The sequence below is a fragment of the Elaeis guineensis genome, chromosome 5 (genome assembly GCF_000442705.2).
Source record: "Elaeis guineensis isolate ETL-2024a chromosome 5, EG11, whole genome shotgun sequence".
Taxonomy (NCBI): domain Eukaryota; kingdom Viridiplantae; phylum Streptophyta; class Magnoliopsida; order Arecales; family Arecaceae; genus Elaeis; species Elaeis guineensis.
In genome coordinates this window covers 24,190,808-24,334,986 of record NC_025997.2, presented here as the reverse complement: position 1 = coordinate 24,334,986, position 144,179 = coordinate 24,190,808, and the positions used below count along the sequence as shown (strand labels likewise).

The following is a 144,179-nucleotide window of genomic DNA, read 5'->3' as shown; positions in this document are numbered from 1 at the left end:
ATGCTTCCAGCCCATTTAAATGGCCCATTAATTTGATCTAACCCATTAAATGTTAAACGGATTAAACAGGTTGGACAGGTTGAGAAATTGAAATCCAAACCCGACCTGTTTAATAAATGGGTTAAACAGGTCAACCCGTTTACGACCTGAATCCGTTTAAGCCAAACCCAAACCTGTTTAAGGCAGGTCGAACGCGGTCAGGTTGGCGGGTCAGGTCATATTTTGTCACCTCTACTTGAAAAGCACCCTGAGCCGCAAGCCCTAACCTTTGTCAACTTCCTACTTTCTCACCACTATTAAATCTTAATCCTAAACCATCAAAAACTTTATGCCCTTGTGTTCATAATCCAAAACCTTGTGAGCTAGTCCATATTTCACCTTCTCCTTCTTCTTATATAACCCCAATAGCAGATGGTGATGACATGGGTGTTTCTTTTTCTTGATAAAGGTTTATCAATAAAAATGGCATGGGACCAAGGTCAACAGTGAGCCAAGCTTACCAACCCATCCCAAATTGAAATGAGATTGAGCCCCCATAACATTTTGACCTCAGCTTGAGCTTGGGCCAGTTCACTCATGTTTGGCTAGTTTACACCCCTGGTGATCACCATAATGTACCATGAACAACAAGATTTCTTTATCATGCAATTTTGTGAAGGACTAGATTCTTTAAAAGGAACCTATTCAAACTAAGCAGGAAAGAATACTGGTCCATGTGCCACTACATGGCCACTGATTTTGGTGCTCGACTAGCGAGCCCTCTTTTGTTAATTACCTAAGCTATGAACAACAAGCTCTTACCATTGTTATCATAAAGAGCCACATCTTCCTTTTCTTCCTTTGGGTAAGTTGCCCTCCTTCTTTAACACTGGAACCATTGATGGAAGAATATTGTTTTCATGCTCCACTTACTATATTCAGAAAATTTTCAAGCTGTAAGGAATAATTAAAAGAAGATATTATCTTGGCATGAACTTGGATAAGGTGGTTGTCGCCCAAACCAATCCTTCCTTAATTCAAATTCAAACACTTCAAATTCGAATCTGAATTCAAATCTAAATTTGAATTCAGATGGAACATCCTTCTTCTTATCCTTATCAGCAAGAGGATGGGGTTTATCCCCCCCCCTCTCTCCCTTACTTATCTCCAAGTGGGCGACACACACATGGATCTCATCCATGTGGGCGTGCACCCTCTCATCATGGCGAAGAAACCATGTGGGCGTGCGCCCCTTCAACCTAATCTGATTAGATAGTTAATAATGCTTGGGTGCACCAACTCTTGGTGCCCAATTAGAGCTTGCTTCGATTTGGTTGAGCCCTATCCAATAGGGGACCCAAAACAAGTAAGAAAAAATGGGTTTAACCATGTACTAGCATGATTTTCTTAAATCCAAAGCTAGGACTTTAATTAATCCTAATCCAATCAAACTACACTTAGCCCAATTGTATAATCCTATACCAAAATCCTTGTTTATGTGACCTCATAGGTCTAATTTTGTCTGATAGTGAGAAATATTGTGATCTCCATCATCAATATCATTGAAACTCTTTTCAATAGATTGGAACCTTTCCAATTTAGCCAATTAAGAATGATTGATCATCAAAATAATTTTTAATTAATCTCACGATCTACCAATGACACCTAACAGTATATGATGGCAATCCAGCAGAACTGAATGATGAACCTCTAGATGCAGTTATCGTATGATTTGGTTCTTCTATCATGAGTTTTGATAAGATATAGGTCAAGGATAACTCGTCAAACCTGATTCTTGTCATATGCTAGAATCAATTGACTCGAATCCGATATGAAGCCTAATAGAAATATCTTTCTATCTTTTATACTGCCATAGCCATGGGCTTTAGGACTCAGTCTCATGATCTATATAGGAGTACTCCTCATCTACCGAGGTCGATAGATCCCATCTTGATGCATACCCTATTTCTACGATGAGTCCATCGCAGCCAACATACACCTCAAGCCTCTATATAACAAGAAGATTGAGTTATGGTATAGTCAAACTACAGCAACCTCACTGTGAATAATCGAGGCACTAAAGGTCAAAGAACTAGTCACATTACCGTAGCATTGAGTTTGTCATTGACGAGAAGGTAGACATCCTAGTGACTACTTGTGATTGGTCATGCTCAGTATCTTTGTTCCTAACAAGTACTTGTACTCTTGTTTCAATGTCTCTATACCATAGATTCAAGACTCATCTACCCTAAGGAAGCGATTGTGCACCGATCTCTCCATATCAAACACCATCTCCGAGATGATCTTACGATCGAAAGTAATTCATGAATTAATTATAATGACACATATCTCAAATTCTCAACTCTTGAGAATATGTGTCATTACACCTATTAACTTAATGGACGATTCAGAGACATTTAATAACACAGATCTGAATGAAAATAAACTCAACTTTATTAATTTATAAGTCAATATTACAAAATATGTTCTAAAAAAGTTTTACAAGTATCGGCTAATTTGACTTCTAGGACATACATCTAACAAACTCTCACTTGATCTAAAGCCAATTGGCTATAAATCTAAGTCCTATCTTCTCAAAGTGGGCTTCAGTCTTTTACTGGCTCAATTACTTCGTCAGTGGATCATCTATGTTATCCCCAGTGTCGATTTTCTTCACTTTGACATATTTCTTCTCAAGGTAATCATGGATGAGGTGAAATCGTTGCTCGATGTGCTTGAATTTCTGATAAGATCTCAGTTTCTTAGCAAAGGATATGGCACCATTGTTATTGCAGTAGAGTCGAATGACATTTGATGGTATCAGACACAGTTTAGCAACAAACTTTTTGAACCAGAATACTTCCTTTGTAGCTTCTGATGTGGCGGTGTACTCTACTTCCATGATGGAATCTGCTATGACAGTCTGTTTAAAATTTTTCAACTCATAGCACCACCATTGCATAAGAAAATACTGCCTGATGTCGACTTTCGATCATCAGTATCAGACATAAAATCTGAATCAGTATACCCCCGCACTTTAAGATCTCCATTGCCAAAGATCAAAAGCATATCTTTAGTTCTTCTCAAGTACTTAAGGATATATTTCAAAAAAATCTAGTGTTCTTTCCTGAATTTGACTGATATCTGCTCATGACACTCATGGTATAGACAATATCAGGTCGTGTACAAAGCATGACGTACATGAGGCTCCCTATAGCCAAAGCATAAGGGATTTTGCTCATGCGCTCTATCTCTTCCGATGTATTGGGGCATATTTTTTTGGAGAGATAGATATCATGTCTGAAGAGTACAAGTCTCCTTTTGGAGTTCTCTATGCAGTACCTCTTTAGCACCTCCTTAATGTACATCTTCTGTGACAATCCTAGCATCCTTTTAGATCTATCTCTATAGACCTTAATCTCCAAAATAAAGAATGCCTATCCTAGGTCTTTCATGAAAAATTTTTTGGACAACCAAATTTTGATCGAGATTAACATGAAAATGTCATTCCCAATTAGGAGGATGTCATCCACGTACAATACGAGAAAAGTGATAGCGCTCCCACTGACCTTTTTAAATACATACGATTTCTCATCGTTCTTAATGAAACCAAACAATTTGATTATATCATTGAAACGTACATTCTAACTCCGAGATGCTTGCTTGAGTTCATAAATGGATATTTGCAGTTTGCAAACTTTGTAATCACTATCACTGAAAGTGAACCCAAGTGACTATTCCATATAGATATCTTTCTAAAGATATCCATTTAGGAATGCCATTTTTACATCCATTTGCCATATTTCATGGTCAAAATATACTACAATGGTAAGCAATGTATGGATGGACTTAAGCATGGCCACGACGAGAAGGTATCTTGATAGTCAATGCCTTCATGCTGACTATAATCTTTCATTACGAGCCTAGTTTTAAAGGTCTCTACCTTTCCATCTGCACCAATCTTTCTCTTATAGATTCATTTACATTCAATAGGTATAATATCTTCAGATAGATCCATTAAGGTTCAGACTTGGTTTGAGTGTATCGAGTCAATTTCTGACTTTATTGCCTTTAACAACTTTTTGGAGTTGATATCTGATATCGCCTCGCTATAAATTTTGGGGTCATCTCCATGTACCCCATTTCTTGTGAGAAATATTTCTTCTACATCCTCTGAGATAATACCTAAGTACCTCTTAGGAGGATGGAAAACTCTACTAGACTTACGAGGTGGAGGAGGAGGAGGTGCGTGGATTGGCTCTAATTGAATTAGTTCCACAGGTTCCAAGACTCATTGCTCTTCAGAAACTTTCTCCTCGAGCCCAACCTGTCTTCCCATATTTGTATAAACTATTTTTCAAGAAAGACTGCATGTCGACTCACAATCACATTCTGATCTTCCGGAAGATAGAAATAATATCCTAAAAACTCTTTAGGATATCCAATAAAACAAGCCTTAAGGGACGTTGTATCTAACTTGTCCGTCTATTGTCTTTTGACATGGGCCAGACAACCTCAAATCTTAAAGTGAATTAGACTTGATTTTTTATCATATCATATCTCATACGGTGTGGTAGGAACGATTTTAGAAGGAACTCTATTCAGTACATAAATAGCAGCGAGCAGACTATGTCCCCAAAGAAAAATAGAATGGTCGGTGAAGCTCATCATGGATTGAACCGTATCTAATAAGGTCCGATTTCTCCATTCTGAAACTTCGTTGAGTTGAGACATTTCAGGCAGAGTCTATTGTAAGACTATGCCATGCTCTTTGAGATAATCTAAAATTTTTTACTAAGGTATTCACCTCCTCAATCTAATCGAAGAACCTTAAGAGACTTTTTAGTTTGCTTCTCCACTTCATTTCTGAATTTTTTGAACTTTTCAAAGGCCTTAGACTTGTGTTGCATAAGGTATATATACCCATACTGTGAAAAATCATCGATAAAGATTATGAAATAGAGATAACCTCCTCTGGCCGGCACATCGAATGGACCACACACATCAGAATGCACCAGAGCAAGTATCTCTGTAGTCCTTTCTCCATGTCCTACAAAAGACAGCTTGATTATTTTTTTTTTTGAAGGCATGATTTACAGATCGGATATGACTCAAAAGTCAACAGACCCAATAGTCTGAATTTTTTCAATCTGTTAATCCTGTCTTCTCTAATATGATCTAGCCTTAAGTGCCATAAGTACTTTTGGTTAACATTATCTCTATATCATTTGGATCCTACAGCATTCATATTTTGCTCGATACAATTCACAAAAACATCAACATATAACTGAAAGAGACCATTAATAAGAAAACTACTTTCAATTTTATTATTTCCAAGAAAACCATTGTAGTGGTCCTTATAAAAACTTATTACATAATCATCTTACGTTAAGCAAGAGATAAATAACAGCCTCTCAAGATCAAAATAATCCCTGATAGTAGTCGAAGAGGGTATGTCCCCACGACCACAGTAGCAACCTTTGCTTCATTTCCAATGCATATTGTCATTTCTCCTTCCCTTAGTCTCCTGCTATCCTCAAGATCCTGCAAAGAAGTGCATAGGTGAGCACTAGATCCAGAGTTGATCACCCAACTGGATGCAGAAAAAATCATTAGGTTAGTTTCTATAACAAGCATACCTTCAGAAGGTCCACCTCTCTTATTCTTCAGACTTGCCAAGTAAGCTGGGCAGTTTCTTTTTCAGTGACCGTCAATGTTACAATGAAAACATTTTTTTTCTCTGTGGCTTTCTTCTTCGGAACCACCTTCTTCTTCTTCTTACTCTCTACCTTTTGCTTCTTCACAGACTTTTTCTTCTTCCCAATAGACTTTCTTTTGGAAGAAGTCGGCTACATAGCAAGTAAAGAGCCCTTTAAATTTTTCAAAATTTCTTCAATCGTAACCAACATATTCATCAACTCAGTAATGATGCATTGGATCTTATTCATATAGAAGTTTATTATAAACTATCCATACGAATTCATAAGAGATTGCAGAATTAGATCAATCTGTAACTCCTTGTCCATTGATATTTCGAGCTTCTCAAGCTCTTCGAGGTCATTGATCATTATCAAATAGTGATCATGGACCGACTACCCATCATGCATTTTTACTTTGAAGAGTCACTTGGATATTTTATAGTGGGCTGCGCGACTCTGCTTACCATATAACTCTTGTAGGTGAGCCAGAATTTCTCTGATAGTTTTTATGTTGGCGTTGCAATTCATTAGATATTGATCGTTGTCGTAGGTAGTCAAGAATAAAAATCAACTCAAACTATATAGCTAGAGTGAGTTGGATTCATTCCACAAAGATTTAGGATAATTATTTTTTTTTAAAGAAGAAATAAAAGAGAATTATTATGGAAGAATTTAAAAGAAATAAAATAGAAAGAATTAAATTATAAATATAAATTAATTTATAAATGAAAATAAGTCAGAGAGATAACCCAGAAGTTTTGAATCGACCATACAAATTAGATTTATTTTTTTCTTTTTTTATATCGTAATATTAATTCTTGTGATGAGGGTATTAGTATAGCTTATCTCTAAGGGATACCGACTGTATCAGTAGATCACGGCTCGTCCTATTAGAATATAAATTATCTAAATTCAAATAGAAGAGATAAGATTTAATCTAACATATCACGATCTATCTCTCCTGAGCATGTACCATATCCAGGGATCACGGCACATCTGTAGAGGGTATAAGCCATATAGGCTAGATTAATACTTCAAAAAAATAAAAAGATAAGAAATAAAAGTATAATTTTATTACATAAAAATTAAAAATAAAAATAAAAATAAAAATTCATTTATAGGCTCCATCGTCTTTTCAGATTGAAGGGATTTAGCCGCGCATCAAGATCTGCAATGCTTCCTCCATATTTTTCCTAAATAAGAGCTAAGAAAATAAAACAAAATAAAATTTGTTGCTGTCGCTGCTGCTCTATTTCCATTTGCTCACTGCTTCTGCCTTCTCTCCCTATTATTTTCTACAGTCACCCTTTTATAGAGCCAAAAATAGGGTTGAAATCGAGTTAAAATCGACTTAAACTGGGCTTTGTATCGTGTTCAAACTCTTCTACCCATGCCCACCGTCCGATCAACATCCAACGGTTCAAAAACCTACTCAAAACAGCCTAGATCAAGTCGGCTTCATTTCTAACTGTCAGATCCTTTCCTAGATCGAATCCCGTCCATTGATCAGTGCACAAAATCAGCCCAGAATCTTTCTTTCAATCAGGAACCACTGTAGCTGTCCGATCTTTCCCTTGGTTGAAGCACAGCCGTCGGATCGTGCTAATATTGTAGGCCACCACTGCTAGATATAGGAGAGCAGAACCATGGCCATCTGATTCATGTAAAGATCACTGGTAGCCATCCGATCGCGCATAGAAGCCTGCCTCGCCCATGCACCACGATAAAGACCGACAAAAATTTTCATGGACTGTGACATCGCTCCTGTGGACCGGTCGATCGGTCTATGGTGCACCGAGTGGTTAATTGGGTTTGGGTTTGAACCAATTTGATTTGATTTTGAGTCTAATTTGAGCCCGTTTTGACTTGAATTGGGCCTGCATTTGGCTCTTAATTCAGGATCCATTTTAAGTCCGATTTATTCCACATTTGAGTCTTTCTAACCCTCGAATCGAGCTCTTTTCATTAACGATCATATTTTCTGTAAAATATAAATAAAAGTATTAATTCTTAAGAAATAAATATAAATTAATTTATAAATTAATACTTTTATTGATATATTTTATATACTTATTATACCTTCTAACTTGAATTTTGCTCGTCCTTGAGTAAAGAAAGATTTAGTACTAAGTACCATTTAGCTTCGAGTTTCAAGTTTTACCAAGTAATTTAAAAAAAAAACTATTGATATTCAGTAGAGCGTGAGTGAGCTATGTCATTGGAGTATTAGTACTAATCAATATAGAAGTTAAGTCAAGAACACTAAATTTTTTCTAATTTTTTTCTAAATTACCCCTATCTTTATCTCTAAATCATCTACTTTCGTATGAGCAAGTGTAGTTTTACTTCCGTCTTTCATTTATTGATTTTTTTATTACTTTAACATTATACTATTATTGAGTGTCTTAATCTCTTAAGCTTTCTGTCTGATTTATGTAGTGAGTTTTCAGTCAATGACTTACAAATCAATTGGCTTTAGGACACTAGGTATAAAATATCCTTCGAGCTTACTTATTCAAATCAAACAGGCTACGAGTTAAGACTAGCTTTACAACAAAACTTTTTTGTCTTTCACACCTTTGACGTGAAATTCAATGCTTGCTTAGGCGAAGAAACCCGATTACTCAATATAAAATCTTTGAAATTTTTTTATATTTATTATTATTATTATTTTATGAAGAAATGTATAGTTATCCTACATAAGTTCGTAGGAAGTAAATTCTTCTTTGACGTTGGTAGGAGAAAATTAGAAATGCTCAAAAAAAAATTTATTTCTTTTCTAAACTTAACTTATCATTGAATTTTTTGAATACTTGATCCCTCGGTATCTCACAAACTCTCTAATTTATGCATTAATTTTTTTCAAAAAATACTTGATTTTGCTTAAATTTGTAATCTAATCAGGTACCTAAATACTAAATACTAACTTATTCAAATATTTTAATTTTTTTTTATAATTACGCTTACCCTCCAACTTAATTTTTATTGTTCTCAATGGAGTAAGAAAAAATAAAATAGAGACAGATAAATAAAATAAAGAAAGATACCATCTGGACTAAATATACTCGTTCATTGACAAGTGCTTTCACATAGAGTGATCCATTATTTTTAAAAAAATAAAAATCACTAAAACAGAAGATTAGAGAAAATAAAAAGTTTGGATTGCCTCTCAAAAAGTACTAAGTTTCAAGTCTTTAGTCGGCCTAAATCCGTAATACAGAATCAGTCAGTATAAATAGGCTCATAGAGAACCATGGTCTCTTTCTCAACTTCAGTAGGCAACTTCAAGAATGGTTTCAATCATTATCCATTTACTTTAAAAGTAACATCATTGCTTGGGTTCTTGATCTCTACAGTCCCATAAGAGAAAATTTTTTTTACTATATAGGGCCCTGTCTATCTAGACCTAAGTTTTTCAGGAAACAAATATAGCTTAAAGTTATACAAAATAACTTTTTGATCAGGTGAAAATGATTTTCTAAGGATTGCTCGATCATGAAATACTTTAGTTCGTTCTTTGTATATCTTAGTATTTCATATATCTCATTTTTTATTTTTTCAAGTTCATGAATTTATAGTTTCCTATGTTGTCCAGCCTCGTCTACATCCATGTTTAACTTTTTGAGAGCCCACACAGCCTTATGTTTAAGCTCTATAGGCAAGTGATATGTTTTACTAAATACAAACCTATAAGGAGACATTCCTAAGTTGGTTTTGAAGGCAGTGTGATATGCTCAAAGAGCATCCATTAGCTTTAATGACTATTCTTTTCTATTGGTGCTCACAGTTTTCTCTAGAATTTATTTGCTTTGATGATTTGAAACTTTTACTTGCCCACTAATCTGAGGGTGATAGGGTGTGGTCAATTTATAAGTGATGTTGTATTTCTTCATCAGGGATGCAAAGGATCGATTGCAAAAATATATTCTCTGATCACTTATAATGGCTTTAGAGATTTCAAAATGAGAAAGGATGTTTTCTTTTAAAAATTTTATAACAATTTTGCTATCATTCGATCTACATGGTATAGCCTCTATCCATTTGGATACGTAATCGACAGTCACTAAGATATATTCATTTTCAAAAGAGTTTAGAAGTAGTCCCATGAAATCGATACCCCACACATCAAAAATCTCAACGACTAGGATCAGATTTAATGGCATCATATTTTTTTTTGTGATCCGTCCTACTTATTGACACCTAGTGCAACTTTTACAGTACTCATGTGCATCCTTAAACAGATTGAGACAATAAAATCTATATTGAAGAACTTTTGCGGTAGTTTTCGTGGATCTAAAGTAGTCACCACAGGCTTGGTCATGACAAAAGGACATGATACCTTTGATCTCATGGTCCGGGACACATCTTCTAATAATTTGGTCAGGATATTATTTAAACAGATATGGATCATCCCAAATAAAATACTTTATTTGAGCAAAGAATTTATATTTGTCCTAAGTGATTTAGTGAGAGAGAATTCTACCAATAGCTAAGTAATTGACAATATCAGCGTACCATAGTTCTTTGGTCATGGACCGAGTTGTTTGTCAGAAAAAGACTCTTCTATTGATGGTTCATTAGAGGATGCATCAATCAATCGGGATAGGTAAATATGATCTTCTTTCGGTCCTCTTGTGCTATAAGAATCTGGTTGTAGCTAGAATATCCATCAAGAAAATAATAGAACTTATGTCTGGCTAATCTTTCTACCATCTAGTCAATGAATGGTAGGAAAAAATGATCCTCTCTTATGGCCGCATTCAATTTTCTGTAATTAATACAGACTCTCCATCCAGTTGGAACTTTAGCCGGTATTAACTCATTTGCTTCATTTTGGATCACTGTTACCCCTGACTTTTTAGACACTACTTGAATTGGGCTAATCCATAAACTATCTGAAATGGGATAGATAATTTTATTGTCTAGTAACTTAAGAATCTTTTTCTTTACTACCTCCTTCATAGTTGGGCTAAGCTTCCTTTGGAGGTCTCTAATTGGTTTGGCTTTCTCTCCTAAATAAATTCGATGTTGGATAATTGAAGGGCTGATCTCTTTGATGTCAGTTATGGTCCAGCCTATGGCTTCCTTATTCTATCTAAAGATAGCTAAAAGTTTCTCCTCTTGGGTTTGATCTAAATTTGATGCGATGATTACGGGTAGGATTTCTGATGGACCTGGATACGCATATTTGAGATGCTTAGTGAGTGTTTTGAGTTTTAGTTTCGGTGCTTCCTTAATCGATGGTTTGTGTATTGATTCATCCATCCTTACAAGTAGCTCAACAAGTGGTTGTCATTGTGGATGAACTCTCTAATCACTAGATGAAAAAATTTTATAAGCTATTTCAGATTCTAACCAGAGACTACAATCAAAATCTTCTTCCCCCAGGTCAATGGGCTCGTAGATCTTATTTTGGATTAGGTTTACATTAATAAATTGGTCCCTTTTGTTTTCAAGTTTGAAAATATTAAGATCAATGGACAAGTTTCCAAATGAGAGCTTCATGAGTCCATTGCGGCAATTGATTAGGGCGTTAATGGTTACTAAGAATGGTTTTTTTAAGATGACTAGAATGTGACCTTTTAGGTTAGATACTGGTTCGGTCTCGAGGATCATAAAATCCACAGTATAAATGAAATTACTGATTTTGATTAGCACATCCTCCACAACTCTCTTAGGTATCCTCATTAATCGATCTGCCAATTGTAATGTGATTTTTGTAGGTTTTAATTCTTCTACCTCTAATTTTTCATAGATCGAATAAGGTAAGATGTTCATATTGGGAAATATGTCCCAAAAGTCAATCGTCAACCTGTTGACGGTTGAACAACTTTGTATTGTAATTGATTTGTTAATAAATAAAATATATTTTTGGTATTTTCATCATAAGTTTTCATCTTCTAATGAACTCCGTTGTTGTGATGAAGTCCTTAGGACTATTTAGGTTCGATAAAGAGAGGATTTATCGATTAGTCCTTAAAATTGTTTATGACTAAATGATAGGCTGTTAATAAGGATGACAACTTCTATCGAGCATAAGTTGTTGTAGGCCATATGGATTGGTTGTCCTCTTAACCAAGGAGTGTGGAGACACTGGTATGGCATACAGGTGAGATATAAGGGTACATCGTCATTGAACGTGACCAACTCCAGAGCATTCTACTGTCGAGAATGTCTCTGATGGGATATAGATATAAGTGTCCCTTAGACCTGAGATCACCTCAGTGACTTGCAAGCAACTCGCTGTGTTTTGGTACTGGACTAACTGAATTTCTAATTTAGTGACGGAAGGCTTCTGGACACAGTCAAGTACTTGCGAAGTCAGAGTGTGATCAAGATGGGATTGACCACTCCAAGAGTTGGAGAAGAATGAGTCGCTGTATTTCAATTTAGCAAAATCTTGATCAGAATAATCCATCAGATGGATTTGATATTTTAAAATATAATGTGGACAACCTGATCAGAGTTGATAGTTGAACTTTGAGGTGTCCTATGATCATTTGGTCAAGGGGATGAATTATATGAAAACTATATCTGCATGGGTTCTAAGGATGTTGTTCTACACATTCGATCTATCTTGCCGTCAGATACCATTGCTAGATAGTCACTTCGATTGGTACAAAAATTTATTCCTATGCTACGAGCTTAGGTTCAGACCTATGAGATCACACACATTAGAGTTCATGATCCGATCGGATGGTTGATCAATGATTAAGAATCGTTCTAGGATTAAATGATCAATACAATTGATATTTAACCTAGTGCAAGAGTTGCAGGAGAATCGATTAGCAATTTGATTGCTAATTGGCTTAATTTGATTAAGCCAAAGGGTTGAGATTAAGTCTAATTAAATATGATTTAATTAGATTTAGTTTAGACTTGATTGGATCAAGTCTAATTAATTTATTGGATAAGCCAAGTGGAAGAAAAAATTAGTCCTAGTCCAAATAGGACTTGGGTCAACCTAATTTTTAATTTGATTAAAAAATTAAATCAGATTTAAATCTAATTTAATCTAATTAAATTAAGCTCTTAATTAAGTTAAAATCTATTTTAATTACGTTGATTTAGTTTTGATTTGATTTGGTTTGAGAAACCAAATTTGAACAAGTCATAGATTGAATCCTAGTAAGACTAGGATTCCACCTTGCGCCACCTTAGCCCCCCATGCCCACTCTCTCTTATCCCACGCCCACTCTCTCTTATTTTGTACGATAAAACCCTCTCTCCCAGGTCTTTACGCATGTCCAAAACTTTTCTCTCTTTCTCTCTTACATGGAATGTGGTTGTGGACCAAGTCAAAGTAAGAATTAGTTTGGATTTCAAATTCTATGAGATAGAGTTTTAGGAAACTAAAACTCTTTCCTTATGGCACTGATTTTATCCAAATTTTTTTTTAGATTTTTATGGCTTTTATGGCACATAATATGTGCCTTTTGCTGGTGGTCCATGGTAGAAAAAGAAGGAGGGGATGCCCAAGAGTTGGGCGCCCTTTGTCTTGCCTTGTTTGGATAATCCTTGACTAGGTATTTGACCTAGACAAGGACTCCTCATATCTCTCTATTTAAAATAAATTTCTTCATAAAATTTTTGTGGAACACAAAGCATTGAGAGACCTTTGGGGCATCCAAAAATCAAGGAGAAAGAGTCTTGGGGCATGGAGATCTAATAGACACAAAACTAGGTGTCTGGGTTAAAGCAAAGAGAAGAAGAAGAGGGTCTTCTTCTAGAGTTGCTGGGTTCATCTCTTCCCTTCTTCCATCTGTAAGTTTTCTAAGAGTGTCTCATCTAAAACTCCTTCTCCTATTTCTCATCTTTGGAAGAGTCTAAATCAAGAAGAAGGAGGCATCTGATCGACCATCGAAGAAGGATCAGCGCAGTACTAGCATACTGTACTGATTTTCTAGATCAGGACTTCTGATCGTGATTCGTGAGCTCGTGTGGATGACTCCTAGAGGTCGGACATATGTGTGGCTCGAAACATCATCCTCAAGCTCGGATCAGCAAAGTTAAAACATCTAACTTGCAAGGTAATAGATCTGATCTATTATATTTTATATAAATTAGATGTAGTATAGAAATATGTTGATATGATCAACATGTAGTTCTTGCTCTTTATATTTTAATTTTTGATTTAATACCATGTAATAATCATGTAATAAAATCTTAGATCTAGAGATTCTCTAATTTTATAAGATAAATTTTGATTTATTTTAGTCTTCCGTTGCCTGATCTTGAAAAAGTTTCAAGATCTAACCCTGAAGCCTTAGATTTGATTCCATCAATTGGTATCAGAGCCTAGATTATTTATTACATGATTATTTGTACATGCTTAGATTATTTCTTAAATTAGATCTAATTTATAATTTAATTTTTAAATCTAAAATTAAAATTTTTAGATCAATCACGAACTGTAGGTTGTCCTGCTGTAAGGTTTACCACTTACAGTGCAAAAATTATCCTAGTTCGTGTAGATCTATCTTTAATCATAAATTTGTTAGATGTGATCTAAATTAAATTTATGATTTATTAGATTTAAAAGATATTTAAATCTAAAATAAAATCTCTTTGTTAATAATTTTCGTGCAAAGAACCATCATATATTTGTCTGAAAAATTTGCACAGTTTAAAGTTGAAATTGTTTTAATTGCATGAACCTGTTTAGATTAGATCTAAAGTAGTTTCATACTTATTTCACTTGCATTTTGACTATGAATCAAACATGCAACTTGGTTGGTAGAACCATATTGTAAAAATATTTTATAAATATAAAAATTATTTTTGAAAAGCCGAACACCAACCCTCAGCCCAAAATTTAATTGAGAATTAAGAAGTTGTTTGATTAGGTTCTAGAATTGTGAATTGAAGAACCTAAGAAGCAAACCATAACACATTGGGTTAATGGGTTAGTGGGAATTAGGTCCATTAATTAGGTTAGACCTAAGGTTAGATTAAAGATGGACTTAGTTAGAGAATTGACTAAATCTAATCAATTGTTGTCTTAGATTAGGTCAAGGATTCTCTAGATCAATTACAATAGTTGTAGTTGGTCAAGTCCATATCTTTAACGAGAACCAAATGGACTTGATTCTTGACTAAGCGGTCTAGCATGAACTGTTAGGTTGATCTAATCGAAACTAATTAAACCAGTTGGTGTTTAAGGTAAACCAGACTGGTAGTTTTTAATTGGCAGCCCGCCTACCTGGCCATTTCTGATGGTGTCTAAGGCAAGCTTTGGCAGATCCTCCCAACGATCGAACTTACCTGACCTCTTGATGAAATTATATTTTGATCGGATCACTTGACTATTCGAGCTGACCCAAGTTAGCTAGGTAAATCAGTGTGACTAATTTAGGTGCTCCAAGACCAGCCCTTTTAATGGTCTCCCTTAAGCTGACTTGGTGAAGCCAGTGGGAGGATCATGATAAGCTGGTTCATCTGACCTCCTCTTCTAAATCAATTAAATCTTCTAAAATTATTAGGTTCTTAAAATGAAATAGTTATAGTGATAACTAGATCATAGCCTCCCATTAAGTGGATGATAATGAGTCCATCAGTTGGATAATCATTGGAGGCCCAAAGGCCTGGTGCTTATCGGCTGATGGAATTATCATTCATAATATGATTTCTTGACTGTATTTTTCTAAATGGTGGTTAGGTTAGCCAACCAAAGTTGAGCCTAATCATTCATTGGCTAGATGGGCCAAATATGGTCATGTTAATGGTTGGACCTAACCAGACCATTTTAGTGAAGGCCAAAGCCTACTGATTAGGGACTGAGGCAAAAATAAAATTACTAAAAATTATTTAAAGAAATAATTGGTTATGAACCTATCCTTAGATGTACATGGGTTGGCCAATCAAAATTGGGCTTGTGTGCAGTCTAAGTGGATTCTAGTACCCACTAAGGAATTAGGGTAATTCCTCAAATTGAAGATAGAGGCTATCAATTCGAATAAAATAGTGAGAGAAACTTTTTGATTAAAGTCCAATTCTTTAGGTTTAATGAATCAATTACTAATTAGGTTATGATTTTTCTTTATGCATATATGGCCACTTTTCTATCGCTCTGATCATTGTTGGACAATGATAAGTTGGTGGGATCCAACTTCAGTAGCTGGTACCGAAAGTTGAAGATAGTCCTGGAGCATGAATGGATCCTATATGTGATAACGGATCCTGCACCTGAGGAGCCAGCTACCAATGCACGTGGAACAGTCAGAGAAACTTACCAGAAGTGGCTCAGTGATCAGACCACGGTGCGCTGCATCATGCTGGCTACCATGAGCGACAAGTTCAGTCGCAGATTTGAGACGACTCAACCAAAGGACATGCTTCAAGTGTTGGAGGATGCCTTTGGCACATCCGATGACGTGGAGAGGCACAAGACTAGTTGTGCTATCTTCAACGCCAAAATACGGGATGATGCCTCTGTCACTGATCATGTATTGTATATGATCGAGCTGATGGAGCATTTGAGCAAGCTCGACTTTTTCTTGCATGAGCAGCTTAGGAAAGATGCAATACTGAACTCGCTGCCCAAGTTTTATCTCCCATTCCTCACTCATTATAGAATGACAAAGCCTGAAGTAAGCTATCACGGGTTACTGGGGTTGCTTCAGAACTTTGAGAAGGATCACCAACTCCACAAGGAGTCGGTAAACTTAGTGGGAGGTTCGTCTTCTGGTTCTCGACCCTTTGAGAAAGGAAAGAAGAACAAGAAGAAGAAAGTGAAGAAGATGCAAGTACAGGCTGGGACATCAGTGCAGGGCCAGACCAGAAAGATCAAGCTCGATAAGAGTCAAGCTGAATACTTCTTTTGCAAGAAGCGGGGGCACTGGAAGAGAAACTGTCCTCAATACATTGCCTCTCTAGATCCGAACAGGCAAAGAAAGAGGCAAGCTGTTGCTGGGCAAGGTATTTATACGATAACTCCTTGCAATTTTTTTATTTGTGATATAACTGACTGGGTATTAGATACCGATAGCTCTTACCATATTTGCAATTCATTGCAGGGGTTGCAGGTCAGTAGGAGATTCGAGCAAGGCGAGAGGTTCCTGAACGTTGGAGATGGAAGACCAGTTCCAGTTCTAGCATTAGGAATCTTGAAACTTGTATTTGAGTCCCATACCGTTGTTCTTAATGATTGTCATTTCTGTCCCAATTTCTTTTTAAATATCATTTCTATAGGCCTTCTAGCCAAAAATGATTATGAAATTTCAATAAAGAAACAAGTTTGTAATACCATTATGAATGGTGTTACTATTTTTTGTGGATATTTGAACAATGGTGTGTATATATATCACAACCTATTAACGTAGTCTATTCCACCGGCAAGCATCCTAGATTAGATAGTGTATCAGATATCTACTTATGGCACTGTAGACTAGCTCATATAAACAAGAACAGGATAAACAGATTGACTCAAGAGAGAATCCTCGAAGTCAGTGATTGTGAATCACTTTCAATCTGTGAATCATGTCTTCTCGGTAAAATGATCAAGTCGCCTTTAACTGAAAAAGATGAGAGAGCTACTGAGCTCTTGGATCTATTACATACTGATGTATGCGGACCCATGAGCACAAGTGCTAGAAGTGGATATTTCTACTTCATCACTTTCATGGATGATCTATCCAGATATGGATATGTCTATCTGATGAAACATAAGTCAGATTCATTTGAAATATTCAAACGATTCTGAAATGAAGTAGAAAAATAAACTAAAAAGAGTATTAAAACTCTTCGATCTGATCGAGGAGGAGAATACCTTTCTGGTGAGTTTCTCACATATCTAGGAGAGAATGAGATTCTCTCCCAATGGACTCCTCTAGGAACACCACAGCATAATAGTGTGTTTGAAAGGAGAAATCGGACTCTGTTAGACATTGTCCGATCTATGATGGATTTTGCCAATTTGTCGATATCCTTCTGGGGATATGCACTCGAATCGACCTATTATCTGTTAAATAGGGTTTCAAGTAAGTCTGTAATTAAGACTCCATATGAGATATGGATATGGCGTAAGCCAGCACTTTCACACCTTAGGGTCTGGGGGTGTCCGACCTATGTCAAACGGTTAGTTATAGATAAACTTGGACCTAGGTCTGACAAATGCACATTCATAGGGTATCCCAAAGAGACCAAAGGATATTTTTTCTACTATGCTGATGAACAAAAGGTGTTCGTCAGCCTTAAGGCAACCTTTTTAGGAAAAGAGTTCCTTGGTGAAGGAACCGTTGCCTCTAAAGTTGAACTTGATGAAGTTCAACAGATAGAAGGATCGACACCAATAGCTGAACCTGAGTCGAATTTGATTAGATCAGATCCGAAGTCCAATATACCTGCACCATTAAGGTGATCCAGTAGAGTACCACGTCAGCCGGACAGATACTATGGTTTCTTGATCCGGGACGGTGATCCCATTGAACTCGATGAGAATAATGAGGATCCGATCACCTATATGGATGCAATGCAGAGACCTGATTCTGAGAAATGGCTTGAAGCTATGCAATCCGAAATGGAGTCCATGAAGGTCAACGATGTATGGACATTGGTTGACCCACCTGAAGGGGTTAAACCCATTGGGTGTAAATGGGTCTTCAAAAAGAAGAGGGGCGCAGACGGAAAGGTGGAGACCTATAAAGCCCGTCTGGTTGCCAAAGGGTATCGTCAACGTTATGGTATTGACTATGACGAGATATTCTCTCCCGTGGCAATGCTCAAATCCATTTGAATAATGCTTGCAATAGCTGCCCATTTGGATTATGAGATCTGGCAGATGGATGTAAAGACAGCTTTCCTGAATGGAGAGCTGACCGAAGAGGTGTATATGATACAACCTGAGAGATTTACATCCACAGATGAGTTCAAGGTGTGCAAGCTTCAGAGATCCATTTATGGATTAAAGCAAGCTTCTCGGAGTTGGAACATACGTTTGATAAGGTGATCAAAACGTATGGCTTCATTAAGAACGGAGAAGAGCCCTGCATCTATAAATGGGCAAATGGTCCAGTTGTGATATTCCTTATCTTATACGTGGATAACATTCTCTTAATCGGGAATGACATCCCCGCACTACAGGGAATAAAAGTTTGATTGTCATCGCAGTTCTCCATGAAAGACTTGGGTGAAGCATCCTACATCTTAGAGATGAAGATTTATAGGGATAGATCTAAAAGGATGCTTGGATTATCTCAGTCTACATACATAGATATTGTGCTGAAGAGGTTCAGCATGAAGAATTCCAAGAAGGACTATCTACCGATAGGCCATGAAATTTTTCTCTCTAAGAAGGATTATCCGACAACTCCTGAAGAGAGAGAGCGTATGAGTAGAGTCCCATATGCTTCGACTGTGGGATCTATCATGTACGCCATGACATGTATAAGGCCAGATGTGGCATACTCACTAGGAGTAGTGAGTAGATACCAATCTGATCCTGGAGAAAATCACTGAAAAGTGGTTAAAGCCATCCTTAAGTATTTGAGAAATACTAAGGACCAATGGTTGGTTTATGGCGAGTCAGATCTGAAACTTGTGGGGTTCACAGACTCCAGCTTTCAATCTGACCATGATGATAGCAGAAGCGTGTCGGGTTATATCTTTACTCTGAATGATGGAGCCATTTGCTGGAAGAGTTTCAAACAACATACTGTGGCAGACTCTGTTTGTGAGGCGAAGTACATCGCAGCATCGGATGTCATGACACCCTCCCTCGATGGTCCGATCCTGCTCTACTGCGACAGCACTAGTGCCATTGCTCAGGCGAATGAACCTAAAGCACACCAACGGACGAAGAATATTTTGCACCGCTTCCACCTGGTCCGAAAGATCATGGATCGAGATAACGTCGACCTTCAGAAGATCGACGGAAAGGAGAACCTGACCGACCCCTTCACTAAAGCTCTGATGATAAAGGAGTTCGACAACCACAAGTCGAAGATGAGTATTAGATACTGTGTCGAGTGGCTTTAGGACAAGTGGGAGTTGTTGAAAAATATGTCCCAAAAGCTAATCGTCAACCTATTGACGGTTGAGCAACCTTGTATTATAATTGATTTGTTAATAAATAAAATATATTTTTGATATTTTTATCATAAGTTTTCATCTTTTAATGAACCCCGTTATTGTGATGAAGTTCTTAGAACTATTTAGGTTCGATAAAGAGAGAATTTATCGATTAGTCCTTAAAACTATTCACGACCAAATGATAGGCTGTTAACAAGGATGACAGCTTCTATCAAGTATAGATCGCTGTAGGCCATATGGGTTAGTTGTCCTCTTAATCAAGGAGTGTGGAGACACTGGTATGGCATACAGGTGAGATGTAAAGGTACATCATCATTGAACGTGACCAACTCCAGAGCATTCTGCTGTCGAGAATGTCTCTGATGGGATAGAGGTATAAGTATCCCTTAGACCTGAGATTGCCTCAGTGACTTGCAAGCAACTCACTGTACTTTGGTACTGGACTAACTAAATTTTTATTCAGTGACGGAAGGTTTCTGGGCACAGTCAAGTACTTGCAAAGTCGGAGTGTGATCAAGATGGGATTGACCACTCCAAGAGTTGGAGAAGAATGAGTCGCTGTATTTCAATTTAGCAAAATCTTGGCCAGGATAATCCATCAAATGGATTTGATATTTTGAAATATAATGTAGACAACCTGATCAGAGTTGACAGTAGAACTCTAAGGTGTCCTATGATCATTTTGATCAAGGGGATAAATTATATGGAAACTATATCCACATGGATTCTAAGGATGTTGTTCTACACATTCGATCTATCCGACCGTCGGGTACCATTGCTAGATGGTCACTTTGATTGGTACAGAAATTTATTTCTATGCTTTCGACTTAGGTTCGGACCTATAAGGTCATACACATTAGAGTTTACGATCCGATCGAATGGTTGATCAATGATTAAAAATTATTCTAGGATTAAAAGATCAATACGATTGACATTTAACCTAGTGCAAGTGTTGCAAAAGGATCGATTAGCAATTCGATTGCTAATTGACTTAATTTGATTTAGCTAAAGAGCTGAGATTAAATCTAATTAAATATGATTTAATTAGATTTGGTTTAGACTTGATTGGATCAAGTTCAATTGGTTTATTGGATAAACCAAGTGAAAGAAAAAACTAGTCCTAGTCCAAATAAGACTTGGGTCAATCTAATTTTTAATTTGAATAAAAAATTAAATTATATTTAAATCTAATTTAATTTGATTAAATTAGGCTCTTAATTGGGTTAAGATCTATTTTAATTGGATTGATTTGGTTTTGGTTTGATTTAGTTTGAGAAATCAAATTTGAACAAGTCATAGATTGAATCCTAGTAAGACTAGCATTCCACCTTGCGCCACCTTAGCCCCCCACGTCCACTCTCTCTTATCCCACGCCTACTCTCTCTTATTTTGTGCGATAAAATTCTCTCTCCCAAGTCTTCACGCACGTCCAAAAATTTTCTCTCTTTCTCTCTTACATGGAATGTAGTTGTGGACCAAGTCAAAGTAGAAATTAGTTTGGATTTCAAATTCTATGAGATAAAATTTTAGGAAATCAAAACTCTTTCCTTATGGCACTGATTTTATCTAGATTTTTTTTTTAAATTTTTGTGGCTTTTATGGCACATAATATGCGCCCATTGCTAGTGGTCCACGATAGAAAAAGGAGGGGATGCCCAAGAGTTGGGCGCCCCTTGTCTTGCCTTGTTTGGATAATCCTTGACTAGGTATTTGACCTAGACAAGGACTCTTCATATCTCTCTATTTAAAATAAATTTCTTCAAGAAATTTTCGTGGAACATAGAGCATTGAGAGACCTTTGGGGCGTCCAAAAATTAAGGAGAAAGAGTCTTGGTGCGTGGAGATCTAATAGACACAAAACTAAGTGTCTGGGTTAGAGCAAAGAGAAGAAGAAGAGGGTCTTCTTCTAGAGTTGCTGGGTTCATCTCTTCCCTTCCTCCATCTGTAAGTTTTCTGAGAGTGTCTCATCTAAAACTCCTTCTACTTCTCATCTTTGGAAGAGTCCAAAATAAGAAGAAAGAGGCATCTGATCGACCATCGAAGAAGGATCAGCGCAGTACTAGCATACTGTGCTGATTTTCTAGATCAGGACTTCTGATCGTGATTCGTGAGCTCGTGTGGATGACTTCTAGAGGTCGGATGCACGTGCGATTTGAAACATCATCCTCAAATCCGGATCAGCAAAGTTAGAACATCTAACTTGCAAGGTAATAGATCTGATCTATTATATTTTACATACATTAGATGTAGTATAGAAACATGTTGATATGATCAACATGTAGTTATTCTTGCTCTTTATATTTTAATTTCTGATTTAATGCTATGTAATAATCATATAATAGGATCTTAGATCTAGGGATTCTCTGATTTTATAAGATAAATTTTGATTTATTTTAGTCTTCCGCTGCCTGATCTTGAAAAAATTTCAAGTTCTAACCCTAAAATCCTAGATCTGGTTCCATTAGTTCACACTAGCCCCTAAGTCTAACAAGATCCTAACGATGATGGTTTTTCCAATGACACAAGAGATTGTAGGAGATCTTGGATTTTTGTACTTAATAGGCATGTGGCTCGAAAGGTATGAGCTCACACTGGCCGCCAAGAAGGCTTTCTTGAGAACATTGGTAGTCTTCTTCTTTGTGCATAGATCTTTGAAGAACTTGACGTACGTGAAAACTTATTGGATCATATTTAGTAGAGAAATATTTACTTTCACTTATTTAAATATCTCTAAGATTTGATCCATATGGGCTGAGTGTCTGTTGGACCTAAGTCTATTTGGAAAAAGAGCTATAGGATTAGTGGGTGATATCTCGACTCGCTTAAACTCTGAGGTGGGTTCTACAAGTAGCTTGGATGGTTCGTTAATCTCTGTTGATTCAAGCTCCTTAAACTCGATTTGATCAGTCAATTACTCATAAGGTGGTTCAGACAGTGGTTCATGAGATGCCCCTACATGGTTATCTATTTGTATCCCAGACCTTAAGGCTTAAGGTGTGAATTGTATTTAATTGGTTGATCTGGGCTTCTTGTTGCAATCTTTAATTATTTTGGGTCCTAGGATTAGCCTTGGACTGACTCGATAGTTTATTTTTTTTTCTTTCACTCACAGCTGTGGCTAATTGACCTAACTACATTTCTAAACGGGCAATAGCCTAGGTGTTGAAAGTTAAAAGCTGGCCCGTGGTCTGCACGAAGTTGTTTAGTGTAGTGTTGGTGTTAGCAGTTGACTTCACCAAGACTTCTAGACTCTTTTCTCATGAGTTAAGCCTTTGATCATTACCAAAATCTGATGGGTTATTTGATAATTGAGTGGGTCTGGGGTTGGGCTGAGTGAAGGCAGGTCTATTTGAGTTTGACATTTATGACCCAGAAAAATTGGGGTGGTTCCTCCATCCTGAGTTGTAGGTTGGTGCATAGAGGCATTAATAGGTCTTTGATAAGCTGCATTCACCTGTGCTACTTCATTCTTGATTGGGCCCATCAAGAAAGGACATCCTTCTATTGTATGGTCTGTGGCATTACATTCGTTGCAAGTAGATGTTGAAACTTGGTTTACTTGGGTGTGTTCCTTAAGTTCTAGGGTCTCTATCCTACGGATCAAAGATATAAATTTAGCCTCTTCAACTAGAGAAGATTGAATTTGATATACACCCCCTTTTGAAGGTGTGAGTCTATCGGGTTCCCTAGTAATCTCCCATTGTAGGTTCTTTTCTGCTAGGTCCTCTAGAAATTGTCAGGCTTCTGTAGGCTCTTTGTTCATGAATTGATCATGACACATTGATTCTAACATGGTTCTAGAGTTTGGATCTAGTTTTTCATAAATGATTTGGCACAGCCTCCAAGTTTCTATTTCATTGCGTGGGCATTGACTCAAAAAGTTCTTAAAACGATCAAAGCACTTCTAAAAAGACTTATCAGGTAATTGATAAAATTAATTAATTTCATTTCCAAATTTGACAGTCTTATGATGTGGAAAAATTTTTTTTAGAAACACTTTAATAAAACTCTCTCATGATGCGATGGATTGGTTAGAAAGACTGTATAACCATTTTTTGACACTATCTTTGAGGATAAAATTGATCAGTTTAAGTTTAGCAGCATCCTCAGTGAGCTGTTGGAGATGCATCATAGCACATACTTCCTTAAATTCTCTTATAAAGATATATGCATTCTCAATTTCGATGAATGTGGGAAGCATGTTTATGATCTGGAGTTTAATTTCAAAATTGATATCAATTTGTAGCAGTCGGATATATAAGGGTTGGGCTGACCCAACTAGGTAGCAAAGATCTTTCAGAACTTGAGATTTATGTTCAGATTCACCCATGGTGGGCTTAAGGTCTACTGGACTAGATGTAGGGTTTGGATCTATTCTCACTAATCGACTAGATATCCTTATCCAAGAAAAAAGTTGAAAATTTTTAGTTATTTTTATAATTTTTTTTTGAAGAAAAGAGAAGAGCAAGGAGAGATAGATGAGAAGAAAATTCTAAAGATGAGTTATAAGGAGCCCTAAACCTAGAGACGATAAAGAAGAGTGTTTTAATTAGGATTAATATTTGTGGGTTAGCAATCAAGTTATGCAGTCAATCCTAGCTAAGGGTTACTCTAGATCTAGACAGCTCCTAACTATTCCAAGATCGCCTTCGAGCACTCTAAGTAAAAGACTAGCTATTCAACTGGCCAAGTAAGTATAAGCTTGGTGGGGGTCCCTCCGTTGCTTTTCTTAGACACCAACTGAGTTGGCTAGATAAGTGAATGGAACCAATTATATAACTATCTTCTTTTGGGATGTAGTCTCTGAACCACTTGTCTAGACACCAGTCAAACTGACTAATCCTAATCCAGTCCAACTCCTAGGATCTCTTGTCCTATTGAGCTCGAGAGTCCTTAGGGACCAACATCTAATTGATTATTATGTTATAGTTTAGGTCAATGCAATATGAAGAGTGATGGTTTGTGGACCAAGGAAGGGTGATGAAATCTTCATCTTATCTTATTTAAGATTTATGTCTTTAAAATATTTTATGAAATTATGCAATGTAAGAAAAAAAGGTGGCCAAATTTGATGATTAGTCAAGAGTAAATTGATTTGTTTCATTTTTTATATTTTATGATTAAGTATTTAATTTTCTAAGTAGATTATGAGGTATTAATGTAGAAATTTTTTTAAAAAAATTTTGCAAGAAAGTAAGGTTGACTAAGTAACTAAGCAAGTTAGAAAGTAAATAAAAAAGAATTAAGAATAAGACTAAAATTTTTTTTTTTTAATAAATAAAAAAAATAATCATGCCTAGATTCTCAACAATGGTGCCAAAATTTGATTACTGTCATAGGTGGTCAAGAATAAAAATCAACTCAAACTATATAGATAGGGTGAGTTGGGTTCATTTTCATGGAGATTTAAGGCAATTGTTTTTCTTTTTGAAGAAGAAATCAAAGAAAATTGATTATTGAAGAATTTAAAAGAAATAAAATAAAAAAAATTAAATTATAAGTGTAAATTAATTTGTGAATGAAAATAAGTTAGAGAAATAATCTTAAAATTTCGAATCCACCATGCAAATTAGATTTATTTTCTTTTTTTTTATATTGTAATATTAATTCTTGTGATTAGGGTATTAGTATAGCTTAGCTCTAAGAGATACGAACTGTATCAGTAGATCACGGCTCATCCTATTAGAGTATAAACTATCTAAATCTAATTTCAAGAGGTAGAGTTTAATCTAATATATCACGATCTATCTCTCCTGAGCACGTAACCATATCCAGAAATCATGGCACGTCTGTAGAGGGTATAAACTGTATAGGCTAGATCAATATCTCAAAAAAATAAAAAGATATAAAATAAAAGTATAATTTTATTGCATGAAAATTAAATACAAAAAAAATAAAAATCCATTTACAAGCTTCATCGTCTTTTCGGGTTGAAAGGATTTAGCCACGCATCAAGATCTGCAATACTTCCTCCATATTTTTTCCTAAACAAGAGCAAAAAAAATAAAATAAAATAAAATTTGTTGCTGTCGTTGCTCTATTTCCCTTCGCTCACTGCTTGTGCCTACTCCCTCTGTTGTTTCCCACAGTCACCCTTTTATAGAGCTGAAAACAAGATTGAAAGCGAGTTGAAATCGACTTAAACTGGGCTCTGTGTCATGTTCAAACTCTTCTACCCATGCCCACCATTCAATCAGCATCCAACAGTTCAAAAACCCACTCAAAACAGCCCAGATCAAGTCAACTTCTTTTCTGACCATCAGATCCTTTCCCAAATCAAATCCTATCCATTGATCAGCATACAAAATCAGCCTAGAATCTTTCTTTCAGTCGGGAACCACTGCAGCCATCGGATCACACTCATGTTGTGGGCCACCATCGTTAGATATGGGAGAGTAGAACCATAACCGTTTGATTTCGTGTAAAGATTGCTGGTAGCTGTTCGATCGTGCACAAAAGCCTGTCTCGCCCATGCACCGCGATAAAGATCGATGAAACTTTTTGTGGACCGCGACATCACTCATGTGGACCGACTAGTCGGTCCACGATGCACTAGACGGTTAATTGGATTTGGGTTTGAATTGATTTGATCTGATTTTGAGCCCAATTTGAGCCCATTTTGACTTGAATTGGGCCTACCTTTGGCTCTTAATTCAGGATCCATTTTAAGCCTGATTTATTCTAAATTTGAGTCCTAACCCTCGAGTCAAGCTCTTTTCATTGGCGATCATATTTTTTACAAAAGATAAATAAAAATATCAATTCTTAAATAATAAATATAAATTAATTTATAAATTAATACTTTTATTGATATATTTTATATACTTATCAAACATTGAGGCCAACATATAGCACCTGACTTTGTTGTCATCGTCCAACCATTTCTCATGAGACACTCTCTGATCAGCAGTCGAATAGGCTAGAAGAGGGAGAAAGTCCTGATCAAGTACATAGGCAATTTTTTCAGAACTCAAAATAATCTTTAAGTTTGGAGCCAATCCTTAAAATTAGGTCTGGACAACCTAATTGTCTCTAGAATTCAGGCAAGGGGATTGGAAGCAGACATTACCTATAAAGAGTCAGAGTTTCTAATTAGATTTTATAATTGACTTAATCAATTTATTTTAAAAAAGTTATTTTAAAAATAAATTTGGACTTTCACTATTTTCTCGGATCTCATACACATCCTTGGTAGAGAAACAAAAATCTTCATAATTAAAGATTTTTATTGGGTGCTGTGGTCTAACTGATTGACTCACCACCTCACCTAATAGTTATTGATGATGGGTCAGCCGATGAGTGGACAACTCTTGTCCAATATTTTTTCAAACATGTTGTAGACTACTTCGGTCTCTAATTCATGAAGCCTTACTGTGCTCGAAATATTGGCCCACCTTTAGTTAAGTCAGACCCATCGTTTATGCGAAATAGAGTCGTCCCTCACTATATCCAAAATATTAAGCATAACCCCATCTCCACTTCGCGGTATCTCATGCCTATAGCGTGGTTGCATCTTTTCGGTACAACTGAGCCACTGTGACTAGTCGAGAATAGTCAACCTCAGGAAGGGCCCGCACAACTACAACGATGAAAGATCGCTAGATTTAATATTTTAGAAGAAGATTTAGATTTAGGTCTTATCCTTAATTAGTCATAACTGTTATAACTAACCTAGTGATATGGGCTAGCTCGAATCATTAAGCAACCTAATTCAAAACTTAATCGACTAAGTTGGCCAGATAAGTGTGATTATTGGGAGGGTTGCAGATGCTTGCCTTAGACACCATTTGTTCATGGTCAAGTAAGCATGATCCCAATTAAAAATCATGATCGAGACTTATCTTAGACACCAATTAATCAATTAGAATTAAATAGATCAGTCTAGACTCAGGCTCGAACCACTGAGCTAAATTAAATCTTTGAATTGATCGACAACATGTGGCTGTTGATAGATCTGATCAATCTACAACTATTGGGTTGGTTATAAACATACTTGATCTAATCTTAATCAACTTTTGATTCAAATTGATCAACCGCTCAAACTAGACCTAATTGAGCTACCCATATCCAAAATCCTATGTCTTATGCAATGAAATTGGATCTTAAATTCTCAATTTTAGATATCTTAATTTTATATCTTAATTCTTAATTAAGTGCATTATGAATATGAGTTTAGTTTAGATATCAAAATAATTTCAGATTTGAACAATTTAAATTTGCATCATGTATAAAAGATCCTAAGATTTTTGGATATAGAGTTTAATAGAAAATTAAGTTCTTTTTTTCATTTCGTAATTTTTCTTCTCAATTCATGTAGGTACCCCTTCCACCATAGTCCTCTATGGCAGGACGATCTTTACCATGGACATTGAGGAGTACTAGGCTACTCAAAAAATAAACTAAATGTACATATCACATATGCATACATGTATCTCATATATTGAAACAATGATTTAGATCTATACATCTCATGCAACATAATAATTATGTTAAGTTTTATACACTTAATTAGGTTATTGATTTTTTAATTTTCTAATCTTAAGTTTCAAATCTAATCTTTATTTTCAGATTAAACATAAAATCAGTCCTAATAAGAACATAAAATTCAAATCTAATTCTAGGTATGCTGATCATATCGAAAAGCTGAAATCTAGATCTAATCTAATTTCAGGTTCATGAACTAAATTAGATCTAATCAATTTTAATTCAGATCTAAACACAACTCCAATCTAATCTGATTTAGATCCAATCTTAATCTTAAATGCATGATCTCCGAAATCTGGCTCTGATACCAACTGAAGGAATGATCGCACGCCCAATCGATCAGATCAGGGTGCAGCGAAATTCAAAAACTTTTCAATTTGACGTGCGATTTGATCAAGATCTGATTTCGATCATAGTCAAATCGATCATGCATCTAGATTAAGAAAAAAATAGAAATTTAAACAATTTAAATTAGATTATAAGATAATCACATCACCTTGCGTCGATAAATGAACTCCGTAGCCCGATGATCGTGGAGTTGTGAGGTTTGCTGTTGAGCTACGTACGTGTCTAGTATCTATAGATATCCACTCAGGCTCAGACTAGGATACCTTTTTCATCTTCAATCCACCTACTCCTAGATGGATTTGCAAACTCTTGGATCAGGCTTGGAACTAATCTCCGACAGGGTTCCGATTAATGCTTCATCACAGTCTTCTTGTTCCTTCACGTAAATCGAATGGAACTCGATGCCTCGAGACCACCAGATGGGCCGTCCAACACCTTTGGACATGGGAGAGAAGGAGAGATCAGAGAGAAGAGGGAAAGGAGGCATGGATATGAGAGGAGGGATCTAAGATTTTTCTTCTGATCATTCATCTCGTCAAACTGTTTGACAATAGCCCTTTTATAGACATTTGATCGGATCAAATGCCTTAAAGTAGAAAGACTCTACTAAGGCACCGCCCCATCTAATTTCTCCTTCATTTTGTCGTACAAAAGTGAAAGAAAAATCAGATTGGCGTGAACTTGGATAAGGTGGTTGTTGCCTAAACCAATCCTCCCTCGATTCGAATTTAAACACTTCAAATTTGAATCTGAATTTAAATCTAAATTTGAATTTAGATATAACATTCTCCTTCTGATCCTTATCAGCAAGAGGATGGGGTTTATCCCCTTCCCTCTCCCTTGCTTATCTCCAAGTGGGTGACATACACATGGATCTTATCCATATGGGCGTGCGCCCTCTCATCATGGCGAAGAAACCATGCGGGGCACCAAATGCTTCAACCTAATCTGATTAGGTGGTTAATAACGCCTGGGTGCACCAAATCTTGGTGCCCAATTAGAACTTACTTCGATTTGGTTGAGCCCTATCTAATAGGAGACCCAAAATAAGTAAAAGAAAATAGATTTAATCATGTGCTAGCATGATTTTCTTAAATCCAAAGCTAGGATTTTAATTAATCCTAAGTCAATCAGACTACATTAGCCCAATTGTGCAATCTTAGATCAAAATCTTTATTTGTGTGACTCTATAGGTCCAATTCTGTCTGGTAGTGAGAAATATTGTGATCTCCATCATCAATATCATTGAAACTCTTTTCAATGGATTGAAACCTTTCCAATTCAGCCAATTAAGAATCATTGATTATCAAAATAATTCTTAATTAGTCTCACGATCCACTAGTGATACTTAGCAGTATGTGGTGGCAATCCAGTAGAACTGAACGATGAACCTTTAGGTGTAGTTATCGTATGATTCAATTTTTCTATCATGAGTTCTAACAAGACATAGGTTAAGAATAATTCATCAAATTTGATTCATGTCATATGTTAGAATCAATTGGCTTGAGTTCGATGTGAAACCCAATAAAAATATCTTTCTATCTTTCATACTACCATGGCCATAGACTTTAGGACTTAATCTCATGATCTACATAGGACTACTCATATGCTGAGATCGATAGATCTTATCTTGGTACGCACCCTATTCTTACAGTGAGTTTACTATAGCCAACATACACCTCAAGACTCCGTATAGCAAGAAGACCGAGTTATGATGTAGTCAAATTACAGTAACCTCACTGTGAACAGCCGAGGTACCGTAAGTCAAAGAACTAATCATACTACCGCGGCATCGAGTTAGTCACTAATGAGAAGGTACATATCCTAGTGTTTACTCGTGATTGGTCACGTTCAGTATCCTTATTCCTAACAAATATTTGTACTCTCGCTCTGGTATCTCTACATCGTAAATTCAAGACTCATCTATCCTAAGAAAGTGATAGTGCACCAATCTCTCTATATCAAACACCGTCTTCATGATGATTCTATGATCGGAAGTAATTTATGAATTAATTATAATGACATATATCTCAAATTCTTAATTTTTGAGAATATGTGTCATTATATCCATTAACTCAATGGACGATTCAAAGATACTTAATAACACAGATCTGAATGGAAATAAATATGATTTTTTTAATTTATAAATTAATATTATAAAATATGTCTTAAGAGAGTTTTACAAGTATCGATCAATTTGACTTCTAAGACATACATTTAATAGCCACCTTGACCCATACATGAATGTACAATGTTGCTCAACTATCAACTTGATCTTGTTTTGGTTACACAAAAATGTGAACTTTACCCCTTCCTCTTTCCTCTTTATATACTATCTAATTTTCTTAGTGGGAACAACCTTTTCTTTTCCCCGCTGTACTTTCCTTTAGCCCCGGATCCATAACTCAAGAACATTTTTAGTAATAAAACCGAAGCCATCACATCTATCCATCCCTAATCCCTCCAACCCCATCAAACCATTTCGATCCAAGGAACAAGCAATTGAAATTTAAACATAAAAAAAGGTGAAGAAGATTCTCCCAAATCGAAAAGAATAGCATAATAACCATATCAAATCACAGAGAATTTATTTACATCACAAAAAAAAATATCTCAAAACTGTGAGAACTGATCCAAATCATGCATGGATACCAATTTTCTTAAAACACCAAACAAAATGATGAGAAGGAGAGCTTACAGCGTCGATCGGCAGATCAGACAAGTGAGGTACAGAGCCATTCCGAGATCCGAGCGCAGGCTGGAAAGAAGAAAGCTTAATAAAATTTTGAGAGAGGGACCTCCAAATTATAGCCGTGGCCATTTCCAGTTTTACTTTTGACCCGACCGGCCGACTTGACCGGTCGAGTCCTCGATCTCCAAGGTCTGAGTCCAAAGTTCGGGAGAAAACCATTGCATTCCGTCGAAACCGGTCGAATCGATCATGGAACCGGACCCGAGGAGCAGTCCAACCGGTTTAGGAAAACCGGCCGGTTTTCTGTGTAATATAAAATAAAAATCCTACACTCTTCTTAGTGTCCGCGATTCGCATCGACCGCTAGGGTTCTCAAGGGACGTGGAGGAGACGCCGCGAGGGGCCGGTCTTAACCCAGGTATGTCTCTTTCTCTCTCCCGGATTGTTATAAGAAAAAAAAAAAAAAAAGATGACATTACGATGATTAGGTTCCGCATGGTATCATCCCTGCTATGAGATTTTTTTTGACGGAGTTGGTGGTGGGATCAGTGGGGAATAAAGATTGGATCTAAGCAAGAGAATCGTCTCCAAATTTTTTTTTTAAAAATGTAAAATTTTGAATTTTGACTGATATGGGGATGGATTGATTTGCTAGGATAAGCCAATCGCCTTATGGGTGGCTTAAAAGAAGAGAGTGTGGAAGTTCTTGTGATTTGGTCATTAAGTGTTATAAGTTGATTCCGGTTGGATTTCTGAGAGCGGTGCAAAGTTAGTGTTTTTCCTCTGTTTAGATCTTCTGCTAAAGGAATTGGGCTTAAACTTTAATAGCCTGTATTTAGATTTCGAGTTCTGAAACTAGGGCTTGCAGTGTTTCCTTTGTTCCTGTCCTTTTTGGATCTGGTTGTTGCTTGCTGGCTGTTGCTGTCCTTTATCAACACATGATGGTAATGTGCCGTGCTTTTATTCATGAAAATCATGATTATATTTCTATTTTAGTAAGAAATTGACTTCATGAAAACTTTAAATGAAAACTTGAACGATATATGATCATGCATGATGTAATGCATTGTAGTGATGTTATTGCAATTCTGACCAATATCAGTATAGCTTCTTACATTGTAGGGTGTAAAGAGGTTGCCGTTGTATGTATGTTATGTCCAATGAACATTAATTTATGCTTACCAAAAAAAAATTTGTGTGAGTGCTGCTGTATTTCAGCTTTTATTTTTCTTTAATAATGGATAATAATGGCTGTTACTGGGAATTTGCATAAAACAAGCCTGGCCTAAGAATATTCTAAGATTTTTGATTTGTCGGGTTGCGGTTAACCTTAAGCCAGACCCAATGCAACCAACCTGTAGCTCTCATCTATGTTTGGAAGCAAATTAGACTTTGACAAGTTTCTTTCCAAGTTTGGGTTAGGCGGATAACTGAAGGCCAGTTTGCACTGTTTCCATGGAGACAGTTGGTCCCACTATCTTTCGATATAGCAACATGTCTAATACTCAGGTTCCGGGAATCCAAGTCCTCAACGTCCGATCTCACATGATTTCCGTGTGACCAGCACTTGTCATTATTTTTAGCTATCCTAGGAAATTTTGTCGTCGAACCATTGAGATGTTTTGGACCCTAGCTGGTTCCTTAGAACCCTTTGAATCCTTCAAGGCATCTTTTTGAGGTATGCTATCTCTCCGAAAAAAACCCTAATTTCCTGTTTCTGATTGGAGATTCTCTATTTGTTTCCTTATTTTTCTTCAATTTTTGATGTGGACCTATTCAGATATCATCTGAATCCTCCTAGTCCTCAACTACTGCAGTCCTTCATAATCAAAGTTTCTTTTCTTTTTCCTTTTTTTTTTTTTTTTTTTTTTTTTAGATTTGAAGGAAATCAAACTGTTTGAGATTTATTAATGCATTGAAGCAAAGAGAGTTGCTTCCTGAGAGGGACTGTAAGTATGAGGCTGAGATATAGAATAGCCACATGTGATTAAGATTAGGTATTTTGCTTGATTACTGGTTCTGAGAAGTGCTTATAGTGGCCTTCTAGTTTTTGGGAATCATCAGTATATTATAGCATAGAGAATTGGTGTGGAAGAAGCATAAGCAATAGGTTTAAATATTGCATATTTTTTGTTTGATTGAAATTAGCTCTCATTCTCAACTTAGGGATTTAAAGGAGTGCATTTTATCTCCTCTGATGGTCTTTGTGATGAGGATATTCTTCAAAGAAGTTGACCAACTTTCTTCAATTGTTTGTTATGGTTATTTTGGATAGAAATTTAGGGACAATATGGTTATTGATGGGAATATTTATATTGTACCTGTAGCATTCTTACCTTCAGAGTAGAGCTTCGCTGTCAAAGAAGAAACCTTTGTATGAATTGTAATTCAGGAAAGGTTCCATATGAATTTTGTTCAAAGAGTGTCAAAAAATGAAATAACTCAAATAAGTGTAACATCTGGTTAGAGGAACACTGGGATTTAGTTTACTTAACCCTAATTTATACTTTGGCTTGGTTGGCATGCTGCTAAATTTTGTGGTTGTTCAATGTCTCGTCTCAATTGGTTGATCTAGACTCTTCGGTTTCAGATTGAAATTATCCGATGTCTTATAACAATTCTAGAAGAAATTTGAGAATTCTTCCACATGGTTGGCTCTGAAGTTTGGGATGATAGAAGAAATTTTTATAAAACATTAGTTTTTGAGGCTGAATTTATGGGTAAACATTGGTCTTCATATTCATTTTTATTTGAAAGGGTTGCTATCTGCTAGAAGAGTTCTATTGTTTGTGATCCTCTTTTATGTGTGTTAAATTTCCATTTTCGTTTTGTGGTCCTTTGGTGGTTTACTTTCCAATTTAATATGGGATGGGGTCATGGCATATTGTCTAACCTTTGTTTCCCTTGTTGGTTTGAAATTGTTATTACTGCTTGCTGACAATTTTTATTAATGTTCCAAAGTTGTTAAACAATGTAAAATTGAGAACATAAGAGATCTAATGGGATGGTAGAGTTAGTGAGAGAAGCCTCTTCTTAGCTATCAGTATTTTCTCCCAGAAATATCTTTCTTGAGATCCCTTTATGACTCTTCCTAGGATTAGATAGATCCTGATGCAAAGTAAAACAGTTGAGTCTTAGGTTTAAATTAATAGTATAGTAATACTCTAAATACAGTTACAACAATAGCCATTTGGGTCCATAAATAGGGATTTAAATTTCTGTTACATGGTTGCTTTTAGGCTCGCTTAGATGGATGTGCTAGAACCTATAAATAACTTGTTTGGACCAACTTATCGCAACTTGAATGTGCTATGGTTGGATTTCGGGGCATAAATATCTTCATTGTTTTGTCTGGTCATTTGGTTCAAGAATAAGAATCATTATAATTTAATAAGTGATATAGGCTAAATCTAGGTTTTTAGGGTTTAAGTTATTGTGCTACCCTTTTTTTGGTAAATTTGTACAACCCTTTTAAATTAGAGAAAATTGACAGCATTTCAACATATATTTTCCTGGTTTTCTCACTCTTTATTCTCCTGCTTGGTGTGTTTCTTTGTCAGATTGGGCTCCATTTTCATGGGGCTTGATCAAACTTGTTTTCTTTTTCTTGCTCAAAATCTGATAGGAAATTAGATCTAGAACCTTTTGAAATTTGGTCACCGAAATTCCTTCTTACTATCTCCTGAAATCCCTAATTTTCTGTCTTCTTTCATAAAGTTTAATTTCTCTCTCTTTCCCACCATTATTGGTGATTTGAACTTTGCAAAGTTTGTTGAGTCCCTTGATTTGAGTCTTGTATATCTAAGCGTGGGATTTGATTGACATGATGATGTTGTTATGGAGTTTTGGATATTTTCTGCTTTGTGATGAAATGAGATCTGAAAAGAAATCAGGTGTTTGGTATGCATACATGATTGTTTTTTTCTGTAAATATAGATCCTTTGTGGGTTCATGGGAACTTTCTTAGTCCTCTGTGATGGGGAGATCATAGCGGTTCACCACCTTTTTCAGTTGCTTTCCATGATTGTTCCAAACAGAAATATAGTGGTGGATGATCAATGGAACATTTTATGTTAAATCTTTTTATGTATTCTTCTTCATGGAATATATAGAGTTCTTCTTCTTGAGAGAATTATCTCATATTGGAAGAAAGAAACTGTTGGTTGTCGCTCAAGATCTGATTCAGCCACCTGCTAAATATTTGCATGAGAATTTTTAGGGGGTCCCTTTTGAAGGTTCCCTGTTCACAGAGTTACCAGGATTGTTTATCCATTTGGCTATTGGAAGTTGAGACGTCTCTTTATGTAAAATTCCAATAACATGCTCTGAATTGCTATTCTAGTGGTGCATTTCATTTTGTTTTTTTTTGGAAGTACTATTGGGTGTGAGCTTGGAATTCTTTGATATTGTTGTAGGACGATAAAAAAACTGGGAGTGTGCTTCCAGTTGTAGTGGAGTGCGAAGTTTTGGTATTGAGGAGACTAGCTCCTGAAAGTTGAGACGATGATTCCATTTAGTGTGATTTCATGTTTTTTAGTTTTCTATTATGTTTTGCAAGATTCTTTACTTTGGGTCCTAGAATATGTTGTTAGAATGTTTTTTTTTTAAGTGTGATGTCATTTTTTTTGATTTGCCAATACATTTTTGTGGCATTCTCTACTTTACATTTTAGAGTATGTGAGAGGTTGAGTCTCTTTGCGCTTTCTTATTTTGATTGATTATTTACTAGCTCTTGGACAATATTTTATTAACACTAGGAAAAAAAGATATTTAGATTAGGGAATCAAGAACATGAGAGATCTTGTGGATGGAATAGTTAAAAATCTGCATTCATGCAGAAACATCTATTAGTTGGTTGGTATATCAGGGAATAGAAATGGACTTGTCTCTTTTGTTCATCTCTTCACCCATAGTGAGGACTTCGTAGTTTTTACTTAGCTTGTGTATGATCAATGTCTGAAATCATTCTCCCCCGGTATCAAGTGTGCTTTATGTATTGTGTGTTTTAAAATGCTATATGCATGTATTTTATATTACACATAAAAAAATATAATAGGTGATACACACCATATACAGGGGCAGGTGAATAACAAAGCTTGTTCAAACTTAGTGACCATTATTTTGATTTTTGTGGAAAACTAACATATATCTGAAAGTTTTTTTCAATATTGTAGCTGCTTGTGTTTAGAAATTAATAATGCTTGGTGGTATCTGATAATTAGTGCATATTTATCTGTGCTTTATTGCTTGTGTAGTAGACAGGGCCATAAGCATGTTCCAGTGAGATAAGTGCTGGGAACCTACAAGCTGCCACTTTTGTTTGTTTTGGAAATAAAATGTTTCTGCAGATTTTTTTAATGGGGATTCATCGTATTTGTGGTGTATGAATGCTTATGAGATAACTATCTTATTTTCTGCAGGTGCACCTTGTTGGTACCCATATGATTTAGCACCAGTTCTTTGTGCGCAAGGTTCCTTCATTATGTGAATTTGAAATCCAGGAACTAATTAATAGAGAAATGACAGATTCGGTAGTATCAAGTTTTTGGGGCCCAGTAACATCCACTGTTGAGTTGTGTGAGGAGAACTATGCCCATTCATCATATATTGCAGAATTTTACAACACTATATCCAATGTGCCTTGCATACTTTTGGCACTCATTGGACTTATAAATGCCTTGCGACAGCGCTTTGAGAAAAGATTTAGCGTTCTTCATATATCCAATATGATACTTGCGATTGGGAGCATGATATTTCATGGCACATTACAGCATGTGTAAGTTTCTTAACCCTGTAGTTCGGTATTTTGCAATATTCTTTTGTTATTGCTGTAGATCGTTGTGTTCATTTTTGCAGTTTTCTTCATTATGTCTATGTCCTCCAATTTTACCAGCATCCTCTCAAATTCTGAACAATAAGGGGGAAAAGTTGGATGTTTCTACACATAAATTTTCTGATGTATCTAACAGGAAAGCCAAAATTATATGTAGATCTCTCTGCTTTTTGGCTGACATAAAAGTAGAAAATTATATCTAGCCTGCTATACATCAACCTCCACAAATTATTTCCATTATTTATGAATTTTAGTCTTTCCAAAGTGCTGTCCCAGTCCTAACGAAGTCATTATAGCTAATGCCATTTGTGCTTATTGTCATAGATATCTGTTTCTAGTCTAAGTCATAGTATCTGATTTGTTGCTTGCTCTCTTCATGTGTTATGAATCTGATATATCTGCTGAAGTTGAAGATTGTTATAATCTTAAGGATCCAATCTTGTAGGATGGATGCGTTTACTTAAACCACTATGATAAAGTATGAAATTAGCTAAATTGTGATGTATGCTTACACCTGCCAGCTTTTTGTGTGCTAGATAGATAACTGTTGTACTTCTTACGTAAAAATAGATCTAATTGAAGCATCAATGTCAGCTCTAATAGCATTTTATTTGCATCTCTTTGAACTTTTTCTTTTTTTTTTTCTTAAGTTAAAATATAGGTGACAAGAACAAGCACTTTCTGATTTTGATTGGTAGATATAGATATGGCTGCGAAAAGTAGGGCTAGAGACTATCACGAATTTTATAATTTAAAAGTTGTTGAAGTTGGGAATGAATGTTCCATCAATGACCATCCCTCTCTCCCTCTCTTCCTCCCTCGTCTCTCTCTCGCTAATATATTCAGCACTAATTTGCCTTATTCATTGTTTCTTTTACCTTTGTTGTTGCGTTGCACATTATTCTATCTGTGCACTTTTTGGTTTTGAGTTTTCCTTTGTGACTGCATGAGTCAGAATGCATGTTTAAGTTTTATAAATGCTCAGGACTTAAAAAATTCACCATTTGGAAATTCATTATTTAGAAAGTATAGATGTCACACGGCAGCTTTTCTGGATTGTCCATATAAAGCATACATTGGTAAATGTAGTGTCAGTTTCTTTTTTCTTCAAAGTTGATTGTGGATATCCTAAAATTCAGGTCAGCAATTTGGGGGGAATTAGGAACATTATATACTGGTCATGCAGAATGATGTTTAAAGGATTCCTAGTGTCAGCCACCCAAAAAAAATTGGATGGCTTGAGGAAGGGTGATTTTGCTGTTTGGCTAGCAGTCATAGTGGTATCGAACATTTTTGTCAATTGGACAGGGAGTAGCTGCTGATCTTGGTTGCAGATTTTAAATTTCCATTTCATGGAGTATGATTTGGCCTCAATTATTTAGGGGCATGTTTCCAGTAATAGATATTTGCTTACTTAGATAATACTTTTCTCTGGATGCTTTGAATTTTCATATTAAAAATAGTATAATTTGATGATTCATTTTTTGACTTTTAAAATGTGAATTATTTTGATGCAATCAAAACGGGCATGCAAATGTGTTAGTTGGAGTTCACAATCATCATGGCTCGTACCACTTGAACATGAGCGGCATAGTTATTATGTCTAGGTCAGGTTAACTTAGGTTCACTTTGCCCAGGTTTAATTTCATGATGTTATCATGACACTGAGTATGCTGGTTTGATTTCATTGTCTTGGATACTACTTGGTCTGAACATGAACTTATTAAGAAGCAGGGCTTGATTGGTGGCATATCTTAGTTTTGAAGTAGAAGTGCTCCTTAAATTCATAAATTGAGTTGAACTAGCTTTATGTTACTTTGATTTGGCTGGTGATTTTCAGGTTTGGGACTCGACTGAGCTGAACGAGTTAGGTTTGTCCTAGGCCTCTGATAAAGTTGGCACTGTAGGTGTTTCTTATGCTCAGGAATGGTTTCACTGGTTTCTCTTCAATTAAAAGCATGTTAATCCTAGGTGTTGTTACAAAGTAATTTGGTTGTTGACATATACTTTTTTAATAATAGTATATCTGTACCACTTTGTTTGTTTTCGAATCAGATATGTGAATCAAAGTAATCCAAAATCAAGGTGAGACAACATAGCTTATCATAGGCAGATTTGCTAGTCAGATGTGATATAAGGTATTGTTAAATCTGCAGTCTAAAGTTTCAATCCATTCTTAAATTGTGATGAATAGCTGATACCAGGGCTCGTACTAGCTGGTGATTGGTTGGGTACGGTATAGGTCCCTTCCCTACTGTACTATTCTGGAGCATACTGAAACAGGGAGGAGGTGGGGGGTGGGGTGGGGGAGAGAGAGAGAGGGGGAGGGAGGAGGAGGAGAGGAAGATTAGTGGGAGAGAGAGGGATTGGTTGCAAGAGGGCTTGTACCAGCCTTGGACAATGCTTGACAGCCGAGATTGTGGCCTAGGAAGTGTGGATCTTGGCAGGGGATGAGGCCGTGGACGATGGAGAACTTGTCGAAGGAGGAGAGTGCGATGGCGATGGTCATTTACTATGGGACAGTTGAGCTTAACTAGTAATTGGTCATGCATCAAGTAGATATAGGTCAATTGGAACCAGAGATTGTTGAATGAGTCAAATATTTGACGGCAAGACTTTGAATGCAATAGCAATATGGAAGATGACATGTTTGAGCCTTCTGTTTTCATTTCTGATACCATTCATGCATGGGGTGACAGTTGTTGCATGTGTTGTTTGTTGCTGGCCAGAAAGAGTAAAGTCAGACTTTCATAAAAATGGGAGGTGTTGATGCCAAGAATGAGGCTTCCTATTGGGCTATTTAGAAGAGTGCCTCAAATAAAAGAGGATAAGTTGTGATTCATGAAAGATAATGAATAGTGCAATTTCAACAATTAAAGTTCTTTTACTGGCCTAATTGTGGAATCGTATTAATTGAAGTTCTTCTGCAGGTACTAAGACCTTAGCTTCTGAACTTAAGGTAATATTTCCTTAATAGACTGAGAATCTTGCTTTACCATTCAGGTGATTTAGGTTGTTGATCACCATAAACTTTTAATCACTATTTGAGCATTGATATTCTAGTCAGAGCTCAGGAAGACATGCAATCAAATATTATTAGCCCCTATGTGGTTGAGTTATATTTTTTTTTACGATAGACTCGGTTCTTAAAGTCTTACAATTTAGTTATATGCTCCGCAGTTTTTTTCATGCTAGCTATCGAAAACATTTTTGATAAATATTTTCAGTAATGCTGTTATGAGTGATAAATAAATGGCATTGTAAAGAACTGATATATATTAGCTCGTGTTTGCCCAAACAGTTTCAGTTTATTTAATGAGATGAACATGCTATTAAGTCAATGAAGTTTTTGGGGAGTTAGATATTATTTCCTGTCAATACTCAGATAGACTAGGGCCTCGTTTGACATTGCTTTTAGGGGGACCAAAAAGTGCTTCTTGGAGGGCCAGAAGCTCTTTTGGATGATTTTGAGGTATTTGCTAAAAATTTGAAACAGCTTTCTAACTTCTCCAAAGGCTGAATAAAATCTAGTAGGGAAAAAGCTGTAATTTAGAGCTTTTGAGCAAAAGCTCTACATGAGATGGGTCGAGAAATTGTTTTATTTTTTTGGCTTACCTGATAAGCTTAGGTTTGAGTATCAGCAACAGAATTATTTAAAAGATTAATTTAATATACTCTTTATTTCCATATTCATTTAAGTTGTCATTTTATTGTCATGATCATGCAATTAAGGATTTTGAGTTTCAACATTGTGAGGAGGAGGATCTAGTTCCTCCTATTTGTTTAGAGATTAATAGGAATACAGAACAAAGTCAAGCATTTATATTGCTATTGGAATCAAGAACTATCCAATTTACTATTTTGATATCCTTCATTACTTAGTAATCACTCAAAAAATGTTTTATTATTTATTATATGATTTAGATTAAAATAAAAACTAACTTGTAAGTTAACGGTATTTTATATTAGCAATTTTTGATAGTACAACAACAACAACAACAATAATAATAATAATAATAATAATAATAATAATAATAATAACAATAATATATCATATTATTATCAATATTGTTAACAGCTACATTATAGTAAGATAATATTATGATACTATAATAAGATTACTCTTTAAAAATTATTATAATTTTAAATAAACATCAAATATTATTGCTTATTATATTAAGTATAAAAAAATTTTAAATTAAAAATAATTTATAATAACAGTTTTTGAAAGTGTAAACAATTAGATAATTGGAGGCACTATATAATATCCTTTATTAACATTTTATGATGCTAAAAGAACTTTCTCAATTTGGTTAGCAAATAGATGTTAAAGTTCCGCAGTACTTCAGAAATGTAGTCCAAATAGCAAACAAATTTTTATTTAAAGCTTTACTAGCGAAAGCTCTACTACCTACAACAATGCTAAACAGTGCAGCAAATTAGTATTTGAAGAATTATATTGTTAGGGGTTTTAGAAAGTAGTGATGGCCAAGGGTTAAGTAATCAATGACTTCTATAATATTTGCAAGGCCTGACACACCTTTTCCTGGTGATAGTATTCATTTTAATAGGTGTGCTGTCTTTATCGAATTCGGTTTCCTTAAAACTATTAAAACTTAGTTTTTTCTATGCACTGCAATTTTAGTACTTTTTAAGTGGTTAATTATGTCTTTAGACTCTCTGCTATTAAGTTGGATGGGTTACCTCTGAAGGGCTGCATATTGGTAGTTTCTTGATGTACATGCGTATGTGTATAGATATACACATAGATACACATGCATGCATATACATACATACATCGTACATATACACGTGTATTTATGTGTGTATATACTCACACACGGATGTAAATAAATAAATAAATAAAGGTGTATGTATTATGTAAATGTATTTGTGTGTGTGTGTGTGTATATCCATTTTGAATATTGTTCTACTAGAAGAGGAGAGGATGAAATTGTGGGAATGGGGGAGTATAGGACTCGATCAAGAGGGAGAATATGGTGACTGGATTTGAATGTTGGAATCTTATTTGTGTCAAACAAATGGGGCATGCATTATTCCAGTTTTGCCCATGAAAACAATCTGTAGTGACATATTAACTAAATTATATGGCAATCAAATGTCAGGCCTAAAGACCTAGTGCTTATTGGTTTGTATTTGAAATAGTAGATGTTATGTGACAGTGTAAAATGCTAGACATGTATAATCCAATATCTTAGAGGTGTTGGAAATGAACTGTACCCTGCAGTGTAGCAACAGTCTCACTAAGAATATGCATCCTCTCCACGCTAGGGACACCTGGCCTTCCGCATATATATTTGTTTGTGGGCCTTGAATACCACTGGTGTTCTTTCTACTGCCACTTTAAAACTTAAGTTTTGATTAAATTAGTAATTTACTAATGTTTCTAAATTCCCCTTCATTAACAACTTTTTGTTATATATGAAGACCTGCTAAACATTGAATCTAAAACTAATCATTATATGGAGAATTAAGTATATTTCCCTATGCAAATGGACTTCCTGCCTCTCAAGGACCCCATACCCATGTTTCTGGTGAAACATGGTTGCAAACACTCGTTTTTATTGAAAACAGGTATTAGCTTATTTCCTTTCCTCTCCATGTTACTCTCTGTTGCCCTCTACTTTACTGTATGGTCCTCAATCGTAAGAGTTATGACCTCCAATTTCCTTATCCAGGCACCTTTGTTGTAAATTTACTACCTGGCATGGTGCTTAAGTTTTTACTTAATGTACATTTTTCACTCCCACAGATTTTATATCATGGCAAGTCCTTGAGTTGGCCATTATTTCGTGTTTTTGCAGTCATTTATGTTTATTTATGCCTTGCTGTGGGATAATTTATTGGATTTCTTGGTAGTGGGTCCTCCATCTTTTCATTTACATGATCACCTTTTACTCCACTTTCAGACTACAACAGAGTGATGAGACACCAATGGTATGGGAAATGCTGCTTTACATTTATGTCCTTTACTCACCAGATTGGCACTATAGGAGTACCATGCCTACTTTCTTGTTTCTCTATGGTGCTGCCTTTGCCGTAGTCCATTCATTGGTGCGTTTTCGAATAGGATTCAAGGTGCACTACATTATACTGTGTCTTCTCTGTATTCCTCGGATGTACAAGTACTACATTCAAACTAAAGAGAGGGCAGCTAAGCGGCTCGCCAAACTCTATGTAGCAACAATACTTTTGGGAACTCTATGCTGGTTGTTTGACCGCATCTTCTGTAAGAAACTCTCTCATTGGTACATAAACCCGCAGGGTCATGCCTGGTGGCATGTGCTTATGGGATTCAACTCATATTTTGCAAACACATTTCTCATGTTTTGCCGTGCTCAGCAACTGGGATGGCAACCCCAGGTCGTCCACCTATTTGGTTTCTTTCCTTATGTGAAGATTCAAAAACCAAAGAAACAGGAGTGACAGCAGGAAGAACAATTTTCTGGACTGTTTGATGCTGGTTTCTTTTTTGACTCTGAAAACAAATGTTTAATTTTAGCGTGCGGGCAAGCAAAGTCATTTTGTATATGGACATCAATGATACAGACTAATGTTTTGACTGATTTTGTTAGTTTTCAACATTAACTAGCACTTGCTATGTATCATACTTAATTCTTCAATTTGCGGAGATGGGTTGGAATTGTGTTCTTTTATTTTCTTTTCTTTTTTTTTAATGCAAAATATGTAGTCTTCTGATTGTAGATTTAAAATTGAATTCATTTTTTTTTTTTCAATCTGCTGAATATTATGGATCAAAATTTCCTGCTACCTCAGTTGTACCAAGAATTTCTTGATGGTACCTTTTTATGGTTTGTTTTCCTGTTAAAATAGCATCCATTTAGTGCCTCTGATGCACACACAATCTGGAGTGCTCCAATGCTCATGCACTTGTTTTGGCAGCTAGATCTTCTGACGTCCATATTTGATGTCTGATGGATTCTGAACTCTGGTGTAATGGATGGTCCACTAAAACTAAAGTGGTTGAGAAGTATTGAAGTAAACATTCAGTCTCGTGTTTGTATTTGGGGTTTTGGCTTGATGGCTCTCAATGTTGTGATTGCTCTGTTCTCCTTTTCTTCCACCTACATAACGGGCAAAGTAATGAATCAAATGGTTCTACATAGCTGGTTGTCCGCATAACTGTGTAATGATGTCTCTTTTATCTTGTAGGAGTTCATAGCATAATACGCAACAAATACAACAGTTGTCGAAGTTTTACATTTGGGATGGCCTATATACAAGAACAAGTTCGCACATGTTGGATGCCTTGATTACATGGTACTTAAGCTAATATAAATGGACACGGCAAGAAAGAATAAATGTGACTGGGAACTGTGACACCCTAGATAGTCCTTATTAGCCATTATTTCATGATTAACCATTTCAGATGCTGACAAAAGTTAAAGATGAGAAAGTCTGGCTGTTATATTGTGGATTGTCTATTGTTTTAGTTTGCCTTCATTTTCTGACATTTTTAAATGCACCATTTTATTGTCAGCTTGGATAAGATATGCAACTAAGGTTGATACCTATTCACAAGATTGCGGCTTGCTGATAGGGCGGGCAGGTTACGCGAAGTCTTATCGTGGGATTTCAATCTTTTGCTTTCTATGGGTCTTCGATCTACATGCATACTCTATGAGTGCACATTTTCTAAGATCATAATTCATAAAACTACAATAAAGAACAGGGTTCATATGTGTTGCAGGCCTGCTATATCTTGTGAGTCCAAGATTTTGATCTTAACCCAAGCATAGTTATGAAATCAATGAATCGATTCCAGTCAAATACTGAACTTGCTTATGGAACCGTCCTCGTATGCAGGTCTGACAACCAACTGAAAATATCCATTTCAATCCTGCTTCAACACACCGAACGAACATGCGAATAAACTTGTAACTAGCCCCGTGATTCCAAAGAAAGACATGGTTGCGATCTAAAACGGCACATAAGGCATAATTTTTCCACACGGGGAGCTAACATATATATATAGCATCTGGCCCTGGAATATCTTCTTACCTTGAATCTGACAACAGTCGAACCACGGGAGGTGATAAGCACGGTCTAAAATTGAAAACATTGACAGAAGAAAAACAGGAGTTCAAAGAGTCCAAATAGGGTGAATTGACAGGAATAAGAGACAGGATTCACTAAGACGTGTATACCTGCCCCTAGAATATCTTGATATCTTCAGATCTAGAATATGATAGACACATCAAACATGATCCGAATAACCGTGTAGCCTAAAGTAGAAAACATTAGAGGAAGAAAAACAGGTATTCAAAGAGTCCAAACATGATGACTGGACTGTAAGGAAAAAATAAACTCGGTTAAGATGCATACCTTGAGCAGTATTGCATGTAATATCAGCCCCTGGAAGCAGAGAAAACTTTAGGTTCCATGTAGTATCATTGACATGATTTCGACCCCATCCACTTCTAGTATACATGCATTTGTAGAATATTTATAATAATGCAGCTCAAATTAACGTATTTCTTTTCCTCAGATCACTTGTACAGATTCAAGCATAGGGTAGTCTATTAAACCAGTAAGCACATTCTTCTTCAAATTGTTTATCCATCAACTACAGTTCGATAAATCGAACAAGTAGGGTATGGTGTTGTTTGCCATAAGTATTTCATATACTTTTCTCTTAACCCTGTTATCCTCAGAGAGTTCTCTTCTTTCTTGGGCATGCAGAATATTTAAACAAGCCCAATGTTCACAAGTACCTCGGAACAGGTTGATGAACAAATTTTCAACAATGTCACCAGCTCACCATCCTTTTCTGTCGGCAAACTCCTCCCAGATCAACACATGATGCTTTCCTCCAGTGGCCCCTCTCATTTGTAACATGGGTTGTCCACAAAAAAATATGTTGTTCAAAGAAAAACATGGGTTGTGTAGATAGATGCTTGCTAGTTCTCATGATAAAAACTGATGCATTTGCAGAACCCAAGGCAGCAGACATTTCTCATTTAGTATGATACATCATCCCTACCAAGTTAAATGTATCTTGTTGATATAGTTGATTTTGTCAAACCTAGATGCAACAAAGGTAACATAGAGATAACAAATTGCTGCCTAACAGCTCTACCGTCCAAAGAAGTGCTTGGTGATCATCTTGTTACTTCATTTGCAATAATTGATGAAACAAACATTATACATATTCTCTAAAATGTTACATGAAATTTAAGGAACAAGCTAATACATCTTTCCCAAGGCATACGATCAAGATTCAAGCTAATGCAACATCAAAGGAAATGCCCAATGAATAAGGCAGTTAAGGGACACACATACAGGATTCACACTCTGAACTCTACAAGCTCTATAATATGCAATCCACATGCTTCCTTGTACAAGGAAAGAAGAATGCATGCCACTGACATAACTAAACATCCACATGCTTGGACATATGAAGGCATGTGCAGCAAATAGCTACATGAATGTATGGGTATTAGGTAGCCAATGTACAAGAAAAAGAAAAATCAAGGAAATGCTCAAGGATCTCTCATGAAGAGAGATCACAACCTGCGAGTACCAAGTAGCTGGAGAGTAGGAGTCAAAACAGTGTGATGTTGTTGATAGGATAGCTCTGCAGATAAGCTAACAAAGTACTAAAAAGAGCAAAAGTATCATGCTTATACAAGCAAAGATGCAAAGATAGCGATGAAAGAAAATTAGAAATTATTGCGTCAAAAAGAACAAAAATGTTTTGGATGACAAGAATAATTAAAGTTGGTAAGGGAGATAGAATTTTATTTTGGCACAATAGCTGGATTGACAATCAGTCCCAGAAGACTTTTTTAAGTGCAACAAGAAAGAAGAACCTGTTTTGACCGATTCAGGTCATAGGGAAGAAAATGGTTTATATAATACCTACATATACCCAAAGCGCTTTAGACAAGAAGAAGATGGATGAATAAGTTCAATGATCTAACTGTGTAAGGGAGGATTTACATAAATTTAGCGTGACAGATGCAATATAGGATTTACAGCTAAAAGCCTTATAAGAATCGACCATCTTTCTAATATTGGGAATCAATGTACCATGGAATCTGTCTTCTTTCAGGATTCTAGAGAAAATGTAGAGTGTTATCTTTGGTAAACTGTAGGATTTAAGTAGAATGTGTCACTGACCATTTTACAATGTTAAATGGTCTCAAGGAGTGAAATGATTGCTTGGATCACCAGATCTCCTGGAATAAAATAGCCAAAATGTTTAAAAGATTATAACTCATCGGATCGAGCAGGAAATCTGCCTGCAAACCTACCAACTTACAGACTTGGAAATCTTGTATCTCATGCACGCACAGAGAGAGAGAGAGCTTTTGAGGCATGTCTGAAATTAACAGAATCTTTGATTTGATCTGATTGAATACATCCTCTGACAACTTGTATGCTAAGAAAATTGTTTCCTCTTGATTATTGTGGTCAGATGAAAATACCTTCCTTAGAGCGTTGTTAATTACAAAAGCAAGATACCCAATAAACTTGATAGAGTGAAATGGTCCAAGAGACAATAAAAATATGGTTAAACTTCAAGTTTAGGTTCTATAGAAGGCATTTCATATACAAAAAGGAAGGTGAAAATTCTTATGATGCGTCAGTTGATGATTTAGGGTAAGATTTCTCGCACACATTATGAGCTATTGGAGCCAAGACTGAGCACTTTCAAAGATAGCAAAATTTCCCAAATTTTCACCTCAAAAATTTCAATAATCCTAGTAAACTTTAGCATTTCCTAATAAGTTTAATTTTTTGACATATCATCAAATATAAGTAATCAAGCCATCCATGAATCAACCTATCAACTATATCTTTAGTTTCTTTACAATAAATCAGATGTCAACAACCCATCTTAAACTGTGAAAAAATTAAGAAAGCTAAATTATATATCTTTTCCATCAACTTCAACAATTCTTGAAAAAGGAATAAATTTATGAAACCCCATTAAACCACCGGGTGAACCAAGAATGAGGCAAGAGGTGGCAATTTTTCAATCCCACTGGTAATAGACATCACAAGCATTGTTGAAACTATCCTCTTAAACAACATTTCCATCTGCAAGAACATGGCCAAAATTTTGACACCCTGACACAAGAAGAAGCTTATTTCAAATGTACCACCACTTGTACTACAAGAACTTAACTGAAAAAGGCCGTTTCACATCCCAATCTTGACTGCCAAACGCCCTTTTCTTCCCTAGCCTCTCTTACTCTCCACCCATCCATGACATGGATTTCTTGATTCGCTCCTCCTCAAGGCTCTTATAATACATATGATCATGCATACTCCTGCTCTTCCACTATGTCTATCACTCAACAGTCCTGTATGCCAACAACAAGACCAAGAGGAATCAATAAAAAATGGACATATGCACAGCCTCACTTCTCTTCCCGACAAATACTTGCTCGAAATCTGACATCAAGACAACCCATCCTCTTCCTCTGTTTGTGGGACCTCAATAAACAGAAAGTTAATCAGGTGCATACAAACCGCAATACATCCATCTAGTAAACAATGCTAACTACTAAACGATATACTAAGCACCAAAACAACACACAAGATTACAAAACATAAAAGAACAACCATTCCACATTTCACCCCAAAACAAACAGAAGACATGTTAGCAACACGGTTCAAGAACCACCAAACTGCCGACAATCAAAGATAACATCACACAAGAACTTTCCCATTGGACTCCAAAGTCCAAAGAGTATCACACTGACAACAGAGAACTACATAATTTAAATATTTAACTATATCATATTAGATCGCTTTACTAACTATGACAACCATATAGCTCAATGATCGAACTAAAAGAGAGAAATATTAAAAGGGCCATTTCGAAACCCTAACAAATCCATATCCATATAGTGAAAACATAAGAGAAATTATAGAACTTTCTCTCTGCTATTTCGAGAAATCCTAAAAAGTCCGATTAAACAGTAACAAGAGTAACGAGTTTTACCAACATTAATTAACTATGCGATGGGATCAAAAGGCCCATGCACCCCTCAATCTGATTCGAGAAGGAGAGGAAGAAGCGGAATCTCCGTCGTCAGCGGTGACGCAATCGAGGCCGCAGCCGCACTGGGGGCACTCGTAGAAGTTGTCGATGGGGAAGTCGGCGGAGGCGATGCCGACGGAGAACTCGAGATCGTCACCGTCGCGGGATACCTCGATGATGTTGATCCAGAAGAGGAAGATCTTGACGGTGACGCCACGGAGGTCGGAGAGGCGGCCGGAGGAGATGCGGCCGGAGATGGTGGACTGGTAGCGGAGCTGGTAGGAGCCCTCCAGGGAGAAGCTGCAGCTGTTGTTGAAGTAGGCGGAGAACTCGCCGGTATCCGGGTCGAGGTCGTAGCCGGAGCAGCCCTGGGGGAGGAGCCCGATGGGAAAGTTATAAGACTCCAGCACCTCGTAGGCGCTCGGTTTCGTATCATCGGAGGAGGAGGAGGTCACCGCGGAGGACGAGGAGGCGAGGGAGAGGAAGAGGAGGAGGATGGAGAGGCGGAGGAGCGAGCCCCTGGTTTCTTGCCCGTTGCCGTGGGACACCGTGGTTCCCTTCATCTTTCTTCTCTAGTTTGGTTTCTTTTCTTCCGTGGTTTTTTTCACGGTTCCTTTGCTTTTATCCACGAATTAGGTCGTCTCCTGTTTGGATTTGGTAGGAGCGGGGACTAAAAGGGCGTGGCGCCGTGGAAAGCGAGAGAGTCGCCAGATAACGTGTTATGAAATCGTTTCCTGTTTGGATTTAGTAGGTAGGGGAAAGTTTGAAGGTTTGTAGGTGTATTTTTAGCTTAGGTTACCCATGTTCTCTTACCAAAACGTGGACTGATGGCACGGCATGTGGTATAAAGTGATTGATAGTTTTGGAGAAAGAGATTATTGATTAGAATGATACCATCACATGGATTTTGGTCCTTCCAATTAAAAATTGTTATATCATTTGATAATATAATATTTTAAAACTTTCTGTTTAATTAAAAAGTATGAATAAAAATAAAATATACTTAACTATAATTAACCATTTCCAATCCAATTATTACTGAATTTTTTTAAAATTTTATTAAATGATATGACGATGTTTTATTAGATGGTCCGAGTCCAGGTGATGGGATCATTCTAATCAATAATTTCTCGTTCTAACAGGGATTAGGGCAAATCAGGAATTGGGTTTGATCTTTGGTATGCAAATGCCTAATCATGACAATCACATTTAATTAATATGTGATCATACAAGATCATACTCTCAATCGGTAAATTGAAGGAAAATAATAGAATGTCAAGGAAAAGCTTTTTTTATTTCTTTTGTTGAAAAGGAAAAACTTGTTGGACTAATTGTTTTCGCTTGGAAAAGAAGCTAGATATCATCCATTGCGACACTCTTTAATTTAACCATCCAGTATAAATATTGGTGATTGAGCGGGGGGGCTCAATTGACACCAATCTGCCACGTACCGTGCCAAATTCAGGTTACCATCCATCACAGCACTCCTTAATTTAACCATTCAATACAAATCTTGGTGATTCGGTAGAGGGTTCAATTGACACCAATCTGCCACGTACCGTACCAATTTTAGGCTAGCAGGGTTCTAGCTGGCGATCGCTACCAGCATTTCGGCCTTTTAAGTCTTAAGTTGCGCACGTACCGTGGACCACAAACTGTCCCATTTTTTCTTTTATGTTCGTCAGTTCCGATCACATGTTTGTCCGTGCGGAGGACAGAGAGGGTCCCTGCAAGCATCTCTAGGCATCTATTAGCGCTACAGTTCTTGTCTACACACTGGCAAATAATATTTTCTGGATGGTTTCTTACGTGCGATAGATAAGTCCAAAAGCTAGATTATGTTACGTCCACTGCTATTTGTTTGCTGTATCCTTTCCTGAAAGCAGCATAAAATCAAGTAAATTTAGATTGAAATAGTTGAATCAAATACTTGTCATCCAATTCGAATTTTATCTGAGTTCTTCGTAGATTAAACTAGCCTTGTTACGCTCTTTACAGCCCAAATTTGGGGTTGGAACGAAATAAAGCAGGGGAAAGAAGAACTTGTTTTTTTTTTTTGGTAAAGACAAAACAACTAGTTGATTAGGTGTCAATGCACTGTGTTTCAACGTATGGCTATGTTGATATAAAATAGGGATAGAAGTGTTAGTGGTACGTAGGGCGTAACACTGTCTCATGATAGAACTGGTGCTTTTTACTACGTAGTTTCACTTTGTATTGTACTGAACTCATGACTCACATACACATATATTATATATATAAACCATGCACCGACACTGATGAAAGAGGGAACATGTGGCTCCTAAATTCAAAAGGCAGCATATAACATCTTTCCTAAATTATAGAGAACATATATGTGTTCACAATTGGGATTGACATAGAAACAACTAACTATACCCATCGTTGAGGAATAATGGTTTCATATTGGATAGGTTAAGAATTTTATGATGCTTATATGCTCTTAAACTTATCCATTTAAATGGCTAAATTTTTAGCGGGGATTTTAATATGGCATTAGAAGCCACTAACAGACTCTGACTTAAGCATTAAACTTCTGACAGTGTTGATAGTGTTTTAGTTGGTGACACGTGCAAGGTAGATTGGTAGTTGTTGTGTCAGTGTGTCAAGAATCGTCGGAGGCATCGTCTCGAACCCCACGAAGTATTGTCCACTTTGAAATGGCGTGTGCCCGCTATAGGGAACCACATGCGTCGTCCCTCACGATTTTGTCTTTCGATCGAAAGACAAAAAGCACCTTGTGAGAGAATGCGTGCTTGTATCCCACTTAAGCACATAACACTACACAGTTTGTCCGATGTGGGACTATTAAGGGGGGTCCCCCCATGGTCTGCCCACAATATAGCCCCCCACTCTGGAGGGGCATGTGCTGCGGTACAGGAGGTGGGTGCCCCTACCTGGCGCGCCACTGTTGTGTCAGTGTGTCAAGGGTCGTCAGAAACATCGTCTCGGACCCCACGAAGTATTGTCCGCTCGAGACGGTGTGTGCCCGCTACAGGGAACCACATGCGCTGCCCCTCACGATTTTGTCCTTCGGCCGGAAGGCAAAAGACGCCTCGTGAGGGAATGCGTGCTCGTATCTCACTTAAGCACACGACACTACAGAGTTTGTCCGATATAGGACTATTAAGGGGGTCCCCCTACGATCTGCCCACAACAGTAGCTATCATAGAAGCTATTATCTAATATATTTTTTTTATTTTATCTATTTTATGATAAGTTCATCACGTGTGTACCATCAATCATTTTAAGCCTGGACCACCCATTTGTCTGTTTGGGAACCTATTTTCCTTTTTCCTAGATATGCGATACCCATACAGTTTTTTCAATTTTGTGGAAAGTTTATTGCATGAGTACCATCAACAACGTGCCATGCATATATGATACATCACTCAAGTTGATGAAATAATGAAGCAGGATAATTATGCAAGTTCAATTACATATTGCAAGTTTATTTATAATTACACACACATCCCTCAAAAAAATTATAAATATAATATACATATGTGTCTATACTAATGCCTTTAGTTTTCCATAAGTAGAATTACCTGTTTTCAAATTCTTGTGGGACATCTGCAGATGCTAGATGGTGTATCATCCAAGTTCCGAGAAGGATCGTGCCGTTGTCGTCCCAACATTCTGATTAGCATATCTTAGGATATTCCTCATCCCAAGTATTGAGCTGGTGTTCTGTTTTATGGAAAAATTGAGATAGTCCCATGTTCCAAAGAATTTCGAATCTCGATTACATATGCTATGCATTTTTTACTCATCATGTAGTGTAGTTGCAGGTCGTGGGCTCGGCCCTGTCAAAAGAAATCCATATCTGGGCGCAAGTATTTGTTCCATGAGGCCAGCCTGCTGGGGCCGATTAATCCGTTAATTAGCTGGGCTGGGGAGGCATGGGTAGGCCATCTTGGCTCATCAAGAACACCCCACTTTGCCTTTCTTCACAAATACCAACTGTCCACAGTATATACATTGCTCTGATCATGGTTGTTTAGAGGCACTCTGTCGCAAAGGCAGCATTACATTAACTGTTTGAGAAAATTACAATCAGCTAACCGTTACATTAACTGTTTGACTAAAGTTGCTACACTAGATCATGAGATTGCCAAGTAGTCTCTCTCAAGAAAAAAGAATAAATTGCTAGTAGATAATCCTATGAAATATGATCAACCAATTAGTTTCTGTAGATGTCTGATAGAAGGAGGATGATCAAGCTCTTCTGATAGGTGAGATCTCCTGCAATTCATAGAGTTTCATTGAACCAGTCATGAGTAACTCAGGTTTTGAAGAGATAAATTCAGGAACAAAACGTGGAATTAAACATCTATATTTTGCTACATAAACAGAACTAAGCTCTACTGTCATTTCAGGTCTAACCTCCATGGCTTCTATCCACTGCATCAATGGCCACAACTCATGAATAAGTTGACAAAATTTACATTACTCGCGCTCGTTATTAAAATATGGTGAAATTGCACGAAGTAAGGTTGTTGGATGTCATTTGGATGGACTTAAGGAATAAGAAAGTAAAAGAACTTTAAAATTTATATCCGTTTTATGGATGTCATTTAATGGTGCCTGTGGAAGGAGAACATCAAGAATGATGGTGTTTTTACTTCACGACCGGACAAACAACGAGAACAATGCCGATCTATGGAGGTCACTTTCACAACTCTCCATCGGCTCCTAAACTAGTTGCAACATAACAGAGAAGAATCCCCACACCTCAATGGTTACAAGATCATGCAAAAGCACGTTCAGCATAATTTTTTTTTTTTTTTTTGATAAGATAAATAATTCAAACTCGTTTGGTACTAATACATTTAAAATAATCAAAAATTAAAATATCTCTAAAGAAAATGAAGATGTCGCGTATGTCCATCTATAGAAATGATCTGAATGCTTCGCAATAAAAACTACTATCCAATTAGCCGCCGTGTTCGCCTCCCGAAAGATATGCCTAATGATAATAGCAGCACATCAGCATAAATACGTTCAGTATAATTCTTAAGTCCATGGTTCTATAACTGAATTACCACTACTTCCTCGACACCGTTGTTTTTTCTATATTCAGGGCATGCTACTCTTTTGTCCTTTCTATTCCTCTTACCATTAAAAAAAAAATATCCGTTGCAATGGAGATATCATATCAAACTTGTCACAACTAAATAGAAGCGTCTGTATTTCATCAAGTACCGTATATTTCACCGATTCCCATGAATGATGCCCCACACTAACCATCGATTTCTGACTTTAGATTCGATTGTGACAAATTTGACGTGATATCACCGTTGCAACGAATATCTTCTTCCATTAAAGCAGTGACCTATGTAACTTTCTAAATAAACCATATTTAATAACACTTCAACAGGGAAGTGTCTCACCAACCTCATTTTTCTCAAAAATTTATATCCACGGGAACAACAAGAAGAACAAGAACGGCAACTTATAAAGACCATATGTCACACCCCCGACCCGAGATTTGAATCGAGGGTCATGGCAACCGCCGCATACTTATAGAATACTTTTTTCATAAGCATGCAAGGCATCTCATCATGATATCTTCACAAACAGTTAAATAAATTTTTCTTTATTCAATAATCAAACCTTGGTTCAAATAACAAATCAAAACTAAGTGTTCAAAAGAAAGTAACTGTCTGACAAAGTCAATACTAAAAACAAAACTAAAGGTCTTGAATCAATTCTGAGAAAAATCCTAAATCAATGAGTTAACTCCATCTCTAATCGCTCTCCCAACCGAAATCCCACATCATGCTAATTTTCTGGATCTGTAAGAAAAACATAAAACTTATCATGAGCTAAATAGCCCAGTAAGCAGTGTATACCTTTAACTGAATAATCAGGCAAATAATACTATGCATAACAAATCAATATGTAATTTCATGAAATCATATTCATACTGTCAATCATATATAAAAGTCAATTCACCATAATTTCTAATTATGCTTTTCTTCTTAAATTCATCAATTTCTTAAATTCTTCTTACCAACCATGACTATGACCACATTATCCCTGTGGCAGGGTCATAATACCGCGTATCTGCTTGCGGTGGGCTGCGAATCATCTGGCAGCCAAGTTCTTTGGAACCGCTGGTCTAGCTGGCGACATGTCGCTGGTCTCACTGGCGACATAAATCCTCAGGACAGTCAATTGCCAACGTATATGCCCCCATTGACGGGGTCCTCAACACAGTCAGGTTGTCAATTTCATATTGTCTTCCAATTCATATATTATTTTCAAGAATAATAAAATTAATTGATATTCGAGTCAAATCAATTATAACATTCTTTGAGATCATATATCATCATAATAATTGCTCCACAAATAACTTCAATCATAAATAATTTTCTATAATTAACTTTCATCATAAATAATTTTCAACAATTATTTCAATAAATAATTACAATCGCAAGCATGTATAAATTTATTTAATTCATAATTTACCAGATAAATTCAGTAAAAGTAAACACTACTTACCTCTTTCATCTTAGATCTTTAGACTTCGTTAGAAGAATCAGCTAATCCTATTTAAAATATCAAATCATTATCAAATTCTATTCCATAAATATAACAAGATTAAATCATAAGGAAAGAGGACTGTTGTCCAGATGTGTCGAACCATCCAGATACCAGGGCAATTCAGGATTTCTGATCTGAGGGTCAGATTCAAGTGACTTGATCAAGAAATCGTGAGGCACAGATCGAATTAAAGTCAAGATCAATCAATAGGGTTTTTTAATAAATTTGAAAGATCTTTGATACGATCAGATGAGGTTGACATACAGCACGGATATCAAAGCAACTTCAGATCTTGTTAGAGTCAATATAAGCTTCTAAAAGATGAGGGCATGACTCGATACAGGATTCATAGACTTTTTTTTTTAGAGAGAAAAAGTTGGTCATGAGAGAGAAAGTAGAGAGAGAAAGTGGAGAGAGAATCTTCGTATCCTTTAAAAGTGGCAATCATGATTGAGATCATCAGAGGTCATATCAAGGTGACTTAATATAGATTAATCATGATTGATATTATCAATTTCGAAGAAGGATCGGATCAGGATCTAATCTACTGCACGAATTTCGGAGCAGTCTCAGATCATCATATTTTCATCTTAAGTTTATCCTAGGGTCTGTGATGTAATCAGAGAGAGAATGACCCTAGGGAGACGAAAACCATAATGAGAGAGAAAGATCTAGAGAGAGAAAATAAGAAGAAAATTTAGAGAGAGAAAATATAGAGAGAAGGTAGAGAGAGAAAGTCTAATTCTAGAGAGAGAAAGACTTAAGAGAGAGATGAGAAAAACTTTCTCTCACATGTATTTTTTTTTATTATTATATTTTTCTTTTTTTTTTTTCTTTTTCTTTTTCTTTTTAGAGAGAGACAATAGAGAGAGAGAAAGAGGGAGAAAGAGGGAAGAGAGGGAATTTTTCTCTTTTCTTATTATTTTTTTTTATTTTTTTATTTTATTATTTTTGCATTTTCTATTTTTTTTTCTTTTCTTTTTCTTTTTCCTTTTTCTTTTTTTTTTTTTTCTTCTCTTCTTTTCTTCCTTCTTTCCTCTTCTTTGGCCGAACGGGAGGGGATCAGAGGGGCGTCGCTCGTGGTCCGACGGGCTGCAGCGGCACGGTCGATGGTCCGACAGCGGCAGCCGACAGCAGGGAGCAACAGAACGCCGGCGGTGAGGCTCGGCCGGTGGGAGATTTAGAAAAAAAATGAAAAACAGGGGATCGCCTCCTTTCCATGGATTTCTTTGATCATTGGCCTATCACCGGCGGCCATGACTTTCGGAAAAGATAGATAGAGGGGTGCGGGTCCAAACCTAAGGGTGAGATGCCGCAAACGATGGCGTCGATGGTCGGAAAAGGGTGAAAGATGACTCGACCGAACAGGGGAAAAATAGGGCATCATTTTCTTCTCGATTTTCGGCAAAGTCGGTGACCGACAATGATGTTTGGGGCCAGAGGGAAAACGGAAGAAGGAGAGGAAGAAAGGTTGGAGCCTTACCTGAGCTCCGGCGGCGTCTTCGGCCTCTGTTTTCTGGCGAGTACAAGAATAGGAGGCCGCGGCTTCAATCGAAAAAATCGAAGAAAAATCTCCGGCAATCATCGGTGGCTGCAGGGTCTACCCATAGAGGAGAGGGGAAGGGTTCTTATAGAGCTCGTCCTAGGGTCTTTCAATGGCCCTAGGACTCCGATTCTTGATCGGGGAAGAGGAAGACTCCGATCGGGAGTCTTCCAGCTCTGTTTTTCTTTTTTTTTTTTTTTTATGGGCTTAGTGGGCTTTGTGAGCTGGTTTTGGGCTCAATTGGGCCGGATTATCACATTCTACCCCCCTAAAAAAAAATTTCGTCTTCGAAATTTAACATACCTTTATTTTCAAATAAGTATGGATATCTCATCTTCATATCATCTTCAAGCTCCCATGTGGCCTCTCTCTCTTCATAATTACTCTAATGAATCTTTACATATGAAATGATACGTCGTCTTAGAACTTGCTCTTTTCGATCAATAATTCAGAGAGAAAATTCTTCATAGGTTAGATCTTCGTGAATTTGCAATGGCTCATACTTTATCACACTGATCTGGTGGTAAGGCTAGTTTATAAGCAACATCTCCTACTTGATTTAAAATTTCAAAAGGTCCATTTTATCGCGGACTCAGCTTGCCATGTTTCCCAGACCTCATGACACTTTTTGTAGGTGATATTTTTAGAAAAATATGATCATCAAAATAAAATTCTAATTATCTTCTTTTTCTATCTGCCCAACTCTTCTGTTTATCTTATACTGCTTTGAGTCTCTCCTTGATCAGATAGATTTTCTCTCTAGCATCCATTTATTATCAGTAAAATCCTTCCTTTTTTTTTTTTTTACAACTAACGTATTTCATAATATCTTTTGATTTAAAGGATTAATATTTTTAATCAATTCAGACTACCACGCTTTTGCTGCGCACTCTGATCTCAACTTATCAAATTATCTAAGTCTATCAAAAATAAAAGATATCTTTGTATATTAAATCAATCAGAGATAGATCCAACTTTCAGATTTCATATACAATTTAGGATAAAATTTAAGGTTTCCTTGTCATTACTATCTCTTAGACATAGCACATCAAAATTAAATCTTCATCCACCTTCTATGTTTGAACTTATTACATAAACTTCACCACTCCTCAAGAATCTAATATGTCTAGAATTAATTTGAGTTAACCTTCGATTTACCTTACAATCATTTAGACAACTTCCAAACCAACCTTTCTTTGCAAAGAAATTAACATCAAAATCAGCAAAGTTATCATGTCCTTTATCTATATAGGTTTAGCATTCTAATGTCATCAAATATACCTAACATAATATATCAATACCTCCCACTTCATTCTAGGGTCAACACTTCTCGTACTCAGATCAACATTGCTAATTGAAATCTAAGATATAACTCATCAATTCTATTATAGACATCATATGCCACTTATGCATAAATTTCATCATAATACCTATTGATTCGAAATCAAATTATTGAATCCTTTCTTTTATATCTATCATGTTCCTCATGATCTTAGCCTCAAGTTCACATATCACTAAAGTCACAATCCCGAATAATGATAACCTTAAGCTCAAATACCACTTAAGTCATATTCTCTAGTGATCATAATCTAAACTTTATATCATTCTATCACGTCCTTAATGATCATAATCTTAAGCTCTGATGTTATCCATTATACTCCACTCGGTCACATCCTATTGATTATACATAAAGTTTTGATATCACTTTATAATCTTAATGATCTTAAACCTAAGCTCTGATATTAATCTATCATATCCTAATCATTTATATTATTTATATCATAATCCCCAAAGATTATAACCTAAGCTCTGATACCATATTAATTGTCACGCCCCCGACCCGAGATTTGAATCGAGGGTCATGGCAACCGCCGCATACTTATAGAATACTTTTTCCATAAGCATGCAAGGCATCTCATCATGATATCTTCACAAACAGTTAAATAAATTTTTCTTTATTCAATAATCAAACCTTGGTTCAAATAACAAATCAAAACTAAGTATTCAAAAGAAAGTAACTGTCTGACAAAGCCAATACTAAAAACAAAACTAAAGGTCTTGAATCAATTCTGAGAAAAATCCTAAATCAATGAGTTAACTCCATCTCTAATCGCTCTTCCAACCGAAATCCCACATCATGCTAATTTTCTGGATCTGTAAGAAAAACATAAAACTTATCATGAGCTAAATAGCCCAGTAAGCAGTGTATACCTTTAACTGAATAATCAGGCAAATAATACTATGCATAACAAATCAATATGTAATTTCATGAAATCATATTCATACTGTCAATCATATATAAAAGTCAATTCACCATAATTTCTAATTATGCTTTTCTTCTTAAATTCATCAATTTCTTAAATTCTTCTTACCAACCATGACTATGACCACATTATCCCTGTGGCAGGGTCATAATACCGCGTATCTGCTTGCGGTGGGCTGCGAATCATCTGGCAGCCAAGTTCTTTGGAACCGCTGGTCTAGCTGGCGACATGTCGCTGGTCTCACTGGCGACATAAATCCTCAGGATAGTCAATTGCCAACGTATATGCCCCCATTGGCGGGGTCCTCAACACAGTCAGGTTGTCAATTTCATATTATCTTCCAATTCATATATTATTTTCAAGAATAATAAAATTAATTGATATTCGAGTCAAATCAATTATAACATTCTTTGAGATCATATATCATCATAATAATTGCTCCACAAATAACTTCAATCATAAATAATTTTCTACAATTAACTTTCATCATAAATAATTTTCAACAATTATTTCAATAAATAATTACAATCGCAAGCATGCATAAATTTATTTAATTCATAATTTACCAGATAAATTCAGTAAAAGTAAACACTACTTACCTCTTTCATCTTAGATCTTTAGACTTCGTTAGAAGAATCAGCTAATCCTATTTAAAATATCAAATCATTATCAAATTCTATTCCATAAATATAACAAGATTAAATCATAAGGAAAGAGGACTGTTGTCCAGATGTGTCGAACCATCCAGATACCAGGGTAATTCAGGATCTCTGATCTGAGGGTCAGATTCAACTGACTTGATCAAGAAATCGTGAGGCACAGATCGAATTAAAGTCAAGATCAATCAATAGGGTTCTTTAATAAATTTGAAAGATCTTTGATACGATCAGATGAGGTTGACATACAGCACGGATCAAGATCTAATCTACTGCACGAATTTCGGAGCAGTCTCAGATCATCATATTTTCATCTTAAGTTTATCCTAGGGTCTGTGATGTAATCAGAGAGAGAATGACCCTAGGGAGACGAAATCCATAATGAGAGAGAAAGATCTAGAGAGAGAAAATAAGAAGAAAATCTAGAGAGAGAAAATATAGGGAGAAAGTAGAGAGAGAAAGTCTAATTCTAAAGAGAGAAAGACTTAAGAGAGAGATGAGAAAAACTTTCTCTCACATGTATTTTTTTTATTATTATATTTTTCTTTTTTTTTTTCTTTTTCTTTTTCTTTTTCTTTTTAGAGAGAGACAATAGAGAGAGAGAAAGAGGGAGAAAGAGGGAAGAGAGGGAATTTTTCTCTTTTCTTATTATTTTTTTTCTATTTTATTATTTTTCTATTTTTGCATTTTCTTTTTTTTTTCTTTTCTTTTTCTTTTTCCTTTTTCTATTTTTTTTTTCTTCTCTTCTTTTCTTCCTTCTTTCCTCTTCTTTGGCCGAACGGGAGGGGATCAGAGGGGCGTCGCCCATGGTCCGGCGGGCTGCAGCGGCACGGTCGATGGTCCGGCAGCGGCGGCCGACAGCAGGGAGCAACAGAACGCCGGCGGTGAGGCTCGGCCGGCGGGAGATTTAGAAAAAAAATGAAAAACAGGGGACCGCCTCCTTTCCACGGATTTCTCCGGTCATTTGCCTATCACCAGCGGCCATGACTTTCGGAAAAGACAGATAGAGGGGTGGGAGTCCAAACCTAAGGGTGAGATGCCGCAAACGATGGCGTCGATGGTCGGAAAAGGGTGAAAGATGACTCGGCCGAACAGGAGAAAAACAGGGCATCATTTTCTTCTCGATTTCCGGCAAAGTCGGCGACCGACAATGATGTTTGGGGCCAGAGGGGAAACGGAAGAAGGAGAGGAAGAAAGGTTGGAGCCTTACCTGAGCTCCGGCGGCGTCTTCGGCCTCTGTTTTCCGGCGAGCACAAGAATAGGAGGCCGCGGCTTCAATCAGGAATATCGAAGAAAAATCTCCGGCAATCATCGGTGGCTGCAGGGTCTACCCATAGAGGAGAGGGGAAGGGTTCTTATAGAGCTCGTCCTAGGGTCTTTCAATGGCCCTAGGACTCCGATTCTTGATCGGGGAAGAGGAAGACTCCGATCGAGAGTCTTCCTGCTCTGTTTTTCTTTTCTTTTTTTTTTTTTATGGGCTTAGTGGGCTTTGTGAGCTGGTTTTGGGCCCAATTGGGCCGGATTATCACACCATAACCACTTCATTATGAGGACCATGATGATGATGGGATTGGTTTAGATGATGTGCCATGGATGATTTTATAATGGCATTAAGACCACACAAATACCCAATCTAGATACGGACCAATGTCTCCAACATCTTGCAAATGGTGCTATTGACAACAATCCTGAGGCATTGTTTGAGACTCCTGTTGCATAGTGTGGGACGATGCATGCAGCTATCCAAACATCCGTTGGAAGGCATAGTAAAAGCATCTTCATCCAGAAAATAACTTGGACTTTACCTCAATAGAGCAAATACAATATCAAAGTAAGATTGTTAACGACAATGCCGCAGTCCCGCACAGGGGTGTGATTCATACCTCCCAATAGGATCTCTGGTGGGTTTAACCTCTAGGAGAGACGCAGAACTTACCTTAAATTTTTCTCCCCCCTATTACTTCAGCCGAACGTACCTTAAGTTTTTGTCTTTCATCATGTTAATGAATTTTTACTACCAAAATCATTTTTACGAATTTTGGATGGACTAACCTTCTCCTTTCCACAAGCATGCATGCACTCTTTAATGCAAGCGCACATACACATGCACGTATATATACGTGCGCACGCGCCACAAAGGGAAAAAAAAAGAAAATTCTGATAAGCTGCGTAGGGTTTCTAATCCATGGTAGAATGGAACTAAGAAAGAGTACATCTATGATCTGCTTGCATTTTTTTTTTTTTGAGTAAAGTGAATTGTCCAACTTGGACAACATCTTGTCCGATCTCTCTCAACTTAGGTCCATAAAGATCTCATAATCAAAATATATATTAAGAACATGGTTGACTCATTTAAAAAGAAATATATAGAATAGAGGATGAAAATTGCTACTAGTTGCATTGGTCATGTGAAAAGATTTTTATTGTGACATTACATGCACACCATGGTTCAATCAACTCCAGAATTTCATACATGAATTTCTAATCAGTAACAATAATCCTTTTGTGCCAATTGGCACGAAAAATTCTTTGTAACTAGCCACCACCCTATAGAATTGCTTGAATTGGCACAAAAATTGAACTATATAATTTTTTTCTATACTTTGATGAATACTTCATTATTAAATGAAGTGGATGAGTTCTCTTCCTTGAACAAAAATCATATGGGGTGAGCACCAAAAAAAGGAATATGGAATGGGCTTCTCATTTTAGTATATTTCTTCTACTATCCATCTTAAAGCAGAAACATAAAAATATAGAACTTTTTCTACTAGCAAAGCCATCAGTAATATAATTTTAAAAAAATGCAGCATCCTTCTTTCTTATTTTCAAAATATAGTTTTTATTGCTATGGACTATATCGCCAAATAATATACACCAAATAAACTAATAATTAAGCAAATTAATATATACCTCTACATAAATCAATACACAGTTTTTAGAATATAAAATTTACTGATAAACAGACACAGTTAAATGATACATACTTCGTAAATTAGTTAGTTAGCAATCAAATATATACATTCAAACAAAATAATATATAATTTTCAAAATATCAAATTCATCGATACATATTATATAGCTAGATAATACATAACACCTTTCTAATATACATTGCAAACTTTTTTAATATAGATCCAATAATGATCTAATACACACATTTAAATAAAAAATATATTTTAAAAACTACAAATCAATTTATCTAAAGTTATGTATGAGATCACTATATATGTATAAAAGAAGCCTTCGGTGTATGTTAGGAAGTCGACAAGCATGTATCATCTGAGCATATAGTATATATTAGTAAATATGATATTTCAAAAATTATATATCAATTTATTTGAAGATATATTTTGGATTGTTAAATAACTAATCTACTAAATATGTATTATTTGGCTGTATATTATATATCAATAAATACTATGTTCTACAAGTTATATATCAATTTATCTAGATATATGTATCAACTTGCTAGATTACTAATTTATATAGTGTATATTATTTGGCCTAGTACGCATCACTAAAATATATGTTTTGAAAATAAAGAAAAAAAAATACCATACATAATATTTTTTATATTTATTTTTTTTATAATAAAACTGACGATTCTATTAATAAGAGAAGTTCCTAACTTTTGAACTTCTACTTTAAGATGGATACGAGGGAAACAGAGCATAATAGAAAGTCCGCCCCATATTGCCTCTCTCCAGTGCCCATCTCACATGATTTTTGTTCCTCTGCTTATCAAAGAAAAAAAAGGAAAATCTTTTATATGTAGATGCTTTCTACAATATATAACACCATCAATCACATATATCCATAATAAATTCTTCACAACCAAATCCAACAGTTAAATTCTATTCCCTCGACACCTAAAATAAAAAATAAGTATCGAAGATAGAGGGAAGCTAAAAGCCATCTAGGTCTAGCCTTCTTCTTCATCATGCCCAGATGGACCATCTGGCTTGATGAGTCGCTGGTGTTGCCATTGTCCTTCGACTACCTCTCCTGAGCATTTTGATACCTTTGTATTCATGTAGATCATGTAGAGAACCAACTGAATAGTACCCAAGAAGAAACCAATTCCATTTGGTATCTGCAAATAAGCATATCATTAATGCAAAGTTATGTACTTATTTTAGATTCCTTCAGTCAAAGAATTACAACTAGATCTTGATCTTTGCCATGATCTGAAACGCAGGCCAGTTACATTGAATAAACTGAAACCCAGGCCGGTAAAAAATATCGAATTAAGGATCTATATTTTTCAGTTCTCAGAATAAACTGAATTCTACATTTAATTTTCAAAGTTTTCTCTTATAAAGCACAAATAGTCTCTTATGCTCCTCATTTCTATGATTCTCATCATAAGCTATTTAAAGCATTTTTATAATCTTGTATAAATTTACTGCATTGGAACACCCGGCTAATGCAAATATACAGTATGATAAGGTATTAGCATGGAGACAGACGGTCGATGGCTTTTACCACCAAAGTTGACGGGAAGAAGTTTGATATGAAAAGGGAAATTTTAATTTGTAAGCAAAACAAGGTACAAGCCCTTTTCTTCCAACAAGTTCATTCTATAACAGTGCATGAAAGATCATTAAAGGTTTAGATTTACAAATATGAGCATTATATGGTTATGCTTGGCTAATGACACTATAGAATGTTGTCAATGAAGAATTAGTATGATTTTTTCTCTCTTTTTTTTTCCTTCTTTTTTTTTTTTTTTTGGATCAAAGATTCTAGTGTAAACTTTGACAAAGCAAAAGAAGTCATACTAGCTCGGCAACATTATAAACCAACGGTAGTCTACCTAAAGTATGTGAATAGGAAGAATAGGAAGACAAAACCTCTTTTGATATGTCTATTTCATAAATCTACAGTCACATATACGCAAGAACAAAAGTAGCGACACAAGCATGCAATAGTGGAAATCAATATTAATTTTTGAGAACTTGGACGGTTGGAGTCAAAGTTATTTTCACATGAAACTCAAGTTTGAAGAGATAAATTGGTGACCAAATATCTCCTAACGAAAATATTTATGTTTGCCTTATTGTGCATATTGTTTTATCTAGACATCTAGGTCTTCATATACGTCTCTACTCTCCCACACATCTATTCACTTTAGATACTCTCATCTTCAATAAACACACCTATTTTTTTTTTTTTTTTAAGAGGGACAAATCACAGCCATCCATGCTTTCACTCACTCTAGCAATATTAGTATTTTAAACAAAAATGGTCATGCATAATAGCTTGACTCTAGCTGCACTTTGACTTAGGAATCATACTCCCCTTTTCGCTCCAATTTTACCCCCAATACTTTTAGTGGCTTTTTCTCTCATTGACACAAATTGCAGCATGAATTAGTCATTTTCACTACTCATCTATACCTATCATACATCTTGCCATCCTTTTCTTAAGCAGGGAGAAAATCTCCTTTTACAAAAGTTTTGTATATCCAATCTCAACCATATGGAAAGCTAAAGATAGTATAACAACTTTTTTTGTAAAAAACAAGATGGAATAACATTCTCTGATGGTTGGATTAAATAAAAGAGAGGTAGAAATCATTTTCACCACCAGCTTCAGGTAATCACCAATCTGTCGGGGAAACTGCAAACTAAAAACTTAGGCATTCAAATGTTATAAGAATGCTTGCTCAGAAAAATAATATAGGAATAGATTCTCTCCGCCCTTGTCCCAACAAACTTATGATATGGCATTTGGTGCAGCCATGCGCCTCTAATGGGTCACCATGGTCTTCTCCTCCAACGTATAGGATTGGTTTGTAAACCTTTTCTTTTTATCTATCTATCTATCTATCTATTTTTGATGAAATGGGAGGGTATTGGGTTATCACCCGTACTTTTATTACTAGGAGCTATATACATATGTATTTATACTAGATTAGGCAATGACTCGAGCAATGAACCCTCGAAGCCTTGGAGAACTCTAATCTATCAATCTATTTATCATCTGTCATTGCTGATCCCTAGTCCAGAAGAGGAAGGTGGGTTGCCTAGCATGGTAGTTATCTATCTATCTATTCCATTTATTTATATTTGGTGAGGTTGTCATTGGTCTGGCATAGGAGTTTTCTTGTTTTGGGTAGAAATGGGTCTAACATAGAGTTAGGACTGGTAAGTAATGCATGGAAATGGCCATGTACGTTGACACGGGGCCTACGTGGATGTCAGTAGCTCTCCCTTTTCATGTCAACTTTCGAATTAATACAAATACGTAATGGCACTTCTGAATTCTGATAGACGTTACAAGTTTCCATATATTATGACAGAATGATATTGATAATTTTGTGCTTATCAGAGTAGCTTGTTCTGGATAAATGATGAGGGAATTATTCAAGTACTTCAGAAAACAACGTCCAAATGAATTGAAATTTAGGACCTTCTCAAATGAAAAGGCTTGCTAAATGATCAGTATCATGCTTTCTTTCTTGCGTACCTCCTCTCATCAACATTTTTTGGTCAGAACTAGCTCATCAACTTCTCATAATGGCCACCTTGCCTCTGTCTGAAAGGAGGCATCACATTGCTTGGCAAATGGGAACACCCTGATGCTTTCTAGATATAGTAATAGAGCTAATCATCATGATAATTTTCAGCTTCTTGATTAGGTACTCTCCCTAATGGTAAAAGAATTTTTTGCATTCATTTGAGGTATAGCCTCTGTTAGCATTTCCCAAGCTACATCTTAGTGGTTTTCATGCATGATCTGACTATAGAATATAATTCAAATAGAGTAGCTAGGAACATGAGAATCCTGACAATTAATACAAGCTTTACCAGCTGAATAGCAGAAAGACTTCCAGTATATATGTTTCCATCAGAATACCTCAGTAGTTGCTGCTCATTGGAACAGAAGAAATAAGTGAATACTAAGTCCAGCTTTCCCTAAACAGAATAGCTACTTATTAGTTGTAGGATTTAATAGGAATTTTTAGTAATGAAGGCGAGCTTCGATATAATGGTAAGGTTGCTCCATTACGACTAAAGTTGTTATAGGTTTGAAATGTAGAAACAACCTCTTCTCGCACAAGGACAGCACTACTTCTGACTTTCCCAAGTCTTATAGCAGCAGGAACCTCATGCGTTAAGACATCTTTCTTTTTTTTTTTTTGTTATACAGAGGCAAACAAACTAATCTTTAAGCGTGGTCTAGATGTTCATTTGCACCAACCTATGGACAATTAATATCTCCTTAAAAATCAAAGTGTTTCTCAGTCGAGGTTTCAAAACTAGATTGAATACTAGAGATGTCTTAAGAAAGAAACTAGATGCAAATCTAGGCTCGTCATTGCTTCTATAATGACCTTTCAAGGCCATCGGATCAAACCTTCTTGGGCTGGCCCTTTATATATATATATATATATAAAGAGAGAGAGAGAGAGGGGTAGATTTAGATAAAATTAATTGGCTTTGAGCTCAAATCTGATCAGATTAAAATTGGACAATGAAGGTTTTACATCGATGATCTAAGTCGTTGAATGTGATCTACTATCTCAAAACTGTTTGCACACTAAAAATCATATGATTTGAAGGCTCCTAGCTTATGCATCAAGTAATCAAAAAATATATTTAATTCAGTTTTATTTAGACTGTCCAATTTTTGACTACTTGATGTATTGATTAGGGGTCTCCAAATCATATGATTTTTTTTTGTGTACAATCAATTTTGAGATAGTAGATCATATTTAACGGTTTGAATTATTGATATAGGACTTCTATTATAGAGTTTTAGTTTGATCGAATCTGAATCAAAATTCGATCGATCTGGTTTTATCCTAACACATACACACACTCTCTCTCTATATGTATATATTTGGTTCATGCATTGATATCTGGTCCTATCCTGCGGGGAACTCAACGCCTCCTGGACTCCATGGAGAAAGAAAATATTCGTCTTGCTTTTGACAGTTAGCTGCCATGGTCTTCTGGTTCCGATGACAAGACGTCTTTAGTGCTGAAGCGAGCTTTGGTCTCATTATTGATACTTCCTCTCTATGTATATGAATGATTTGGGAGGTTTTGGCAAACTATGGAATACCGTAAAGGGTATCTGAGCTGAATGGAGTGTCTAGCATTAGCCACAGTACTGTTCTCTTAAGTCAAATTAAACTCCCCTTTTCATTATTTTTGTATTATATTTGCTTTATTAATAAGTAGGGGGGCTTGCCTTGTTGCCTCCCTTTCACTTTATTAAAAAAAAAAAAATTGTCCACTATAAATTTCTCTTTTGAATTTTAAAATATAAAACAAAGTGAAGTCAGGAAAGATTCAACTACTCGTTATAAATCACATAATACCGCATTTATGTGACTTATGTAGTATAAAAGAATCATCACTATTTGGATGAAATTAATAATACCATTAGGTTTATGAAAGATTTGCTAAAAAAAAAAAAAAAAAAACAGTGGACTTGGCCCCTTTTTTCTGATCAACACAAAGTCCTAAATTTTCATCAAAAAACATGAAGTCCTACTTTGTTCAGTGTCTTTGTTAGATTAATAGCACTATCATCAGGTTCAGAGCAAACTTACCCCAAGGAAAATATCTCTATCAAGCACAGCATAAACCGTCCAGGTGCCACCATTTAGAAAGAGAAAGAAGGAGAGGAAGAACGGCATATACTCCACACTCTTCGTGGTGATGACCGTTTTCTGTTGCATAAAGAAAAGGCATGAGAAGGAAAGCATATGGGTGAAACCTTATGCACTAACCGCATCAGTAGTTAGTTTTTTGGTAAAATATTGCTAATTTTTTAAGTTTTAGCCCACAGAAATAGGAAAGATATGTAGTTTTGGTCTCTCTTTCACAAGGACCTAATGGTGCAATGAAATGTGATACCTCAAATTAACATAGATCAGAATAGGCATGGAGTACACTAAATAGCTAGAAGAAATAGAAAATTCTAGTTTACAAGAACAGTGTCTTTAAAATGCATATGTGCAATTCCGGTTGCATAGGTTTGTCCAATTAGGCCATTCTAGCTTTCGTTACAGACAAGGAAAGAATTCGTTTTAAGAGTAAGATCCGTTTAGACCTCATCACCTAAGGGCAAACAGCACATGCATTCTAGAAATTAAAAAATAACTCCAATTCTTCATTAACTACGAATTAGGTTCACATCTTAATTGGCATTATTGTTGGATTCAAATTTTGAACATTTCTTTATTAGTATATTAAAACTTCGCATGGTTCATTAACTCTTAAAATTTACTACTGTTCATTAATATATATTGAAAAAATAAGATTGACAAAATATAATCCGATCTGCCGGTACAATCTATACTTAATCTATCATAAGCAGATTCAAATTTAGGCTAAATAAATTCGGATCATAAATATGTCAATTCATCTAGTTTGTTTAACATTCAGCTCTGATTTGGATTTTAAACATCAGATTCATTTAATCTGTTTAATATTTAGATTGAATTAATTAAGATAATTTATTTAACATATTTAAAATATATTTAATATATTTAAAATATATTTAATTTATTTTTATTCTGTTTAATCCAACTTACTTAATCTATTTAATCCGTAAAAAAATTATTTAATTTATTTAATTCATTTAATTTAAACTATTTAATAAATTGATTATATAAATTAAATCAAATTATTTATTAAATAAATAAATTATTTTCATATTTAAAATTTTAATTTATTTAATAAATAAATCAAATTTAGATCGATAAAGTTTTGGTCCAATCCATGTCCAATTTGACCCAACTTAATTACCATTTCTACCCGGAAGTACTTAATTTAATGTAATATTTTAGTGCAAACGGTCGCCAGAAGTTTGTGATGTCGTCTGGCGTCCAATTATGCAGTGCTCATGAAAATGATGTGTGAAATACGACACTGGCATAAAATAAGATATTATATTTTGTGAAAAAAATTTGTCAAACAAATAATAAACCAACAAGAAGTCATGAGAAATTAGTTGCAGTAAAATTCCTGGTGTTTACAATATTTTTTTTCTGACTTTTTTAAAAAATAATATCTTCTTTTATAATCCCGCTGTTTTCTTACAACTTTCGTGCCATATTGCCATTTCGTCTCCTTCCAAACGGGTTCTGAGGCAACCCAATAAATTTACTTTCCCAAAAATGAAGTTTCTCGCACTAAGCTGCTTATTTTAAATGGTGGTTTTGAATAAGAATTTCTTCTCAAATTAGAAAGAGACAAAGAAGACCATTCACTTAACTTTGGAAGGCAATCATGATATAACTACGGATTCCATTTATTAATTGGGACAAATTTCTACCAAAAAACCAAATATGAATGTGAAATTTGTTAACCTTCTTCACGTTAAAAGTTCATTAATATGAATCACTAATATGAATCTAGTCTGAATTGCCATCTTAATATTAGTAGGCCTGTAAAATTTTCATATGCACATAACGTGGTCTTTGAAAAGGCACAAAAAAAAAAAAAAAAAAAAAAAAAAATCACAGTCAAATGGAACTACTTATTAAATTTGTACAAAGATTCCTCCCCGTCTATTATCTTAATCATAGTCGTTATCCAAAAAAAAAAGCTTTATTTGCCATTGCAGGACCATTAGTCCCATCATTAACAAGTCATGCATGTTAATCAGCAAACTAAGTTAAACACAGGCTTAACTATCACGTTTGTCAGAGAAATAGTACATAAATAATAGTGTAAGACCTGATCCAGAATCACATGGGCAGCGAGCTAATTTTTTTTATATGTCGTCGCTTCTTCGCTTTTTATTATTTGGAATGGGGACTCTCGCAGCTCACATGACTCACATTCTCAAATTTTTAAGCCCTTTCCAAATTTTCTACGACCTCAAATGGTGTTTTAAGCAAGACTCATATATGAACCCTAACATGTGACTTCTCTTGCACTGGGCCGTGATTAGAAAAATTGGATTAGATATTCCTTAAGGGCCAAAATTAGCATGTTGCCATGGTTCATAGGTAATATAAATTTTGGTGACCAAACATGAGTTCTGTTGTGGGTAGACAGTAGGGGGACCCCCTTAATAGTCTCATATCGGGCAAACTCTGAAGTGTCATATGCTTAAGTGGGATACGAGCACACTTTCCCTCACGAGGTGCCTTTTCTCTCTCCAAGGGGAAGGACAAAACCGTGAGGCTGTCTGTGTGATGCTGGGCCGGGGCGGAATAACCTCCAGTGGGCCCAGGGGCCCAGGGACAACCCCCGATGGAGACCACGGGACACGCTCCACGTCCGAACCTAGCCAGAGCGGACAATACTTCGTGGGGTCCGAGGCGGTTGTCTCCGACGACTCTTGACACACTGACACCTCAGTGGCGCACCAGGTAGGGGCACCTGCCCCCTGCCTACAGCACATGCCCCTCCAGAGTGGGGGGCTATGTTGTGGGTAGGCCTTGGGGGGACCTCCCTTAATAGTTCCACATCGGACAAACTCTGAAGTGTCATGTGCTTAAGTGGGATACGAGCACGCTTTCCCTCACGAGGTACCTTTTCCCCTTCGGGAGACGAAAGGACAAAATCGTGAGGCCGTTTGTGTGACGTTGGGCTGGAGCGGAATAACCTCCGGTGGGGCCCAAGGGCCTCAGGGACAACCTCCGGTGGGGACCATGGGGCACACTCCCCGTCCGGACCTAGCCAGAGCGGACAATACTTCTTGGGGTCCGAGGCGGTTGTCTCCGACGACCCTTGACACACTGACACATCAGTGGCGCGCCAGGTAGGAGCACCCGCCCCCTGCCTACAGCACATGCCCCTCTAGAGTGGGGGGCTATGTTGTGGGTAGACTGTGGGGGGACCCCTTTAATAGTCCCACATCGGGCAAACTCTGAAGTGTCATGTGCTTAAGTGGGATATGAACACGCTTTCCCTCACGAGGCACCTTTTCTCTCTTTGGGGGGCGAAAGGATAAAACTGTGAGGCCGTCTGCATGACGCTTGGCGGGGCGGAATAACCCCCAATGGGGCCCAGGTGCCCCAGGAACAACCCCCGATGGGGACCACGGGACACGCTCCCCATCCGGACCTAGCCAGAGCGGACAATACTTCGTGGGGTCTGAGGCGGTGTCTCCGACGACCCTTGACACATTGACATCTCAGTGGCGCACCAGGTAGGGGCACCCGCCCCCTGCCTACAGTACATGCCCCTCCAGAGTGGGGGCTATGTTGTGGGTAGGCTGTGGGGGGACCCCCTTAATAGTCTCACATCGGGCAAACTCTGAAGTGTCATGGGCTTAAGTGGGATACGAGTATACCTTCCCTCACAAGGCGCCTTTTCCCCCTCCGAGGGCCGAAAGGACAAAACCGTGAGGCCGTCTGCGTGACGCTGGGCCGGGGTGGAATAACCCCCGATGGGGCCCAGGGGCCCAGAGACAACCCCCGGTGGGGACCACGAGGGTTGCTCCCCATCCGGACTTAGCCAAAGCGAACAATACTTCGTGGGATCCGAGGCGGTTGTCTTCGACGACCCTTGACACACTGACACCTCAGTGGCACGCCAGGTAGGGGCACCCGCCCCCTGCCTATAGCACATGCCCCTCCAGAGTGGGGGGCTATGTTGTGGGTAGGCCGTGGGGGGACCCTCCTTAATAGTCCCACATCGAGCAAACTCTGAAGTGTCATGTGCTTAAGTGGGATACGAGCATACCTTCCCTCATGAGGCACCTTTTTCTCCTCCGGGGGGCAAAAAGACAAAATCGTGAGACCGTCTGCGTGACGCTGAGCCGGGATGGAATAACCCCTGGTGGGGCCCAGGGGCCCCAGGGACAACCCCCGATGGGGACCACGGGGCACGCTCCCCGTCCAAACCTAGCCAAAGCGGACAATACTTCATGAGGTCCAAGACGGTTGTCTCCGATGACCCTTGACATACTGACACCTCAGTGGCGTGCCAGGTAGGGGCACCCGCCCCCTGCCTACAGCACATGCCCCTCTAGAGTGGGGGGCTATGTTGTGGGTAGGCCGTGGGGGGACCCCCTTAATAGTTTCACATCGGGCAAACTCTGAAGTATCATGTGCTTAAGTGGGATACTAGCACGCTTTCCCTCACGAGGCATCTTTTCTCCCTCCGGGAGACGAAAAGACAAAACTGTGAGGTCGTCTGTGTGACGCTGGGCCGGGACAGAATAACTCTCGGTGGGGCCCAGGGGCCCCAGAGACAACCCTCGATGGGGACCATGGGGCACGCTCCCCGTCCGGACCTAGCCAGAGCGGACAATACTTTATGGGATCCGAGGTGGTTATCTCCGACAATCCTTGACACACTGACACATCAAGTTCAAATTCTTCACAGACCAAATATCTTGCTGTTGTTTGTTGTTGTACTTATGCAATTGAATAAAGATTACTTGAATTAGTAAAGATTTATGGTTTGATTCATTTAAATTCCACAATAAGAAAAAAAAATTATATCATGGACCAACAAAGGAGCAGGATGGGAAGTTGGTCATCATCTGTTATTGGATATTTGAAAACTCACATCAATATCACATGTATAATCAGACTTATTTATAAGGAAAACAATAGTGCCATTGACTAGATGGCTAACTATGTCGCTGATTGCAGTAGCATTATTATTTGGGAGATAAGATCAAATAATCTAGATGCTCTAGAGATATTGTGACGATCGATGCTAGGGGCTATGTACAGATGTGCAAGTAATACCTAAAATCAAATCTAAAATACCGGTCATCTCAGCTTAGCAACTTCTAGATGACAAAAGATTAACACTAAATAAGTTTGGTTAGACGCTTGGAAAGCGGGCATGCTGCACTCTACTGTTATGAACTGAGGTTTTGACTAGGAAAAAAAATACCGTGCAAGGAACTAAAAACGTATACAACTCTCTTTAAGGTTTTGGCAATCTATAATTCTTTATGATCCACCAAACGTCCTCTAAGAGATAAGCAACCGCCCCTACCAAGCCATGGCCAATTTCATTAGCTACTCAAACAACGGAACAAATCGGTGGTGGTTGCTTCTCAAACTCTTGTTGCTTAGATCTTAATTTGAAAAAAAAAAAAATTTCCCTCTCTTAACTCAGTCATAAGAGTGCTTTGACCACTAATATCTCCATTTCTTAAAGCTTAAAGACCCCAAGTTAAGGCAGATTTTCTCCTGGCATCCCAGTTGTAGAAAACTCCTAAAACTTGGATAAAAATGTTGATAGATTAAACAAAAGTCTTGATCCTTTTCAGAAAACAAATCGTTAGATGAGCTGGAGGCAGATCGTACGACAAGACGAATTGCACTAAAGCACAAAACACCTAGTATTATTTCGTACTGCAAGCATAAAATATGTCGGTAATATGGTATTGCAAACAAAAACTTTCATATCTTTTAAAAAAAATTAAATATTTATACTTAATCACATAAAGGTAAAGAATGCTGTGCCCTTGTGTATCCTTTTTTTTTTTTTTTTTTTTTTTTTTTTTTTTAAGGGTAATCACTTCATGTTTTTTTACTTAAATGGATACAAACTATAGGAAAAGAAGACTTCCTATTAGTGCTTTTTTATGGCAGTCTAGCGGGTAGGCGTCGGCATTTAAAATAAAAAAATATAACGGGAATGGCCTGTGCTTGCTCACGTCGCGATCCTACTCGCTGTCCCCAAGTGCTAGGGACGTCCTGCGTCCTCACTGGTCTCATTAGACACAGGTACGATTTGTCTTCTTTCGTGACAAAAAGTAACAGACGTGCTTGATTCCTGTCGAACACCATAGGCTCTCAAGCCAGCTTGAGGCCGTCTAATTAATATGTAAAATTTAATGTGATGGCTAAGTTTTCAAATTAAAATAAATAAATAAATAAAATAAAATTATATGCATAGATATAGATTTAGATGACATACGTTTTAATTAAAATTAGATAATAAAGATCTTGTATCGATAATTTAAACTGTTGAATATGATTTATTATTTCAAAATTATTTACATATTAAAATATCATATGATTTAAAATCTCTTAATTTATGCATCAAATGAGCAAAAAATATATTTAATTTAATTTAATTTAAATTATTCAATTTTTGACTATTTGATACATAAATTAGAGAACTTCAAATAATATAATTTTTTTATATATAAATAATTTTGAGATAATAGACCGCACTCAACGATTTGGATCATTGACGTAAAATATCTATTATAAAATTTTAATCTGATTGAATCTGAGTTCACATTCAATCGATTTGATTCTATTCTGACTCTATATATATATATATACATATATATCATTTACTTCTAACATACTAATACTTAATATATATTTAATACGTAGAAAAATATTTAAACAAATATTTCATGGCTTATTGCCGACTAGCAATAATTATGCTCCTCCGGACCAAGTCAAAAGAAATATGGCATGTACCAGTACTTACATTTATACGAAATTATTATAGCTAAATTATTATTTCTCTAATAGATGATAGTAAAAGATCTGGTGCAACAAGATGGCCCATAACTGTATTATTGTGGGGCCGATCATAATATATGTGATCGGGATGCTCGCGCAACTCTATGTCGAAACATGGTGAGGCAAATCCTCCACCAAGACACTTTATGGCGCATGATTTGCACCACAAATTTCTATACAATAATTGATGGCTACCATCAAAAAATGAATAATTATTCAATAAAATAAATTATTTATGATATATTACTATTGATAATCATCATGCATTCGATGTGCTAATTATGTACCGCAGAGGATCTTGGACCATCCCTTTCACCTAACTTTTCACACCAGATAAAAATTCTTTCCTTGAAACTTGGGAGAAGAATTGTGCTATATGTTTTCTGAGTAGAGGCATAACGAGTGCCAAGATTAACTCCGAGTCCAGCCATTTAACCTCCCTCCCAACATCTTAGTGAATGGCTGTGATTAAGGCAGTATAGCATTTGAAAGGAACGACAAATTAAGTAGCAAGAGATTTGTCAAGTCCGGATCATATATGGCTAGTTGGTGAAGAGCAGCTTTCATACATGTATCGACCCTTCTACTGTATAAATAAGCATACAATTGACCGGTCGATGCGTCTTGTGGGATGCTACCTTTATTGGTAAAACCAACAACAAATTAAATTACTTCCACTTGAACAAGAAGATGCTGGTGCTACACCAAAACTTCTGGCAAACTACTATTTTAGCAAAGGAATAGAATGTTACCATAGCGACGAGCGGCGATCCATACATGAATACATTGAGACATGCACATATGGCTCCAATCACCATCACCCTCGTGGTCTCATCGATCGCCACCAATCTTGTGACTAAAACCACCACCCCAAAAATTCCCACATCCAAAAGCGCCACCAAAATAGCCGTCTTAGCCTAATAAACATAACCAAAAATTAAAAGAAAGGAAGAAAGAATAATCAAACATATATTCTTAAAGAATTAAGAGAAGAAGAGAAAGACAAATTAGGCTATGGCCTAGTGTTTGAACCATTTATATAAAGAAGGTTCAAGGTTTGAATCTAGTAAGGTTTTAATAAGTACTGTTTTAATTCCTCTTGGAATTAAAGTCGTTGCCTCTGATAAAATGCTATCTGATTTCACCAAAACTTTGTCATGTGTGCTAAACTGCTTCACCCACCTCTTCTCTAGGAAGGTCTCTATGTGACCTCATTAATTTGCTTGATGAAGATTGGTAGAGTACTACTACTTCTTTCTTTCTCAAATTAAAAAAAAGGAAAAAAGGCAAAAAAGAAAGAAAAAAGTGTTGTTTCCGAAATACTACAATACCTGCGCATGATATTTGATATATAGTTCTTTGTTCTCAAACTAAATAAATAAATAAACAAATAAAAAGTCCTCTTGCTAGTATTTCCACAAAAGAAGAAGAAAAAAAAAGAGAATATTGTTTGATGATCGTTATTACAAGATCTTACCCTTAGTGATGGAGTCGCATATATGAGGAACAAGGTGACATAGATAGCCTCCAAAATAATGCCCACCCCATTAACCGTAGCAACGAGGAAGCCGTCGGGCTTTGTGATCCCGTAGTACACCCACAAGGAGGAGCTGAGGAGGGTGACGACGTAGGGAGCCGACTCGAAGTCCTCGGTCGATCCGTTTCTAACTATTTTCCAAAATGTTTTGCTATATATAACGGTCATCATCAATATCCCAATAGGAGGTGCAGAAGATACATAGATAGATAGCCAATGAACTTTTGAGAGAGAAATCTAAAATATGAAAACTTACATGGGAGAGGCAAAGACCAAGACAGAGATAACATTACCTGCAAGAATAGAAATTAGGAAAAAGAAAAAAAAAAAGAAGAAGAAGTTAATTATGAGATGGCCATTGAATACATGCATGGGAGACAGATAACCATAGTGAGGGGCGGAGATAGCTAAGGCTCACCAACAACTCCAATGAAGAGGAGAAGGGCTTCCATGATGAAAAGAGAGTGTGTTAGGAGAGAAATCTGGACTTGGGTTTAGTTAATAAGAGGGAGGGAGAGCAAGAAGGTGCTCTAATCTGCCATTCATAATCAAATATCCTGTGCGTGTGGGACAACACTGAGGTGGTCATGAGACGGTGATGGGTTCCCACCGCAAAACTCTCTCCGTTTATTTTGGATGCGGACCAACAAGTGGATTGGTTTTTTGGTTTGCTAGGTTCTTTGTTTACTTATATGTTTCTTTTCGTGAGGCTGCGCGAGACGGTGATGCGTTCCCACCGTGAGACCCTGTCCGTTTATTTTGGACGCGGACCCGCCAGGGACGACTCCAACAAGTGGATTAGTTTTCTAGTTCGCTATATTCTTTGTCAACTTGTAAGTTTCTTTTCATGAGGCTGTGCCTCGGAAGTTGTTGTTGTTGTTTTCGCTTATTCTTGTTGTTATTCTTAGTATTATTGTTATTATATTTATTATTATTATTATTATTATATTATTATTATTATTATTATTATTATTGTTGTTATTATTATTGTTGTTGCAGATGATAATGACGTTGCTGCTCATATAAGAATGGTCCATAAATAATGTGAACGTAGATAGTGAATGACAGATAATTCTCTATAGGTAACCCTTGGCGGTCCTAAACGGCACATTTATTGTAGGTGTGAAGTACGTCGTAAAAAATAACCCACATTTGTGGGGAATTCGTTTTCTTGCAGATTTTGTTCCCTGGAGATCTTTTTCTTTAATCATCTTGTTTATAAGAAAATAAAAAATGCAACCTATGGACTTTTGGTGGTCTGATGAGTGGAAAGCATAGTGATTTTAAGATGCCCAAGCATGTGTCTCCCATCCCACGTTACAATGATTGACGAACAGAACTAAATTATAAGATGTAAACCATAAGATACAATATACAAGACAGGCTTAATTAGACCCAATCAGCAAGATGGACTCGATTAAACATAAAATATCAAAAGATTAAGATATTAAAAAATCAAGAAATAAAAAAAATCAATATCTCACGAATTCAATAAATCACTATGATTAAAAGAAGGAAAAAGGAAGGAAACATGATAGGAATTCAAATTCCTCACAGACATGCTTCTTAGCAGATGCAGTTTTTTGGATGATACTTTCCTGAAATTTATTACATCCAACGTGTAAGAATTTGGCCGATACTCAACTACTGGATCATAGGCAAGATTGCCTCAGAATTTTATCCCAAGATTACTGCATTGGGTTGATTTTGGATACCTGTCCTTAAGATAGGATTTTTTATAATTGATGTGAACATCTGTATGGATGTGTAAGTTATTCGTTGATAAAATCTTAAAATACTTATACAAGGCTAAGGAATTCAAATATTACTTTCCAAATTTTTTTGAGTGTGATTCTGAGTTGTTACAAATAATATCACCATCAACCTAGTCCATATATAACCGATATGGATTAAGGGATACTATAGACAGATTCAATGGGGTTGACCATGAATCGATTGTGGTGTTTATGAATGAATTCATATGGATTTGGATCTTTAGTCTAATGAGGATACCAAGCTTAAATAGATAAATATGTAAAGATTCATATAAATATATATTTTAATTTTATTATTTACTAAAAAGATCTTGAGTATTTATATAAAACTAAGAAACTCAAATAATAACTTCTAACTAGTCTTTTTAAATGAGGTCCTAGATTATTACAATTGGATTGGACGATGATTCGTGAAATAGGAATAATTTACGATCACTATTACGTAGGATCGTGAGGATATAACCAAATATAATAATTTCATGACTTTCCTCCAAATCATTTTTGATCTTGGATGGATCATCCTATACCAAAATTCCCTTAAATATAATACCATCTTCCAAAGTGCCAGATACTTAAATGCTGCATTTGCTGCCTGAATGCCTCCATATGACCATCCTTTCCCCTCACATCTGATGCCCTCCAAAGAAAATTGACAAACAACTCCATATGGGGAGGTTCTTCACTAATCGAGTTTGATGGCCCTTCTGAACATATAAACATGATTAATGTCCGCAAGGAATTTGCTATAAGCTTAACAGCAGGAAAGGTAGGTGGGGTTGGGGATCGGTTGCTGGAGTCCTTGTGGAGTCGAATCTATTTCAAGAAGAAAAATAAAGCTTATTTCAACTTGGATAGCTTCTTGTAGAACGTGACGTTATGTAGACCGCTCTGGTGACCAATGCACAACTTTTTTAAATCATTATTCCTCGCTTTCTTGTCGCGATATTAACTCGAATGTATTAAATACCCATTCTAAAGGGCACATGCAAGTTACTACAACTTATTAAATTAAGGGCACGTTCTAATGGGCATCCAATCTTCAAAGCAACCCATGCCAAAATTATGTATCTAAACAATGCAATTGAAATGTATCTAAACCCATGCCAAAGTTTGGGAGCACATGTTGGGATCCATAGATCGTGGAGCATCTCTTTTGCAGAAATGATTAGGGTATGCACTGTTTGATTCATATTAATTTCAGATGGATTTTCAAATCAAATTGAGTTGAATCAATATTTTAAAAGCGAAACTAAATCAATCATTTGGAAAAATCGATTCAAACTGATATAAAAATATCAATTCAGTTCGATTTGATTTATCGGATTGTAAACTATTAGACTTCTGTCAAATAGATAATTTATGAAATAGAAATAGATTGCTATTTATTATAAATTCTAACCACCTTAAATGAGTAGTTTATAGATGAGCTAAATTGGCTAAATGAGATAAAAGTATAACCTCCTTTGAAAAAATAGAGCAGCTTATGATTTTTATATAATATATATATATATATATATATATATATATATATCAATTATTTTAAATCAAAATTTTCAAAATTTAAACCGAAATCAAACTGATTTTTTCAATTTCTATAATATCTAAATCGAAGTCGAATCGAATCTGAAAAAAAAAAAAAAGACCTGAATTGAATCCAAATCATCGATTTGAATCGATTTTATAGTTTGACCAATTTCATTTCAGTGGACATCTGTAGAAATGATTACTTGACATATCTAGCCATGATATCATCATAAAAGACATATCTAAAAGAGATATGATATTTACTCTATGGTAAGGTTCTCAATTTTTTTTGAAAAAATCAGAAGTGAGATTTAATCCAATGACATAACATATAAGCTAGCTGGTGCAAAGAGACAAGATAGAAAGACCAACAAAGAGAAAAAAAGATTGATAATAAATAAAAAATAAATTTAATAATGCCACTAGAACTCGAGGTAAAGTCAAAACCTGACCACCTTTAGCCACCTACTTATCCAAAACCAAGCTTCAATTATTGTTGGAAGTTGGTGAGTCGATATTAGGAGTTGATATATTTCATCTTCTCGACATATCTCAACTACTATGCTTCATTCAAACAACGCCACATGGTACTGTAAGGAAGAGGATGGGCCAACCAGATGAAGGTCTTGATATCCATATCGAAATCTAATTTAGTCTAAAAATTCAAGAAGCTAAATTTTGGACCCAATCATCAGTATAAGTTCTTCTATCTTCTACTAATTACTAGTTTTGTGCCCCCGCATTTCGCAGCGTCCTAGATCATATAATTTTTTTTGATATAAACAAATAATAAATAAATATAAAATAATTAAAAAATTGATCTTGATAAATATTATATAATATTTTTAATGAAAGATTGAATATATAGCAATAACAATATGAATATAAATTGTCATAGTTCATGATCAACATTGTTATAGGTTTTACTTTCAAGTGTAATCTCAATACTAATGATAATAAAAAATAATAATAAAAAAAACTCTATTTTTTTATCAAATAATTTTTTTTATTTGTATATAAAATCTGATGCACTTCTCATTTCTTTCATTTTAATCTAAAAAATTTGCATGTTGAAAAGTGAAAGTCAGTCATTCAAAATAACATTTTGAGAAAATCATTGATCTAATGGGAAACTTCGTTGCAGTCCATGACGCAAGACTTGTAATATAACAATCATCTCAAAACCCTCCAAAAACAGAAACTAATGACAAAAAATAACATTAAAAGTAAACAAAATTATGAAAAGTTAAAAAATAAATTAGATCAAATAAACTACATGCATTTTGACTTTTACAGCCAAATCTCACTAAAGGGATCAAAAAATGACAAACAGGAAGGAAAAACAAAGAAAAAATTAAACGAAAATGGAGCAAGTACCGGTTCCTGGGGTGATAGACGGCGAGCAGCAAATGAAGGACCTGATCGCAGCCACCGCGGCCGCCGGAGAGGTAGTAAGCAGCGATAAGGGGGGTGAAACACTGGCCGTTGTAGAGCTCCTTGAGGCAACAAAACAAGGGAAACGGCGGCGGCGATGTCGGCGGGATAAATTACACCTATTATCCTTGTTATTAAATTAAGAATAGATAATAAAGCTTGGTAGATATACCTTCATTGTAGGCCGGTGAAGCTTATCTCTCTGCTCCATTATTCGATTTAGTGGCAGAGCAATCACATTGTATCTAAATCCAAAACTTGCGAGTATTTGTTCTTGACCTCAATTTGATTGGCAAGAATCGCCACGATCTTGCCAGTCTCCTTGGACTCCGCCTTAGCAACATCTGAAATTATCCTCAGTTCCCCATGCTTGCTTCTGAAGATGATGCCCGACAATATCCTTGGAGTTATAGTCATCATCTCGCACAAACGGGCAATCCACCCACAAAACATCCCTGAGCCATCTCCGACCCTATCATTCCAATCCTTCTTTCCACGATGACTCGCTTTGAAGTGGTTCGGCATCCTTGAACCCACTCCAATCCTCGTTAGACCTCACAACCGCAGCTCCCCTCTCACTCTAACAGATCCCCTCCTCGAATGAAATCAGTGGGATTAAAGTCTGAGATCTTTTCTCTGAGCTTAAATCCACCTTCTTCCGCAGGGACATTGATGAGAACCCCCATCGAACAATTCATAGTCGCTCGGCTTGGGAGCACGCTGTTCTTGTTCGACAGGCGCTAACTGCGAGGGCCCCACGACGTCAGCGAGGACGGCCTCGGTACATTTGGTGCCAAAGATGCAAGAGCCACAGGAGAGTGTGAGAGGGCCGTGGTGGCTTCCAGGAGGACGGCACGGGTGCCGAGGGTGAGGCAGTGGCGGCTCTGGCCCTTGATGGCAACCCATCGATGGTAAACGGAGAAGCCGCACTCCACCACCTCTGACACCAGCGGTGTCGCCGTGCAAACCATGGAGGCACTATCGCTATCGGAAGGAAGGTCGACCGCCATTGGAGACGCTTCGAAAGAATGGGACACAGAGTCACGGTTTAGAGAAGACGAAGAGCATCAGGATCTATCGGAAGAAAACAAAGAGGTTTACTGTTACGTGGCACATTGGAGGTTTATGTCCATCCAGATGGCACGAATAGCTAATAATTTTATGCTGATGTGGATAGCCTAAATTGATAATTTATTTATTATATATATATATATATATATATATATTAGCTTAGATTTCATGACTAAGCTCACACATGATCATTAATAATTGCAGCATTCTTTTTCCTTTCAATAGCCATAATTGAAAAGTTAAATCATTTCTCGACACCCAGATATCTGCCCAAAAAATTTAATTGCAAATAAAGTAATAATTTTTTTTTAAAATAACATTTATGTTTTGATGGAGTTATTAAAAAGAAAAAAAAAATAATCTTCTGCCACTTTATAATAGTGTGGCACTCATTTCTACGTGAATAGATAAAAAGCATCTAAGAAAATTGGATATTTTAATTATAGAGGTCATAGAGTATGATAATTATTTTTTGGTAAAGACAATAAAAATTTTTTCTTTTTTTTTGTTAGAACAGATCATTCAAACAAGTCTTGAGTGAATACATCAAAAATATCAAAAAATAAAATATTTCTAAATTACCTTGGGACTGTCCCTCAGGAAGTCCACAAAAAGTTTTTAATATGCTTTGCAATATAGACAACCATCCAATCTACTATAGAGTTTGCCTCCCTAGAGACATGTCGGACCGTAAGTCCAATGCAATCGAAAAAAAAGATGGAAATACCCCACGGAAGAAGATGGTTAGCCGCTCCTTACACACCCTTGAATCAAGGTACAACAGTTGAATCGCCCTTAATAACGATGTGGTCCACACCCAATACCATTTGTGCATAGACAACTCCAGCCCATATAGCACGAAGCTCCGCTCCAGGAATCGTTGGCTCTGTCAAGCACTGGCCCCCTAGTACCACTAGACTGGAATTAGGTCCTCAAATGACAAAACCGGCACCGTCCTCTTTATCCTTGACCTTTCCATCAAAATTAACCTTCAAGTATCTTGGAGGTAGGGGCTCCCAAACTATGAACATTCGTTGAGTCGCTACATGAGTAGGATGGGAGTTACAGATTTTCGAGGGTTTGGAGGTCACATCAATAAACTCTCAGATCAGGATGAGGGCTTTTTCAAAGATGATCCTCGTCGGACATCTCCTGGACTCGAAGACAACACTGTTCCTAGCCAACCAGATATGCTGGGTGATATAGGCGGCCCGAGTAGCAACCTCCCTGGCTGCATCATCTCTAGTCCTCTACCTCAGAAGATCAATGAATGCCCCAATCGGATCCTCTGCTTGAACAAGCCAGTGAAGCAGGCCTGCTGGGAACCAAACTTAAATATCGATCTCCTCTTCTACCCCACAGCAGGGGTAGATAATATGAATATCCATATCTCTATCCCTCATAATAGTTCTGATCGAAAGCCTTCCTTAGACGACCTTCTAGAAGAAGAGACTCACTCTTAGGTGCACCCTTAGCATCCAAATCTATCCACCATCCAAATGCCTAGTGGCCTCCAGTTGATACAAGCAATAAGGATTAGCTGTGATGGGTCTCACCATAAGGGATGATCCCCACATCCTAGTGTCTGGACAATGATGGAGGGGAATAGCCAGGGACATCACATGCCCACCCAGCTACTCTCCAAAGAAGTGAGTCACTGCAACTAGGTTCCATCCAAGACCATTGGTGTGTAAGAGGTCACATATCCTCACCAGATCGGTCATCTCGAAGCTAACAAAAGTTGGCCACCGAGTCAGGGGCATATCCATAATCCAAGAATCATGAAGAATACTGACGGATTGGCCATCTCCAATCATCCATCTCATCTAAGGAATGACATTCGGAGCCCGTGCACAAATCTTCCTCCGCATAGCAGAGGCCCTTCGACTGATCTAGATCTCACTTGCCATGGGCCAAGCATCATATCTAGCCCTCATCATTGTGCTCCATGTGAACTCTAGATATAGAAGAAATCTAACTGTATGCCGAGCAATCAAAGCCTCCCATCTTGTGGCCAAGGACTGGATCCCCAGGCCACCCTCTTACTGTGACTGATGCACCATATCCGAGGCCACAAGATGCACACCCTCACCTCCACCAGGCCGCGATACCCATAAAAAAATCTGAAGCAGCTGCTCAATCCTTAGAACTATCGTCTTAGATAGGATAGCATTTGAGAGAAGATAAATAAGCGTGGAACTAAACACAAGCCTGATCAGGATAACCCTATCCATCATCGATAGGGTCCAGCTTGCCACCCCTCCAATCGTTCCCGAATAGGGTGCTCTGCACCCTCGGCCTCGGTCCTCCTCAGTTTACTTTCAGAGATGAGCACCTCCAAGTTCTACAAAGTCCCACCGTGCTCAGCAACCCCCAATCTCTCCATGATCAGATTGAATTGCACTGCTGACTTGAGAAGGTCCACCTTCTGCCCTGAGGCACCGTAGTAGTCCTCCAAGATCGTCTTGAATCTGATGGCAATCCAGACTATGGCTAGCCCACCAGCAAACAGTCATCTACAAAAAGGAGATGTGAGATCAACTGGGCTTCTGGTGTTGGCATGTAGGGGGCTATCACAAAGAGCTCTCAAAAGAGTGTTAACATAAATAATAATAAAAAGATAGAAAAATAGAGGACAACCTTTCCTCAACCCCATGGTGAAACAGAAGAACTCTGAGAACATCCCATTGACTAGAATAGCAAATACAGGGCTACAGACACACGCCATGATTCAGCCGATCCAACAATGGTAAAATCCAAAGCATTGTAGGGCATCCTTAAGTAAATATCAGCTCATCCGATCATAGGCTCTCTCCATATCAAGCTTGATCATTATGAGTACCCGACAGGGAGGAGCATAAGCGAGATCATGCATGAATTCCTGAGTAATGAGGATATTATCAGAGATATTGTGGTCTTCGATGAATGCCCCTGGCTCTGAACAAATCAAATGAGGGAGAATAGGCTTCATCCTATGGACCATCAGCTTGGTGCATAACTTATCCATAGTCATGCATAGGCTGATTGGTTTCAAGTGTCCCGGCTCTGAAGTATCCTATCGCTTTGGAATGAGGACTATAAAGGTCTATTGCCATGGTATTAGTATCTGTCTAGTGGTGAAGAACTCCTACATCGCCATTACGACCTTAAAGTGGATAATCCGCCAATACTACCTAATGAAGAGGGGAGAGAAGCCATCAAATCCTGAAGCTTTATCTTCCATCATCGATCAAAGCATCACTCGAACCTCCTCCATCACCACTCCAATGAGATTCCTATTCTTCTGCTCCATGACCCCACTCTTCGGAGGAGGGGTTCGGAAGGTCCGACTCCCCCCAAGTGAAGTAGTCCATTGAGATCTAAAAAAGCTCACAATCTCCTAACGTCTGAGCGAATCCTCATCCAGCAATCATTGCTCCCCAGCATCCCTGATCACTCGAATCCAGTTTGTGTGTGTTCGAATAGTGGTAGCTCGGTGGAAGAATCTCATGGTCTAGTCTCCTTCTCTGATCCAATGCATCCTAGATTTCTGCCTCCAAAAGACCTCCTACTACATCAAAAGTTAGTGGTATTGGGACAACAATCCTCAAAGATCAGCCAACTCTCTATCTGCAAGCCCACCTTCCCGATCCTCACGCTCCTGGATCTTAGCTATAAACGCCTCAATAGTCTCAAGTCTCCAGAAGATGTCTCCAACCTTCTCCTTATTCCATCTCAGAAGCCTCTTTGTGAGCTCTAGCCTCCAAGAAACTTTGTACCTGGCATCTCCATGGACCAGCATATGTCAGACCTCCCTCATGATATCCCAAGATCGGGGTAGAAGAGCCATATCTTCTCAAATCGGAAGAGACTTCAGTGGAAGAGGAGGGTGTTAGTTACGAACAGAATCAGGCAATGGTCGGAAGCAATCCTCAGCAAATGACAAACCACATGAGAAAGGTGGCTTTGGATCCAACAAGCTGTCATAAAGAGCCTATCAATTCTCTTCCAAACCTTGATCCCTCCCTGGCGGTTGTTGCACCAAGTGAATCTCAAACCAATAAACCCAAGATCCATGAGGCCATTGGCCTGGATGAATTTTCTGAACTCCCTGGACTCCACATCATCAGCATAAGATCTAACACCTTTTCTCATGAGGCCCAATGCTACAGTTAAATCACCACCCATCATAGATGGGATCCCCTGATCAATCAGTGTTGATATTTCATGCCACAAGACACGTTGCTCCAAATAGTCGGTACTCGCATATATACCAAACAAGAGCCAAGTAACTCCATTAACTTCAGTGATAATGATTATAATTTGCTGAGTGCATTGGTGTAGCACATCCACAAAAGCTACACCAGCTTTCTAAACAATAATCATCCCCCCAGAGAGACTCTAGGACTCCACGATAGAAAATCGCCATTGGATGCACCCCAGGTTCAGCCCAAACAACCTCATCTCCATCAAGATGCACAAATCAGGTTCATGCTACTGCATCAATCTCTTAAAAGTAGAGTGGAAGGCCGATTTCTCCATCCTCCATATATTCCATAGTAACACCTTCATGGGGAACCAATTTTGAGAATAAAGGAGCCCCGTATAGAGACACCTCCCTCACCATGGGACAGATAACCCTCCTCAGCTTTCGCTTGTCTTCTAGCTCCTTGCAAAGCTCGCTTGACCCAGTGCACTACCTCCTCATGGCCCAACCCACACCAACCCTATGCTCGATCCCCACTCTACCCATCCATGCCTCCCTCCTTCTCCACAGTGCTTAATAAGGGCACCCGACTGGCCTCCAGGCTCATCCCCCTACTGGTGCTTGATGAGGTGAGCTTTCTGGTCTCCACCCCCGATCGTAGCCCTCAGTCCTCCTTCACCCGATTGCTAGAGTCACTTCCTCCCAAGCTTGACCTAGGATGGCCACCATCCACACTGCCAGACAATTTTCTCCCACTCCCGATGTCTTCATCGCCAACCAACCTTGAAAAAGCTCTAGAGAGGTCAGCATCACCTTCTTCTGATGAAAGCTTCACATCCTCTAGCTCCAGCACAGACGCACTATCCGATCCCATTATAGAACCCACTGTAGAAGGTCCGATCAAAAAAGGACAGCAAGCTGGGCCACGGCTTAAGCTGGCTATCGGGCCGGGCTTCTGGCCTATTTTAGAGAAGGCCCACTCACCTCCATCATATATTAGTCATGTGGGCTTGGGCTTTCCTCAAGGCCCACCACCATATCCTCTGAGCCTCAGTCTAGTTCAAACAACACATCGTAGCCCAATCCTACCTCGGTGCTTCCAACTTAGACCCAGTCAGGGCAGTCCCAAGACTTCTCTAGTGAATGCCAGTGGGCAAACTTGGTTTGCTTCTGCCAATCGTCAGGTCTAGCAGCGACCCGAAGGAGCTGGCCGGTTGTCTCAGTGAGATCGAATGGGATGGGGATCAACTCGGAACCGAGGATTTTGGGTTGGAATCAGTCATGTTTCCCTACTTCGCCACAACCTAGAGGATTTTGGCTGGTGAATCCTTGAGGTAGCCACCCACGACCCCATCCACAGTCGGACAATTTTCGTTAGTTGCTCACCCTCCACCGTTGCTTCCTCCACCAATATGGGGCTCACGAAGAAATTCCCCAGTTAAAGACCATGGCCCCGATCTACCTTCTCTTCTAGTGCAAACCTATATTCACCATCACTGTGACCCATCTGACCACATTGGTAGCACACTATCGGCACGTTTTCATAGATAAATGATTGCTAGAAGAGCCCAGCATTCTCCCTTATGAACACCCCCAGTTTCGAGGGCTCCATCACATCAACCTCCACACGGATCCTAGTTAATTTGATCTTTTAGTGCCGATCGATGAAGTCATTGAGGCCAATAGGGTTTTCGGCCTCCGTGACAATCCCCAAAAGTATTTTCTTGTCCTAGTATTCCATCGGCAAACCTGGCAGCCGAATCCAAATTATAGTCCATCGAACCGTGTTAACCCCTGGTGAAGTCAAGGATCCACGGCTCCATCGCCGAAAGTTGGCCGACAACGAACCATGGCCCCCCATCAAGAACCTTCCTATAGTCCTCCTCCGACCAGAACCGGATGAGATAATGGTCCTTGGCTAAAGCGAATGGTTCCGACCCATGTTGCGGCTACCCTTTCATCTTGAACTCCCTCACTACCCAAATATAGTCATGGCTCAAATTGTTAGCTGAAAGTTCCACCCACTCCCACACTGTGACCAAAACCCAACTTATTAGATGGGCTAAAATGTTGATCTGAATTGGATTTATCTTCACGTGCTTGTGGTTGTTGTTGCACATAACATTGGTGTTAATAGTGTTTAGAATGGATGTCTCGCTCTTCTTATTTTATTTATATTTTATTTGTTGACTTGGTTTGTTCGTGATGATTTTATGTACAAGGATGAACATAAAATGCATGGTAATGAACCTTAGATTAGTCCCAATGTGCACATTGCATTGTTTGTTGCCACAGATTGCGCGAGAATATCAGAAGGGCTTGTAAACATGCTGGCCCCTTGGCCCATTTCATTTTCAACTTGGATGTCTCAAATTAAAGCTTTCATGGATTCTCTTCCAAATAGTTTAATTTATCAAGAAATTTAGAGCATATTTAGTTAGAAAGGGATGGGCTCTAGAATCGGAATAGAAATGAATAATTTTCATTCCAACCATTTGATTGGAGAGAATTTCATTTCCATTCTAATTTCAAAAGAGAATAAGAATGATCCAATCCCTCCAAATCCGATCCCGACTCCATCCTAATATTCAATCTCATTCCAATTTCAATTTTGATTTTAATCGTGGACCAAATGCATTGAAGAATATGGCTGCTTCAATTTCCATTCTAATGTAATCCACTTTCAATTCCGATTCTGATTGCAAATCAAATGCGCTCCTACGGCAAATGGCTCATGCTCACCCTCGTTAGGATCATGTGATACAAACAAACTCAATAGCTTGTTGGTTGAGATTGTGATATTATTTTAAATTAACAAGAAAAATTTACATTAAGATCTTGGACTTCTTAAAATAAGTTGTACAATTAGACATACCTCTAGCTCATAAGAGTAAGATCATTTTGAGCGATGCTGCGTTCTTAACTCCCCAAACGTTCATTTTGGTGCCAATATGAGTGCAGCTCGCAAGCAGTCATGGATAAGGATCTCACAGCTTTATTTAAGCTGGTTTGGCGAGATACTGATGGTTTTGGTAGACTGCTACCTTTGTTCAAGTGCCTCTGTTGTGCTGCATGGAAGCTATCCTTGCCTTCACATCCTTGCATCTCCACTTCACCCACAAGGTGTGTTGAGCCCTCCTCTTCATACGCCGCTGCTGCCTTTACCAACGGCGTCTTCCTTCTATATATAGCATAGAGGACCAGTTGGACCAAGCCTAATGCAAAACCAATTCCATTTGGAACCTGCAAAAACATCGGTTAGAATATCGAATTAGTGGCCTGAGACCTAAATTCTGGTTCGGCTTTAATTTGAGTCATTTGCTTGGTAGACCATATATTTAATCTTCGTTGATGAACTTATTTAATAGCAGGAGCCTCAGAGATGACCTTTTTTTTTTTTTACTCTTAGGGTCCGTTTGATTGGAGATAATCTAGTATGAGAAAATGAATCCCATATTAGATTATCATATTTGATATGAAAAGTGAAAAAAAAAGATGATAAAAAAATTGATGGATCCTATGTTTATTTTTCGAAGAGAGAAAGTAAAATAAATACCATGGCAGGATTGATATTTGGTAAATTTCTGAGTGGTGGTAATTTATATTTGACAAAAATATTTCTAATAAAATTGTATATATAATCATTAAATATATTTTAATATTTTTTTAAATATATTCAATAAAAAATTTTTGCAAAAAAATTAAGATGAAAATAACATTATGTAAAGGACTTTATAATTATAGTTATTATATAAAAACTAAATAGACATGACAATGCTAACTTAGTATTAAAAAATTATTTTATATTCAAAGATATATTTATAAATTTGATCATATTGCTATATAAATTTATCTCCAACTAAACATAATAATCTGTTTCTAGTGTCATTTTTCGGATTAATTTTTTCATCAATCAAATATAATAAAAATTATTTTTTTTATAATTATTTTTTTCGATAAATAATTTTTAAAAATTATCAGATTATCCCGTAACCTGACGTATTCCAACCAAACGGGCTCTCAGTATTATATGATAAGCAGATTTCAATCTCCCAAATTTCTCTTGTGCAAACCAAAGGATAGCCCAAGACAAGTTTCATGCATTTTGTACTAGAGAAAATATAGGATAAGAACAGGAGTACCTGCACTAGTACTCACTAAACCCCAATGATGACAGTTGTAGGATTCAGTTGTCGATCTCTCCTACACAATTACGATTCGATATAATAATCGCCAAGAGACTTGCTAGCAGAGGAGGTAGCTCCTATGCACCTAAGGGGAAGGCTGGGATTAATCTGAACCCTCTGTTGGAATTGGCAAAATAACAAAATTTTCATGCGCACAAGGGGCTAATAATTGGGAAATACTAAAAGGGCTAATGTTTCAAAGTACGTAGTCTTTTCCTTACATTGGTTGTATCTTCTATAATGTTTCCTTGTGTTTCTTCAATCATTTTTCATACATTTTCCTTGGAGTACCTTTTAGATATGCTTAGTGGTTAGGGAGATCATACAAAAGGTTTGTATCTACAAGCTTAAAAGAAACTTTCTTGCATAGTAAAATCAGCTAGAAGAACTTACACCAATGAAGTAATCTTGTACAAGCAGAGAGTAGCTACTCCATACCCCACCATTGAGGAAGAGGAAGAAGGAGAGGAAGAAAGGCATGTACTCAACACTCCTTGTTTTCACCACCATCCTCTGCATGACAAAGGGAGCATGTATTGGGTCTCAACAGGTATTGTGTATTTCTATAGCACCATACACCATTATTAAGCGCAACATAAGTTTAGATACTATATTTTGATTGGTTCATCAATGTGTTATGCAACAATCATTAGTGGCCATTATGATTGATAAGAGAAATATAGGGCCAAATATTTGTTATATTAAAAGAAACTAAATTACATGAATTGGTCAATGCTCAAAATACATATGAATTGTTCATGTAAAAACATTATGCATTTTAGAAGTATTTATCACATAATACAACTTAAGCATCAAACATAGCTTACTCCCACATTTTTATTGTGTTATCCACTTGGGTCAGCATCAAGGAGAGGAACAAAATTTTGCTTTGCATACCATGGCTGCCAAGGGCGAAGCATACATGCCCACGGTCAAAGCTGCACACATGGACCCTATCACAGTGAGCCGGTGACTCCCATGGATTGCCAAAGTGTAACCAATATCACCAAGCCCAAAAATCCCACATTCAAAATTGCCACAAACTTTGCCATCTTCACCTGAAATCAAATATCAAACGGTCAATATAAGCCACTCCAAGTGCACGCTTACTTCCGTGGACAAAGAGAAGGAACCAAAGCCATCACCCTCGTGTCCCTTGGAGCGTAGATGAGATAAAGAGTAACATATATGGCTTGCAACACGCTTCCCATGCCATTAACCGTGACCACGAGGAGACCTCCAGGCTTGAGGAGACCATAGAAAGTCCATAGTGAAGTACTGAGTAAAGTGGTGACGTAAGGCTGCCATTTGAAACTCTCAGTGGATTTCTTCTTCACCACCCGCCGGAAAGTGCCTCTAAATCATCACATCCAACAAAACACCACCTCCAAATTAAAAGTGATAATATGACAATCAAAGATCGTTGTGCCGGTGCTAAGGTCCGGACCGATCAGCCAATAGCATGGGTTGGCATATTCCCAAATCATTTGATACCGGACCTGAACCGACACACAGAGAGAGTTGAAAGAGAAGAGAGGAAGGAAAGGAGAAGGAGAGGAAGAGAAGGCCTCAAATAGCTATTGGAAACTGCCAAAACCCTATTTTAATCGAAAGGTAGGTGGAGCCCCTCCTTTGACCCTCTATCAGGTGTGGCAGGCCTCAACAGCCTCGGCGGCCCTCTAAAGCCCTCTTTCCTCTCTCTTCTCTCTTCTTCCTGCCCCCTATCTCTCTCTTTTCTCTTTCCTTCTCTCTCTCTCCCTCTATCGATTTCTTGTTTCGATTGTTGGAACCATCCCAATCTGCCACTAGCACTGCTCGGCAGCTCCGAACTAGGAGGTCCGGGATGTTCCACGTCTTTAACAACAATTATGTGATTCATTAGTAAAACTGTTATAGTGTTTGAAGGAAGCGTCACGAACTCACATGGGAGAAGCAAAGACTAATATGGAAATCACATTCCCTGCCAAAAACAAGCAGCTTATCATATGTCACATGTATACGACAAGAAGGGGTACTTTGATAGGCCTTGGGGAGGGGGACTTACCCACAATTCCAACAACGAAGCTTGGGTCTACCGCCATGGCACGGACCTCGGAGAGGAAACAACACAGGGAATGGAAGTTCAGGGAAGTATAAGTCGATGGGGAGAGGATAGAAGATGTGGTGAGCAATAGAAAAGCAATTCATCTCCGACTCATTGATCTATAGCCGTGTACCTATCTTTATGAATGGGGTCCTTTGCCTTCCTGTTTTGGTGCCCCTGTATCTTTGTCCTTATCGTTTTTTTCTCCCCCACGCCTACTATGCCTTGTCCTCAAGGATCAACTGAAGGCCAAGGCATGCACTGCCCTTAGCAAAATCCATGTTCCATAGTTCGTACACGTAGTATACTCAACAGTGGCACCAAATCCTTGGTTCAATTTTTGCTGATCTAAGTGATGGGAGCATTGCCACTGCCGACCACTTGTCGGTGTGGACAGAAGGAAGGCAACAAACGTTAGGTGGCTAAGGAACAAGAAGGCCAGTGCTATCTCACCTGCTTTGATGGGATCCAATTTTAAAGAAAGGAAACACATGGATGGCAACAAGGGAAGGACCGGTGATCCTTGGATGCTGACTTGATGCCGAGGTGAGAGGATGGTGAGGGCCAGGAGTTGATAATTCCCTGCGATAAAAATTAGAGAGATGCAAAACTTCTTGAAGAGGCCAACTCAGGGAAATTACATCATACACCGTGTGCGCCATTCCATTACAGATGCTCATTCCCATAGTTTTTTGATCAAGCACTTACCTTGGTGATTGGCCTACAAGAACAAATATATGTAATTGCAAGGTTCACCATCACATAGTCAAGATATAATTTCTGACCACTTAGGGATGGATAAAAAGAAGCACCTAAGATAAATCTATCTTTTTTTTTCTCTCTCTAAGGATAAATACAATTGTAGATGCTCATTCTCATAGGTTTCTTTGATGAAGCACTTACCTTGGGATTGGCCTACAAGAACAAACATCTGTAATTAGCAAGATACACCATCACATAGTCAAGATATAATTTCTCGACCACTTAAGGATGGGTAAGAAATAAACACCCAAGATAAATCTACTCTTCTTTTTTTTTTTTTCTCTCTAACTGAGGATAAATACAATTATAGATGCTCATTCCCATAGGTTTTCTTGATCAAGTACTCACCTTGGTGTTTGGCCTACAAGAGCAAACATCTGTAATTGGCAAGGTCCACCATTACATAGTCAAGATATAATTTCTCGACCACATAGGGACGGATGAGAAAAAAGCACCTAAGATAAATCTATCTTTTTTTTTCTCTCTCTAAGAATAAATACAATTATAGACGCTCATTCCCACAGATTTTCTTGATGAAGCACTTACCTTGGCGATTGGCCTACAAGAATAAACATCTGTAATTAGCAAGGTACACCATCACATAGTCAAGATATAATTTCTCGACCACTCAGGGATGGGTGAGAAATAAACACCCGAGATAAATCTACTCTTTCTTTTTTTTGATTCTCTCTAACGGAGGATAAATACAATTATAGATGCTCATTCTCATAGATTTTCTTGATCAAGCACTCACCTTGGTGTTTGGCCTATAAGAACAAACATCTGTAATTGGCAAGGTCCACCATCACATAGTCAAGATATAACTTCTCAATCACTTAAGAATGCATGAGAAAGAAGCATCTAAAATAAATCTACCTTTTTTTTTCTCTCTCTAAGGATAAATACAATTATAGATGCTCATTCCCACAGGTTTCCTTGATGAAGCACTTACCTTGGCGATTGGCCTACAAGAACAAACATCTATAATTAGCAAGGTACACCATCACATAGTCAAGATATAATTTCTCGACCACTTAGGGAGGGGTGAGAAATAAACACCCAAGATAAATCTACTCTTCTTTTTTTTTTTTGTTCTCTCTAACTGAGGATAAATACAATTATAGACACTTTTCCCATAGGTTTCCTTGATCCAGCACTCACCTTAGTGTTTGGCCTACAAGAACAAATATCTGTAATTAGCAAGGTGCACCATCACATAGTCAAGATATAATTTCTCGACCACTTAGGGATGGGTGAGAAACAAATACCTAAGATAAATCTATCTTTTTTTTTATTCTCTCTAACTAAGGATAAATACAATTATAGACACTCATTCCTATAGATTTCCTTGATCAAGCACTCACTTTGATGATTGGCCTACAAGAACAAACATCTATAATTGGCAAGGTGCACCATCACATTGTCAAGATATAATTTCTCAACCACTTAGGGATAGGTGAGAAAGAAACACCTAAGATAAATCTACCATTTTTGTTTTTGTTCTCTCTAACTAAGGATAAATACAATTATAATAAGCAAAATAATATAAAATAAAACTTTGTATCTATCATCAAATTTAGTATTAATAATAAAAAAAATCTAAAATATATATTATTGCCACTGGAGAGCTGATCTGGGTTAGGCCGCTGAACTGGAGTCGAGAAGAGAGAATGTAGTGGTCACCAAATGATCGGACGAGACTTAGAGGAGGCATGCTGGCACCTGATCCCCGATCAATCTCATGAGTTGGGTCATGCAAAACTACTAAAAATAGAAAAAAAATCTTCATACTAGGAGATTCCTTGGTGAGAGGATGGCGTGGGTCAAGAGTTGATAATTGCCTACTGATAAAAATTAAAGAGATGCAAAACTTCTTGAAGAGGCCAACTCAGGGAAATTACATCATACACTGCATGCACCATGCCAATTACAGATGCTCATTCCCACAAGTTTTCTTGATCAAGCACTTACCTTGATGATTGGCCTATAAGAACAAACATCTATAATTGGAAAGGTCCACCATCACATAGTCAAGATATAATTTCTCTACCACTTAGGGATGGATGAGAAAGAAGCACCTAAGATAAATCTACTCTTTTTTCTCTCTCTAAGGATAAATACAATTATAGACACTCATTCCCATAGGTTTCCTTAATGAAGCACTTACCTTGATGATTGGCCTACAAGAACAAACATCTGTAATTGGCAAGGTACACCATCACATAGTCAAGATATAATTTCTCGACCATTTAGGGATGGGTGAGAAATAAACACCCAAGATAAATCTACTCTTCTTTTTTTTTTGTTCTCTCTAATTGAGGATAAATACAATTATAGACGCTTATTCCCATAAGTTTCCTTGATCAAGCACTCACCTTGGTGTTTGGCCTACAAGAATAAACATCTGTGATTGGCAAGGTGCACCATCACATAGTCAAGATATAATTTCTTGACCACTTAGGGATGGGTGAGAAACAAACACCTAAGATAAATCCATCTCTTTTTTTCTGTTCTCTCTGACTAAGGATAAATACAATTATAGACGTTCATTCCCAAAGGTTTCCTTGATCAAGCACTCACTTTGGTGATTGGCCTACAAGAACAAACATCTATAATTGGCAAGGTGCACTATCACATAGTCAAGATATAATTTCTCAACCACTTAGGGATAGGTGAGAAAGAAACACCTAAGATAAATCTACCATTTTTGTTTTTGTTCTCTCTAACTAAGGATAAATACAATTATAATACGCAAAATGATATAAAACAAAACTTTGCATCTATCATCAAATTCAGTATTAATAATCAAAAGAAATCTAAAATATATATTATTGCCACCGGAGAGCTGATCTGGCTTAGGCCGCTGAGTTGGAGTCAGAAAGAGAGAACACAGTGGTCACCAGATGATTGGACAAGACCTGGGGGAGGCATGCTGGCACCTGATCCCCGATCAATCTCATGAGTTGGGTCATGCAAAACTACTAAACATAGAAAAAAATCTTGTACTAGGGGATTTCTCGATGGGATCCTTCGATATCTAAGTCAGTCTTTCACGAAAGTAAACAGAAGAGATATGAGCTCTCCTAAGAAATTTAGCAGTGATGTAGAGTTGAGTATAAGGTGGGATAGAGTTGGGATGGAGAGATAAAGTATAGAGATTCAGTAGATACCATGTGGAGCATAGCATGTTCCGACGGAGTCAAAGCTGCTCTGAGCTTAGTTGAAGAGATGGATCCAGTTTGTGTGCAATCAATCTCTAGAAAAAGGCATGCGAAGTAAGTTTTTATGTACCTAAAGGATCTTTGAAAATTTGGATTTTATAGACAAAGGTAGGTAACTATTGTTTGAGGGGATATGCTCCATTTTTTCCCTCTGAGGGTTGTGGAGGCACGCTCAAGTTGCTAGGGAATAACGGCTTGCACATTTTGGAGTTTATTGAGATTATAGATCTTAATGAGTGGAGAAATGGAGCAAGGGTGGCTGGCCATTTATTGCCTAGTGGGGAGAAGATTCTAGAACACCTTCAGCATAGTCATAGGAGTCCAAGTGGCAGCGATTTTGTTGACCCTATGATTGATTTTGATGATCGCCAAATTTTGAGTATATTATGTATTTAATCATGTGTTTCAAGAATAGTTGCAGGTCTTTTCAGATATTAAAAAAAAAAATTATTGAAAAAGATCTTCACAAAATCGCTAAGTCAAAATTTTCAAAGAAAGGTTTTTAAGTTTAGACTTAGTGAAGTTTGGAGAAAATGAAACAAAGATGGCTCTTTATGAAAAAAATGACATTGAAGGATGAAAATATTACTTGAAAGTATTAGGGCCAAAAATATTCAAATTTGAAAAGTCAAACAATGAAGAAAATGAAGTTGGAAGTTTGAAGCTGACTTCGAAAGACATCGAGCCAACTTTGGCACAAAACGAGACTAAAACATTGGCTTGGTATGCAGCCGAGCCAGCTCGAAATGGATCCGAGTTGGCTCTCTCAAAAAGATAGAAAACTATATTTTTAGGATGCCTACTTGAGCCAGCTCAATTTCTGCTCTAGCCAGTTCGACTGCAACTCAAGCCAACTCGACTGCACAAGGACAGCAATAACGATCGATTTTCTACACTTTTCCAACGGCTAATTTTTATGTCTAAAGGCTATTCCAAGCTCTCCAATGGTCAAAATACACTCTCAAGCTACTTCCAAAGATATAAAAAGCTAGAGCAATATTTGAGAAGTGAGATTAAGTAGATTGAAAAGAGAAAATAATCAAATTTGTGAGGAATATTGAATATCTTTGAAAAAAAAAAAGAAGAGAGAAAGTAGTGCATTGCTTTAAGAGCTTTCAAAGTGTGATCTTCTTCAACATCTTTTCCATCCTCTCAGGCATCTAGAAGAAAAGTTGAACCTTCATTTGAGCAATATATCAACAACTTCTCCAGGCATCAAAAGAGTTCTATTTTTTATTTTTTTTATACTAAAATTTTTATTTCTTATATTTTATTTTCTTTACAAATTTTTTTAGAAAAAAAATTTGGAGTTAGGTCTGTCCATGTCCGAAATTTGATAAGTATAAGGTTTGGTTAGTGAGCTCAAAAAATCAATTGGATTGTTCGTGAGTCCAAAAAACTAACAGTGTAAAGGTTTTAATTGGTTGATCTGGATTAAAATTAATTAGATTTATTTGTGAGCCCAGAAAAACAAACATACTGTAATCAAGGGTGAATTATATTGAAAATCTTAAGAAAAACTTGAAGAGTGGATGTAGGAGCGGATTGCTTCGAATCACTATAAATCTTGTGTGTTTGTGAATTGCTCTTCTTCTTGCTTCACATACTTTCAACTTTTACTTTTCATTAGAATTATTTATTATATAGTTCTATTGTTCATTTTGCTTGAGTTGTTGTATATATTAATCATCTCACAATCACTTAGATTAGTTGAAATTGAAGCACATCTTTGTTTAGATTTTAAATTTGGTTAAAATTTTTATTCAACCCAATTCATTCCTCCTTCTTGGGTTGCTATCTTTGGACAACAAGTAGTATTAGAGCAGGTACTTTGTTATTAATTGTTGATCTAGCGATCAAGAGTCAAAGATCATTGCAATCTCAAGTGTTTGTTTATTCACCGAAGGACAATCCATTTCTAAGCCGCCACTCTTTGATGGTATAAATTATTCTTTTTAAAAAATTAAAATAAAAATTTTTATACAAGCTCTAGACTATGATTTGTGAAAAATCATAACTAGATGATCTCACATACCCACACTTGTAGCTAATGGTATTACTCTTCCCAAGCTGAAAATGGATAGGGATGAGTATGATAAGAGGATGGCTCAATTAAATACAAAAGCTATCAATGTTTGATAAACACTTAATTTAAGTCATTTAAAGCAAAAAATTATATTTAATTTATTTATTAAAAATTTGATACTTTTTTTTATGTTTTACAGGAAAGATGATCGCTGATACAAAGAGTCAGATTCATAGATCAAAAAGACTCAAGTTTGAAGAAAATTAAACTTAAAATAAAATTAAAATAAAAGAAGGATGCATACGATATTATAGAAAATGAAGATACTATGCAAGGAATCTAAAAGGATATAGACGTCATTGTGAAGAAACAAAAGCTTCCTGGGCGCGTGGGTAAGCGCGTGAGCGCGTGGGCGTGCGAGCGACAGCGGGCGCGGCAGCGGGCGCACGGGACGGCGGGTTCGTGGGGAATTTGGCATGGCGGACACAGTGGCGAGGGATCTGGAAATTAAAGAAAAAAATTTTAATTTTTGGAAATACTTCAAGCGGATTCTTTAGTCCCACATCAAAAAATCATGTAAAACTCTTCCCTCCTAACGCCTATAAAAAGACTTTTGTACTTCCATTAGAGAGAGAGCCCATAAATTCTTCTAGAGCCTTGCATAGAGGAATAGAAAGGGACTACTTCATGAGCAGCTAGGCTAGCAGTCTCGAGAGTAGAGAAAAAATTTTGTAACGACACAGAGATGATTTATTGTTCTAAATTTTATTGTATTTCTTTATATGCAATAAAGATTATACTTTTTATTTAAATCATCATGAGTTCTTTATTTGCTCTCTTTCATATGCTTTTATTTATACTTTCCTGTTAGATTAATATTAGGAACAACTTTTACTTTTCGGAGACGCGCCGTGATCTACGGATACGGGGTGTGCCGAGGAAAGAAGAGTTGTTTACCTAGTAATTTTTGGAGACACGCCGTGATCCACGGGTACGGGGTGTGCCAAGAAAAGATAGGTATTTTTTTTAAGATTAATCACATCTATTTAATTAAAAAAGAGATGCAACTCTGCTAGTGCAAAATTAATTTAAAACTCCCGAGCTCTTTATTTTCTAATTATATCAATTTGAAGATAACTTATTTTCTAAATAAAAAACAACACTTCTTTCTTTTATTTTATAATCTCAACTTAGCCCAAGGTCCCTGAGGATACGATCTCAACTCATCCTACCTACGTAGTGAGTAGAGTTATTTTTGGTACTATCAACAACTATGCATCAAATTTTGGTGCCATTGCCGGGACCTTGGCATGGTTGAATTAAATTAAAAAAAAAAGCCACTGACATTTCATAACACTTAATTAAAATAGCGTAACCTCAAATATAAAAATTTCTAACTTGATTGGACACCTTATTTCTTTGCATCTCATCTCCATAATTAATCTTAAGGGCAATAACCCATTAATCAGATAAGGTGGGGATTTGATCACCCTTCCTTGGCCCACAAATCACTCCCTTGCATTTGCATAACCTAGACCTTAATCTAAAATTAATTAGACGTTGACCCCTAAGGATTTCGAGCTCAATAGGATAAGAAAGCTCTAGAGTTGAACCGAGTGCGGATTGGTTAATTGCTCGGTGTCTAAGGCAAGTGGTTAAAGAAAGTGATTTTCAATTGGTTTCGTTGACTAACCTGGCCAACTCAGTTGGTGCCTAAGAAAAGCAACGAGCAGGGAACCTTCCACTTCTTACGCTTACCTAGCCGAGTCAATTAGTCAGTCTTAAGCTTGGAGTACTCAAAGGCGGTCTTGGAAGTTAGGAGCTGTCTAGATCTAAGTTAACATTAGGATAGAGAGTCCATGCTTGTTTAAGTTGATTGCAATTAACATCTAAACATTAACTAATTTCTTCCTTTTCATAGATTTAAGATTCTTAGGTTCTTCTCTTTAGATTTTCTTTATTTTTTTCTCACTTTATTATAAAAACTAAAATTTTCTGTGTTTACTATATGCTTGGCCGTAGATCGTTACGACCAGAAATTTAACCTTTTGATCCAGAAATAGAAAGAACCTTTAGAGCTAACAGACATAAAAATATGGACCGAAATCAGGAGAATGATCCACCTAGGCAATTGAAGGAGTACTTTACTCCTTCCACATATACCTACTCTCCTTGTATTCAAGTGCCCCCTGTGGAGGCCACTCAATATGAAATTAAGTCCAGTACAATCCAAATGTTACCTTCATTTTATGGACTTAGTAATGAGGACCCTTATAAATATCTTGAAGAATTTCTTGAGATATGCTCAACTGTCAAAATTCACAACTTCTCCGATGATGCTCTTAGGTTAAAATTATTTCCTTTCTCACTTAAGGACAAAGCCAAATACTGGCTACATACTTTGGATTCCATGACTATATCAACCTAGGACCAGCTGCAAGGAGAATTTCTCAAGAAATATTTTCCCATAGGAAAAACTAATCAAATAAGGAAAGCCATAACTAGTTTTTTCCAATTAGATGGAGAAATGTTTCATGAAACATGGGAGAGATTAAAGGATCTTATTAGAAAATATCTCCACCATGCTGTACCCAAGTGGCAGTTAATCCAATATTTTTATGATGGGCTATCTGAAAGACATCGATAAATGGTCGATGCATCATGCGGTGGGATATTTATACTGAAAAGTGAGGATGAGGCATGGCAACTATTTAAAATTTTAAGTAAAAATTTATTACATCATATGTCTGCCTCTATTAGAGATAAACCTATGTTAAACCCAAAGAGAGGTGGAATATATGAAGTAGGAAATGCCATAGATATCCATCATAAGGTAGATGAACTATCCCAAAAATTAGATCGTCTTCTAAATACTGGACAATCCCCGATTCCACCTAACTCAATCCAAGAAGTTTGTGCATTGTGTGCAAGTCCGAACCATTTTGTTAGTGAATGCCCAGCCGCACCTCAATTTCTTGAGTTTGTGCATGAGCAGATTCAGCAAGCTCAAGTCCAACAAGCTCGCAGATCAGGAAACGATCCATATTCGAACACTTATAACCCCGACTGGAGAAACCATCCAAATTTCTCCTGGAGACCACAACCAGTGGTTGGTCCTGCCACACCTCGACCTCAATATCAGGACCCAACATATAGGCATGGACCATACCATCAATTTCAAAATGCTCCTCAACCGTCTACTACTGGTCACAGTTCAGCTTTTGAAGAAAAAATTCTGAAAGTACTAGAATGATTAGAAGTCAACACTCAGACCCTTAACTCCCACACACAATCCATTGCTAAGCTAGAGACCCAAATAGGTCAACTAGCGACTGCATTCAGTAGAAGGAAAGGAGAAAAATTACCTAGCCAACCCGAGAGCAACCCAAGAGGGCAATTTGTGATTGAGAGCTCTAATACCCTAGAAGTTTTTTCTGAACATGCCAAATCAATCAAGACTCTGAGAAGTGGGAAGGTCATTGAACACACTAGTAAAATCAATGAGACCGACCCTAAACCTCTAACCGAAGCCAAATCACTCAAGAATAAGGAGGACCTAAAAATAGAGAAGGAACCAACTGCACCGGAATCATCTTACTTGCCTAAAGCCCCATTTTCGGATGCCCTGAAAGCCCCTATTCCTGCAGATAAGAAGAGAGAAAAACTCGATGAGATGTTGGAATTGTTTAAGCAAGTCCAAATTAATCTTCTCCTTCTAGACGCAATCAAACAGGTCCCTGCTTATGCCAAATTTTTGAAAGATTTGTGCACTAAAAAACATAAATCTAGATCACAAATCCCAAAGAAAGTATGCCTCACTGAACAGGCTAATTCTGTCTTCCAGCATGCCACTCCTCCAAAGCTTAAGGACCCAGGAGCCCCCATCATTTTCTGTGTTATAGGAGGTTACCATATTGAAAAAGCTCTTCTGGACTTAGGGGTAAGTGTGAATCTTTTACCTAGTTCGGTGTATGAACTTTTTGGATTCGGAGAACTGAAACCCACATCAGTCACACTGCAGTTAGCTGACAGATCAATTAAGGAACCACGTTGAATGCTTGAGGATGTCTTGATCAAGGTAGATGAGTTTTACTTTTCAGTTGATTTTTTGGTTCTCGACATGGAACTAAGTGGCAACCCAAGATAAATTTTCATTATCTTAGGATGACCCTTCCTAGCTACGGCAAATGCATGCATTAATTGTAGGATAGGAGTCATGGACGTATCGTTTGAGAATAAGAAACTGAGACTGAATGTGTTTGGTGCTTCCCAAGGACCATCAATGGATAGTTGCTTCGAAGTAGATACACTAGAAGACATTATAGAAGATGCAACACCCACAATTCTAGCACCAGACCCCTTAGACACTTGTTTGGCTCACTTTGGAGTGTATGACTTTGAGGGATATAGGAAAGAAGTTAACACCTTGTTGGATACACCACACGATAAAACCATTCCTCCATGGATAATCAAGTATGAGCCATTGCCCACCTTTTGTTGGTTTTATTGCATATGACATCTGGTTGAAGACGTTAAACTTAGTACTTTTTGGGAGGCAACCCAAATTTATTTTATTTTATTTTAATTGATTTTCATTTTTTTAAAAGATCGCTCTGTATGGAAGAGTCTGTCAATAAACTTGATGTCTGGCTGAAGACGTAAAACTTAGCGCTTGTTGGGAGGCAACCCAATGATTTCATATTTTTTTACTTTACTTCAGCTACAGGAATTTAGAACAAGAGCCTATTAATCAATGAAGCTATCTTCAACTTTCGAAGTAAAATTATCCCAGGTGCACTCTCTCCTTTTATTTTCTTTGCTTTCCTACTCCATTGAGGACAATATAGATTAATTTGGGGGGGGGAAGAAAATGAAAATTAATCAAATCCTTGAGTATGGTCAGAAATAATTAGTTTTGTGTATCCAAATTTTATTTTGATTAAGAGTCAATTAGGCATCCTAATAAATGAATGATTAACGGTCAAGATAATTTTAGAGATACTGAGGAATAAATTATTAAGAAAACCCAATGAATGGTAGGGTTTAGACTATACCAAATTTTAGGAGTGATTCTACAACCCTCTTCTTATTGATCTCAATAAAGAATCTGCTTCATGAGAGATTGGGTGGAAAGGTCGAGGTATGCAAAAATTCTCCTTAAAATATACTTTTTATTTAAAAAAAAAAAAAAATATTAGTTTCCTACTGAGTAACCGGGCCCTTTGCCTAAGTAAGTGTTGTGGTTCGCGTAAAAAGGTGGGCAATGTTAAAAAAAAAAATTAAATTAAAAAAAAAGTGGATAATAAGGAGACTAAATTGCAAGAAGATAATAAATCCCTCTCACATTAAGTTAGAAGATTTAAAGAGTAAAGTGGGGAGTTGGTGAAAGAAAAGCTCTTGAAATTTTTTTAGTTAATACTCAGCCACTAGTTGGATCAAATTGATAATCCAATGAAGTATCTCTTTAATGGTCTGATCAGGTATCATCTACCTTTTGGGATACCTAACCTAACTTTTAATTTAAGATCGAGTCGGTACATAATACTGATATATCTATTTTACTCGAGGATGAGCAAAATTCAAGTTGGGGGGTATGATAAACACTTAATTTAAGTTATTTAAAGCAAAAAATTATATTTAATTTATTTTATTTATTAAGAATTTGATGCTTCTTTTTATATTTTACAGGAAAGATGATCGTCGATACAAAGAGTCTGATTCATAGATTAAAAAGACTCAAGTTTGAAAAAAATTAGACTTAAAATAAAATTAAAATAAAAAAAGGATGCATACGGTATTATAGAAAATGAAGATACTATGAAAGGAATCTAAAAGGATATAGACATCATTGTGAATAAACAAAAATTTTTTTTTGGTAATCAAAAAGAAACAAAAGCTCCCTGGGTGTGCGGGCGAGCACGTGAGCACGTGGGCGCGCGAGCGACAGCAGGTGCGGCAGTAGGCGCGGGCGCGACAGCAGGCGCACGGGACGGCGGGTTCGTGGGGAATTTGGCATGGCGGACACAGTGATGAGGGATCTAAAAATTAAAAAAAAAACTTTTAATTTTTGAAAATACTTCAAGAGGATTCTTTAGTCCCACATCGAAAAATCATGTAAAACTCCTCCCTCCTAACACCTATAAAAAGGCTTTTGTACTCCCATTAGAGAGGAAGCCCAAAAATTCTTCTAGAGCCTTGCATAGAGGAATAGAAAGGGACTACTTCATGAGCAGCTAGGCTAGCAGTCTCGGGAGTGGAGAAAAAATTTTGTAACGACACAGAGATGGTTTATTATTCTAAACTTTCTTGTATTTCTTTATATGCAATAAAGATTATATTTTTATTTAAATCATCATGAGTTCTTTATTTGCTCTCTTTTATATGCTTTTATTTATGCTTTCCTGTTAGATTAATATTAAGAACAACTTTTACTTTTCGGAGATGCGTCGTGATCTACGGGTACGGGACGTGCCGATGAAAGAAGAGTTGTTTACCTAGTAATTTTCGGAGACACGTCGTGATCCACGGGTACGGGGTATGTCGAGGAAAGATAGGTATTTTTCTTAAGATTAATCACATCTATTTAATTAAAAAAGAGATGCAACTCTGCTAGTGCAAAATTAATTTAAAACTCAAGAGCTCTTTATTTTCTAATTATATCAATTTGAAGATAACTTATTTTCTAAATCAAAAACAACACTTCTTTCTTTTATTTTGTAATCTCAACTTAGCCTAAGGTCCCTGAGGATACGATCTCGACTCATCCTACCTACGTAGTGAGTAGAGTTATTTTTGATGCTATCAACGACTACGCATCAATGTTCTATATTGTTCTCTTGATGTACATAAATTTAATAGAATATCTACTTGTACATTAGCCAAAAAAATTTAGAAAAGATTAAAAATAACTCATGAAGGAACAAGTCAAGTTAAGGAGTCCAAAACTAACTTGCTTGTTCATAAATATAAAATATTTAAAATAAAAAAATATAAATCAATTTTTGATATATTTTTCAAATTTATTGATATTGTTAATGCTCTTAATGGTCTTGGTAAAACATACTCTAACTATGATCTTGTTTGCAAGGTGTTAAGGTCTTTGCCAAAAGAATGGAAAGTAAAGGTGACAGCCATACAAGAAATGAAAGATCTTACAAAGCTATTCCTTGAAGAATTAATGGGTTCACTAAAAATCCATGAGTTGAATATAGCTCAAAAAGAAGAAGAAGAGCCAAGAAAAATGAAGACCATCGCCTTCAAGTCTACTACACAATATAAAGAAAGTGATGAGTTGGATGAAGAAAAAGATGAAGAAGAGAGTGAGGATGATGAGAATATAATTCTATTTTTAAGAAAATTCAAAAAGTTCCTCGTGAAAAAAAACTTGAAGAAGAAAGAAAATGAAAAAGGAAGACTAGGGAAGAATGTCACTTGCTACAACTATAACAAAAGAGGATATTACAAGCCGGATTACTCTCTAATCGAAAAGTACCCCAAAAGGACCAAGAAGAGTGCAGTACTAGGGATTTGGAAAGATAGTGATATATCTAATTCAGATGAGGAAAAGGAAGATGCTAATTTTTACCTCATGGCCATTGAGGATGAGGTAAATTATGAAAATTCTTTTAATTTTACTTTTGATGAACTATTTAATATCTTCAATGAATTAATAGATAAATTCATTAAATTGAGACTGAAAAATAAGGAGCTCGAAAAGTCTAATCTTAGTTTGATAAAAGAAAAGAATTATTTAGCTAAAAAAGAAAAAAAAATTGGTGAAATCTGAAAAATTTCTATTTGAAGAAAATATTGAGCTGAAAAAAAATAAAAATCTGAAATTCTCTCTAAAAAAAATAAAAATCTTCTAAAAGAAAAGAAAGAGCTTTTGGGAGAAAATGAAAAACTAAGAAAAAAGATTAAAATATTGAAGCTCATTGTCAAAAAATTTACATTTAGTTTTGTAAATCTTTGATCAATGATAAAAAATCAAAAATCTGTTTTCCATAAAACTGGCATTATTTTGCACTCTTTGAGGAAATAGAAAATGATCAAAAATATATTGTTAAAAGCTTCATTTAAAAATTATTATATTAAATACTATAAATATAACCAAATTGATCACAAAATTTTTGAATATAGTTTTAAAAGAATTGGCCATATATTAGATAAATAAGTTTGGATTCCAAAAGAAACTTTGAGGACTAACTCCTATGGACTCGAGAAAGCTTAGGTACCAAAAATTATGAAATAATTTTGTAGGAATACTAAGGATCCAATGGAGTAAAAAAAAAATTTATTTTGAATGGATGCCTTGGAAATGGATTTGGATGGGTGATGATGCTGGTAAAATCTAAACTTTTCTCACATCATGCCATCAATGCTTGTTTGATTGATTCTATTGATTTTAATGATCTATCTATATAGTTTCAAATTATGTTTACTTGCTTGAAATACTTTTCATATTTTGATAAGATTAGTATGATTAATTAATTAATTTTGATGAGTAGAATATTTTAATTTTTTTAAAGGTCAATATACTCTCCTCTATATATCATGTTTTGAATAAAATAAAATTATCTTAAAATTCAGCATGATATCTTAATTTCTTCTTATCAATTTTATGGTTGAAAACTTAAATTGAAAAGAAGTTTAACTAACTATGAATGTATTGATTGCTAAAATGACAAATTAAACTAAGTTTTGACATTCTCTCATAAAATGCCTAATTGTTGAAATTCTCTAAAATTGTTCGAACTAAGAACTTTGAAAATAAGTCATCAATTCATAAAACATTGCATGCTTAATGCCTTGTATTGCATCTTAGGAGATATTTATTTGCTTAATTAAAAATTATCTTATTTGTAACAAAAAAGAGAAAATTCAGAAAAACATAATGTTTAGCACTTATTATGAAAAATAGAGAAAGAAATCATTAAAGAAGAAAATAACTCTTTAAAATATATATATTTAATTGAAAATGGCTTTGTTTGTAAAATAATGGGGGAGAAATAATTAAAATTATTAAGTATGCATAATTTGAATGGAAAAAGAGGAGAAAGTTGAAAAATAAAATTTTCTACATGAAAAATAGGGAGAGAAATGATTTTGAAACTGAATAGAGAAAATCATTATTAATCTCAAAAGAAAACTATTTATGAATTTTTCATGTCATACTAGTTTTGATTTAATCTTATGAATTTATTTGAGCATTTCAATGGTTTTATTTATTTAAACTGATTCATACCTTGTATGCATTAAGTTTCAAGCTAAAAGTCAAACAACAAATTATTTTGCTTTATTGATTATTTTTGAAAAATAAATTTGAAAATTACTCTTCTAAAATCTTCAAGTGGTATCTTCATTGGTTAGGAGTTGTGATCCTTCAAGATAAATCATTTTACTTATTTGAATATTCTTATTGTTTGACTTATCTTGAAAAAATTATTTTTGCACTTAAAAAGAGAAATTTTTAACAAACTTATGTAATTTGGTTATCTTAATATTTTTTAGCATCAATGTGGTGTTCTTCATTTAATTCATCAAGAAAGAAAATTCTCTTTTCAAATTGGTATCAAGACATTTCTTCTTAAAAAAATTTTCAAATTTAGTATCAATATCATTTTTGCCTTGCACTTTATCATCTCATTTCTTTTTGACAAAAGAATTAGATATTGAGTCTCAAATCTGGTATTGCATTGCTACATTCTTTAGCCATTTTAAGATAAAATCGAGAGTTTCATAACTCTTTGAACTTAATTGAGTAATACTTCTTAAGATGAGGATGACCTGGATTTAAATAGAAAATCTCTGGATGGTGTATTTTATATGATCTATTGATGTCAAATTTAAAATAATTTATCTTGATTGATCTACTGGTACAAATTTCAAATAATTTATTATTTTCATTCGAATATTCATTGACTTTTAATTCTCCAATCTTCATGCTAAAAAAAAAAAATAGTTTGATCTAAATTTAATTGATTCACTTGAACTTGAAAGGAAGAGATAAGTTTTTGAAAAACTAAATATAATTTATATTTTGTTTTGAATAATCCATTCAAAATCTTTAGCATTGAAAAGTTTGATTTCTTGCATCTTTAGGCTCATAGTATAAATCTAACTAAATTTAAGAAAATATTTTTATATCTCATGTAAAAACCTTTGAAATTATTTTTTTCTGATATATTCAATACTCATTGATATGCTTCAAGTAGAATCAGTGTTCTGCTAAATTGAATGTTCAATTGTCACTTGTATCAAAAATTACTTATAGCACAAAAAGAATGATTCAAAAGAAAAATATTCACTTAAAATTGAATTAGCTTGATTTATAAAAGCAAGGGGGAGAAAAAGGTCAAATGTAAAACTTATTTAGCAACAATTATAAAATTGAGGAGAAAAAAATATCATGTAATAAGGTTTCTAGAAGTGAGACATTGACTGAAAGTTAACTAATTTGATTTGATTAAAAATATTAATAAATTTAAATATTGATTTTAAATTCTCAATCATTTATCTTATAATTTTCTCAATTTGAGTTTTGTTGTATTTATTTCAATTGATTTTAAACTTTCCATCAAATGTCTTATAGTCTTCTCAATTTATGCTTTCATGTGTTTATTCAATTTGATTTACTTGATTTAAAGTACTATTAATTTAAAATAATATTAGACAAACAAATTGTTCTCCAATATTGAAACTTGCTTAAAGTAGAATCATTAATATGCTGGTTTTATAGCTTGATTTGCATGAATATTCATAACATTCTTAGAATTGAATTGAATTGAAAACTTATGCTTACTCCTAGAAATAAATTTCTAAGATTTTTAATGTACAATGTAAGATCCTTATAAAATCATTCTCAGCTCATTTGATTAAAATTATTTTTAATGATACTATCTTTGATACGTTTTTGATACATACCTTTTCAAAGCTTAATTGACTAAAATCTCTTAAGAAAAGAAAAGAACAAATATCAAAATTGATATCAAAAATTTTTTAATATGTTTTACTTGAAAATCTCCATCTTTTGAAATCTAAATTAGTATCAATGTGAATTTGACATTGGACGTACCTAATTTAGTATCAAATGTGCTCAAATATCTTGAAAAGCTCTATCCCTCAATATCTTTTTGAAAAATCTGAATTTAATCCATTTAGAAAGGGGAAGAATGGTATCAATATGAATTTGATATCAAACATGCTTATTTTGATATCAGACATCCTATATAGTTCAAATTTGATATTTTTTTAAAAAATAAATTTTTTAAATTTGATATATTTTTCTATCTAAATTTTGATTGATTTTGATGATATTTCTTGATTCTTTCCATGAGTTTTTTTATGTTGTCAAAAAAGAGAAGAAATATGTTGAGTATATGTTTGAAGGATTGATGCTCAAGAAACTCAAAATTTTGATGCTTAAAACCTTGATACTCTTTGATTTGAATTGAAATATTATTTTGATATGAGTGTATGCAATAATATGTAATAATATGCTTGAAGGCTCGTTAAGAATCTCCATGAAGTATGTATTTTCATGTTTAAGTTATTACTTCATGATACATTATTTCTACTTCTTGAAATACATTATTTGTTTCTTTAGCATATACTCAAAGTTTTACCATGATCAAAAAGAAGAAGATTGTTGACCCCATGATTGATTTAGATAATCATCAAATTTTGAGTATATTATATATCTAATCATATATTTCAAGAATGATTGTAGATCTTTTTAGGCATTAAAGATAAAAAAAAAATTATTGAAAAAGATCTTCACAAAATCACTAAGTCAAGATCTTCAAACAAAGATTTTCAAGTATAGACTTAGTGGAATTTGAAAAAAATAAAACAAAGATGGCTCTTTATGAAGAAAATGATATGGGAGGATGAAAATATTACTTGAAAGCATTAGAGTCAAAAAAACTTAAGTTTAAAAGGTCAAACAATGAAAAAAAATGAAGTTAAAAAGTTTGAAGCTGACTTCGGAAGAAATCGAGCTGACTATGGTACAAAATGAGACTGAAATATTGGTTTGGCACGCAGTCAAGCCGGCTCGAAATGGATCCAAGTCAGCTCCCTTAGAAAGATAGAAAACTATATTTTCAGGATGCTTGCTCAAGCCAGCTCAACTGCAACTTGAGCCAGCTTGACTGCACAGGGACAGCAATAACAGTTAGTTTTTTGTACTTTTTTATCGATTAGTTTTTATGTTTAAAGACTATTCCAAGCTCTCCAATGGCCAAAACACACTCTCAAGCCACTTCAAAGGATATAAAAAGCAAGAGAAATATTTGAAAAATGAGATTAAGTGGATTAAAAAGAGAAAACAATCAAATTTGTGAGAAACATTGAATATCTTTGAAAAAGGAGAAAGTAGTATACTATTTTGAGAGCTTTCAAAGTGTGATCTTCTCCTCCATACTCTCAAGCATCCAGAAGAGAAGTTGAAGCTTCATTTGACTAACACATCAACAACTTCTCCGGACATCAAAAGATTTCTATTTTCTATTTTCTATTTTTCTGTTGTACTAAAATTTTTATTTTTTATATTTTATTTTCTTTACAAGTTTTTTTAGGAGAAAGAAATTTGGGGTCAGACCTATCTAAGTCTAAAATTGGACAAGTGTAAGGTTTGGTTGGTAAGCTCGAAAAATCAACTGGATTGTTAGTGAGCTCGAAAAACTAATAGTGTAAAGATTTTGATTGGTTTACCAGGATTAAAGCCAATTGGATTTGTTTGTAAGTCTGAAAAAACAAACATACTATAATCAAGGATGGATTATAGTGAAAATCTCAAGAAAAGCTTGGAGAGTGGATATAGGAGTGGGTTGCTCCAAATCACTATAAATCTTATATGTTTGTGCATTGCTCTCCTTCTTGCTTCACATGCTTTCAACTTTTACTTTTCATTAGAATTATTTATTGCATAGTTCTATTGTTCATTTTACTTGAGTTGTTGCATATATTGTTCATCTCACAATCACTTAGATAGGCTAAAGTTGAAGCATATCTTTGTTTAGATTTTAAATTTAGTTAAAATTTTTAATCAACCCAATTCACTCCCCTTTCTTGGGTTGCTACCTTTGGGCAACAGGCTCAGTGACTACTTTGGCACTCTTCAATGAGGATATGCATAGGGCTGTTATTGGGTCACCAGTGCCATGGTAGATGAGACGTTTCGATTATATCAATTGCCCCCCACTCCTGAGGCTAAGGCATCTTTTGGCTCGGGCAAAGATAGTAGAGGATTCTCTTCTTAGTTTACTATGGCATTGGCGACTGAAGCTTCAGTTGGACCTTCTGATCTCCAAGGCTGGTGTGGGTTGGATTTTCTTTGGATGAGGCCACATTAGAAAGTGTCTCGGGCAATATGCCCTGGCAGGATGAAGAGTTTTAATGCCAAGCACCACTGTGGCCATCCTCTGAGAGGCACGATTCAAGAAGTTCATTGGATGCTTACATTTATGGAGGGTGTGGATTTGCCACCTTTTCTTGAAGATATATTATGGTGTACAGATTTTCGATATGATGATTGGATATTTTGACGGTATTAATCTAGGTGGCATTTTAGTGTCCAGCGACATAATAACACGTGCAAGTTAATTGGATCACTCGCTTGGACCATCTTTATTACCATATCATTCTATAAAAGGGATTGAAGAAACTGATGTCACTCCCTCTGTCTTTTTGGGTGAAGTGTCACGGTCGCCATCATTTTCATTTTCTCCCTTCATCTTGTTGGTAGGTTTTGTTGTCTTTCTTGATCTTCTTTGTTTCTTTTCACTAGCATTCATCTCATAGCTTCTCTCCTAGGAAAGTCGTTGGAGTATGGACCCACTAACTCAAAGTCCCCATGCCAGCTTTTGAAGGTTCCACCACGGAAGTGTCTATGGCTCATCAGACTCCTGATATCATGAAAACAATTTCAGAGGATGATGACCTCAAGTGAATCTGGAGGGAGTACGGGATTTCAAAAGGTGTAGTCTTGGAAGTGCCCAACTTTTCAGATAGGGTTACATCTTGTCAAGGGAATCGGATAACCATATATGAGGAGGCTCTGAGAGCCGACCTTAGGCTCCCACTTCTGGAAGTCTTCACTGAGCTACTAGGATGGCTTCGGCTCGGTCCCGCTGAACTCATTTTCAATGCTTGGCAGATGTTTCTATTTTCTTCTATGTAGAGGGATACCTCTTTGAGTGAAGATATTTTGGGCACTCTTCTAGGTGAAGGCGCAACCCTGAAGCAAAGATCGATGGTGCACTTCTCCTTGGAAGGACATCGCCAAATTTTCCTCTAGTCCCTCTTCAATTCATGATTGGAAGAATCAATTTTTTCTCATGTCATCCTCGACCTCATGGGGATTTCCTATTGAGTGGGGCACACCGACAAAATCCACACGGTTAGATCTTTTGAAGTTGACAAAGATAGAGGAGGTGATAGTTGAGGAGTTGAAATGACTCAAAGTGCCATCATTCTCTAAGCTCCTTTACGAGGATCTTCTAACAAGGCTGTATTCCAAGGATCTGGCTTCGACGAGTGAATTCCAGCATTTGCTCTTTTCTTGTTGAACTATGGGGCAAGGCGTGCTAACTTTTCTACGTTCATGCAAATTTAGCATTTTTTTAAGAGGAACTAGCTGGCATCGGTTCTCTCAGGAAGAAAAACAAGAAAAGAAAGAAGAAAAAGAGGTTTGTCTTATTGCTTTCTTTTGAGACCGTTGTGATCAAGACTATGACCATTGGGCTGAGGTTGTCAAATTGGTGACTATCATATCTGAAGCAATCGAGATTGTAGACCAACAAAAGGAAAAGCAATCAAAGAACAAGCATGTGGTCCCTGCATCCGAGGTCATCATGACCATTACAACCAACATGGCTCCTATTAGGGGCAATCCAAAAGCGGATGCTCTGGCTCTTCCAATCGTCCCACGACCTCCTACCAGTGGTTCATTGTCAATCATCGAAGCCTATGTGAGGTTGCTAGCCGAGCTGATGCTTTCTTCAGATAGAGAGATGCTGTTAGCATGGTCTCTTGGGGATTGTCTCATCGAGGTTAAAGCTTTGACTTTAATTCTATCTGGCATATCTTTCTCTAACCTACCGGTGACTCACAGGGAGCTTTGCAATGTGGAGCTTATTTCTGCAGGCCCAATGCTTGGAAGAGGAGATTCATCAATCCCACCAATGTATTTTGATGACCAAGGATGGATGAAGCAAGGTTGAGGACAAAATATGTTCTTTCTCAGCACAAGTGGAGGAATGGCTGACCGTGGAGAAGTCTCAAGCGAATGCTATTGAAACTACTTTGAGAGAAGCTAAGACTTCTCTAGAGGAGGCCGAGAACTCTTACAAGATAAGGATTGCTCAGCACTAAGAGAGTGAAGTCGAGGTTGCATGCTTGCAGGATTAGCTGGCAAAGATGGAGGAGCTATGGACCGAACTAAAGATGAGGTGATTCAGGCAAAGAAAGCTCGATCTAAACTAAGGGATAAGGTTGCTGATGCTAAGCATCATCTTATGGAGGCTACTGTTGAAGGCGTAGAGTCCTTAAAAAAAAGTGAGGCCTTTCACAAGGAGCTGCTAGCATCATGTCGAGAGGCCTTCCTGATGGGGTTCAACTGGTGTAAGAGGAAGCTAGGAGAGCTTCTTTTCAAGATTGACCTTAGCTTAGTGTCGATGTTGGTCTCACTTCTTCAAGTAGTGGTTTAACTAATATGGGAGGAGATGAAAATGTAGAAGATGATGCTAAATTGTGTCCCCAATGAACTCTTTTTCTTTGTTTCACAATTTAGTAAAAAAGTCATGTAATTTAGGAGAAGCCATTGGTAATGAATATTTTTTGGAATTTTAGCTTCTTTCTCTTCTCTTGATACATGCATATCATCATTCTCATGTCTTGTGGGCTTGGATAGAGATAAAGTTCATCGAAAAGAAGCTATTGGCTGGCCTTCTGAGGGTGAAGAAAAGGAAGGCTAGTCATGCTAAGTTGAGCCAAGGGATAAAAGAATGAGATCCTGCCACACCTAGTACTTCTGGTGGGATTCCTCTAGCTAAGCCTTCATGACCATTGCAACCAACATGGCTCCTATTAGGGGCAATACAGAATCCAGAAGCGAATGCTCTGGCTCTTCCAATCGTCTCACGACCTCCTACAAGTGGTTCATTGTCAATCATCGAAGCCAATGTGAGGTTGCTAGCCGAGCTGATGCTTTTTTCAGATGGAGAGACGCTGTTAGCATGGTCCCTTGGGGATTGTCTCATTGAGGTTAGAGCTTTGACTTTAATTTTATCTGGCATATCTTTCTCTAACCTACCGATGATTCACAGGGAGCTTTGCAATGTGGGGCTTATTTCTGCAGGCCCAATGCTTGGAAGAGGAGGTTCATCAATCCCACCAATGTATTTTGATGACCAAGGATGGATAAAGCAAGGTTGAGGACAAAATATGTTCTTTCTCAGCACAAGTGGAGGAATGGCTGGCTGTGGAGAAGTCTCAAGCGAATGCTATTGAAACTACTTTGAGAGAAGTTAAGGCTTCTCTAGAGGAGGCCGAGAACTCTCACAAGATAAGGATTGCTCAGCACTAAGAGAGTGAAGCTGAGGTTGCATGCTTGCGGGATTAGCGGGCAAAGATGGAGGGGGCTATGGACCAAACTAAAGATGAGGTGATTCAGGCAAAGAAAGCTCGATCTAAACTAGGGAATATGGTTGCTGATGCTAAGCATCATCTTATGGAGGCTACTGCTGAAGGCCTAGAGTCTTTCAAAAAAAGTGAGGCCTTTCATAAGGAGCTGCTAGCATCATGTCGAGCGGCCTTCCTGATGGGGTTCAACTGGTGTAAGAGAAAGTTAGGAGAGCTTTTTTTCAAGATTGACCTTAGCTTAGTGTCGATGTTGGCCTCATCTTCTTCAAGCAGTGGTTCAACTAATATGGGAGGAGATGAAAATATAGAAGATGATGCTAAATCGTGTCCCCAATGAACTCTTTTTCTTTATTTCGCAACTTAGTAAAAAAGTCTTGTAATTTAGGAGAAGCCATTGGTAATAAATATTTTTTGGAATTTTAGCTTCTTTCTCTTCTCTTGATACATGCATATCCTCATTCTCATGTCTTGTGGGCTTGGATAGAGATAAAGTTCATCGAAAAGGAGCTATTGGCTAGCCTTCTGAGGGTGAAGAAAAGGAAGGCTAGTCATGCTAAGTTGAGCCAAGGGATAAAAGAATGAGATCCTGCCACACCTAGTACTTCTGGTGAGATTTCTCTAGCTAAGCCTTTTCCAGATGCAGTCAGAAATGAGCCGATCGGAGGAGAGCTCAGTGTTCAGCCTGTCGGAGCTGTCGAACCGAGCTGAACAGAGGTTACTTCAGACATCAATCTAAGCCAAAGAGTAGGAGAACAGAGTTTAGCTACTCTCAAGGTTTTCGATGAGGTATCCCTAGCCGAAGCCTGCTCAAGGGTGGTCAAGGATGAGCTGACGGTCAAGGCAAAAACTGGTGGCCCACCTACTGAGGATACCGAGCTGAACTCATTGATGATCATAAGAAGTCTGCTCAATGCAGAGCAGCTTCTGAATATGTTGGGGATTAACATGTTGGTATGGAAGTCCGAGCGGGGGCATCCAAGCAACCAACTGAGCCAAAGCTAGATGCACCTAGTCTCAGGGTAACTCCACTGAGTGTAGCAAAATCTGCAAGCTAAGGAGTCGCATTGGGTTCCACATCCGTTGCCATCATCGAAGTTACAGATATGGCTGGTGGAGCATTTTATATTGCTGATGATGAAATTGAAGGTTAGCCTATACAAGTGACTTAAGCAACTATAGCGGGCTTGATAAATGTAGAAAAGGTTGTAAAAGGAGTCGTTGCTATGGCAGCCAGGGATGGAGAAGTAGTGGATGGTCCGTTCCAAGATTCTGATAGGGTGTCATCTTCTTGGCCTCTAGTTGAGCTTTCTTTTTGCACCCCTTTCAAGCGGACACTTCTTCCTCACACTTCTGGGCAAATAAGTAGGGAGGAGGAAACAGTAATCTTCAAGTATCACCGATTCTGAAAGATAATCAGGGGCTTGATATCTTCCTTAGATGAAGAGTATCTTGTCAATATGACTGATAAAGAGGCACTTCTAAGTGTGCATCATAGCACCATAATGATAAATTTAACCACCTTTGTTTGATGCCTATTTTTATGCTTTTGGATTGACAAATCATCCAACCTTTTAGGTAGACTTTAAAATTCGAGCATTGGAAGCTCACTGGTGACTTTGCTCCCTCAAGTCACTCAAGTGAAGGTAGCGGAGCAACGATCATCGAAGGTCAAGCATCGGGAGAAAATCGCCAGACATGGCCAAGCCCTAGTGGAGATAGAGAGGAGCACTACTGAGGAAGCCTAAGAGAGTCTCCAAAGGTAGCTTTTGATTATTAGGAATAAAAATTTTAATGTTGCAGTCCCCAAAATAATATTTCACTGAAAAAGGTGTCAGGAACACCTTTTTTCATAGAGAGCATGGTCCTCTAGGGTTGCTGGAGGTATGCCATCTGGCACTTGGACTGGGAGCTGAAGGGATACCGTTTCTCTTGGATATTCTATAAAAATATAGGAGAAGCCTTGACCTATTGCCAAAACCTACTTCTCTAGAAAGGATGTTGTCAGTGCAATCACTCACCAGTGGGATAGTCGTCATTGGCACTTGCTACACCATGAAGGGGTTTTTCTCTACTCTCTAGTGGTCTGCAAAGTCTCCAGAGCTGGGCATAAAAGGTGTTGGCAAGTGCTGTGGCTCCGATTGTAATGTCATGATCAGAGTGGATTGCTGAGATTCCAACTATTCCAACATCAGACTGTTGACATTTCAACCATTTCAATATGGAGTGATATCGGTTGACAACGAGGTATCCCATGTTTGCCATTGGTTTCAGTGAGGAGCTCATGGTAGCTTGGGGGGCCTTCTCAATGTCAAATCCTTCTAAAAGGTCATGGATCTTTTAGTCGTACCTGCACACCTCTTGAGATATCTTTCTCAAGCTTTCTATCAAGGAATATTCGGGAGATGGGCGAGTCTGATAAGACTCATGCCATTCCTGATATCCCTTGGATTTATCTAATAGGGATGTCTCTTCAAACTCAGGTGTGATGATTTTGCCTTCTAGTACTCTTGTACTTTAGGTCCACACATCCTGTTGTGGAGTCTTTGAGTTGTAAGCCTTGTAATTCTAAATTTTAAAGGAATAAAGAAAAATTTCACTTTGATTTCTCTTTATTTTACTATGGATGGATCCTTCTGGATTGTAGTGTTGCTATTTGAGGTATTGCCTCCCCTCAAGTCTCTATTCTTCTGTTTTGGTAAGCTTCTTTTGAGGACTCGTCCTTCTTGGGTCAACGAGGAGCTTGTAAAGGCTCGATGGTCTCAAGCTTAAAACGGACGCTCTACCCTCCTGTAGGTTCTCAAACTTGGAGGAGGGAGAACCTTCAGTGGGTTGAGGCTAATGTTCAATTTTCTTTCAGACTTGGTAGGCTCGGGAGAGAAGATCTCCAGAGGCTTAGCTATCCTTTGCTTTGGTCCTAAGAAGTCCTTACACTGGATTCGAAGTACATGATGACCTCCGAAGCTTGAAAAAGATAGGTATGGTGGCCTAGCCTGGGGTATGTAGTGTAGGCTTAGGTGTGGTGCTTCTAAATCTTGGAAGACTAGGAGATGAGCCATGGAGTTGGCTCAAAGAGTCTAGGACCAATTTGGATCCTAAGGTGGAGGTTGTCAGCCTTCATGGGTTTGAGGCTCAAATTTAGAGGCTTCAAGGGGCTAAGTCGTAATTGGACTAGATTTTAGTCCAAGAGATTGAGAGCATGCAAGATATGGTATACATGGACTTGAGTGAGTGCTTTCTAAGTGGGCATACCATTGAAAATTTTGTAGCTAGGATTTTATTAGAATTCATGTTGGTGTTTGGAAATATGAGAAAATCCTAATGTATAAATACCTATCATTGTAACCTAATGATAATAGGGGAATCAAAGAGATTTTCTCCCAACTTAACTCTCCTCTATCTATCTAGTGTTGCCGCCTCCTCTCTTGAGGAAACCCTAGAGGGAGGCGCCTCCCTCAAGCCCTAGCCGCCCTAGGGTATGGAAGAGGGCGGCACCCCATCATATGGGTGCTACAAGTCCTTATTGCCCTCATCTCTTGCCGCCCCTTCTTTTGTGGGTTTTCTCCTGATTGCTGGTTGATTATCAGGTCTCCATGCAGTAATCTAGTGTTTCAACATTTGATATTAGAGTCAGATTAAATATGGAAAGGAAGGAGAAGCTATCTGTAAGGAAGAAGAAGGAAAGCCATCCCAAAAAAATCTGCATACCCAGATTTTTGTCCACCCAAAATTCTGCATGCCCATTTTTTTTCCCTCTTCTTCGTGGTGATTTTTAGGAGGCCACGCCTTGGTAAGAGACCCTCAATATATGGTTGAAAGCCCTGGTTCACATAGAAAAGAAGGAGAAGTCACCTGATTGGGTGTGGAAGAGAAAAGAAAGAGTTTTTGAAGGACTAGGTGCAGTATAAGGCAGCAATCAAGAAGGAGTCCAAGTCCCAGTAGGAATCTTTATCCTCTCTTTCTTTGGATGAATTTTCTTGGTGTTTTTCAGTCTTAAAGGCCTAGTGAGGACCTCTATACATGGTAGAAGTCAAAGAAATGCTAAGAAAGGCATGGGTGTGAAGAAAGAGTCTGTGGAGTGCATAGTGCAATATAAGGCAGTGCAAGGCAGTTTACAAGATCTCAGTTTCGTTCTTTTTGGATCTTTTCTTCTTGAAAATTTTAAATTTTCAGAACCTGATGAGGACCTCTATAAGGGATAAGAGTCAAAAAGAAAAGTCCCACAACATTAGGTGGTGTGGGGGAGGAAGAAGAAGGAGATCCATCAAGAAAAAATAAATCAGCACACCCTATTCCAAGGTATACGCTTCTCAAATCAGTTTTACCTTTTGTTGTGATTGCGGTTGGCGCTGACCATAAGCAGCGGAATGAAGGTGGAGTTTGAGAAGGTTGATGAGAAGGAGAGCTTCTTAGTATGGAAGGTTAGGATGGAGGATTTGTTGTTCCAACTTGGATTGGATTTGGCTTTGGAGAAAAGGTCAGAGGATATGACGGATCTCAGCGAAGTTCTTTTGAAAAGAGGTGCAAGGGAGAAAGAAAAGGGGCTGATTTTCTGAGTACCATTGCTGATTTAGAGGGAGAGATTTTCTCTTGGTGGTTTTGGAAGAGTCCGCGGTATGTGGAGAATCCAAAATAGCAGCAGTAGCGATAGAGGAACAGTAGGAGACGCAACAGGGCAGCATTGCGCAGCTGACTTTGTTTTCAATTTTAACTTCTGCAGGTGCATCAGATGGACTTCATATTCATGTAGAGAACCAGCCAGAGGTGCCTCCACTTGTGGAGGGAGGTTAGCTACACGTTCAGGGCCAAGGAGTGTAAGAGAAGAAGAAAAATTCTAATACCAGAGGTAGTGTCGCACTGCACAGATCGATGCGGGATGTGCGATAACTAAAAATAATGGCTCTGAGGATATGGTGTCACATACAGTGGTGGCAGTGAGAGGAGACTTGAATACCTATAAGGGAGCTTATATATATCCAGAAGCAGATAGATGGGTTCAGAGCATGCCAGGAAAGCTACAGTCTCTCCAGGAGAACCTAAAGCAGTGGTTGGTGCAGTTGTCTAGTAGAAAAAAAGCCAACAAGACATAAATTGGAACCAAAAACAAGGAAGAACCTTCAGTCCAAGGGGGAGGCGGACATCTTAGAGGCCTCCAAAGGAGCTCCTAGGGTGAAGGATTTGTCATTAGAGATGGGATTTTACACAGAGTGCTGTTAGGGTGTATGGTGACGTAGGATTGGTGCAGATAGACCACATGGGACTTGCCAAAGCTTTGGGGCACCAGAGTGAAGATTGTAGACTTAGATGTAGTACTCCCAAGCCTTGAGAGATTAGGAGATGAGCCATGGAGTTGGCTCAAAGAGTCTAGGGCCGATTTGGGTCCTAGGGTGGAGGTTGTCGGCCTTCATGGGCTTGAGGCTCGATTTCAGAGGCTTCAAGGGGCTAGGTCGTAATTGGGCTAGATTTTAATCCAAGGGGTTGAGAGCATGCAAGACATGGGTGTACATGAATTTGGATGAGTGCTTTCTAAGTGAACTTAGCATTAGGAGTTTTTTAGCTAGGATTTTATTAGAGTTCATGTTGGTGTTTGAAAATATGAGGAAATCCTAATGTATAAATACTCGTCATTGTAACCTAATGATAGTAGGAGAATCAAAGAGTTTTTCTCTCAACTTAACTTACTGTCTCTAGTGTTATCATCCCCTCTCTCTTGAGGAAACCCTAGAGGGGGATGCCTCCCTTAAGCCTTAGCTACCCTAGGGTGTGGAAGAGGGAGGCACCTCATCATGTGGGCGCTACAAGTCCTTGCTATCCTCATGTCTTCTTGCCCCTTCTGTTGTGGGTTTTCTTATAGTTGCTAGTTAATTATCAGGTCTCCACTCTGGGATCTAGTGTTTCAATATTTGGTATTAGAGCCAGGTTAAGCGTAGAAAGGAAGGAGAAGTCATCTGCAAGGAAGGGAAGCCGTCCAAAAGAAATCTGCACACCCAGATTTTTGTCCACCCAGAATTTTGCACACCCATTTTTTTTTCCTTTTCTTCATGGTGATTTTCAGGAGGCCACACCTTAGTAGGAGACTCTCAACACGTGGTAGGAAGCCTTGGTTCACATGAAAAAGAAGAGCAAATCACTTGGTTGGGTGTGGAAGAGAAAAGGAAGAGTTCTTAAAGGACTAGGTGCAGCATAAAACAACAATCAAGGAGTCCTGTCCCAATAGGAATCCTTATCCTCTCCTTTATTGGATGAATTTTCTTAGTATTTTTAGATCTTCAAGGTCTGGTGAGGACCTCTACATGTGGTAGAAGTTAAGGGGAAGTTAGGAAAGGTATGGGTGTGAAGGAAGAGTCCGTGGAGTACATGGTGTAGCACAAGACAGTTTACAAGATCTCCAGTTTCGTTCTTCTTGGATCTTTTTTTCTTGAAAATTTCATATTTTCAGAACCTGATGAAGGCCTCTACAAAGGATAAGAGTCAAAAAAAAAAGTTTCATAACATCAGGTGATGTGGGGGAGGAAGAAGAAGGAGATCCATCAAGAAAAAATAAATCAGCACATCTTGTTCCAAGGTATACGCTTCTCAAATTAGTTTTACCTTTTGTTGTGATTGTGGTTGGTGCCGACCATGAGCAATGGGATGAAGGTGGAGTTTGAGAAGGTTGATGAGAAGGGGAGCTTCTCGATATGAAAGGTTAGGATGGAGGATTTGTTGGTCCAACTTGGATTGGATCTGGCTTTGGAGAAAAGGTTGGAGGATATGACAGATCGCATTGGAGTTCTTTTGAAAAGAGGTGCAAGGAGAAAGGAAAGGAGTTGATTCCCTAGGTACCATTGCTTATTCAAAAGAGAAAATTTTTTTTTGGTGGTTTCGAAAGGGTCCACGGTGTGTGGAGGATCCAAAATACCAATGGTAGCGGTGGAGGAGCAGCAGAAGACGCAACAGGGTAGTATTGTACAGCTGACTTTGTTTCTAATTTTGACTTCTGCAGGTGTATTAGATGAACTTCATATTTGGGTGGAGGACTAGCCAAAGGTGCCTCCACATGTGGAGGGAGATTTGATACACGTTTAGGGCTGAGGGATACAGGAGGAGGAGAAAAATTCTAGCACGAGTGACAATATCGCACTGCATAGGTCGATGCGGGATGTGCGATAGCCAAAAAGAATGGCTATGAGGATACGGTGTCACATGCAGTGGCGGCAATGAGAGGAGATCCAGATATCTATGAGAGAGCTTATACAAGTTCAGGAGTAGATAGGTGGGTTTAGAGCATGCCAGAGAAGCTGCAGTCTCTCTAGGAGAACCTGAAATATTGGTTGGTGCAGTTGTCCAACAGAAGGAAGCTTACAAGACATAAATTAGTGCCAAAAGCAAGGAGGAACCTTCAGCCCAAGGCTAGAAAGATATCTCAAAGGCCTCCAAGGGAGCTCCTAGGATAAAGAATTTGGCATTGGTAATTGAATTTTGCACAGGGTGCTGTCAGGGTGCACGGCAATAGCAGGATTGGTGTAGATAGACCACACAAGATTTGTCAAGATTTTGGGATACTAGGATGAAGATTGTAGGCTTAAGTGTGGTGCTCCCAAGTCTTAAGAGATTAGGAGATAAGCTATGGAGTTGGCTCAAAGAGTCTAGGGTCAATTTGGGTCCTAGGGTGGAGGCTGTCAGCCTTCATGGGCTTGAGGCTCGAATTCAGGGGCTAAATCATAATTGGGCTAGATTTTAGTCCAAGGGATTAAGAGCATGCAAGACATGAGTGTACATGAGCTTGGGTGAGTGCTTTCTAAGTGGGTTTAGCATTGGAAGTTTTTTAGCTAAGGTTTTATTAGGGTTCATGTTGGTGTTTGGAAACATTAGAAAATCCTAATGTATAAATACCTATCGTTGTAACCTAATAATAGTAGGAGAATCAAAGAGCTTTTCTCCCAACTTAACTCTCCTCTCTCTAGTGTTGTCACCACTCTCTCTTGAGGAAACCCTAGAGGGGGCCGCCTACCTCAAGCCCTAGCCGCCCTAAGGTATGAAAAAGGGAGGCACCCCATCATGTGGGCACTACAAGTTCTTGCTGCCCTCATTTCTTGCCACCCCTTCTTTTGTGGATTTTCTCCTATTGCTGGTTGATTACTAGATCTCCATGCAATGATCTAGTGTTTCAACACATAGCTTACCCAGAACTTTCTCGAAGTTTTTCAGTTGACATGGGCTTATTTTTACCCCAAGGCTCAGGGCATGTTAGCTCATCCAAGACTTTCAAGAGACGCAGTGGCCTAGCCTGAGATATAAAGCTTTCTCAAGACTTTCTTGAGGTTGTTTAGTCAGTGTGGGCTTACCATTATCTGAGGCTCAGAATCTTCTACCTTTTGAGATAAGATAGCCAAGATTTTCAGGCATAGTGACCTAGCCTAGAGAGTGTTAGCTCACCTAAGGCTTCAAGCGCGATAACCTGGCCTAAAGTGTAAAGCTTTCTTAGGGTTTTCTTCAGGTTCTTCAGCTAGTGCGGACTTACTATTGTCTGAAGCTCAAAGTCTTCTACTTTTGGAGGTGAGACAGTCAAGACTTTCAGATGTGGTGATCCGGCTTGGGTGTGCTAGCTCACCTACGGCTTTCAAGAGGCACGGTGGTCTGGCTTGAGATGCGAAGCTTTTTAAAGGTTTTTTCAAGGTTCTTCAACCAGCATAGACTTACTATTATCCAAGACTTGGAGTCTTCTACCTTTGGAGGTGAGACAGTTGAGAATTTTGAACATGATGATCCAGCCTGGGGCATGTTAGCTTATCTAGAGCTTTCAAGAGGTGTGGTAGCCTGGCCTGATTTGAGGCTTTGCTTCTCTAGACTGCTTCACTTGACAACATTTCTTTTGACATAGAAAGATTGGAGTTTTATTGCAAAGTCAGCTTTTACAAGATGCACTTTACTGATAGTAAGGTTGGAGATTAGCAGAATTTTAAGTTTGAGATAAGGTGTCCCATCCAATTGCTCCAAATGATAGGTTTCGAAGCATATTGCTTTGGTAATATGGTACGATCCTTCGTAGTTAGGTGAGAGCTTTTCTCTTTCAGTAGGTTGGTTGACTTCAGCTCTCCCAAGTATCAATTCTTTAGGTCAAAAGTGCTTCTCCTTCACTCTAGAGTTGTAGTAGTGCATGATGCATTGTCGATATGTCACCATCCAAATATGTACCCTATCTCAAACTTCTTCCAGAAAATCCATGTTCATCTATAAATCTTCTGAATTTCTTTGTGCGTCAAGGGTCTCTACCTGATGCGAGAGTAAGCCTATCTCCATTTGGATGACCACCTCGATTTCGAAAGCGAGGTTGAATGATATTTCATCCACTGGAAGCAGATGTGTAGTATGATAGGCCCAGAAAATACTATACAGTTCATCTACCTACAATCCCTTAGCCTTATCTAGCTAGGTCTTTAGATCTTGAAGGATAGTTCGGTTGATCACTTCAACTTCTTCATTAGTTTGGGAGTGTTTGATAAAAATGAAGCAATGGTTAATATGGAGCTCTCGACCAAACTCATAAAAGAAAGCATTATCGAACTATTGGCCATTATCGACTGCAATGATCCAAGGCAAGCCGAAGCGACAAATGATGCTTTTTCAAGTGAAGTCATGGGCATTCTTCTCAGTGATACAAGCGAGTGGCTTAGCTTTGACCTACATGGTAAAGTAGTCAATTGTCACTATAAAAAACTTTATGTCTGATGGCCTACAGAAAAAGATCGAGGATGTCCATCCCCCACTAAATGAATAATCAGGAAGAGCTGATCAAAGAGAGAGAAGCCACTGGTAGATGTTGAATGCACAAGTGTTGCTACCACTGCTCATAGCATTTCATGAACTCGGGGGCATCTTCATGGATGCTCAGCCAGTAATACCCATGCTGCAGGACCTTGCAAGCTAAAACCCTGCCCCTCAAGTGATTATCACATATGCCTTCATGAATCTCCCATAGGACATACTCCACCTTAGAGGGTCGAAGATAGAGAAGGGCAAGAAGTAAGATCTCCTGTAAAGTTTTCCCTCAAGTGTCACATACTGTGCAGACTTAACTTGAATCCTCCAGGCTTCGGCTTGATCTTTCAATAGCAACCCATCTGATAGGTACCTAATCAATGGATTCATCCAGCTAGGTTCATGGTCTACTTGCATCACCTGGGTTAGCTCTCCCTCGATGCTGGATTTTTTGAGGGTCTTCAAGTAGGCTAGCTTCTAGATGTCAGCATACTTCAAAGTTGCCAAATTGGATAGCAGATCCATCCAAGCAATTGCCATCCTGTGTATCTGCAAAATCTCAAATTTATTGAAGGAAGGGATAATTTTTCATACCTTTTACAGGTATTTCTCCATAGAAGGCACCTTAGTCTCGTATTCTCCTTGAACTTGGCCAACCACTAGTTGGGAGTTACTGAAAGCTTGTAGATGTGGGACACTGAGCTTCCGAGAAAGTCTCAGTCCGGCTAGGAATGTTTCATACTCCATTTCATTGTTCGAGGTTTTAAAGTTGAAATAGAGGACTTGCTCCACCATGATGCCGTCAAGACTGATGAGAATTAATCCAGTCCCGGTGCCTCCAATGTTGGATGATCCATCAACATGCAGCATCCATGGGACCACAAGTGCTGAGATAGAAGATTCTAATGGGAGCTCAATTTTTTCAGAAAGCATACACTCCACAAGAAAACCAGCTAGAACCTAGGCCTTGATGGATGGTCGGCATTGATAATAAATATCGAATTCTCTGAGCTCCATGGCCAACTTGGTCAATCAACATCGAGCTTCTGTAGGACTTGCCTTAAAGGTTGATCACGGAGCATGCCTAAAAGTAGAGTTGGAGCCTTTGCACCGAAATCACCAAGGTGCAGATGATCTTCTCCATCTTATGATATCTGGTCTCTACATCTCTCAGCACTTTGCTTGTATAGTAAACAAGCTTCTATACTCCCTCCTCCTCCTAAACAAGAACCAAGCTCATAACTGTGAGGGAGATGGTGAGGTATAGATACAGCATCTCCCCAATGGAAGGTCTGGTTAGGAGTGGGGTGGAGGCACGGTACTCTAGAAGCTGATTAAAGGTGGTATGGTATTCTATTGTCCACTGAAAATCCTTGATTTTCTTAAGGGCCATGGAAAATAGGAGGCACTTCTCCGCTGACCTACCCATGAACTCAAGGAGTCTGCAAGAAAGTAGCCAATCACGACTTATTAGCCTAGAAGGAGTGCCCTGGGTTATCCGATCTATCTATCGAAGTCCCGAGCAAGTTTCACTCCACCATCGACCTCATCCTTTGGACAGCGAGTGACATAGGGAGCATAAGCCTACTCCTCCTTCCCTTTCACCTTCTTCTTCCTCATAGGACTCATCTACGAGTGGATTTGCAAGCCACTAACCCAGGAGGAGGATTGGCTGGCACCAGGGGCAGACTTTGGACAAAATACTTAAGGGGGCCAAATATAAAATAATTTTGTTAAATAAAAATAAGTCATACCAGTATAATGACATACCTCTATTACAGTGCTCCTCGATGTTCTTTTAAATCTTTGAATTCATCAATGATGGAATTCGAATCAAAAAGTTTAGTAATTTCTCTTTCAATATAGATAACTAAATTATCAATAAAAACTCATCTTCCATCTTATTATGGAGTCTTATTTTTACCAACTTCATTGCTGAAAATGCTTGTTTATAGCAGCAGTAGATACTGGAAGAGTTAATACAAAATGAATCAATCAATCAAGCAAATAGTATACCTTTGATTTTTCTGTTGCTGCCAATGCTTTACAAAGATCAGATATTTTAGAAAGAGACTTCAAATTTGGATCATGAGGTGCATCATGAATAAAATACTGAAGCTAAAATTTGAAATTAATCTTCTCTTGCTCGGTGAAGTCCATAGGATTGTATTTTTCTGCAAGCTTACAAATATTATCAATATTGAATGCTTTATATCCATTCTTAGGAATCAAAGATGAGTAAAGAGATAAGAGCTCTATTGTCTCCTCACTAAATCGATAATTCAACTCCTACAATTGTTTGTCTATTGCAACAAAAAAAATATCCACTCAATAATGATGCTCGATGGTAACTTTATCTTGTTGGTGATGAGCTCAACCCCGATGTGCTATGTAAGGATCACTAAAATCAAGAATATCAATAAGATGTTGCTGACAGAACAACTTGGCATTCTCAAGTAGAGTATCCCATCTATCTTCTCTTAATTATTGAATTAGACTTTTTGTTGTTGCAACATATTGCATGGAATTTACAATCTCTTGAGATTGTTGTTGTAGAGCATCACAAAGAAGATTAATAATTTCCATCATCTCTTTTATAAAAGATAAAATGAAGATAAATTCAAATGAATTTATTGAATTGTAAGAAGTATCAGCATCTCCACATTGAGAGTAAGTAGCTCTATCTTTAATAATGCTTTGAAGAATAGAAGAAGTTGCACCAAATATTGCAATTAAACTGTGCACAGAATCAAAATGAGAACTCCAACAAGTATCACCAGCTCGTTTCAATGTGGTTCTTTGGTTTATCCTTCTACCAGTTTCTAATTCATCAAATTCTAACAAATATACAATTTCTTCAAATTTAACAACTTCTAATTCATCATGTCGTTTACTTGAGCTACAAATGAGATTTATTATGAAGGTCAAGTTTGAAAAGAATTGATGAATTGGGATAACCTCTTTAGAAGTAACAACTAATGCAAGTTGTATCCTATAAATAATATTATAATAATATATTAATAAAATAAAATATATCAACAAATTAAAATCTAAAAATAGAATTTAGCAAAATTTCTCACCTGTGAGCAAAGCGATGCACATAATATGCATAAGGACATTCCTTTTGAATTAATGCTTGCAACCCATTAAACTCTCCATGCATGTTACTAGCACCATCATATCCTTGACCATGCATATTTTGAATGTCAAGATAGTATCGAGAAAGGACATTGCATAATTTCTTTTTAAGGATTGCTCCTAAAGTATCTTTAACATGTACTAAATCAAAATATCGTTCTCTTATCAAACCATCTTTGTCAACAAATCTCAAAATAATAGCCAATTGCTCTCTTTTCGACTCATCACATGCTTCATCAATAATAATGCAAAATTTAGACTCACCAATCTCCTCACGAATATAATTTCAAACCTTACTTGTAAGGATATGTAAGAGCTCCTTTTGAATTTTGAGAAGTCTACTAAGAATTATATGGAGCATTTTGCAAGATAATTTTTGCTATATCATTGTTATATGATGCTAACAATTTTATCATTTCAAAAAAAAATTTACAATTTTTAAAACTGGAGGACTCATCATGTACTCTAAATGCACAACCTTGATAAGATAGCCAACGAATTGTATCAACGGAGGCTTCAAGTCTCAATCTATTTTTTCATTTCTCCTCTGAAGATTGCATATTTATAAGATTATAAATATGTTATAACTGATTCAATGAAGTATCACAATATTTTACTGCATTATTATGCGATGAATTAATACTTGAGAAATTTCTACATGACGACTTGATACTTGAGAAATTTCTACATGACGAATTGATACTTGAGAAATTTCTATATTAATTAGTTAGAACAAATTAGATATCTATGTAAAGTAAAAAAAATAATATAATAATTATTCAAAAAAATTAATTAAATTTAGAACATTCTTGTTCACCTAAATTGAACAATTCAAACAATATTTAAATTATAACAATTACATTCATCCATAAATAATAAAATCTTAATTCATTAAAAAAAAAGATTCTCTCTAAAAAATTCATAACACAGAACAAACTCATAAATAAAAGCTCATATTGAGTCCACACAATTGCACAAAATAAATAGATTTCCACCAAAGTAAATCAATACCAAAAAGTGGAGAACAACAAACTAAAAAAAATCTTTGTTGGCTTGTTGCTGAAAATTAATGCTGTAGACAATAAAAAAAATCCCTGGCTACTGCTATCTCTTGTCCTCTCCTCTTATTTTGATCGAAAACCATGGAAAGTGATTTCTTAATAAGTCTGTTCTTTTTACTTTGGATGGGGTTTTCTCTCTTTTGTGGGGTTCATTCTCTTTTTAGAACCCCCGCAAGACTGTAGGTCCCTCTACCTCTTGGCCTTCTTAATTCTCAAATTATAATATATTATATTTTATTATAAGTCATCAGATCAGTGCTTGGTGGTCTCCTTTTTCTCTAGTGGTCCTTGTTTAGTTCTCCACTTTTCTAACTTAGTAAAGATTCTGGAGAAGTTTTGGGGAAGGGACATCCTACTCATAGTATAATATATATATAATATATATATATATATATATATATATTGAAAAAAATTTTGAGGGGGCCATGGGCCCCTCTGTCCCTAAATAGGTCTGCCTCTGGCTGGCACAATGAGCTAGATCGTAAGATCTAAGAGGTGGACCCCTATCTCAAGATTCTCTATCAACTGGCTCTGCGTGGAGAGTCCTTATTCACTACTCACCCTCCTTTCATGGAGTAGATTATGGAGAGCCAATCCCTTGTTACTTTAAAGCGCCATCTATGGGAGTCTACGATAACACTATCGATCCTTATGACTATCTGGAGAGCTTCGCCCTTATGATGCTACAAGAGACCTCGAACGTACTACTGTGTAAGTTTTTTCCTGCCACTCTTCAAGGTACTGCTCGAGTTTGATACACTAGGCTCCAATTGAACTCCATCCATTCTTTCGAGGAGTTTGGCTGCCAATTTGATGTCCAATTTTAGAGCAGTCGGAAGGAAAGGGCACTAATGCCCTCTTCTCTATCAAGTAGGAAGACAAAGGATCCCTCCGAAGCTACATGAGTTGCTTTAAAGTGGCCATATTGAAAGTTCTTGATCTAGATCACTCGATCGCAATGTCAGCCCTCAAAAAAGGACTGAAAATAAATAGCTTCTACTTCTCTCTCTCAAAAAAGTTTCTTCATGACTTTTTCGAAGCTCCTCACCTGAGTCGACAAGTACATTATTGGCAAAGAAGGGATGGCACAAAACCAAAGGGAGAAGATGGACTAGAAGAGAGCTAGAGAGGATCACATAGCCTCCCAGCCGAAAAAGCATAAGTCCGATGAGCGACCACCTTGTCATTCTCGAAGTCCTCAGCAATTCGAGGACTTCATGCCTCTAAATATATCTTAGAGGTAGATTCTGATGGAAATAAAGAACTAGGGCATCCTCCAATGGTCTGAAAAAATAAGCCAGCAGACCCAATCCCAGTGTGATCGTTCGAAGTACAGCTACTTTTACAAAGATCATGGTCATGACACGAAAGACTGCTACTAGTTCAAGAGGGAGATAGAAGCCCTCATCCGATGAGGCTATCTATGAAACTTTGTCAATTGTCCAAAGGATGCAGAGGCCTCGAGCCGTGAATCTCAGCTCGTGCCTAAGCCTCCAGCTAATGGCAAACCTATTATTGGAGTCATCCACACTATCGAAGTCAAACCTATAGCTGGAGGTGAGAGCTCATCTGCGAGAATGACCTATGCCCTTGCAGCCCAAGCTGGAGCCCCTGCACCAAAGCAGCAAAGGTCAGATGACATCATTTTCTTCTCGAACGTTGATGCTGAAGGCATCCAGACCCCTCATGATGGTGTAGTTATTTCCATTATCATAATAAATTATAATGTAAAAAGAATTTTAGTGGATAATGGAAGCTCTGCAGATATCTTATTTTATGATACTTTTTGTAAAATGAATCTACCCACAAATTGACTTCAATTATCCTTTGGTTGGTTTTTTGAGAGATTCAATCCCCACTAAAGGTGTTGTGGCTCTGTCTGTAACTGCAGAACGGGCTCTGAGGTAGGCCACGATCATACTTGACTTTCTGGTTGTAAAGATTGCTTTGACCTATTGATGCGGGACATGATCTAGAATTCAGATGCTATAGTTCTAATGATGTGACATGCAATTTAAAACCCATATAAAAGGATTAAGATCAACAATTAACTAATAATTCAGCAAACAAATAGATCTATTCAAATTCCTACCTCGATGATTAAGATATAATCAGATTAAAAAAAAAATTAAGCAGATGATGGATGAATTCTAGATCTAAAGTTCTACGAATCGTAAGTGATTAAGAAACCACCTATGATTAGGATAAATCTCTAGATCTTTAACATGCAAATCTAATAATTAAGGAATAGAAACTCACAGAGAAAATCAATAATAATTTTAAAAAAATACTGATTGAAGAGATTTCATGAGAGACACGTCAAATAAGCCATGGAGGAGCGAGTTCAATTTCTTTGGAGATCAAAGGCGTTTGCATTTCGGATTGATCGCAAGGTAGGGTCGATAGATGTCGTTACATAGATTGGAACTTTAGCAATTTCATCGTTGCGTAGATTGAAACTTTAGCAATAGAATCATAGTGCAAAATTTAATTTAGAGGGGAATAAAAGAGGAGAGAGGGGAGAAAGTAGGGAGAGGATAAGAGGAAGAAGAGAGGGAAAAAAGAGAAGATGTGAAGTATTTTATTCTTAAAAAAATTCTGCGTTTCTTTTTTTTTTAACAAGCCTTTTATAGGTTAACTAAACATAGAACAAACCACCTAGGACTCTTCTGCTTTTAAACACCAAAACCACTTAGGACTCCTTATCCCTATCCAAAATTTCAATTTAAATTAACTAGTCCTAGCCCAACTAAAATAGACTAGAATCAATCAAATAAAAATAAATTAGCTAACGATATCCAATCCAATTGACTCAATTGGGCTGGATTTACAAGATCTCATAACTAAAACTCAAAATAGAAGAAATAAAGAACTAAATCGACATCTAATTTAATTAATTGAGCTAAATAGATGTTGATCTGGTACTCTGGTGTCGTCCATGTGTCCAAGTTGGCTTCGATCGGTCATCATTGGCGATGGTATCTGCACCACCTACAATGCAATTCTCGGAAGGTTCGGCTTGAATACCCTCTAAGCCATCATTTCAACTTACCATTTTCTGGTCAAGTTCCCTACCACCCAAGGTGTAGGTGAACTCTAAGGTGATCAAGCTCTGGCCAGACATTGCTACGCCGTCTCTCGTAAAAGAAAGGAGCCTTATTGATCGAAAGCCTCAGCACATGTAACGTAGAAAGGCGGCAGTGTGGGGAGCCAGTCGAGTAATTTATTTCAGACCCCCTGCATGAGTTAGACTAGAGCAGAACAGTTCAGATTGGATTGCAGCAGGATGAAGCCTCTTGTGCTAAGCTCCTAGACTTCTTGCGAGCCAGCACTGACATCTTTACATGGTTAACCGAAGACATGCCTGGAGTCAACTCAGAGGTCATGGTACATCGTCTGTATGTTGACCCATTGCATCGACCCCCGAACACCAACAAGCCATCAAGTATGAGGTGGACAAACTCCAAACTACTAGTTTCATTTGAGAGGTGGATTACGTTCAGTGGCTAGCAAATATGATCCTCGTCAAGAAGACGAACGATAAGTAGTGAATATATATATATATATATATATATATATATATATATATATATATATATATATATATATATATATACTTCACTAATTTAAAGAAAGCTTGTCCAAAAGATAGTTTTCCTTTGCCTAGGATAAATCATCTTATTGATGCCACTGCGGGGTATCAGATGCTCAGTTTTATAGATGCCTTCTCTAGATATTATCAAATTCGGATGACATCCGAAGATGAGAAAAAGACATCCTTCATCACGAACCAAGGACTATACTACCACAGAGTTATGTCCTTTAGTTTAAAGAACGCTGGTGCCACCTACTAGCATCTCATCAACAAGGTCTTCAAAGATCAGATTAACCGCAATATGGAGGTCTATATCAATGATATACTGGTAAAAAACTTCCAGATTGAATAGCACATTCCAGACCTCGAGAAAACATTCCAGACCCTAAGGAAGTATTGCACCAAATCTCAATCCGAACAAATGTGCCCTTGGGGTAGCCTCAGACAAGTTCCTCAATTTCATGGTCACCCACTATAGAATCGAAGCAAACTCAGAGAGAATATGAATCATCATGGAGATGTCATCTCGAAGGACTCGGAAAGAGGTGTAGTGTCTCACGGGATAAATGGCTGCATTTTATACTTCAAATCATTCTAAATATATACTTGTAATAGAATGTTATAGCATGCTGATTTTGAATTGATTTGATACACAGACGAGCAGTCCTGATTTTTCATACATAAATACGTTAGACCTTTTATCTCCAATCCCTTAGCTTATAATTTTATTTTTTAATTATTAATATTGAATTTGATGGTGAATGTAAAGGAAAGCCTTTACACCCCATGTGAATCACAATGCTAATTGATACATTCCTACGCACACAATGCTAATTGATACATTCCTACGCACGAGCAGACACCCCCTTTAAGCATCTTCTTCGATTCCATCCAATTCTTCTTTTTTTTTTCGGAAACAATTCTATCCAATTCATTCTTTACAGATGAGTTACCATATGAAATCATCATTTGATCCTCTTCATCCTTTTTGAGGACCTTGGGTGCATTAACAATCAACATACTACTTTTAGGAACAGGTAATCATGTTCCCCGTTTGCAGTGGTTACTAAAATCATCGCAAAGTTTAAGATAGAACAAGGAAACATTAATTTAAAAAGACTATTAGTACTTTTTGAAACACATAGTATAAGAATCATGACCATGAGCAAAAGAGTTAAAAAGGATTCCATTTGTGCTCAAACAGAAATTACTCAAGATTGGGTTATTGATGAATCCACACTCCTTTATTTGTGTTTCTAATGGCATATCACATAGCCGCTCGTCTTTTGTAAAAAGATGGTAGGCATACCAAATATAGTTCACAACAATTAAGAAATGAGCAAAAGACATGCTGCAGCTACCATATGCTAAGAATCATCATAAAAAAACATGGGTTCTTTCCTCAGATTAGCATGAAAACAATACAATGCCCATGTTGTTCATCAATCACTTAGCTTAGAATACCATCAAAAATAACTTGCCATCAATTCTATGGATGGAAGGATGAAAGATTGCTGCATTGCTGTGCTATAATCGGGGTTTGGCTTGATTAGCCTGGGCGCTCTGCATCCATCAAAGATACATTTAGATAATGAAATGGACAAGCTACATTGATCAATACACCATTAAAATAAAGAATTCAATTCTCACCAGAGATATGCCTCTTGTGGCTCTTTCTTTCAGATATGCACAAGGCTTGAAAAAATCACCATACATCTTTGACCATTCCTCGAGTCTAGAATATACATAATTTGCCCCTAAAGAGTCAGCCCAAAACATGGTGCCACCCCTGGTGTCAAGAAATGATGTCAATTGCAGCTTTGTACTAGCCTACTTAGCAAGTCACCAAGAATCACTTACTAATGTTAATGACAAAGAATATGACCTGTATGAGGGAAAACCCATGCCCATGATGGAGGCGATATCAAGATCTGATGCCTTGGAAGCAATTCCTTCATCAAGGACACGACAAGCCTCATTTACAACAGGGAAGAATACTATCTCTATTATATCTTTATCTGCTAACTCTATCACCTGCACTGATCCCCAAAAAACATTAATGAATCTGATACATTTTGAATGTTCCAATAAGGGGCCACTCTGGTTTAATTGTGGGAGCACAGCTTAACAAACAAAATAATTATATCAACAATCAAACGAGTTGCAAATAGTAATATTCATTTTGAACTGATAGCAATGATGTTGATTATCACATCACAAAAAGATGAATTGTAACAAAGAAACCCAGAATATTTCTACACTATCTGCAGATAAGGTGGAAGTAATCAAGTAAAATATAGTCCTAAATAAAAACAGGAATCAGTTTCTAGAGAAAGCAAGAGGACCTTGGGGCTTTGGGTAACACCAGATATGCTCCTTGATTTCTCAATGTACTTCTTTATATCAGGATCTGGACTAGCCTTCCGTTTTCCATCATATACATAGAACCCCTTGCGGGAAGATTCACCTGTCATAAATGTCACAGAAGTGTATAGGTACTGAAATTTTGGGCTCTAATGCAGTAGATGGATTCGCAAGAGAACTGCCATAAGGCCTAAAGGAGGATATTGACATATTCTCACACTAAATCTATTGCAGTCAAAAATCATTAGTACCTGTCCTTTTATCCTCAAGCATAATGGGTATTAACATTGACCTGTAGCATCTCTCAGGGAAACTTTGGAGGTATTGGGTACAAGTAGCCACAGCAACCTCGAAACCAACCAGATCAGCCAGTCTGTGTAGACACAGCAATAGAAGGCCTTAGGTCACTCAATTGCATAGGAAACAAGCAACAATTTTTCTGTTCTCCCCAACCTCAAACCATGATGCCTTATCAAATCCATTGCCTCGTCATATGCAATATGGACAGTTCTAATAAGAAAGATAAAGCCAAATTCCAGTTTCAAAGTAAGATTTATTGATACCTGAAAGGCCCCATTGGCATTCCAAATTTGGTAATTGCATGATCAATCTGATACACATCTAGGCCATGATCAACAAGTAAAGCGGCTGCCTGTGAGTAAGGAAAAAACATCCGATTCACAGCAAAACCAGTACAGTTCCCAACAACAATAGGGGTTTTATGAATCTTCCTTGCAACACCTAGCAAGTCCACAATAACTTGTGAAGAGGTCTTTTGAGTACGAACTATTTCCAAAAGTGGCATGACATGGGCGGGACTGCAGAATAAGAACACATCAGTTGGAGGGACAAATATGAAAAGAAATGTAGGACTTAAATCGCATTACCTGAAAAAATGTGCACCCACAATACGATCTTGCGACATAGTCTTCTCTCCGATTGAATTTAAGTCAATTGTTGAAGTATTACTAGCAAGGATGCAGTGAGGAGAGCAGTATTTTTCAAGATCAGCAAATATTTGCTGCTTTAAAGACACATTCTCGATTACTGCCTGTCACAACTTGCAAACGTCAAAGACCAATCAAACAGAAAAGCAAGAGTTGAAAAGACGAGCACAAGTTTCAGCGGATTGGAATGAGAAAGCTAAAAGGAAAAGATAAAGTATGAAATTACCTCAATGACCATGTCCACATCTTTGAAATGCTCGTAGTCATGAACACCTATGAGGAGAGAGATGGCCTTCCCACATTCCTCTTGAGTCATTTTTCCTTTCTTGACATGACCCTGCAAATTGGCTGAAAAGAAACCTTAAGGGTAAGTTATTAACTGTCATGCAAGTGAAAAAAGAAAGAGAGAGAATTAAGAAAAAATATGTGCCCCCATAATGAGGAGGTTAATTGAAGTCACAGTAACCTTTAACTCGGCCAATCCCTGACTGTAAGAAGTTCTCATTTACTTCTTTTAGGATTACCAAAAAATTGCTCAGTATCAGTGCAGTTGCAATTCCAGAACCCATTAAACCTCCTCCAATGATGGCAACTTTATGTATTCCTCTGGGCTTCAAGCCTATGTCCGTAATGCGAGGAACCTATGAGATCACAAAGTTCACAAATTAACAGGGTCACTGAGAAAAAGAATCGCCATAGCCCTCCTAAACATGCATGGCCTCCAAAATAGTGCAATATTCTTTGATGGAAACAATGGGAAAAAGCCCCCTATACATTATCTGTTACAAAATTCTATGATCAGGGAGCTTTCTGGTAAAACTTCAGGATCAAATGAAAAATGTCTACTGACAATAGTTTCCCATGACTAATCACAGCAAAACAAGACAACTTGAATAGCTGCAGCTAAACAAAAATGATTAAGAGAAAGTTCCAGGACCATAGGCCATACCGTCGGGTTTGCCTAAGCATGTGCACAGATTTTGTACCTCAGTTAAAAACTAGCCCGTTTCAAAAACAAGGGTATTCCAGATGTTGTCAAGAAACCAGTTTCTAAAAATATAGAAGCATGGTACACAATCTGTTTGCTGTTTCAAGCATCAAATCTTATGTCAGTATATTGGTATTTTTAATTTCATCGGTTTGGTAGCAAACATCACCTCATGCATTCATGTAGTGGTAGTTTTGTTTATGCTTAATGATGGGACGACGGGAATTGTGGTACATCAATTTAGAAAATAAAAGGAATGATGCAGCATTAGAAGACCAAGGACAAAGTTTAATCCATAAACAAGGATGGCACATGGAGAAGCAAAAATGCCACTCAGAATTCCATTAACCTTTGAGGTTGCACGTTGTGCGAAGAAGATGTGCACCAAGCTCTTGCTTGTCTCAGAAGATTGAAGCATCCGAGAAGAGTCCAGTTCCTGCCAACACCAAATGCCAGACAATTATAAAAAGTTTGATAATTGACTCTCCAGGAGATATAGCAAATAATAAACTTGCCTTCCAAAGTCCAGCTAGGGGTCCTGAAACTATACCCTCTTCAATAACATCAATACAAATCAGAGGATGTTGGAGTTTAGCAGCTTGCTTTTGAGCCTGATCTCTTGCAAAATTGAGAATTTCTCTAGCCATCCCAAGAGGTTCTAATTTGTCGGTTCTGTAAAGACTTCTAATCCATGGCCTTCTTGATTCAACAATGTCCAAAGCCCAAGAACGAGCAGTCTTGACCAGTTCATCGGGTGAAACAATGGCATCCACAAGGCCCAATGCATAAGCTTCCCCTCCATTTATTGATTTGGACATCTGTGCAGAGAAATAGAACATGAAAGTGATGATCCATTAAATTTGACTTAGAAGTGAAGGTAGATGATTTTTTTAACAAAAAAACAATGTATAGCCAACAAAAATTAATAGCAAATTACCAGCATCAATTCAAGAGCTTTGGAAAGACCGACAAGGCGTGGAAGACGTTGTGTTCCTGGAACAAGTATGTGCGATAGTACAAAACAATGTAAAGGTAAATAGCATAAAAACAACCTGTTTGTGAGAGAGATAAGTTCATAAAGTAATTTGCCTACCTCATTAGTCTAAGCTAGCCAATGGGCACAATATTATCAAGCTACAAAAAGAGTATTACTCTGTACTAGTTAAGTTTCAGTGCACAAAAAGAGGTCCTTGCAATAAGTAATGGAAGATAAACATGAAGAATTACAGTAAAATACATCATCAAAAATGAGCAATCATAGGAGGGCAGTTGATAAGGGATGTTATGAAAAATAAATAAACAAAAAAAGGGCAATGTAAGCAATACTATAGCAGGTTAATTAAGTAAAAAAGGTTGTTAAGATATCATCAGAAATATCATAGCATAGTAACATGACATGAGTTATGTGGGCATTGACCGGTTATTATGAGTTAAATTTTAAAAGATTTCCTTCTTGGTTTGCGAGTTCAGAGTTAGCTATAATGGAGGGAGTGTCAACATCCATCACTTGTCATGTGACCCATCATCAACATAAGTAAGGCCCAAAGGTAGATAAAAGCTCAAGTTTGCATTAAGAGCCAATACAAAGAATACTGTAGATTTTCTTGAATGCCTATATAACAACCCCTCCCCTCCCCTACTCAAAAGAAAAAAAAGCTCGCTGAACACTATTTGAAGTGATCAAATCCCACCCCCCCACCAGGGTGCGTGAATGGAGTTGTATCTTTTTTCCACTAGTCTACTATATCTCCTATAATGTTTCTCCACTTCTCTTGGATAACCAACAAATTAAAAAAGGTTTAGTCTTTTTCCTCCCACAGTAAAATTTCTTTGTCCACTCTTCTCACCTTTATTTTCTCATTGATGCACCTGCTCCTACTTTAAGCGAGTATCAAATTCTCTTGAATCTCCGACAGTTAAATCTAACCTAAGCATTCTATCTCTTTCACTTCTCTTCGTATGATTTCCAGTATAGACATTTGGCACGGAGCTTTGTCATTATTTTCTTTGTCTTCCTGGTCTTCTATTCAGGGACAATCATATGCAGCTTATCAATACTTCTGGAATTTCACCTGTGGTGGTTGAGTCTATATATTGATATATATTCAATTCCTCTGTTGTTTTGACTGTTATTTAGCTTAATGTCTATTCTTTATGTTATGCTGTCTAAATCTTTGCTCATATGACTTTGGATTTTCACGCTCTGTTCTCCAAAATCACAAAATATGTTTTCCACATTTAACTGGTGAACAGTACTACATGAAGTACCAAATTAATTTCAAAAAAAAAAAGGGAGGAAAACTCATAAGAATGGGTGATAGTAAGCTGCTTAACATGGTACATAAATAGCCCTAAAAATATAATAGTCTAAACTCTCATAATCATTCTACGGTACATGTTTAATATGTATAAAACCCTATTCATAGTTTCAAAGCTAATCAAGCTATTGAGCATGTGCTAGATAATTTCTGACTTTACCTAACCAAATAATAAAAGTTGAAGGTTATGCCACATATTCTTCCACAATTACTAAGCCTATGTTGTTGCATATGAAGAAGGTGGTTGGGCTCAACCATTATAGAAAGGTTACAGCCAGAAGCCTGTGCAACATGGTATTATAAGAGAAATAATATGACTTTTGCAATTCCAGGCATAAGGAAGATTTCCAAAATGCCTAAGACCATGTTCTATCTCACTAATATATGAATGTAGAATTTATTTTTAAGTAATACATGCATTATGCAAGAACAACCCTTCTTCTGGAAACTAGCAAGGATAACATGTTTACAAAAATACCTCCCATGCCAGGAATAATTCCAAGTCGAAGTTCTGGCAAACCCAGTTGAGCGGTAGAAGTAGAAATTCGACCATGACATGCCTGACCAGGGAAAATGACCATGTCACATAAATAGTTTAACTTCAGAAGCAAACTAAACTGAGGTGAAAAGTAATATATACCAACACATACCATTGCAACCTCAAGTCCACCACCAAGAGCAAGGCCATCAACAGCAGCCACTGAAGGTTTTCTAGCACCTGACAAGAGGAAAAGTATGGGACAAAAAATGATATGAACTCTTCTCCATCATAGATGGGAAAAAAAAAAAGAGCTAAGAACTCTAGCTGATACCTTCTAAAGTGTCAGTGAGAAAATCAATTGGTGAGAAATCAACCTTTGCTGTTCTGCTGATGGATTAAAAAAGTCAACTAAACAAAACAACGAAAGCATATGACAGGAAAAATGCTGAATGTCAGATGCATGCTAATATTACTCTTTCCCCCTTGAAATGCACTGATATCAAAACCTCCTGAGAACTTCCCTCCTGCACCTGTTCATTATCATAAGCTGTAAGTGTAACAATATAATGTCTAACAAAAATATGTTCAAAACAAAAGATTGTTACATAAACTGTTAGGTACCTGTGAGGACAATCGCTTTCACATCACTCTTCTCAAAGCTTTTTCATAGTTCTCTTTTAGGCTGACTAGTACTGCAAAAAGAAACCACACGACATATTCCCATTGAATTTAATCAGAAGAAATGAGACTTCAACAGTTCAAAGGAAACCATAATTTTTCAATATGAATAAGAGTAGCTCTAACATCAGGGTGCTCCAAAAAAATTGCTATGGATAAAGTACATGAAATGCAATGTCTTGTCAACTCACACCAAACCAAATTTACCAATCAAGGTGCAGAGTTATGCAACAACTGATGCCAAGATAATCAGACATGCTTTATAAAGGAATATGATTATAGATAGACTTGTGAAAATAATGCACAGGCTTAATTTTCAAATGAAGCAAACAAAAATCAAGGTCGTACCAGGAAAAATAAAAAGGTCAGGCCAAGGAACTTGAAAAGTAACAAATAAGCAAAAGCTTGATAACTGTGACAAGGCAGGATTCCAAACAACATCCAACTGCAAAAATCATCAAGCTGACCATGTTTTCTTGAATAAATCCAGTCAAACTTGGAAAGCTTCACACTAAAGAACCTCATGTATGAGTTCAAGGTATGTGCAAACAATGATAAGCATATTATAGTACTAGGAGAGCAGTAGCACCTGATATGCTACAGTTCACAGATGACAACATAAAACTCACAAAACTCAGGGTACGCACACTTGTTCCCCTTGATAAAAAGCAAAATTACCAACGATGCATGGAAGAAATCAAAGTTGGCATGGTAACAGATGCCACTCATGGATTAGTATCAGCAAAAGGAAAATAATGGGAAATTCTAGATATATTTACTCTCAGGTTTTATTTAGAAAACCTTTTAACCAAGATTGAATCAGCTACCCGATGGAAACATGAAAAACAAATCAAGGAGGTCAATTGGCACTTCAAGTATCAAAAAGCTCCTTTTTCTACAATTATACCAGAATGATATTAAAATATAATCTTATCCGAATCATACGGTCATAACCAAAGAATTTCTATCATATAAACAAACAAGATAGATTTTGAACGATTTAAAGCCTTGCGATGTATTGGTATAGGGAAAATCAAAAATATTTTATCTCACAGCAGTAACTTCACAGATAATCCTGGTAGCTGTACAGCCTGCTGCTCTCTTGAATTCTCGCGAGGATTCAAATTTTCAAGCTAATGTTATATCACTAACATACAGTCATCAACCAAAAAAAAAAAAAAAAAAATCGAAGCAAGAACTATGAGATTTCCTTCTCTCATATCCACATACAAAGCCTAATGATACATTAAATTTTGCTAAGAGTGAATTCACTTAAATCTTTTAATGCATGACCATTGAAAAAGAAAAAAAAAAATCAAAAGATCTCAATGATCAAATCCCCTAATCAAGATGAAATCATCATCCAAGCTGAGAAAACATCATATATAATAATTTCTCAGTCCAAATGCAGGTCCCGGGAATAAACGAATGCGAAGCGAAAAAAATCAAAAGCAAGAGAAGGTACCATCCAAGAGAGGGCATTAACGGGAGGGTTGACAATGGTTATGACAGCGACCCGTCCGCTCCCACCTCCATCTCCGTACCACCCCTTCCCATCTCTCTCTCTCTCTGTCGTGCTCTCTCTCGACTAGGTCGATTTATAGTGGAAGTGTGGAATTCCGGACGACGGGCGTGCTTTACGAAGTTAAACTTTGTCCGTCGTAAAAAAAGGGGTCCGACGGGAGGGACGAACGGCTTAATTTTTTAGCATGGAATCTGTGGATTGGAGGTAATCACACTGGAAGTCGTTGTATTGCTGTTCCCGGCTTTGCACCCCGGAGAAATCACGGACTGCTTGTTCTGCAAATGAAAACCTGCCGGTTAGATTTCTATGAGGTTTTTGTGATTCATTCATGAATTGCATTTTGTAGCTATTTTTGTTAAAAAAAAAAAATTGCCAAAGGAGGAATCGCCCGCCCGGATAAAGCAAATTAATTAGAGATAGCAATAAATTTAGCACAGACCTATATCCGTTCCATAATTAAGAATTTATATTCATATTTATCCCATTTCGTACTGAATCAGATCGATAGGTCGAGTTACGTAGAGATTCAAATTAAATAATAAAAAAATTGAATCGATATATATAAATATTATAAAATAATTATTAAATTAAAAAATATAAATTAAGATAATATCATACCGAATCTGATGTGAAGTATAATATTATCTATATCTTATCCGAATCTATTTTAAATATTTTTTTAAAATTTATATTTATTTTAAATTCTAATCGATTCAAATAAAATCCAACCCATCTTACTTAAATATTTAATGAATGGATTGAAATTATCATCTCAAAATTTAATTCTTTCTTTATATATCACCAACTTTACCATCTTAAAATTAGCCAAATATTTTTTCTTGCATTGAATTTCTACTGGATTGCTATAGACACTGTCGTCTTGAATAAAAACAAATCCCAAAACAACATCCAACTGCAAAAGTGCACTCAAATCAACCTTACCGTTTGATAATTGAGAAACTGTACCCTACCTCATGACCATATATGCCACCAACTGCAATAATTTATTCCTATGATAATGCACCAAAATATATGCTAAATAAATAAAGTCTATAAAAACAAATGGCTATAGTTAGTAATATACATACGGGATATAATTTTTTTTTAATAATTAAAAAAAATTAAAAGCAATCTCCAGCAAACATATATAGAAAATGATATTTAATTATTTTCTAAATAGATTTTAAAATAAATTATGATCCTTCTATTTACAACATGAAACATCTTAGGTTAAAAATTATCTTTTTCACACAAAAGAATGATTCATCTTCCTTCGTACAAATTAAGAGTAATCGAATCATATACAAATCAGATATCAGAATATCCATATCCATATTTG

At 37.0% G+C, this 144,179-nt stretch overlaps 4 protein-coding genes, 1 long non-coding RNA gene and 1 other non-coding gene across 8 annotated transcripts; 2 read left to right on the top strand and 4 right to left on the bottom strand.

The window, feature by feature from the left end:
* Positions 1–31,572: 31,572 nt before the first annotated feature.
* LOC105045180 (alkaline ceramidase) lies at positions 31,573–43,740 on the top strand. Of its 2 annotated transcripts, none has more exons than XM_010923353.3 (3): positions 31,573–31,648; positions 36,651–37,006; positions 42,994–43,740. In XM_010923353.3, the coding sequence occupies exons 2-3, from the start codon at positions 36,750–36,752 to the stop codon at positions 43,508–43,510; spliced, it is 774 nt and encodes a 257-aa protein (XP_010921655.1). In that variant the 5' UTR covers positions 31,573–31,648; positions 36,651–36,749; the 3' UTR covers positions 43,511–43,740. The 2 variants fall into 2 exon arrangements, with proteins under 2 accessions (XP_010921655.1, XP_073113863.1); XM_073257762.1 differs by lacking the exon at positions 31,573–31,648 and adding an exon at positions 31,757–32,174.
* Positions 43,741–45,434: 1,694 nt separating this feature from the next.
* LOC140858122 (uncharacterized) lies at positions 45,435–46,074 on the top strand. Its single transcript, XR_012141428.1, has 2 exons — positions 45,435–45,635; positions 45,788–46,074. It is a non-coding gene; the product is annotated as an uncharacterized lncRNA (long non-coding RNA).
* A 2,759-nt stretch (positions 46,075–48,833) lies between these two features.
* LOC105045179 (uncharacterized) lies at positions 48,834–49,754 on the bottom strand. Its single transcript, XM_010923351.4, has one exon. The coding sequence runs from the start codon at positions 49,661–49,663 to the stop codon at positions 49,088–49,090; it is 576 nt and encodes a 191-aa protein (XP_010921653.1). The 5' UTR covers positions 49,664–49,754; the 3' UTR covers positions 48,834–49,087.
* Positions 49,755–63,805: 14,051 nt separating this feature from the next.
* LOC105045177 (uncharacterized) lies at positions 63,806–93,495 on the bottom strand. Its single transcript, XM_073257376.1, is given in 18 exon segments — positions 63,806–64,226; positions 68,700–68,819; positions 76,310–76,474; positions 77,035–77,245; positions 77,351–77,387; positions 81,771–81,966; positions 82,086–82,333; positions 82,573–82,845; positions 86,520–86,656; positions 86,782–87,203; positions 87,764–87,969; positions 90,006–90,327; positions 91,665–91,784; positions 92,169–92,263; positions 92,266–92,329; positions 92,417–92,627; positions 93,195–93,231; positions 93,316–93,495. Coding segments are annotated over 18 exon segments (3,072 nt in total). The 5' UTR covers positions 93,353–93,495; the 3' UTR covers positions 63,806–64,055.
* An 8,350-nt stretch (positions 93,496–101,845) lies between these two features.
* Positions 101,846–101,951, bottom strand: LOC140858215 (small nucleolar RNA R71). The gene has a single exon (XR_012141784.1). It is a non-coding gene; the product is annotated as a small nucleolar RNA R71 (small nucleolar RNA).
* Positions 101,952–134,761: 32,810 nt separating this feature from the next.
* LOC105045176 (glyoxysomal fatty acid beta-oxidation multifunctional protein MFP-a-like) lies at positions 134,762–141,040 on the bottom strand. 2 transcript variants are annotated; one of them, XM_073257760.1, is made up of 15 exons: positions 140,969–141,040; positions 140,807–140,874; positions 140,635–140,716; positions 138,776–138,831; positions 138,354–138,656; positions 138,188–138,274; positions 137,317–137,491; positions 137,077–137,198; positions 136,791–136,954; positions 136,467–136,721; positions 136,155–136,276; positions 135,885–136,006; positions 135,425–135,573; positions 135,190–135,328; positions 134,762–135,102 (listed from the first exon to the last, which is right to left on the bottom strand). In XM_073257760.1, exons 2-15 carry the CDS (start codon positions 140,807–140,809, stop codon positions 135,067–135,069), a joined length of 1,815 nt encoding a protein of 604 aa, XP_073113861.1. In that variant the 5' UTR covers positions 140,810–140,874; positions 140,969–141,040; the 3' UTR covers positions 134,762–135,066. The 2 variants fall into 2 exon arrangements, with proteins under 2 accessions (XP_073113861.1, XP_073113862.1); XM_073257761.1 differs by lacking the exons at positions 134,762–135,102; positions 135,190–135,328 and having other exon boundaries at positions 135,440–135,578.
* Between the last annotated feature and the right edge of the window lie 3,139 nt (positions 141,041–144,179).

What these genes read in the sequence shown, in the direction of transcription:
- LOC105045180 (XM_010923353.3), top strand. Translation starts at nt 36,750, where the DNA reads ATGACAGATTCGGTAGTATCAAGTTTTTGGGGCCCAGTAACATCCACT. An exon ending in CATGGCACATTACAGCATGT is followed by an intron (nt 37,007 to 42,993) that starts GTAAGTTTCTTA and finishes CTCCACTTTCAG; the next exon opens with ACTACAACAGAGTGATGAGA.
- LOC105045179 (XM_010923351.4), bottom strand. Translation starts at nt 49,663, where the DNA reads ATGAAGGGAACCACGGTGTCCCACGGCAACGGGCAAGAAACCAGGGGC.
- LOC105045176 (XM_073257760.1), bottom strand. An exon ending in AGGGATTGGCCGAGTTAAAG is followed by an intron (nt 137,199 to 137,316) that starts GTTACTGTGACT and finishes GTTTCTTTTCAG; the next exon opens with CCAATTTGCAGGGTCATGTC. An exon ending in ATGTGGACATGGTCATTGAG is followed by an intron (nt 136,955 to 137,076) that starts GTAATTTCATAC and finishes AAGTTGTGACAG; the next exon opens with GCAGTAATCGAGAATGTGTC.